General features: G+C 46.7%; 3 protein-coding genes and 1 non-coding gene across 6 annotated transcripts; 2 read left to right on the forward strand and 2 right to left on the reverse strand.

The window, feature by feature from the left end:
* Positions 1-13,272: 13,272 nt before the first annotated feature.
* On the reverse strand, positions 13,273-79,861 carry Lnx2 (ligand of numb-protein X 2). Of its 3 annotated transcripts, none has more exons than XM_052754521.1 (10): positions 79,705-79,861; positions 45,017-45,487; positions 34,763-35,004; positions 33,647-33,846; positions 29,355-29,723; positions 27,690-27,830; positions 26,785-26,962; positions 20,093-20,324; positions 15,869-16,027; positions 13,273-14,935 (listed from the first exon to the last, which is right to left on the reverse strand). In XM_052754521.1, the coding sequence occupies exons 2-10, from the start codon at positions 45,424-45,426 to the stop codon at positions 14,800-14,802; spliced, it is 2,067 nt and encodes a 688-aa protein (XP_052610481.1). In that variant the 5' UTR covers positions 45,427-45,487; positions 79,705-79,861; the 3' UTR covers positions 13,273-14,799. The 3 variants fall into 3 exon arrangements, with proteins under 3 accessions (XP_052610481.1, XP_052610482.1, XP_052610483.1); XM_052754522.1 differs by having other exon boundaries at positions 79,686-79,861; XM_052754523.1 differs by lacking the exon at positions 79,705-79,861 and adding an exon at positions 78,766-78,866.
* Positions 79,862-80,891: 1,030 nt separating this feature from the next.
* Positions 80,892-82,365, forward strand: LOC128120471 (DNA-directed RNA polymerases I and III subunit RPAC2). Its single transcript, XM_052754524.1, has 2 exons — positions 80,892-81,005; positions 81,813-82,365. Exons 1-2 carry the CDS (start codon positions 80,980-80,982, stop codon positions 82,186-82,188), a joined length of 402 nt encoding a protein of 133 aa, XP_052610484.1. The 5' UTR covers positions 80,892-80,979; the 3' UTR covers positions 82,189-82,365.
* LOC128120472 (protein POLR1D-like) lies at positions 80,892-115,252 on the forward strand. The gene is made up of 3 exons (XM_052754526.1): positions 80,892-81,005; positions 104,036-104,110; positions 114,204-115,252. Exons 1-3 carry the CDS (start codon positions 80,980-80,982, stop codon positions 114,472-114,474), a joined length of 372 nt encoding a protein of 123 aa, XP_052610486.1. The 5' UTR covers positions 80,892-80,979; the 3' UTR covers positions 114,475-115,252.
* Positions 115,253-137,977: 22,725 nt separating this feature from the next.
* Positions 137,978-138,084, reverse strand: LOC128121134 (U6 spliceosomal RNA). The gene has a single exon (XR_008222079.1). It is a non-coding gene; the product is annotated as a U6 spliceosomal RNA (small nuclear RNA).
* Positions 138,085-143,880: the final 5,796 nt, after the last annotated feature.

Raw genomic sequence — 143,880 nt, forward strand, 5'->3', positions numbered from 1 at the left:
GAGGAACCCTGATTACTGACTTGCCTGCTCAGCCTGCTTTCTTATACACCCTAGGACACCTGCCTAGGGGTGGTACCACCTACAGTGGGCTGGACGCCCCCACATCAATCATGAATCAAGACAATTGTCCTACAGACCTGCCTACAGGCCAATCTGATGGAGGCGTTTGCAGTTGCAATTCCCTCTTCCCAGACAACTCCAGCTGGTGTCAAGTTGGTAAAACAAACAGGCACAAAGGACAACCCACTCTCCCTACATGAGGCCTTAGCAGCCTCCGACATCTCACCCCCGACTCTTCACCTGGATTCCAGGGCTACAGATTAGTGGTACAGGTAGGGGCAGCCACTCCATTTACCCCCGGAGGGGGCTAGAATGTAGTAGTTAATGAAGATGTCCCCAGGCTAGATCCTGGCCACTGGTGACCACCCCCAAACTCCTGGCTTTTGATGATTGTAGATAGAGATTTCCTGCCTGGTCCACAGTCAGGACAATTCTCTGTCACCCACCAGTCCCACAGCCGCTCAGACCCAACCAAGTAAACACAGAGACTTATATTGCTTACAAACTGTATGGCCATGGCAGGCTTCTTGCTAACTGTTCTTACAGCTTAAATTAATCCATTTCTATTAATCTATACCTTGCCACGTGGCTCGTGGCTTACCGGCGTCTTCACATGCTGCTTATCATGGCAGTGGCTGGCAGTCTCTCCCTTTCCCTTCCTGTTCCCTTAATTCTCCTCTCTGTTAGTCCCGCCTATACTTCCTGCCTGGCCACTGGCCAATCAGTGTTCTATTTATTGACCAATCAGAGCAACAGATTTGACATACAGACCATCCCACAGCAGATGATGCCTACCTACCCACTGCAGGAGATCGGTGTAGGGAGAGAGACTCCAACCAACACACCTCCTGTCCTCTTCCAGACTCTGCTCACAGGCACCAACAGTAAGGCCAGGGCCACTCCGTCACTGTCATCATTCCATGAGAGACAGAGCTCCACGCTTCCTCTTTCCACAAAGGAGGAAGGAGGGTGGCAGAGGAGTCCAGGGGAGAGCCAGGGTGTTGACAGTGGGACACCGCATGCCAGGAACAATTAAGGTCATCACCGCCATGATTGGCAGGTAGCTGGGAAACCGAGAGAAACCCTGAATGGGAGAAGGATGTCCACTTCCACCCCAGGCTGAAGGGAGAGTGAAAAACAGCATGGGACCAGCTGCTTGGCAGAAGGAACGCCATGTCGACCCCGTCCTCATTCAGGGGTGGAAGCTTGGTGAGAGTGAGTAACTGCTGTGGATGCAGAGCAGAGAAAATACTTCATTCTAAGACAGGGAAGTCGGAAAAGTTACAGGGTGAAGCAGGTACTTGAATCGGGACAGAGGAGTGACATGGCTGGTGATGGGTGGGTGGGGCAGCAGTGGCAAGTGTGGGAGGGGAGGGGGCAGACCCAGGAAGAGAGGGAGGGTGGGGGTAAAGTCCAAAGGCAGACGGGGGGGGGGGGGGGAGCAGATGCACGGCCACGAAACATCCTTGATGGCTATTTCTAGACGGTGGGGGCTGGCCCTGACCATCATCCAGCTGGCCATGAGGAGCCAGCAGTGATGTTAGGACTGGAAGATGACAGTCACATGTGTGACCTGCAAGTCCACCCAGGACATCGTTGTTCATACCTATAAACCAAGCACTGAGGAGACTGAGGCAGGAGGATCATCGTGAGTGCTAAAGCTAGCCTGAGCTCCACAGTGAGTTCCAGCCTGAGCTATTTTAGGGTCCCTGACTCAAAGTGGCAGTGACAACAAATGGGGCCAGAGAGATGGCTAAGTGTTTTAAAAGCCCGACAACCTGAATTCTGTAACTGGAAGCCAGCTAGAGGCGGATGGAGAACATAACCCTCCCCCACTTAAAAACAAAGTGAAACAAAAATAAAACCAGGCCTGTTCTGGGCCCTTGCTGTAGAAGAGAAGGGAGAAGAATCTCCCCAGTGGACATGCCTGGTTGTTGTTGTTTTGTTTTGTTTTCAAGACAGGGTTTCTCTGTGTAGCTTTGGAGCCTGGCTCTGTCTCCCAGAGTGCTGGGACTAAAGGGGTGTGCCACCAGCGCCCGGCTTTTTGTTGTTGTTGTTGTTGGTTTTTGTTGTTGTTTTGCTTGTTTCCCAGCTGTATCTTTGGAGAGTGAGAAAAATAGTTAAAAGCTATTCGATTTTTCCCGAATCACTACCAAGCAAGTTAGCCACAACCCAGCTTGAAGCTGGCGCCCTGAATGTCAAAGGCTCACATCTGCGGTAGGGGAGATAAAGGACTGGCTGCAAAGGTGACCCTCAGTCAGGGGCGGCAGGGAACTCTGTCGTCATCTCCCTGTGATTTCAGTATGCCGATGCCGTATATGCTGAAGCATGTATGTGCTCCTAGGTATGTGGACCTAGGAATTTCATTGTTGTTTACCATTAACTAAGGGAAGCTTAGAGAGAAATGGATAGGCGACTCAAAAGGACAGCAGCAAAGAAACTGTGGACAGAGAATCTTAGTAACGCCTGGGAAGTGGGCGGGGCCGCAGTGGTTCCGTTCCTACGAAGCGCTCTTCCTTAAACATGTTAGGGTCTAGCTCGGTCTTAACTAATCCAAGGTATATTTCAGAAAAGCCACAAATCTGCCCTTTCATGAAAACACTTTGCTGCTGTTGTTTTGAGACAGGGGCTCACTATTGAGCCTTGGCTGGTGTGGGACTCTATGTACACCAGGCTGGCCTCGAACTCACAGAGCTCTGCCTATCTCTGCCTCCTGAGTGCTGGGATTAAAGATTTGAACCACCATACCTGGAAAACATATATTTAATAGTGAATAAGAATAAAAGTTTCCTGTTCAGCGAAAATATACAGTACGAGGACAATCTGAAAACAGGATATTTGGTAGTTTGTTATGGTAGTTTTGTTGGTAAAAACAATTATATTTGTAGTCACAACACTTCCACAAACTCACAATGTTGACAGAATTTTTCTGATTATGTGAAAGTCCATCAACTCTCCTTCTAGTGTTTTGTGCATGCCTTTAACCACAGTACTCAGAAGGCAGAGGCAGGGGGATCTCTGTGAGTTCTAGACCAGCCTGGTTTACACAGTGAGTTCCAGGCCAGCCAGGATTACATAGTAAGGTAAAGGTTCCACCTTTAAAAGGAAAAGACTACAATGATGTCCAGACCTTATGGCTAACATTCGAGGACTGAATGGATGGTGCTGCCAAATTTAAACAGAACTTGATAAAATCAGCAGCCTGTATAGATGTGGGTAGGGCAGCTAAGTCTGGCCAGCACGGCACTTCTTACCCTGAAGTGCAGGCTGGCGCCAGACTCACTGTGTGGCTCAGACAGGGCTGAATCATCATGCTTGACCCTTCCGAGTGAGGGGAGACTCAAGTGTGCACGGACACACAAAACAAACCAGTATGCTAACCTTTCTGTCCAGAGGGGAAGCACTCCTAATTCCTTCTGAAGAGGCAGTGGTTGATGAGGAGTGAGGAGCCCTGCTTTGGTGGGCCACATGGCTGGGCTTCTGGTTGTCTCTGGGTGCACCTGCTGACCTGGCTGTGTGTGCACCTAACACCTGCTGGGCACCCACCAGGCCTGGTGGACCCCAAGGTCCATGGGATACGGCTGTGTCCTGAAAACCTGGATCTGGAGCCATTGCAGAAGCTGCCGCCGCCAAGGATCTGGGACCTTCTGTGTGGCAGGCAGCAGGGAGGACCACACTCATTTAAACAGCAAAGCCTGTGCCCGTGGATTCTCTTGCCATATGAGAAAGGACACAGCAATGATGGGAAGAGCAGCCTGTGTCCTGGACTTCTCCTGTACTCTGAGCTGTACACTGGGGGCTAGTGTCATGGCTCAGGGTCATCCAGCTTGGATGATGGGGAATTGGGGGAGCAGATGGGGCCTGGTCAAGGATCCCGGTGCAGGTTTCCCTGGGGAGAGGCCATGCAGAAGCACTGGAAATCCATGCCAAAGCAACTTTGCCAATTCCAGAAAAGCTGTAGCAAAGAGACCAGCAACTCTAGAAGGTGATGCTAAATGCAATGTTTTCCAGACTTAAAAGTAAACTGCAGAAAGAGCAGAAGGCAAGGGCCAAGTGAAGATGAAGGAAAGACTGGAGGGAGACGGAGCCAGAGAGGAACGTGGGCTGGAGAGGAACGTGTGCAGGGCAGCGAGGCAGCCTGGGCAATCCCTTTTGTGGTCTAGTCACTGTTTGCTTCCTGCACACACACACCAGTCTTCACTGAGGTGCTGTGTGCTGTGTGCTGTGTGCTGTGTGTGTGTGTGTGTGTGTGTGTGTGTGTGTGTGTGTGTGTATCCGTTGCATAGATGAGACCTCCATAGACAGCCAGCTTTTTTCACACTATCCTGGAGGAGTCCGGCCACGAACGGCTGCCTGCAGATTGGAGAATGGACACTTCTGTCAAGAACACAGCATTTCTAAGAAGCCCTGATGACATTTCGTCTTGGAAATAGGAGCTCCGCCTACAGGTCAGGTGGAGGGAATGGTGCCCTGAGCCGTTAGTGAGAAGCAGCAGGAACAGATTCCAGCCTGGTACACCACAAGTTCTTTCTGAGGCGGGAACTTTCCAGGGAGGAGCTGCTTGAGCTGTGGTGCCATCTCTCGAGGGCACCATTTCAACCTTCCCTTTGCCGCCGAGACAGGGCTAATGGTGACAGGAAGATCTTGGCAGATGAGGAGGTGCAATGGGAAGGTTGGGGCAACGGCGGACTGTGACCGGCCAGCAGACTCTGGGGGTGCTCACACAAAGTCAAGCAAGGGCACCCTGGAGTGTGCGTGGCTGTAAACCTGGGATTGAATCTAGCAAGCACGCAGGGGGTTCCAAGTGCTGGACGTTGCGGGGGGCCAAGCTGACTGGGCTAACCGCCCACTCTGACTTTGGGAGACTGCAGTGAGGGCCATCGACATTCCTGCATGTGAACGGCGTTTGGCACATGGTCAGCTCTCACTGTTAGACCATCAAGCCAAAGAAACCTTGGCCAAGCTGGATTTAAGCAGTTGAAGAATCCTGATGTATACTCTAAGGGGAGGCAGAAGGCACCTCCAAGGAAGTTCCCATTCAGATATTAAAATGGGGGCTGGAGAGATAGCTCAGTGGTTAAGGTCACTGGCTCTCTTGGAGAGGTAAAATAAATCCTTAAAAATTAGATAATACAATGGAAAATTTGAAAGTTAACAGCCTGGACAAAAAGAATGGGTGAAGACCAGGAGTGCTAATACACATCTTTAATCACAGTACTTGAGAAGCAGGTGAATCTCCATAAATTTAAGATTAAGCCGGGCGGTGGTGGCGCACGCCTTTAATCCCAGCACTCGGGAGGCAGAGCCAGGCGGATCTCTGTGAGTTCGAGGCCAGCCTGGGCTACCAAGCGAGTCCCAGGAATGGCGCAAAGCTACACAGAGAAACCCTGTCTCGAAAAACCAAAAAAAAAAAAAGATTAAACTGGTTTACATATGAATCACAGGCCCAGGCTAGTCAGCACACAGTGAGCCACTGAAAAAAATTTTTTAAAAAGCTAAAACAAGCTGGCTTGATACTATGAATCAAGAACACTCAATTTGTTCAGAGATGGAATAAATTAGAAAGAGCCGTGCATGGTGACACTCTCTTGTACTCAAAGCAGAGAGGAGGTTTATGTGGGAAAATTGAGATGTTCAAGGCCAGCTTGGGCTACACAGTGAGACCCTATGGGGGTGCTCACACAAAGTCAAGTGGGGTTGATTATTGCCCCTGTTTTCAGGGTGTGCAGTGTGGGTAGGATGTGAATAAAGGGCAGCAGGAAGGGAGTTCTTGCTGCCAGGCTCTTTACTTGCCCGTTTTGTGCAGGTGAGTCACATGACCAAATTTTCCATGTTCCTTGTGCATCAGATGAAAACCCCCTCCAGACATACCTTGCCAGGCTGCTCTGAGATCAGGCAAAGCATCTGTACAGAATGCCACATGTGTGGGCATCTTCAGAGTGCTGGATATGGCGAGACAAAACCATGGCTTTTGTGTTAGCTACTGACCAACTGCTCATTCTTATTTTGAGGCAGAGTCCCACCATGTAGCCTTGGCTGACCTGAAACTTGCTATCTAGACCAGGCTGGTCTTGGACTCTGAGATCTGTCTGCCTTTGCCTCCCTCCCAAGTGCTGGAATTAGTCATACACCAGGACACCTAGCTGTACTTCTAGAATGCAGTAGAAACTGTAAATTTGTCTGGGAATTATGCTCGTGTGAGCAAACTGGAACTAAGGGCAGTTCTGTGTTTTCCCGGCAACTCATCCTGCCCGTCTGACTCCAGGGCTCTGTGCAGGTGACAGCCTTTTTCTCGCTCCCAACACTTCTTACCACGCTGCCACTGCAGTTTGTCACAGGGAAACTGCAAACCTGTCCAGACCTGTCTCATTCCTCTCAGTTTTCATTCTTTGCCAGAGAGTTTGAAGGCAGGTTCCACACGCCACATGGCTTTTCCCACAAATGCTTTACCCAATTCTAAAAGAGTGCTCTAAGCATTCTCTCTTTAACATTTTGTCTCCCTGAGTGGCCCTGCTGCAGATGGAAACCAGAGTCGTGTTCCTCGGTCCTCACCCCAACTTTTGAGTTCCCGGCACTGCTAAAGGTGGGCATCAGGAGACTGTGTGTGTGTGTGTGTGTGTGTGTGTGTGTGTGTGTGTGTGTGTGTTCGAACACCCAGACCTTAGACAGCTCTCAATGCTGGAGGTGCAGACCACAGAGACTGGTGAGGTCAGGATGCGGTATGCTCCTGGTATCCCAGATGGCTGGCAGGCTGAAGCAGGAGGGTTTCAAGCTTGAGGTCTGCCTTGGTGTAGGCGGCACTTGACTGTATTTAGGCTTAGCAGGATTGGACCTGCTGGAGTCAGATCAAGGAATCAGAACCAGGTGCCCTGGAAGACTGAGTAGGCAGGAGTCTGGCCATGGGAAAGTCCAGGGCAGGGTGTGGGGAATGTGAATCCCTTGCGTTTCAGTAAGGCACATGGGGGAATCCTGATGATCCTGATGAGTCCCGTTTAGGAACACATACACACAATATTGGGAGTGAACGAAACAGCCAGAGGGATTCTGAAAGCAGCTCAAAGCCAGGTGTGGTGGTTCAGACCTATAATCCCAGTTTAGAGGTTTATAATCCCTGAAGTGGGAGGACTGTCCTGAGTTACAGTCTGGGTTACGGTGGGATTTGATTTCAAAAAAAATAAAAACAGGCCAGGTGTGGTGGGCACACCTTTAATCCCAGCACTCTAGAAACAGAGGCAGGCAGATCTCTGTGAGTTCAAGACCAGCCTGGTCAACATAGTGAATTCTGGCTCCGCCAGGGCTGTCTCGAGAAATAAAACTCCTATTTTTTCCCTTCCTTTTTTCCTTCCTTCCCTCCAGATCAGACAGCTCAGTGACTCTCCCTGGAAACTGATGGATTTAAAGGTCCTAGGGCAGTGCCTGGTACACAGTAGATGCTAAGAAATTACTGAGGGGCTGGAGAGATGTTGACTCACACATTCCTGTTGCAAAGGATCCAGGTTCAGTTTCCAGCACCCATGCCAGGCAACTCACAATCATCTCCAGCTCCAGCTCCAGGGGATCTGACGCCTCTGGCCTCCAAGGGCACCTGTACTCAAATGCACATATCCACGCACAGATATATACACCTAATTAAAAAATAATGTGGTTTTTTTGTTCAAACGAAAATAATGAGTTAAGAAAGATAATAAATGCTTTGTGTCTTGTTCTTGTCTAAACCAGAGAGTGGTCTCCCCACAGCTTCTACATGCTAAAGAGAGACAGGGACAGATTATTGCTATAAAGCAATTACTTACAAGTAGATAGGTCCACCAGAGGAAAAGCCTGGAATGAAGGGCCAGGTCACTGTCATGAAACACTTGGAAGTTATATTGATTCTTAAAGCTCTGTGACTCTATAGAGAGGATTGGATGCCACACCCTTCAGAATGACTTACCCAATTTTCCTTAATTATGTCCACAAGGTCAGTAGGGCTGCAGTAAGCATGCCCACCCGCCACGGGTGTCTACTTACCTCAATACAGACACCACACAATCAGCCCAGGATCCCAAACTCTTAGACCCAAGGTCCTGAAGTTACTCAGGCCTGACTGGAGACAGAGGGGCATGCGTCTAATATAGCTACTCCAGTGTCATTTCCCTGGAGCAGCAGCTCACAGCAGAAACACATTTTCATGGCCTCAGACCATAATTTTTTATTTTGTTTTTTGAGACAGGGTTTCTCTTTGTAGCCCTGGCTGTCCTGGAATGAACTCTGTAAACCAGGCAGGCCAGATCCACCTGCCTCTGCCTCCTGAGTGCTGGCTGGGATTAAAGGTATGTGCCACCACTGTCCAGCCCATAATAAAATTTTGATAAAACAAAAACTTTTTATTTTACTTTATTTATTTATTTTGGTTTTTCGAGACAGGGTTTCTCTGTGTAAGCTTTGTGCCTGTTCTGGAACTTGTTTTGTAGACCAGGCTGGCCTCGAACTCACAGAGATCCGCCTGGCTCTGCCTCCCAAGTGCTGGGATCAAAGGCATGCGCCACCACTGCCGCCCAGCAAAAACGTTTTATTTCATCCAGGTATAGAAGCATAAGCTTGCAAGCTCAGGTAGTCACGAGTCTGAGGCAGGAGGATGACAAGTTTAAGGCCAGCCTGGGCAACTTCTTGAGATCCTGTCCTGAAATGAAGAGTGACCCTCCTCCAAGGGTCAGGGGTCACGAGGGGTCAGTGAACATGGAAGAGCTGGCGGATGGGGTGAACTGCTGTGAAATGTGTTCTTCTGGATATAGTGTGCCAGCTACACCCATGAACTCACAGTGGTGGGGGTTATCTGCACAAGATGGGGCCCACTAATATTCCATCATGAATAGGGGAAGGGGAAGGCCACGCCTCCCGGAGGAGTGACAGTTAATGGTTGCTGGGGCGGGAGTGGGCAGCCAGACTGCTCAGTGGTGCAGCCCTGGGTAAGTTGCCCCTGCTCAAGTAAATGACTCATGAGAACAATCCTAATTAAACGCAACAGGGCACACCCCTCCTAAAAACACCACAGGGGGACTTCTTGGGAAGCTTAGTGGGAGGTGGGAGAGAGACAAGAAGGAATAATGGGGGTTAATATAATCAAAATCAAAGTACATCGTATGTGTATGTATACAATTGTTAAGTAATTAAAAAGTTTATTAATCAATAAAGACTAAACATGGGGTTGGCAGTCAGTATAGCTCAGTGGTAGGGCACTTGCCTAGCATGTGTGAGGCCCTCAGTTCAATCTCCAATAATGCAAGAAAAAAAAAAAAAAGGAAAGAAAAGAAAAACTCTATTAACAGGCACCATCTCCATCCTCCCAATCTTGAAGTTGGAAACTGTTACCTCTCTCATCCGGAGCTGAAGCAATGGATGCTTCTAACTTAAGCACTCGTGGTCAGTCTTTGGGTAGCCCAAGAAAGTGGGTTGTGGTTGGATTCACTGACTTAAACAGGAAGCTCTTGAAGAAACAGAGTACTGACTCAAGTCTGCAAGAGAGCCCCTGGGAAAGCTTGAGGCGCTTCCGGTGGGAGGGAGCCCCGCTCTGCCAACGCCATGTGGTGTCAGATCTCCTGGTGTAGGTCTTTCCTGTATGTGACTGACAGTTCAGCTTCTCTTAGGCACTTCATAGCGATCAGGCTTAGACGTGTAACCTTACTTCTAAAGAGCTTCTGTGTTGCTATGGAAATTAATTGGTAGTGTAGTTAAACGAAACAGATTTACGCTATAAAGTGTCAAAAGGGCTTTTAGATAAGAATTCCCAAGGGCTGAAACCATTCTTTCTGCAGGCAGAGAAGAGAGACCCAAGAGACAAGTTCAGTTATTGAATTCCTAAGTTGACCACCCTGGTGCAGTCTGTATGGCTCGATCACCAAATCTGAACAAATGGAAGAAAAGCTGAATTATAAAATCACTCCTTGTGAAGAAGTCATGACCTCTACGCCACACACACAGTAGGTGCTAGGTAAGTTGCTTAAATGACAAAGGGGTTGACCACTTCATTGTACACTTAAGGAATGTCATCGTGCCCCGTAAATACTTCACCTTTCATTTGTATGAGACAGGGTTTCACTATGCAGCCCTGGCTGCCCTGGAACTTGCTATGTAGACGAGGCGGGCATCGAACTCATAGAGATCCACCTGCCTCTGCTTCTTGAGGGCTGGGATTAAAGACATGCCACCAGACCTGGCCACCTTTCATTTTCTAATATGTCTATTTAAGATACTTACTGGCTGGAGACATGGCTCTGTGGTTAAGAGCATTTGTTGCTCTTGCAAAGGACTGGAGTTGAATTCCCAACACCCACACTGGGCAGCTCCCAACCACTTGGAACTCCAGCATCAGGGGGTCAGATGCCCTCTTCCGGCCTCTTTGGGCACCAGCACAATGTACATATACACAGACACAAATATACACATAAATAAAAACAGAAAAAAAAACCCTTAAAAACAAAAAAGATACTCATTGCTTCAACTCTGAGCTTTTCAAACCACAACCTAGCCAAATCTGAATGGGACGTTATTGAACTGTGATGTGGGCACAGGGTTTGGGGGGAGGGGAAAAACACCCTTGGAAGCTGAAACCCAGGTGTGTAAAGTTCAGACTGAATTTGAACCACCCATTTATCTGGCTAAAGCTTCAAACATCTGAGGAATTGTACCGTAGCCTGCTGTAAAGTACAAAGAACTAGAAATCAAATTCTGAAGTCCCAGAATTAGAAAAAAAAAGATTAACAGCTGGGGCAGAGGGAGGATTTGGCCGTTTGAAAACCGAGTCACATTGCACAGTACTCGAAGAAAATTAAACCCTCTAAATCAACTGCTGTGGTTGGGTAATTGTCCCCAGGGGCCCACGTGTCCTCAGACACTTGGTGCCTGGCATCTGGTGCTACCGCGAGGGAGCAGGACCTTTGAGGAGTGGGGCATGGGCGGGATGTTTTGTCAGTGGGGAGCATGCCCTGGGTGGTGGGACTTTAGTCCCTGCCCTTTTCCTGGTCCCATCCTGATGTCAGGTGAACAGCATCATGCACCGCATATTCCTTGCCAGTATATGCCGCCTTAACACAGGCTGAGACTATGGGCCCAAATCAGGCATTCCTCTTCTGAGGTATTGGCTCTGGAATCTCGTTTTAGAATAGTACAAGGAAGCTGACCATCGCAGGCTGACTGCCTCCATTTCTCTGGGTGTTTAACGACATCTAAAAGCTGGTGCGGGTCCTCTCCGTCACACTGCCTGATCCTGCTGGAGAAGGAGAAATGGCTTCAGTGGCCCTCTCCACTCAGAAGCCGTGGCTCTCTCCTTCAGGCTGGACCACAGTCCACTCTGCTGCACTCTTTGGAGGTGCTGTGGGGATACTCACTCACGAACGCTGTTTGTGCCACTTTTCCAGGGCTGACATGGTTTGGGAACAGTCTCATCCAACTGGGACTGAGCAGCAGAACTGCAGCAGCTGACCCAGAGAGGGGACAAGCAGGAACTGCCACAGTGTGCTGAGGTGGCCTGGAGGGGGAAGGGCTTACTTCACCTTCCAGGCCACAGTCCACTGTGGAGGGAAGCGAAAGCAGGAACCAAGCCAGGAACCAGGCTGCGTTCTGGCCAGCTGAGCTAGCCTTCTTACATAGCCCAGGCTCGTCCGTTCAGGTATGGCACCGGAGGCCCGGGCTACTGTGTGCTGTCCTCCTCCACTAATCAAAGGATCCACTGTGCTGGATCCTGTCAATCAATCAAGAAAACGCTCCACAGACACGGCCGGAGGCCACTCTAAATAGAGGCAGTTCCTCAGTTGAGGCTTCCTCTTCCTAGGTAACTCTCTAGTTTGTGCCAAGCTGACTGTTGAAGCTGATCATAACAGTAAGCTAGACCGGTGTTCTTGGAGTCAACTAGAAGCACTCCTAAGACAGAAGGAAAAACCCCACAGTCAAAGGACCCCGTGAGGACAACGCCTGCAGATATGGGTAGAAAGGATCCGGTCACATGTGTGTTAAGTCAGGGTTATGAGGAGGAGCTTGATGATCATCGCATTTCAAAATGAGAGTAGGCAGTGGAGCACACCTTTAATCCCAACGCTCGGGAGGCAGAGCCAGGCAGATCTCTGTGAGTTCAAGGCCAGCCTGGTCTACAAAGTGAGATCCAGGACAGCCACAGCTACACAGAGAAACCCTGTCTCAAAAATAAACAAAAACAAAATTTTAAAGAGAAGTCACAAAGTGGGGTGAGATATTTGCACCCAAAACAATCCACTACGTAGCGTTGGGGATTTCTATAAAGCAGAACCACAAATGGCTCATGAGGAAAACCGTCCAACAGGCTGTTCCCCAGAGGTTTCCAGGGAGGCTGGACCTTTGAGAACATGCATGGCTTCACCAGAAGCTGTCCGTGTGACAGAAGCAAACGTCAGGCAGCACACATCCTCAGTGCAGGGACAACGGCCCTGCCTGGTGGCCATCCTCCCCAGAGCGGTGGTCTAACCATCAGAGGAAACAGAAGCCACACGTCCTCAGGGCTGCCTGACACGGTGAACGCGGTGCCAAGGAAACATGAGGTGGGTTCCCATGTAACTGAAGTTAAATTCATTAAAATGTTTCTGGTAAATCACATTTGAAAAAGTCAAAAAGAAACTGGTGAGGTTAATCTTAATAATGCAAGTTAATCTTAATGCACTCTACTAACCCAACACAACCCAGTGCATCCAAGAGGCTGTCATTTCAGGATACTGCATGGCCAGGCTACAGGGATTCAACAGCCACACTCTGGACAGACAGGGCCAGAGGGACTGGGCTGTGAAATGTGCAAGCCAGCGCGGGCTCCACGGTGTGTGTTCTGTCTGCAGGAGGCGGGGCGGGGCGGGTGCAGCAGGCAGTGAGGTTGGCAGCTGTGAACAAGAACACGGCTCTCAGATGCCCGCCCGCCCGCCCATGCTGCTCTGAAAAGGACGGCGTGCATTTCCGTCCAGGATGACCATCACACTATCAAACAGCTCTGAACAATCCTGGAATGATGTAAACTGAAGGCACAGAACAAATCAAAATATTCAACTAAAGCGCTTAAGTGAAAAGGTGCAAATATTTCAACAGTAACAGACCCGGGGCAAATTCCCATTATAGAGACCCTGAGGGAAAGCCAGTTTTCTCTCTAAGATTTTCATGAGAAAAATAATATTGACAAGCACTTTTTTTTTTTTCAAAGATATTCACCAGACCACCAGGTTGGACATATTTTTTTATATAACAAAGTGGCAGTTATGACATTGTTGGATGGCCACTCCCCAGAGAAATGACAGGTTTGACAAAGTCTTTAAAAAGTAGCAAGGTTGATTACAAAACTGCGTTTGGGGAGCAGGAACCACTGTTTCCCGTCAATTGCACTTCAGCATCCAATTGCTCCACAGGCGATTGTCCCACAGCAGTGCTACCCGGGGCACCCCTCCCCGGCGGGCTGGCTGCATGGTGACCCCTGGCAGCTAAGAGGTGAACGAGCCAGTAGTAAGTACTGGTGCCTTATCACAAAGAGTGTTTTTTAAACTATAAATTTAAGTGGACTAATCAGTGATATGGATATAAGGCCAGCGATGTACTGTGAAGGAAGAGGGCTCACCCCAGCACCATGCAGCAGTCCATATTCTGATTATCAATGCCATTTATAAAGACATTTCCTCTTATTTACTTTCTCATTATGCCTTCTAAGGGATGACTGTATTGAATAATATTGAATAAAGGAAAACATAGTTTTCAAAACATTAAAAAAAAGAAAAGAAAGAGCAAGTTTAGTGACCAACAGCTAAAGATATTAACACCTAAAATCTACTATTTCAGATTAAAAAAAAAACAAAAAAAAAACAGAGTTTTTTGGTCTCTTGGGGGAAACTAAGGACTTCTAAAACACACAGGAACAAAATCAAAGGCTCCCCTTCAACTTAGCTGTGATGTGTGTGTGTATCTAACACAGTAATGGTTTTTAATTACCTAGTTCAATTGCATAAATCACAAAGCATCTCCAGACAAGATTGCTGATAAATATAAACTCTAGATCTGACTTTTAGAAGAACATCTTCAAATTTTTCCTACATAACAAAGCATTCCTTTGGAAAAGAATCTTCGTGCTCCTGGGCCATTCCAGCCGACACAGCTTTGCCAGCCCTGGGACAGTCACCTCCCAGGCCGCAATGTCCCTGAATAGCATTATTTTTGATTCGCTACTATTCTAACCACAGTACATTATTTAAAAAGAAATCTCGCTAGTGGTATCAGATTCACGTCTTCATTTAAGTACTGAAGATCGGAGTAGAAACAACCCAAAAAGTCACTTTATAAATGGTATAAAAAGTTCTGAAATGTTGGCACCAATGGAGAATGAGTAAAACCTCAAACGGAGCCACTCACAGCACTGTTGACAGGGCAGGGTGCTGCAAATGTTGCAGCTAGTTGCCAATGATGCAGGAACTGCAGATGTAAATCATTTTATGACCAAGCTTCTGCAGGCGGGGAGGCTGCTTCCATCCCGCTGGGTGACAGTCTTGACAGGCTCCTCGCACTGCCACAGAGGGCGGCCACCGAGTGCATCTGAAACACAAGCTCCCGGTGGGCGCTCGTGGGAGCTGATTTCTGCGCAAAGAGGAACCCGAGGTGACTTTAGTGCTTTGGCCCTGTGTCTGTAGCTGCGCAGAACCGCCACACCAGAGGGGCTTCCTTCAAGAGGCTGCAGGAGGAAGCAAGACTGGAAAGCAGCGTCCAGCTCTATACGAGGCTGCCGGGCCAGCAGATGACTGTCAGAGTGACCTTGTTCCTTTGTTCCTTCAACATGGGCACCAGAGCAGAGTGGCTCATGCCCACAGTCGACAGGCCATTTACGGCTACGATCATGTCTCCACATCTGAACAAAACACAAACAGAAGCGGGTGTCACTATCTCAACGGCATCACAGACACAGTGGTTAGCATCAAAATCACAGTTCTGCCCTGGTTAGCCGTCACCAGCCACGAGCACTACCAACTCTGGAGTCACTTCTAAGCCTGGACTCCGTCCTTTACCAATCCAAACTAACCCCGAGCCAACCTTCCCATAACTGCTGGGGACTACAGGACATGAAGAATAACTTATTTGGGGAGGCCATCTCTCTATAAAGTGCCAAATCAAGGCCGGGGAGAGGGCTCACAGCACGAGCACTTGCTTCTCTTTCAGAGGACCTGGGCTTGGTTTCCAGCACCCAGATCAAGCAGTTGACAACACTTATAACTCCAGTTCCAGGGGATCTGGTGCCTCCATGGGCCCTGCACTCATGTACACACAGCCCCCCCCCCCCATTAAAATAAACACACGGCTCTCAGTGTTGCATCTGATACCCCTAAGTTAGGTAGGGTACCGTCCACCATCTGTTGAGAGCTCATTACACGTGGGCACTGCTATGGCTGTCCATTCACGGATCTCACATGGACACAAAGTCAGGCAGACATGAGCCTCAGGAAAAATAAAGTGGACTCATCGGACGGCAGGATAAGACCTGCGCAAGCTCCACGGAAAATGCCCAGAGGCCACTGCCGGTCTACAGCACACTCGAATGATGACTTGGGCTCAGACCTGGTGTAGAGAAATGCTCTGTGGCCCATGTGTACAGTTTCCATACAGAACAACGTAGCTTTGGGGTGGAAGGAGCCACGGATGGTGAGAACCCAAATGAGTGTGGCTGTGTTGAAGTAACACTCTATTTACAAAACAGACAGCAGGTATGAGTGCTGAACCCTGAGCTGGACCATGGGTTCATAGGATGGTAAACACAATCTACATCATTAATGAATACAAGACTCACTTCAGTCTCCCATCGTAGTAAGCAGGGGTTCCTAAGACGATGGTTTTAATGAAGAATGGCTGATTGGTGTGGTTCTCTTCATAGCCGCCCACAATACTGAAGCCCCAGCTTCCCAAGTAGCTTCTTCGCAGGACTATGTCATGGCAGCTGTGAAGGGCACTGTCAAAAACACACAGAGAAAACTGAAATGGAGGCTTCTCCCTCTGCTCGTCTTTGTCACAGCACGTGTGGAAAGCTTATGTCTCTTTGACCACATGTTTGTGTTTCGTGCTTGTGTACGTGTGCACTAGAATCAAACCCAGAGCCACACACGCGCTGGGCAACTGTCTCCGTCCTGTCTGCGTCATTATCTGACGTCATTCTCTACATGATGCACGCTGGACAGGCTCACTTTTTCCAGCTTTTCTTGGGCTTCCCTTGACAAGTGAAGACGCGACCACACGGATGACGCTGAAGTGAGCCTGGCTGCCAATGGCGCTTCAGCAATCTGCACAGAGACCATGCACTGACGCCGCTCACAGCACCGTCAACGGCGCCCCGATTCCAGCACTGACGCTCACAGCACCGTCAACGGCGCCCCGATTCCAGCACTGACGCCGCTCACAGCACCGTCAAGGTGCCCCGATTCTCGCACTAACTGCACTACTGCACTGAGCACAAAGGAGGGGGGAGGGAGGGGCAGGAAGCACGCCACAGGGTGGTGCTCTGTCACAGAAGGGGCTGCGCTGTCCCCACTCCCCCCGCACTCATGAGGTCTCACACCTTTATGGGAGACTCTAATGGCCAACACAGGAAACCCATTCTGGAAAACACGAACAAACACATTTGAGTTGTTCATGAACACAGAGATTCTACAGGTAAAGTGCTATGTATCCATGGTTTAGAGGATGCCAACCAGGGAGGGAGGGAGGGAGGGAGGGAACCAAATCTACTCCTGTGTGCAGAGCTCTAGGAACCTGGGAATAAGCTGTGAGTGAGATCTTTAAAAACATGACAGTGAAAACCCTGTTATAATAAAAGTCCTTGTTATAAAGTGGAATCAGAGGCACAGTGATGTCATCATCGATTGAGGACAGTGCTGGACGTTACCTGGGAGACACACCTGGGCATGCCTGGGAAGGTATCTGTGGAGAGACGTGACCAGGGAGGGAAGACCCACCCTGAATGTGGATACCACATCCCATGGGCTGGGGTCATCTCTCTGCTTCCTCAGGACACCATGTGACCAGCTGCCTCAGGCTCCTTCCTCAGAGCTCTGCATTACCTCCTCTGTCATGATGGCTGAGTCTCGCACTGGGAGCCAGAACCACAACCTCCTGTCATGATGGCTGAGCCTCGCACTGGGAGCCAGAACAAACCCTCCTCCTCATGTTGCGTTTGCAGGACAACAAGACAAACAACAAAATCACACATCAAAGGCAAGGCTTTGTTTTCTAACTCACTGATGATGATTTCTCAGTGGAGCTGGTTTTTGTAAAGCAGCATGGGGTCAGAACTCTTAGCTCACAGGTAGGAAAGAGCTCCTAGAGAGGCTTCTGGTATGGACCGGCATGGGCCTTGCCCACTGGCCCAGATGCTCAGGAACAGCACAGTTCACCTTCACAGTTCTGTGTTGTTTAGAGCAAGCAGGCCAGTGTCTGGTGCACCAGGGCAGTGCAGGGCAAGAAGATTCCTGGGCCAGCTGCTGCCATGTCCCAGGAGGCCATCTACAGGGCTCCTGTATGCCAGAGGACACTAGGCTCCCAGTGGCAACAACAGCCTTATTTACAGGTACCTATACAGGTGAGCTCAAAAATGTACCTTACCATACTGTCTCTCCTCTAAAGTCTTTCTTGAGCTGAGTTGAGGGCTCAGTTGATAAAGTGATTGCTGAGTCCGCTAGAGGACTTGAGTTTGGTTCCCAGAACCCACTTAAAAATGCTGGACACAGGGCAGCCCACACCTGTAATCACAGTGCTGGGGATGGGGGAGGGGCAGCAGAGACAGGCAGATCCCCAAAGATCACCGGCTACAACCTAGCCAGATGATTCAGTGAGAGATGCTGTCTCCAACCAAAGAGGAGAGTCATCAAGGAAGGCGATGATGTTGATCTTTGGCTTACACACACACACAGCTCCACATACCACACACACACACACACACACACACACAGCTCCACATACCACACACACACATACACAAAACACCAACACACTGACACACACACAAATCCTTTCTTGCTCTGCCTAGTGTACCATAAAATGCTACAAACAAAAGTTGGACGAGGCAGCCCCCCCCCCCCAACTCAGGCTGAAGCACTAGGACCCTGGATTTTTCAGGAGGAGGCTGTCACCCTGACTGCTCCATTACCCGAGGCAGGCCCCCTGAGCCTGCATAGTTTCGGCAACCAGCTTCCGGCCTCTCCTTTTTTTTTTTTTTTTTTTTTTGAGACAGGGTCCCACTATGTAGCCTTGGCTGGCTTCAAATTGACAGAGACCTACAGTGCCTCTGCCTCCCAAGTGATGGAATTAAAGGTGTGCACCACCACGCCCAGCTCCCATCCTCTTTGGTCAAGCACTCTAGAACAGTGGTTCTCAACCTGTGGGTCATGACCCTGTTGTGTCAAATGACCCTTTCACAGGGGTCACCCAACCACTGGAAACTATAGACATTTACATTATGATTCATAACAGCAGAAAAATTACAGTGAGGAAGTAGCAATGAAAATAATTTTATGTTTGGGGGTTACCACAACTCGAGGAACTAATAAAGGGTTAGCCTTAGGGAGGTTGAGAACCGCTGCTCAGTCTGCCACGGTGGTGCACACCTTTAATCTCTGTGAGTTCAAGGCCAGCCTGGTCTACAGAGTGAGTTCCAGGACAGTCAGGGCTGCACAGAGAAACCCTGTCTCAAAACCTGCTCCCTCGGCCCCCCAAAAAGATTCACTGCTCTAGAATGACCCTGATGACCCAGTTATACTGTAGCTCTGCAGCAGTTTGACACTAACCATTTACATCTGTTTTTCAAAAAGGATTTACTTTTATTCTATGTGTATGGGTGTTTGCCTACATGTATGTATGTGCACCACATATGTACAGTGCCAGTGGAGACCAGAAGAGGGTGTTGGATCCTCTGAAACTAGAGTTACAGATGGTTGTGAGCTGCCATGTGGGGCTGGGAACTGGACCAGGGTCCTCCGCAAGAGCAGCAAGTGCTCTAACCACTGGGCCATCTCTGCAGTCAATTTCCAGTTTTGATGCATCGAAGGTCCTGCTATGTCTATGAGACGTGAGTTCTAGGCCTTATAATTAAAAATAAAAAGCAAAACAAAATACATGGGAACAAGCCAGCAAACTGGGCTATCAACAACTAAAATACAATACCCATGACATTCTTGCTGTTCCTCATGTGACAGACTTGACGAGGTACACAGTGTGTGTGAATGCTCCTCACTGCACGTTACCCCACACGAGTCGGATGACTCAGAAACTGGTGCGTTGTTCTGGTTTGTTTTTAAGAACCAGCCGTTTCATTCTTGGCTAATAGACATGTTTTGTGATGCTTTTTATAGATAATGAGAATCTAAATTATTTTAGATACAAATAACCATAGTTACACACACTCTTTCTATCTCAACACCAAACATCAACCATCTGGAGAAGGCCGGCACCCTGGGGTGTCGCCGGAGGGTCCAATGTCTCCAGGACCCCATCAGCCAGCCACAGAGCATCTCACTGGTCATACCTGTGAGTTCTGCGTGTTCAACACAGACCGAGTTCTGTCTTTTTACAAAAGGATCCTAAGTTCTTGGCTAGCTTGGGCTACAGAGTGAGATGCTGCCTCAGAAACCCCAAATTCTGCCTTTTCAAGGTAAGGTGGCTCTGTGGGTAAACGCCTGCTGTGCAAGCATGAGGACCTGAGTCTGGATCCCCAGGACCCACAGAAAAAACCCACCAGGTGTGGTGGTGTGTGCCTGTCATCCCAGCATGTGTACAAGTGCATACTCTGTCCCCTTCAAAAAACAAAACAAAACAAACCCTCCTCAATGGGAATTGCCAAAATTGTCTTCTTTTTTTTACAAGTAGACACAAACCTTTTAGCTTAGTTGTTGTTAAATTTACCTAAAACTTGTTTTTTACCTAATTAAAGCCCTGCCTCCCCACTGGGTGAGTCAACTGTGCAACCTACTGATAAAGGTAAAAAAATATGATCACTCTGTAAGATAACAAAAGACGCTCTTGGTACCTTGGCAGCCCGAGCCACATGATCCAGGACGGGGACCAGCTGGCATCGTACTCGTTCTCACTGAAGGCGCCTGGCTGCTCCTCTGAGCCCTGGGCCGTCTCCTCCACAATCTGGACCTCCAGGGCTTTGAGGACGACGGCCGGAGATGCAGCACTGGCCTTCAGCATGGCCACAGCCTCGCTATGACTTAGGTTGGTCAGGTCAATGCCGTTGATATTCAGCAACACATCACCTGTGCCGTTGGGGAAGCCAGAAGAATGACATGAGCTCTTGTTTGCCAACCAATCAACGGGTCATTTTCAAGAGCTTAGATGGGATGAACGCTGTAGAATAATCCTTTGTACGCTGTAGAGATTTGTCACTCAAATTGGTTTAATAAAACCCTGATTGGCTAGTAGCAAGGCAGGAATTTAAGTGGGACAACCAAGCTAGGAGACTGATGGGAAGAAGGGTGGAGTCAGAGAGACGCCAGTCACCCACTGAGCAAGCAGGATATGTAGAAACTGAGGTAACAAGCAATGAGTCATGTGGCAAAGCATAAAGAGAAATATGGGTCAATTTAAATGTAAGAGTTAGCTAGTAACAAGTCTGAGCTATTGGCCGAGCATTTGTAAATAATTAAGTCTCTGTGTGATAATTTGGAAGCAGCTGCCTGCCAGGAAGGGGAGTGGATGGTCAGGACAGGAAAACTTCTGACTATATATGGCAGCCCAACATGGGGCAGGAATGCCCACATAAGACCCAAAAAAGCTTAAAAAAAAGGATTCTAAACACACAAAAACAGAGTCAAGCATTGCTTCTTGGTAATTGTCTTTTATCTGGTAGGTTCTGTTTGCTGGCGGTGAGTAGAGTCATGGCTCCTTTAAGAGATGGCTTACTGGGTCAGTACTAGCAGCAAAAACAGGGTGGCTCTTTTCCTAGGCCCTGCTGCCAAACACTAAAACACTGTTTATGAGCAGTGGGTGGCATGCTACTTGGTGGCGGCATGGACCCCAAAACTTCCCAGAGTTGGGCCAGAAACCATGGCTCTCAGAGCTGGTGGTAAATGTACCTCAGCCATGAAACTAGCCTTTCAGGGAACCAAGGGGGAGGAGCCAGCCACCAGCACACCATGATCTAAGTTACACAGCAGTTTAAATTTTGCCCATGCAGACAGAAAAGGATTACAGACATGCAGTAAAGACAGATTCAGATGGAAGAAACCTCTAAATGGGTTACAGTGTGTTTAAAAATGCACAAAGGCTTGGGAGAGAAAAGAAAAAGGGAACAGACAGTCATAAAAAAGAAAAGAATAGTTTTAAAATAATAAAACAAAGCCCTTAAAAAGGGAGTAAAGTAATATAAAATAAAAAAAAGCCACATAAAGATGGAAAATACAGAGAGTCTGGATCCTGTATGTTATTGTGTTGTCATTGAATTTTTTGGCTGCTAAGAGACACTGGCCTATGAAACTGCTAGATTAAAACAACAATATATATATGTGTGTGTGTGTGTGTGTGTGTGTGTGTGTGTGTGTGTGTGTGTGTGTGTGTGTGTGTGTTTGAGACAGAGCTTCTCTGTGTAACATTCCTGGCTGTCCTGGATCTTGCTCTGTAGACCAGGCTGGCCTGGAACTCACTAAGATCCACCTGCCTCTGCCTCCTGAGTGCTGGGATTAAAGGCATGTGCCACCACTGCCCGGCCAACTTATATGTTTTAAAATTATCTTGATTTCAAAATTTAAGTCAAAAGAGATGTTGCTTTGGGAGAGGTTATGCTTTTGTTTCCACGGGAAATGAGAGGCTATGGATTCATTCTGGGTTAAGGAAAATCAGGTTTGATTAAGGAAGATCCCCTGAAATCCTGGCTACAGACATTAAAAAAAAATCCACAAAAACCACAAATCACGTAACATATATTTTATCTGCTCAAACACATAAGAAAAAATCATCTTTGGCTGACTTGTATACAATGCACAGTCTATACTTGTATTAATACAGATATGTATGGTATCTTTAAAAGTTTGTGTATTTTCAGAGCAAGGAAACCTGGATAACCCAGGTGATCCAAATCCAAAACAGCTTCAAGGCTGCTGACTGAGATGATTCAGCCTCACAGAATACTCCAGTCAGGACTTGACCATTATCCTGAATTTTCTTAAGTGTTCCCCATAGATTACCAGAGACCCCCAATCAGCAGTAAGTAGTCTAGATAACTACATCCACATTTCCAAAAAATTAATTATAGATGCTTATCTTTGTTTAGGGGGGTTGGTTGCAAATTATTATTGGTCATAGAAAAAAAAACCCAACTATTAACCTTAAATATTTTACATTGGTGTGGATTTTGGTATATTGATACAAATTTAAAGTTAATTTTGTTATACTGTATGTATATTTCTAATCTTGTTTAGGGTATTATGTTTATTCAGCTCATTTAAAAATATAATACATAATTAAGAAATACAAATTTCAAAAAAAACATATTTCATCTATAACAGCAAACTTATCGTCATATTAGGTTTTCAAGGTCCTACAGAGATATATTTCAGATAGACAAGCAATCTTCAAACACTTCAAAGACTTCCAGAATATGGCATTTAAAATGTTTTAAGAACTTAGACTTTTTTCAACAGTGAGACATGTCTGCTCCTGGCAGCACCAATTACTTCAAAGAGGATGATGGGCATTGCCGAAACTCCATATGGAGTTTGTTTTCTTTATGGCAAAAGCTAGCCATGTGGGTAAAGAAACTGCCCTTGCCTCACTTGCTGACAGTTACTGTCCAAACTGGACCAGCAGGACACAAGAAAGACGACTGCCAGACTTTGCCAAGACAAGGTAGGACAGTCCTTCAGAATTCCCTGCTTCACAGAAAGTCTGTCAGATATGCTAGGCCTGTAGGCCAGAGGTGGATGCCCCAATGTTACAGAAGAACTTTGGGTGACTATCCAGGCAGCCTGAAGTCCCTGTCATTAGGTAACATTTCATCCTTCTGGAGTCTTTGATGGAGCTGAAGACTAGATAGTTACAGTTATCATTTTCCTTAGTTGTGACAGAAGGTAAATTAAGTACAAAATTTCATAGACTCACAAAGATAAAATAGATAATAAATTATTTTCTCTAATTTTGCCATATACAAATAGAGTAGATATTGTAACTGTAATTCTTACTTGATAACTGTTTTTGTTTGATATAATTTTACTATGCTAAAGTTAAACCCTTTCTTTTTAATTAGACAAAAAGGGGGAAATGCTGTGGAATAATCCCTTTATAACACTTGAAGATTTGTCACTGTGATTGGTTTAATAAACAAGCTGACTGGCTGATAGTTGAACAGAATAAGGTTTGTTGTTTTGAAAGCCAAATTGAGAATGCTGAGAAAGAGTAGGGCGGAGTCTGAGGAGTCGCCAGCAGACACAGAGGGAGCAGGAGATGAATGTTCAATGCTAATAAGGGTACCGCCATGTGGCAGAGGGTAAATAAGAAATGTGGGTTAAATTAAGATGTTAAGAGCTAGTTAATAATAAACCTGAGCTATTGGCTGAGCATTTATAATTAATATAAGCCTCTGTGTGGTAATTTGGAAGTGGCTCTTGGAATGGGAAAACTCCGCCTACAGATGAAGATGGGTTTTTAATTATTTGTGATTTTCTGTACCACCAAGGGCAATTTTTCCAATTCACAGAGAAAATTCCACAACAGTTCAAAACTCAAACTAATGCCAGACTACAGAGGGAAAACTGTCTTGAAGCACCTTGTAAGGTCTATGTCTGAATCATTACCCCTTGTAGCTGTGCACAGGGGTGAGCACTGCTTCTCTCCACTGAGCTTCAGAGAGCTCCGCAGTTCTTTCTGATCCCCAAACTATTTGATCTTTTGCTCTTAGAAATAACTTTAACAGATTCTATTTAATATTACACAGTTTTATACATAGAAACAGCCCCTTGCTTGACAGGCAACAACATGTGTGCAATGAAAAAGAGCTACAGAGATTATTAAAAAATAAAAGGGGTTAGAAAAGGTTAGAAAAATTCTGAAAATAGACATTTGTGCTGCAATGGCTTCAGAAAACCTCCTCTTTATTTATCATCTATCTTTCAGATTATTAATTACTGAAAAGGATTCTCATTACTGAAAACTTGGGAGAGGCCACTCTGGCCACCAGAACTCCAGATTGGTGCCTAGCCCAATCATCACCAGAGAGGCTTCTTCCAGCAGTTGATGGGAGCAGATGCAGAGACCCACAGCCAGACAGTAGGTGGAGAGACCCCAAATTGGAGATCTTCATCGGGTCCCTCCCCTCAGAGCTTGGGGAACCCCATGGAAGACGAGGAGGACTGAAGGAGTCAGAGGGGTTGAGGACACTGTGAGAACACAGCCCACAGAATCAACTAAGCAGGGCTCACAGAGACTGATTGGGCTATCATGCAGCAAATATGTTATGGTTGTTAGCTTTGTGGTTTTGTGGGTCTCTTTAACAGTGGGAGCAGGGTTGTTTCTAACTCTTTTGCCTGTTCTTGGGACTTTTCTCCTCCTACTGGGTTGCTTTACCCAGCCTTGATAACGATTAACAAGATACAATAAGACTTGTACCTAGTCTTATTGTATCTTGTTGACCGTGTTCAGTTGATATCCCTCAGAGTGAAAGGAGGTGGGGGGGGGGGGGGGGCGTGAACTAGGAGGAGTGGAGGGAAGGGAAACTGTGGTCTGTGGTATTACATGAGAGAAGAATAAATAAAAATAAAAAAGAAAGACCTCATACATCATTGTAAGTTACACACAGTCAAGGGAAAATAGTTATTATTAAGTCTTTTCTCACAGGCTCAGCAAAAAGCCCTGAGATAAACTGTTCTATGTTTTTGATGATACTCGGAGAGTTGGACTTCTTGGTTTTACCTTCATGAGTAGAAGGGACATAAACTCTCAGTTCTTCCTCTTTGTTGCACTTCCTATAGGAATGATGTATTACGTATCTGTGTGCTCCTTTTTACTGTACTGTGGAACATTTTGCTCAGAGCCCACCGCAGGCTAGGGTGCTGGCATCCCTGTAATGCTTCCGTGTCTGCCACAATCACTGGGTGGTGGCAGAAACCTCGGTCAGACCAGGAAGGGCATGCGGGGAGGCAAGTACAGATCTGCGTGCAGAGCACATAGTGAGAACGTATCAGTCACATTAGTGACTCCTGAGCCACTGTTTGTGAAGGGTGTGGTTGTTATAAACAATCCTTTTGTATAATCCCGAGGAAAGGCGGGGTTTAGATTGTTATTTTGTGTAATTCAATTTTTGAGAGCATTACAAAAATAAACAAACGGCTATGGATTAAAAAAAAAATAATAAAAAGGAAAACTCAGAAGTGCACGCACACATACACAAAACAAAAAAATAAAACCAAGAAGGAACTGAAATGTCACCAAATTCTACAATTGGACAAGTAACTTTTAAAAAATAGTATCCTTATTGAAATATACTCTACACTGTACTTGAACCCTCTTTTTAAAACACCCAGCTAGCAGGGCAGTGATGGTGGATGCCTCTAGTCCCAGCACTCGGGAGGCAGAGGCAGGTGAATCTCTGTGAGTTTGAGGCCAGCCTGGTCTACAAATGGAGTTCCAGGACAGGCAGGGCTGTTACACTGAGAAACCCTGTCTCGAAAAACCAAAAACCAAAACAAACAAACAAACAAACAAACAAACAAACAACATCCCACCCAGCTCTGTGGTCTTATGATGTTGACCAAAGAACACCACCACTATGATTTTAGAACATTTTAGGACAGGATGAGGGCCGTCTCTCTGATAACCAGTTATGTAGTTATGTTGAGCAGTTTTGCATGTGACTGTCTTCTTGGGAGAAATGTCTATTTTTGTCTTTAAATTAGGTAACTTACAGTTTTTATTGAGTTGGAAAAGCTCTTTACAATTTCTTGATAAGCCATGTACGCATACATAAATGTGTGACTTGTAAACATTTTCTGCCACTCTGAGGGTTACCTAAGAAACTGCCGCCTAATTACAGGTCATAGGACTGTTTTTTCTTGGGGGCTTTCCCAAGTACCAGCTTTTGAGAAGGGAGAAGGTGGGCTTTGTTCCTGGGAAAATAACCTTTCAGCTTCGATTTTCTCCCCACATGAAGTACATCAGCAGTGACCGCTAGTCTACCATGGCAACAGTGTCCAGGTCCATGTTCCCTTCTATGCACCCTAACGGTTGTGAGGGGACAAGGAGTTCACCTCTAAAATCAAGTCTGTCCTCTGCTGCTCCTCTTGTCTTCTGCACGCTCGCATGGCATCTGCACGAGGTAAGAAGATGACTTCCTGAAGCCTTGTCTCCTTCTACCTCAAGGTCCAGGGATAGAGCTCGGGGCACCAGGCTTGGGCAGCGGGCGCTCCTACCGCTCAGCATCACACGGGCCCCGGACACTCTATCATAATCAATGCTGTATTTCGGTGAGAAGGCCCTTCAGCATCATCTGCTATAAGCTGGATCTTTTCCAGGATAAAAATAAGCCAACAGTCTGAGAAACTGCAGGGTCTCCAACCATCATCAGGGTTAATTTTCCTAACCTTATAGAAAAACATTTTGTTTTCTATACAAGGACACGTTGAAAGGTTTGTAAAAGTCATGTTTAATCTGAAACACAGTAATTACTCTTTAAAAGTGTGACCTCAGTTCTGAGATGAACATGGCACGTCTTCCGAGACCCTGCCTTACCTCTCTTGATCCTGCCGTCTCGGGCCAGGCAGCCATGGGGTGGCACGCTGGTCACGAAGATGGGCAGCTCACCGTTCTTACTCCCTCTGCCACCAGCAACCGTCATCCCAAGGGACTCACGTGGCTCCTTCTTTACAGTGATGTGCTTCTCCTGGCACGTGACACACTGAGTGAGGTCCTACAAGGAAAGAAGAAAAGCCGTGACATGCAGCCGAGGTAAAAACAGGCTAAAGCAAGTTTCAGCGGTGCTCATAAAGGGACTGTGTGCTTGACTCCTTATGAGGACGGAAAAGCTCTGTTTCTGAGATAGCTGTCTGACTGCAGTCCTGATTGTCCCGGAACTCACAGAGATCCGCCTGCCTCTGCCTCCTGAGTGCTGGGATTAAAAGCGTGCACCACCACACCCAGCCAGTCGATAGGGATTTTAATACCGTAACCACACATGCTATCCGTGTGCCTGTCAAAGCTCAGAGTCAGTCAGCGTTCACACAGCTAATCCTGTCACCGGAGGCAACATGCCTACCTGCTAACCATGGACTTAGCCATGTTTTCATGGTGCATTTTTAGCTGTAGACCAGTGATCACATTTACACAAGCAAGCCAAGGAGACTGGACTTAGGCGTGGCCCTGAGCCGTGGAGTATCCCTTCTTGTTAATCACTTCACAGAGGAAGCCTCCCTGACAAGAAACTACGGAGGCTGACTGGGGAGGCCACTCTCAGGCTTCACGCCCCAAACACCTGGGGGTTTCCAACAGAATGACAGCCTGCATTTCAGGCTTGAAAAACGAACAAAACTTTATATTGTGTTATGACCAGCATACAGAAAGCCTGTCCTTACATCTTCTCAGGCTGTAACAAGGATCCTCAGAGGGTGATGGAAATTGAAGGAGCGGAGCGTCCTCACCTTGTGTGAGCTTGGCCGGCTGTGAGGGGGTGGCTGTGCATGGTGCTGGCTGACGCTGTGTGCTCCTGCTTCACGGGTGCCATTGCTAGGCTGGGACTTCCCCGGTCTGGCAATTGTCAAATTCACTCTCTCCCCACTGGCCTGGAGAAGACATTCATCATTGCCCATCATACATGATGTTTGTGCCTTAGAGATCTTAGTGGAACTCCTTCTCTTCTCCTCTGCCCTTCCCTCCCCTCCCCTCTCTCCTCTCTTCTCCTCACTGAGGCAGGTTCTCATTAAGGAACACAGGCTAGAGGCTCCTGCCTCAGCCCCATGAATGCTGCAGGATACAATGCCTGGGGACACTGTAACTCCCTATGCACTTCTTCTTTTTTTTTTTTTTTTTTTTTTTTTAGATTTTTATTTATTTATTACAGGTCAGAAGAGGGCACCAGATCTCATTACAGATGGTTGTGAGCCACCATGTGGTTGCTGGGAATTGAACTCAGGACCTCTGGAAGAGCAGTCAGTGCTCTTAACCTCTGAGCCATCTCTCCAGCCCTCCCTATGCACTTCTTAGTCACGGCACCAAAGCCTCATCTGGGCAGTCACTACCTGGTGGCAGAAGAAGGCTAATATTTTCAAAACTCTGACACTGAAACACACACACACACACATGCATGGACAGACACACACACACACACACACACACACACACACACACACACACACACACCTTTAAGAGTTAAATTATTTGGAGGCTTGTGGTCCGTTGACTGTGTTTCAAACATCAAGGTTCACACATTATTACACTTGAGGTCATGCTGTCCTCGCTCTTTAAAGCACATCTGACTTACCCGATGATTCTTCTCTGTCATCACCACAAACCTCCAACTTTACTGTTTCTCCTACAGAAATTCACAGCCTGCTTTAAGGAACTGTGATGAGAAGTAGAAACCTTCACTGTGATTAAAATTACTGATGGTAAGAAATTCCTTTATGGGCTGGAAAGGTGGCTCAGAGGGTAAAGGCATTCACTGCCACACCTGATGATCGACGCTCAGTCCCTGAGGCCTCCGAAGTGGAAGAATAGAGCTAGCCGCAGCAAACCATCCTCTCATCTCCACACGCACCGTGGCGGCACACCCAGACACACACACCACTTAGTAAAATATAAAGATGGCCTCACTTTTGGTTCTCCGATTGGAGAGTGAGAGACAACTCTATGCATTCGCCACTTCAGCAGCACCTCCAGGGTCCAACAGGTAAATGCTGAGGTGACCTGAATCAGAGTCCTGACATTTACAGCCTGATGACCACACCATACTGTGGGGAGTGCCAATGGCTACCTGGGATTTTCTTACAATACACACTCACGGCCATTGCTGTTAACACCTGAGAGCCCCACATCAGAAATGCAACTTCCCTTGAAAAGGACTTGGACAAGCTTACTGGCTGAAGTAAACTCTTGCTCTCTGGAAAGATGCAAAGCTGTGGAGCCCACACTGTACAAACACAAGTCCCAGTCAACAACAACCCCACACTAACACAGCTCTATGTGGGGGAGTTCTAGGCAGTAGTGTGGAGTCTGAAGACTTTACCATGGACGGCCCTGAATTCCTAGGTGCCAATGCAACAGTCAGCCATGTGACTGACGGTCCAGGCTCGGTGTCAGGTGTTTACCTGAATGATCTGGGCAGCGAGCTCTGGGGTCCCGTGCTTCAGGTCGTGTCCGTTGATGGCCAGCACCCGGTCATTGCTGTTGAGCCTGCCATCCTGCGCCGCCAGCCCCCCTTCCAGAAGGTCAAGAATAAAGACGCCCGGCTCATCTGTCCTGCGGACTAATTTAATCCCCAGCTGCTCTGCCGAGTCGCGTTTGTGAAGCATCACTTGGAAGACCTCGTCCCGAGGGGCACTGCTGTCCGCATGGCTGTGTGCTCGGCTGCCGAAGCGCCTCTCCCGCAGCACAGTGAGCTGCAGCATGCCGCAGGGCTGGGAAAGCACAGCCCGGGCATAGTTATGGGACACATTGCTGATATCGTATTTGTTGACCTAAAACAACAAACGAACACACAAAACCCCTAGGACCAATGCACGGCAAAATTTTATTTTCCTAACTTGCAGAAATGTCTAGATGACATCTCCAAAGGAAACCAATATGGAGAAAATGCCAGAGGATCCCTTACCTACACAGAAAACCACCCTAAAGACTTACAGAATAGAATTTAAAAATGACAAACAGCACAGTGTTGAGGAATGGTTAGAAACACCAGCGCTGACATTAGAGGCTTTGGTTCTAGTTACTGACAACCTCAGGGGAACAGGGAACTCATCTAGCGCCTGCTCCTCTGGCTCTGACTCTACTTCACAGGACCAGGGTGGGAGGGAGCAGGCCGTGTCACACCAGGGCAAGCCTGAACCCAGCACAGCTCTAGAGGCTTGCGGGCTCAATTCTGCTGGATTTCAAAGCTGCGTTCCCTAATGAAACACATTTACGAGAGACAAAATAAATCGTTTTATTTCTTAAAAAGTTGCATATTCTGAGTGACTTTTAAAGTATGTAATTACAATTCCATCCTAATTATCAGCATACACATATAATACATATTTAATATGCTGAGTGTAATTCAACATTCATGTACTCATTACAATGTACAGCCTTGATACAATTACAATGACTGATCTCTGAATATGTAACATCATTTAGGAAAATAGTCCAGCTTCAATTATCCACCTAGGAGGTGAGCATAATTTTCCTACTTATCACAATTAGAGCTCTTTGAATCTATCCGAGATAAAACCAATGTTCGCCAAGCATCACTAATGAGACAGCTCTGGGTTAGGAATGTATGATCACCTGGAATCCTCAAGGCTCCCAAACATTAAGCAAGGCCTTCCCCTTCTTACAAATCTGACTGAGATCGACAGTTCTATCTTTTTGAATTTGGGCTGCTTTCTTTCTTTTGCTTATTTTCTGGGTTTGATAGTTTTGAACAATACTACCTTGAATTTTTTTGGTTTGGGTCTATGGATACCTTTTAAAATTCAGTCATCAAACTTGCAGGCATACATACGAGTTTATATTCTCTCATGTTTTTAACATTGATGCAGGCTTTGACAGATAACTAATTGGCCCGAGACCGGAACGCCAAGGAATGTTCCAGAAAAACGGGCTGACAGGACTCATGGGTCCATCATCATTTCAGTTGTCCAGCTGAGCGTGGATTATTGCCACGTTCACATTTTCCATCTTCAGACAGTCACAAAGGACACAATGCCTGGCCGAAATACAGCTCTGCATTTCAGCAGTATGCAAGCACGCAGCCTACTTTCTCTGTAAAGCAGGACGGGGAAGACTCAACTATGAAAAGATTCATTCTCCATGAATGCATGGTTGCCAGTGAAAGTCGGAGAAAAGACTTCCTGATTTTGTAAAAGGAGCACAAATAGTAAACTATCATGCATTTTGACTATGGTTTTTGTTGTTCACCAACACGATGTAAATCACTGATGTTTCTGATCAAACTAAAAATATTTTATTTTTAATGTTCTAAAGCGGTATCACTTTTAATACTATGGACATACTTTATAAAGAGTGGCATTTTTTTCTTTAAAACTGCTCAAAAGGCTGCATGTGGATCTCTGAAGAGGTGCATAAAACCGTGAGAGCACAGGCTCCCTTTGTAAAGTTTACTTCAGTGAGTATGTGCTGTGTGTGTCTTCCTATACGGACTTTGTTAAATGTGGGAAAAGCTAGTCCTTCCTGTTGACTGCGTGTTTACCAAGAGAAGAAAAGCACAGTGTGGTTCACTAGTCTGTAAATGAACCACCTTATTGCTTGGGGATTTTCAAACACGGCACACTATGTTAAAAAGAAAAAAAAAAAAAAGACAAAAGTATATACTTAAATCACCGCTAGGAAGGCCAGATGGGGAGAGAGAACAGTATGAGGGCTGCCGTAGAGTCAAAGAGTCAGATGCCCGGGAGGGGTGGACCTGGGGAAAGAGCTGTGAGAGTCCCTCTAAATACAGGGCACGAGCTAGGAACGGAGGCGTGCGTGCAGGCAGCGTGTCCTCACAGTGGGGCCAGCCTTGAGCAGCCAGCGCACCAACACAGACCGGCGGCCGAGAGCCAGTGCACAGAAACTGACTTCCAAGAACAATTTGAAAGCTCAGTCTGTCTCAGCTATACAATGGCCCTGGGAGGGTTTGGGGTGTGGGCTTGAAAAGAAAGCCACGCATGGTCAAGCGGCTGGACACACCAACCCTGCTGCCCTGCAGCCTGGCCCCTACCTGCTTTGCTCTGATCCAGGAGATGGCTAGTCTCAACAGGATGTCACAGCCAAGTTCACTCCTCTGCCAGTCCACTAGGGTTGAACTTCATCAACACCTCACTATTTGTGGTGGATTCCGTGCACCAAGTGTGATGATAAAGCAAGGGAGCAGGGTGCGGGGAATGGCTGAACAGTTTACAGGTGAGGGCAGGCTGAGGAGAGCTGGCTTCCGGGACGGAAGGACGCTCTCTGAGGGCAGGACAGACTTTTACTTTTAAATGTGTCCCCAGCAGCTGACCTGGCGTGCCGCAGGAAAGGGACGAAATGTTAGGAAGCGAGGCTGCATGAAGCACCTGGGCCTGGACCGTGACCGTCCGAGGCGAGTGCGGGTTACAGCGGCATTCCCCTCAAGTGAACAGGCTGGACTCCCGGGAGGAGCGCGGGAGACAGGCTGCTGCTGGATGGAGAGCGTGGCACCAAACTGGGAATGAAGTGGTGAAGGCCTAGACTAGAGAGGTGGCAGGGAACAGGGAACAGGGAGGAGGGAGGAGGGAGGCCTCTGCAGATCCCAGCGGAGGACCGAAGGGGGTCGAGAAAGGCCCTTGTGCTTGGGCTCCGGGAAGGCGTTTTCCCCGTTTGTATTCTTCTCCTAGAAACTAGCCTTTTTTTCTTTTCAGCTCACAGTGACTCAAAGGCCCAGGGCGGTCTTCCCACAGACCCCGGCTCTGTGAGACAGGACACCCGCTCTCCCACCTCTGCAGTGATGCTCTCTAATACAGAGAATATCTGGTCCCGTGCTGCTGCTTCCAGGACCGTTTCTTCCTGGAGGCGGCACTCGGGGAGGACACCACAGAGGACTGACCGAAAACCTGGAGCTGGACGCTGGCAGGCATCGTGGAGTAAGAGACAGGAATCTTACCTAACATTCTGAGCTACAAACTTGTTTACCTCAGGCTGAGGTGTAGCTCAGTGGCAGAGTGCTTGCCTAGCATCACACGGAATCCCCAGGATGATGAGAAAAAACATCATCAGCAACTGGTGCCGTGCGGGTCTGTCTTTCACATTCCAGCCATCAGTAAACACAAGGATCAGTCATGCAGGGAGGGGATGGATGGAAACTGGGTATGAAATAAAACCAGTGGGAAAGAGACAGCTAGCCTGCTCAATGGTGTCGCTGGAAGGGCCATCAAGAGTCCAAGCCAGGAGTGTCAATGTCAAACAAACCCAGAGAGCCCTGCCCCAAGTGTCTGGCCACACACGGGACTGAAAATTCAAATAACACACAATCCCTGACCTGTTCTGTACACACAAAGAGCAAAGCTGCAATCTCAGCACCTGAGAGGCTGAGGCCAGCCTGGGTAACAGAGAGTTTGAGGCTAGCCTGGGCTACATAAAACAGTCTGACTCAAAAAACAAAGCATAACAAAATTCAAATAAAGATAGCTGGGTATGGTGGCGCACACCTTTAACCCCAGCACTCAGGAGGCAGTGACAGGTAAATCTCTGTGAGTTTGAGGCCAGCCTGGTCTACTTCTCAGGTTCTAGGCCAGTCAGAGCTACATAGTCTCCAAAAAATAAAATAAAATAAATAAAAAACCCCAGCAAAACCAACTTTTGTATAACCAGGGTTCTATAATATCACAGTTGTCTAAGTTGTAAAACAAAAAGGCACAAGCTAACAGAGCGGTAGAGCTGTTGTTACCTGAAGAATCTGGTCTCCGGCAAGGAGCCTTCCATCTCTAGCGATGACCCCATCCCGGTAGACTTCCTGGATGACGATGTTGATCAGTGGCGTCTCATTGCCGCCCACGATGCTGATTCCTAACTGGATGTATGGGTTAGAGCGGAGGATCTCGATGGTGGTGATCTCCCCTTCTGGTAAACTGAGTGGTTGTTGTACAGCTGCCAAGTAAAACAAGAACAGCGTATGTTCAGACTCTCCCCGGCTCAACATGGGATCTTGTAGGTGAACAACAACTAACCAATAAAACACGGTTAAAACTAGCCCAACTCTCTTCTTCCACCAACGCTCAGTAACCATCGATAAATAATTACTATGTACGAGGTCACCAGGGAGCACACATTAACAGAAAGCCACCGTGCTCCCAGCGATGATGCCTGGGCCATGAAAGAAGAACAGACCGTGCAAGGCCGCAGACGGAAAACTCTGGTCTGGTGGGGAATCCCAGAGGAGCTGAGGAAGGCCACCACTGCACAGAGCCCTGAGGGGCAAAAAGCATCACAGCCGTGTCAAGACCTATATGAACAGGGAGGGTGACTTACGGTTTCTAAGGGAAATGAGGTCTAGGCGTAAAGGGCCCACCGCCCCAGGCTCTGTGTGTGCCGAGAGCAGGGCTGTGGAGCGGACTCAGAGGACGCATTCCCGCTGTCCCAGCGGAGCTGTCTGAGCTGCCATCTTTCAAGGCTCAGCTTTTTAACCTGTTTTTTTTTTGTTAATGTCCTCATGTTACAAACATTTCCCTAATTAACACAGTGTTTAGGAATAGTGACTATCTGAGCTGCTCCTATTGCTTTTGTGGTTTGGCTGTGGATGCTACTGATGCAAGCATGTTTCTCATCACACGAGAAATAGCAGATCCCAGTGGGGAAGGATGAGAGTCTTCCTCCAGGTTAAGACTCTCTTCTATTTCTAGACTGCAGCCAGCTAGGGCGGCTCAGTACAAAGAGAGAGGATAGTGTGGTATGCAAAGCGTACTCCAGTGCAGCTGTTTAACCAGGATGTCAGACGGGCAGTGGAGGGCAGTGGAGGAAAGGCAAGGGAGAGCTGAGAACACAGGAAGGGGTGAGCTGCACATACGGTCAGCCGCAGCGCTCTCCTCGAAGGCAGGGTTGTCCAGGCCAGGCTCCTCGGGCCACACAGGGAGAGGCGCAGGTGTCAAGTTCCGCTCGGCAGGCACAGTGCCCAAGCAGTCCGTTTCTGGGGGGGAGGTGCCAGGAGGATCCAGTCCAGTGGATCCGGTTTCACCTTCAATCTGTGTTTGAGTTTGACTAGTTTCCCTTCTCTCTAGATCAACTCTCCGGTACGAGGCTCCAGGACACCTAGAAATAGCAGCAGGTGGTTTTCAGATGCTTTGAAAAGGAAAAGTTGAGGGGGACGAGGGTGTGGTGGGTTTAGTTAACAGCGTTCACCTTAACAAAGGCATGGCAACTGTTCACGTGCCAAAAGAGCCCAAAGAACCCACAGTTCAGCTCCCAATCTTTGTCTAAACTAAGTTCTGACCACTCCATCTGACAGGCCAACTCAGGAAAGACATGAAGACAACTTCAGCTAAAACCTAACGCTCAGGTAGACAGCAGTCATCGGGAAACATCCCAAGAGTCACGGCTGTCTGTATAGAGAATGAGTGTGAAATCTGCATCAAACGGCGCTTTTTACAGGCCAGATGTCTTAGCCAGGGGTAGCAATCTGCAGGCTTCTTCATGCAAACGCGCCACTGTGCCTCTCCACACTTGGTGGACAAGTAGACACAGGGAGCTTTACAACATGCAGCAAGGCCCAACTAAGGCCCAGCCAATCTGCCTTTTGTTAAACACAGGAGACGAAATGTGTTTCCCTAGTCTGTAAGAAGAGAACCTCAAGACATGCTATGCGAGCCGAGTAAGAACCGCTACCATGCTTTACTGAAGCAAACTGCGGGTAGAGGCTCATTTAAACTCAAAAGCAATGAACTCTTAAACAAAGCTTCTCTTGCTGGCCTTCTGGGAAGGGGCTAGAGCACAAGTACACTCTCTCACCTGAGGCTCTGGCTGGACAAAGCGCCAGGTGGCATGCAGTGTGAAGGGTAGAGGACAGCGAGGAGCCAAGCCACCCAGACCACAGGCTGAGGGTCACAGGCTTTCAGTCAATGACAGTATTTGAAAATTCCAAAATTTGCACCATCACAAAGAACAGGGCAGGTTCAGTTAAAGCTAAAAGCTGTCCCAAGCCATAAAGCAGTACGTTTGCCCCAGAAATGACGTTTTTTAAACTTTAAACCCTGCTTTCAGGCTGTGTCCCTGTGATGGAGGGACACAGCCAAGTCTCCACTCTGCACTGCTGTGCAGTACTCCAGGGACTTGTTATCGAAAACACCCCGCAAATATTTTTGAAAACGAGATCAAGGAACACAAGGAAGGCCTTTGTCAAAGATGTTGGTTAATTAGAGACACATTTGAAAGCTACCTTGAAGTGGTAGCAATACAGTGTTGTGACTGAAAAGATGGGTTCAAATTCGAGTTCCATAAATCCAAGAACTAATGAACGGGATCACACTGGATTAAAGAGCTTCTCCCCAGAGAGGAGACAGTGTGAGAAGGAGCCTACAAATGGGGGAAAATCTTTATCAAGAACACATCAGCTAGGTATTTCATATTTAGAATACAAGAGTAAGTGCAAAAATTAAACACCAAACTCTTAAATCATCGATGAATAAATGGGCCGATGAAAAGAACAGGTAGTTCCCACAAAGCCAACACAAATGGCCATTATTACTCAGAAAAAGTGTTGAGCATCCTCATGGGCCATGGGTAGAAATGGCTCAGATTGCTTCTCACCAGCTAAGAATGACTTCCACCAAAAACAAGTGTCGACACCAGGAAGGGTGTGGAGAGACAGGGGCTTTTGATTTGTGCAGTCACAGTGGGAGTCAGTGTTGAGGTGCCTCAAACAAACAAACAAACAAACACCACAAACCAACAAAAGGAACAAGTGAAAAACCAAACCCAGGCACACCACTCTTCATACACACCCAAAACACCTGACATCAGCACACTGCAGGGCGCCTGCATATCCATGATTATTGCTGCATTAGTCACAGTAGCTATGAAATAGAACCAGCCTAGACACCCATCAACAATGAATTAAGGAAATGGTATGTACACCTAATGAAACCTTACTCAGCCATAAAAAATTGAGATCATGACATCCGCAGAAAAATAGATGGAACTAAGATCATAATGCGAAATAAGCCAGATGCAGAAAGACAAATACTGTACGTTTTCTCTCCCATGTAGGATCCCATGTATATACAGGTCATGAGAGTCAAAAGAAGCCACGAGAGGGTAGCCAGAGATGTTAAGGGAGGGGAGGGAGGGCATGTAATCAAATCCATGAGGCATGTAATCAAATCCATGAGGCATGACAGCATGACCATTTGGCAGGATAGGTACAACAAGAGACAGGTATGGATCCAGGTAGGACAGTCCTGGAGGAACATGAACAGGAACAAACATAACAGACCATTATATTTGGTCCTATTATGTCTGCACATGTATGAAAATGCCATGAAAAAACCATTACTCTGTATGATCACTTAAAACATTTTTTAAAGCCAGGTATGATGATGGTACATGCCTTTAATCCCTGTACATAGGAGACAGAGGCAGGAAGATCTCTGAATTCAAGGCCAGATTTAATTTTCAAAATATATGTCACACACAAGCATCCACATGGTTAACAGCCAGTATTCAATGGCAGTGCATGCCTTTAATCCCAGTACTCAGGAGGTCAGCCTGGTCTACATGAACAGAGTTAGCTGACCTAAGAGCCCTCCAGGGTACACAACACCTATCTTACAGCTATTAAATACAGTAGAAATGAATTTTAAAATGGAAAAGCTAAGCTTGCTAGAGAGAAGAGGTAAGCATGCTCACATTCCCGATGGGACAGCAAACCCTTAACAACAGGAAGCCACCCACAGAACAGGAAAAGCCTAAAATGTATCATCACGTAAAAAACGGGAAAATGACTTCGTTCCGCCAGCATCGGGGAGGAAGTCTATAGATAGAACCTTTGGGAACACCCATACTTAAACAGGATGGGCCACAGCTCAGGAGACCACGACAGAGCCACCATGCAGGAAGGAGGCAGAGCGGAAGACAGCCAAGTCATCCAGGCAGAAAAGAGGGCCCACAAAGAAGTCAGCCAGAGCCAAGTGCTACGAGAGGACAAACGATAAGACCCGGGGCCTGGGGTGCAGCCCAGAGCAGAGCTTTTGTCTAGCATGGCTGAGGTCTTAGTTCCAATCCCAGGGACATAATCTTGCAAGACATAAGGACCAAAAAGCGTCAGTCTGAAGATGCGGCAAGGTGGGGAGGTCCACAGAAGGCAGGCAGCGGCTCTGAAGTGCTTTGCTGACACAAGCCTTTCTGTCCTAGCTGGCTCTCTACTGCTGGGGGAAGAGGGTTTATTTCATCTTAGTCTACAGTCCATCGCCAAGGGAAGGCAGGACCTGAAGCAGAACCTGCCCAGGGGTGGCACTGACCACATGAATCCTTAATCAAGAAAATGCCACACAGACTTGCCTACAGGGCACTGCGATGGCGGCTCCCTCTTCCCACCAAGCTCAGCTTGTATGAGGCTGGTAAAACACTAACCAGCATAACAAATACATCCTACGAAAAAGAAACACTAGAAATTACAGATGTAAGTGAAAAACAAATTTAGGGCGGCTTGATCAAAACGTGTGTGTGTGTGAGAATGAGGAGAGGCTGCTGACGGGTTTTAGGCTCCTTTCCAGTTGTTGGAATGTTCTAGAATCTAGAAGACACACAGTACTGGGAATACACAAAGGATAGGCACTGAAGTATACGCTTTCAAAAGGTGAATTCCACACGTGAAATGCACAGCAAAGCTGTTAAAGGCTCAGAGCAGGCTCAAACGGAGAAAAACTCACTTGCTTCACAGCACTGAAGCACAAGGAGGCCGTACTCTGCTAGTCCCCGGGTAACAACCGTGATGTACACACGACTCCTGTATCCTTACAACTGTTCTATTAATACACGGGACACTTGAAACTCAACTAAGCCAACATCACAAGGCAACTGAATTGCAGAGACAGAATCCAAACACACTCAAATCAGATTTCAAAGACTTTCAGCTTTTTCCTCAACAGCAATACTAAGTTTATTTGTGTGGAATTCTTTTTAAGTCCTATAAAAACAAATTGAATTTGTTCGATCAACAAGTGCTTCAAAACACCATTATGGAATATTAGGGCTAAACAGACCTACGGGACCATTAAAAAACAAAAAAACCAAGATGGGTGTGGTGACATGTGCTTGTAATCCCAGCATGCAAGAGGTGCAGTCAGGGGGATCAGGAGTCTAAGACCTTCTCTCAACACACTCTCTCTCTCTCTCTCTCTCTCTCTCTCTCTCTCTCTCTCTCTCTCTCTCTCTCTCTCCCTCTCTCTCTCACTCACCCTAAATCATACAACAACAACAAAAACAAAAAGGAAGCTGGGTATGGCGATGCCTTTAATCCCAGCACCGAGGAAGAGGCAGGCAGATCTGAGTTCAAGAACAGAGCCTCCCTCTTTGGAGGGTCTCCAAAGAAACAAATAGAAAAGCCAAGCCAGTGCTGGGATAAGGTAGCTTCAGTAAAGTGTTTGCCTTAAAAGCAGAAGATCTGCGTTAGATCCCAGAACCCATATTAAAACAAAGTGGGTGTGGTAGCGCATGTTCACAATCCCAGTGCTGAGATTACCAAAACAGGCAGCCAGGCAGCTCCCTGGAGCTCGATGGCCAGTGAGAAACACTGCCTCAAAAAAATGAGCAAACAAAATAAAACAAAAATCAGATGGACAGTGCCTAAGAATAGCACGTAAGGCTGTCCTCTGGCTCTACATGCACATATGCACACACACCTAAACAAAGGGACCCCAACCTCCAGGAGCGAGGTATGGGACACGGTCACCCCAGCAGAGTCGGGTGTGGGAGAGGGTCACCCTTGCAGAGTCAGGTGTGGGAGAGGGTCACCCCAGCAGAGTCAGGTGTGGGAGAGGGTCACCCCAGCAGAGTCAGGTGTGGGAGAGGGTCATTCCAGCGGAGTCAGGTGTGGGAGAGGGTCACCCCAACAGAGTCAGGTGTGGGAGAGGGTCACCCCAGCAGAGTCAGGTGTGGGAGAGGGTCACCCCAGCAGAGTCAGGTGTGGGAGAGGGTCACCCCAGCAGAGTCAGGTGTGGGAGAGGTTTACCCCAACAGAGTCAGGTGTGGGAGAGGGTCACCCCAGCAGAGTCAGGTGTGGGAGAGGGTCACCCCAGCAGAGTCAGGTGTGGGAGAGGGTCATCCCAGGTATTCAGAAGTCGAGGCAAGAGCATCATTTGAGTCCAGGAGTCTGAAGCTGGCTTGGGAAAACAAACAACAAAACCTCTTTGTACTGTTGGAGATGGAGCACTCAACAATAACACAGACTCCAACTGGCATTGGAAGGGGCAACCTAGTGCACACAGGAAACTAGTATAAGGCAGTAAGTAAAACCAATCGGCTAGAAATGCACGCGGTATTGAATTAGATCAGGGGATGCATGGTCTGTGTGCTGTGGATATGTGTTGCTATGACTGGTTGATAAATAAAGCTGCATTGGCCTATGGCAGGGCAGGATGGAGCCAGGCAGGAAAATGCAAGAGAGATAGCGGGAGGAAAAAGGAGACACCAGCTGCTGCCAGGAGAAGCAAGATGTGAAAGTACCAGTAAGCCATGGCCATGTGGCAACTTAGATTAATAGAAATGGGGTAAGTTATAAGAGCTAGCTAGCAAGAAGCCTGAGCCACCTGGCCATACAGTTTGTAAATAATATAAGCCTCTGTGTGCTTACTTGTCCGAGCAGCTGCGAGACGGGCAGGACACAGGAAAAATTTGGACTACAGGCCGAGACACACTTTTCCAAGCAGAGCTCTGAGCCAGTAGGTGGTAGGCAGTCAGTCAGCCCCAGGCTGCAGGGTGAACCTCCCTTGGGCATCTCTAGGTGCAGGTCCTCCCCAACCCCTGAATAAAATGAAACCAAAGGGCTCAAGTAGCAGCAAAGAGCCCAAACATTGGGGTTTTCCTTTCCTACCGGCTATTCATCAGATCCATTATTCTGCCTCTCTGAAAAAATCACATGTAAAGTGACTTGTTCTCCGTTACAGGGACATCATTCCCCACTACTACGTGCACAGGCGCATTAGGAGCCACAGTGTGGCAGAAGACACTATGAATGATCAGAGTATTAGTGGTGGTGGCGAGATGGTGAAGGGATGCTTGGTAAGGCCCATGCTATGCCAGGCCCTTCCTGAGTCTGGAACAGTGCGAGTGGCTTAGAGTCAAGGAAAATAATAAAGACAGACAACACAAACAAAGATCAGTGTGACAGACAGCAAAAATGCACATCAAGGGCATCTGAAGCCTCCCCTCCATAAGAGCAATGAGAAGACTGGAGAAATCGTCAGAACCAACTACTTCTGAATTCGGGAAACCAGGCAAAAGGCCGTAGCGGTCTCAAAAGCATTTATTTAAGATAGGTGGTTGGTGGGCTGGTGAGATGGCTTGAGCCGTGCAAACCTGAAGATCTGAGTTTGGATCCCCAGAACCTACGCAAAAGCCCAGCACAGGAAGGGGGTGTGTGTGTCACCAGAAACGTGCAAGGCAAGCTAGCCTGGTCTTCGCTGCAGTGAATGAAGAGACAGACCCTGTCTGAATCAAGGTCAGAGGTGAGGCCCAACACCTGAGGTTGTCCTCTGACCTCCACATGTGTACTGTAGCATGTCTGGACACTTGACGGGCCTCGTGACTAGCCTGAGCTCTTCAGCTGTATGCCAGACTGGAAAGCTGTAGGCCCTCAGCAGCAATCGAGAGCAATGACCAGCAGTAGGTCACAGCACCTTCAACAGCCCCATGCTCAGAAGTGTCATTCACAGACCTGTCTGTGGCTTTCTAGAAGACTCCACTTGTACGGTTGCCCAGCAGATCAGCTCAGCACTGGCCCAGTAAAAACAGCCCAGCCACCACAGCAGCTTTTGTTAAAAGTTGAGCTGCTGGTGGTGGTACACGCCTTTAATCTCAGCACTAGAAGGTAGAGGCAGGCAAATCTGAGTTTGAGGCCAGCCTGGCCTACAGAGTGAGTTCCAGGACAGCCAGGGCTACACAGAGAAACCCTGTCTTGAAAAACAAAACAAAACAACAACCCTACCCCCCAAACTCCAAAACTTCTGTCTGAATTGCAGGGGGTGGGGGAGAGCTTGGTAACATAGACCTGTAATGCTTAGGAGGCTGAGATCACAAGTTCAAGGCTGGTCAGGGCAACAGAGTAAGTTCAAAGCCCGTATGGGCTCTTGTTCTCAAAATTAAAAACAAAACAAGCCAGAGATCTATAGCTAACTGGTATAGAGTGCTGACCGAGCAAATCAGGGTCTAGGTTTAATTCCCAGTACTTATAAACACACACAATAAAGCTAGGCTTGGTGGCCCATGCGTGTAATTCCAGGACTTGGAGACTGAGTCAGGACTGGGGGCTCCATGCCAGCCTGGGGTACACAGTAGGAACCTGCTTCAAAAAACCTGAAGCTCAGTGAGTTGACACATGACAATACATAAACTGTTCAGTGCTCGGAACAAAATGAAGAGTCAGAGAGACAAGTGAGGCCCCCGCACAGGAAAAGACACGCTCCAGGGAAACTGACCGAAGGAGGCCTCAGCACTGGACAAAAGGGCAATGACTGAAATTCCAAGGACTAAAGGAGAGCACATCTGAGCGATTGAAGGCAAACAGAGACTACATCTCGCTATCAACCATCGATGAAGAAACATACAGCCTAGCAGAGAAACCTCCAAGCTGAAGAGCACGATGAATGAGCCGGCAAATTCAGTGAACTCGACAGCACAGCACAGACAGCAGTCGGCACACTCCAGAGACAGGCAGGCTGCTTGAGATTATCCAGGCTGAGAGCGTCTTAGCTTACAGCGGAGTTTTCATTTCCTCCTAAGAGACTGAAGCAATGAAAACTGGTTCTGAATCTTGCCGTAAACCGGCACACGAGCACACAACTTATTTGCCCCCAAATAAGCATCTGCATGACCCTTCGTTTGGATGTGAGGTGTGGGAGGTGGTAGGAGAGACTAACTAGAAAGGAGATGTGCTCTGCAGATGGGGTTGCTTGGCAACATCTCACAATACAACTGCTGGATCATACATATTTAGTACAACACAAAAGAATCCAACATTAGTTCTGAGACAAGTAAGAAGCCTACTATGAAGGTGCCCCATGATAGTACTTTGTATGCTAACTTAAGGAAATAAAACATGTATGACTGAAAAAGAAGAAGGAGAAGGAGGGAAGGAAGGGAGGGAGGGAGGGGGAAGGGGGAGGGGTGGGAGAGAGAGAGGAGAGAGAGAGAGAGAATGAGAGAGAGAGAGAGAAGGGAAGAAAGAGGCCCAAACTACTATTCATAGTTAGGCCTGACCAAGATGAGCACACTGAAAGTCTTGGGTGGGTGGCTCGGACGCCTGCTGGTGACGGAGACACAGGATGTACAGCCGTGTCACGTGCTTTTCCACGGCTCTAGCTGGCCCACTTTTTTGGCCCTGTTAGACGACATAGCTTGGGTTCAAGCTGTTTCTCAGTAAATCTCCACATTTCTCAAGGTTCAGCAACTTCTTTTCCCCTTCAGTGTGGGAAATTAAACCCACAACCTTGTATATGCTGAGCCAGCCTGCTACTACTGGGCCTCACCCTCAGCTCTGTCAACAAAACGTGCCGTTCTCAATCCCCATACCTCAGTTTCTCGCTTTTCAATTATTTCTAATGAATAAAATCGGATCCCTTTAGAATGTTGTTCTCTTGGAACAGAATCCACACGTCCAGTCACGTGCCTATGAAATGCTGACTGCTCCCTACAGCAGAGCAGTGACCAGACTCCACGGTAATGTGGCACACACAAGACAGCACAGTTGAAGCCTACCCATGTATTACTAACTAGCTCTAAATCTTCATGCACTGTGGAAGGACCTCGTTAATCTCCTTTAGCTCCAAGATTTTATGTGTCACTCTGCATGAGACCTGTGATGCACCTGAACCCATGCACGTGACCAACGGTGGCCAGAGTCAATACGACCACAAGTTGTTTCAACTGGTGTTGGAAACAAACACATGTACTTGTGCTGCCTTCTGTGAGTCTGCAGACACGCGCTACTTACTTATTCATGTGTGTGAGTGCGTGTATTATGTGTGGGTGTCCCGTGTGTGGAGGTCAGAGGACAACCTGCAGGAGTCAGTTCTCTCCTTCCTCCCTGTGGGTTCCAGGGATCGGACTCGGGTGTCAGGCTGAATGTAAGTGCCTCTACGCAATGAGCACGGCACCAGCTCAGGCTTATATAGTTTATTTCAGAGGTCAAGTCTTACTAAAATCAAATTGTAAAACTCACCAACTACTCATACAAATAAACTACTTAACATTTTAAACAAATGTTTATTAGAACAAAGATCACTCCTAAATATTTATTTTTCTAATTCATACTTCTTATTCAGCCAAGCTTCTCAACACAGAAACTGAAATATCCAGCTCACTTCCACACCTTCCCCCAAGAGAATGGCGGTTTTCACTGTCTGTGAGTTGTTGTGCTGTGGTGTGGTGAGCCTTCACCACTCTGTCTGTCTGTTTTGTTCCAAACAGGTGTTCGCTGTCTAGACCAGGCTGGCCTGGAACTCACAGAGATCTGCCCACCGGAAGCATGTGCAACCTCAAATGGCTTCCGCACTCTTAGTCAGACTGACTCCAATGGACCAGCCATGCATAATGTTGCAGTATGAACCTTCATGTACCATTTTTCCTGGTATTCGATTTTTTTCCTTAGGAAAATAAACTAGACAAAAGAATGTTTGCATTTAGTTTCTTTTTTTAATGCCAAACTCCCTTGTAAAAGGAATCTCATATTATTATCTGTCACCCATTTGAGTTTAAATTGCATGGTATGATGAAGAAAATATTACTAAGTGGTACTTGTACACTGTGGCTTTCACACTCATGCTTGAGATGTATTATTAAATACAGACCAATGCAACTTATTTATTGCATCTTTTACTTGATTGGTTCATGCATTTACTGATGCTTTTTTTTTTTTTACTGTTTTTAATTTCTGGAGACAAAGTCTCACCATGTAGCCCAGGGAGAACTCAAACTCTCAATCCCCCTGCCTCAGCATCTCATGTTGGGATTATAGGCATGAGGCACCCTTCCTGACCCGAATGTTTGACTCTCTGTTGTCGTCACCCTTTCCAACACTTCCTCAGTTCCTGTGTGTCTCCTTTGAGCTTACCTGTTCTTAAGGTGTGCCTCTAGGTCACAGCGCTGCATCACATCTTGGCACACGGAAGAAAACGGACACAGAACCAGTAATTTGTCTAGGAGTTTATGGACCAGGATGCTGGATTTCTTACACAGCTTGAAATGAAGTCTCTTGCGGTCCAGGGGACAGAAATCTCTGTCTTGTAGGAAGTTTCTGAGGCACTTGTGGCAGAACGTGTGTCCGCAGGGCGTGTCGAGCGGCTGCAGCAGCGGCTGAAGGCAGATGTGGCAGACGAGGTCATCGTCCACTTCGCCCTGGTAGTTGTACAGGTGGTTCTCTCTTGCCCAGTGCTGCTGGCCACACTCAAAGCACAGGGGGTCCAGGGAGGAGGCCGCGGAGGCCTGCTCCACGGGCGCCATCTCATCACTGGCTGTTCCCATCGTGAGTGGGCAGTGCCAGCAGACTCATGGGTCCAACGGTCGGGCGGGAGTGCGTGTGTAACTACAGCCAAGCACAAACAGAAACAGTGCTGATTAAGAAAGAGGAAAGGACCAATAAAATATCAGACAAGTTTTCCAAAAGAAACAAGTTTACTGGAAACAAAATAGTAATAAATAATAAAGAAATTAATTTGACAGTTGAGGGACAACGATTCACTCTGCTGAGGTGTGAACAAGGAGAGACCTTGTGAGCCAAAGCAAAGGCACCATGTGTCACCCAGAGCAACTTAAGAACAGCCGACTTCCTCCACTGACTGGAGTCTCCCCCCCCCCCCCACTGTCCACTGGGAATCTCAAGGCTAATTAATCAATTATGCTGCCTTGCTCCACTGAGTGGACCCCCCCCCCCCCGCCACTGTCCACTGGGAATCTCAAGGCTAATTAATCAATTACGATGCCTTGCTCCCCCTCCCCCCAACTGTCCACTGGGAATCTCAAGGCTAACCAATCCCCCAGTGCACCAACAAACAGTGTGGCTTTCTCATCTCACTTACACCACCTTGGTCTGCTTGAACTGAGCCCTCTACAGCCTCTAATAAAGGCAGTGCTTCTTAAATGCAGTCAAGGATAATTCTGTTTGTCAATTAAAAATAAATCTTTGTTCCACATTATAGGAAAAATACATTTCAAAACATGTATGAATAATCATAATAATGCAAAATAAAGGGAAAGTCACATCCCACAGCATATAAAAATAACATCTGTGTAACCTCTCTAAACACTTCTTATACCAAAGGAAATAATGCTGCAATTCAATTAAACAGATGAAAGGTTATAAATTAGACCCATCTTGTTAGTCTACACTTAGTTACACACTTGGTCATGTGCATGTGTAACAGAGCAGCTAGCTGGGTGTGCATGCCTTCGCTCACACCAGACTCTTTCCACACCCCCATCTGTAGGTGAGGCTCGAATGTAGGTGAGGATGCTGTCCTGCTGAAGGTCTTCCGCCCTTCCTGCTAAGGCACTAAGGGTTAAAAATGCACCTGCAAAGGCAGCAGCTCTCTGCCTCCCTTCTGCAGATACTAGCAGAGTCTCCAAAGTGTGCTGAACAGTGAACGCAGGCAGGAGGGCCAGAGAGGACAGTTATGAAAACCCTTCCTTAAAACTGCACCTGATGAACACTCTAAGACCTCAAGTCAAGCACCAGATATGATAAGAATGCAGGAGAGAATGAGAAATTGGCATTTAATTCTATTTGGCTTGGTGGTTGGGAATATTTCAAAAGGGTAAAACAAAACCAACCAACCAACCAACCTGATACTTCTGAGTTGTGACAGGAAGCATCAGTCAGAACAGGGATGCAGGTGTGGGATAAGGGCATCTCAGGAGAGAAGCACACCACAGAAGCCAGGGTGGCCAGAGGGCACACAGCACAGCCAGGCAACAGGAAGCAGGTAAGACATCCCAGCTAAGAACACACTTGGGCAATCTAAACCTGAGAGCCTTCCCCAAGAACAGAAAGAACGGCACCACATGGGCTCTACAGTGTGCACTACTGTCTGCTATCTGAAAAGACATTTATTTACTGTGCACAGAAACGTGTGTGTGTGTGTGTGTGTGTGTGTGTACAAATCACACAAAAGGGTACATGTAGAGATCAAAGAACAACTTGTGGGAGTCAATTTTCTTTTTTCTTTTTTGAGACAGGGTTTCTCTTTGTAGTTTTGGAGCCTGTCCTGGAACTCACTCTGTAGATCAGGCTGGCCTCGAACTCACCTGGCGGGAGTCAGGACCCTGGGGACTAAACTCAGGTTTCCAAGCTTGAGGCAGATGCCTTCATCGGCTGAGCCATCTTGCTAGCCCCATAACTGATATTTTATGTACAGTATTCATTTTAAAAACAACATAAAGTTGGGCAGAGTAGCACACACTCATAATCCTACCACTTGGGAGACTGAGGCAAGTTCAAAGCCAGCCTAGACTACACGGGAAGACCATATATCAAATACACCTACATTATTAACAAATAAAAACAAACATCAGCATTCTAAGAGATTTAACAAGAATGGCCATGGATTGGGAGTGGGATTCAGGCAGGACAGCTTGACCTGACCTCAGATAAATCATTCTCTGAAAACTAGTAAAATAATAATAGTCTCGACCCTCGCTCCTTCCGTACTGACATCCCACAGCAAAGACTTCCTGTGGTAGCTGTGAGTCTTGTTCTTCATCCTCTGACAGGGCAGCTCTTCTGTCAGTGTAGGAAGCATGAGAGAAGGAAAGCAGTCTGACTCAGGATCCCCACAGCCTCGTTTCCCAGCTCGTTTGCAAGAACACTCACATAGCTTTTGCTCTTCGATGTGACAGTGCTTATTCTAGTTTTCTTCTCCTCACGAAAATATATGGTACTGCTGCTAGCCTCCCACACAATGACTAAGAAAACACTTAAGACCATTGTGTTTTAGCTGTTCCCTAAGCCTCTAAATATCTTCAGTTCCTTATTTTCATTTTCTCACAAGGAAAATTAACATAGTAACAACTGCATTGTGTCCACCCACCAAACATGTCTTTGCTGCCACGGAATAACGCTCACTCAAAACTGAACTTCGCACAAGCAGTCAGGAGCACAGAGCGGGTCTGGGGGAGGGGTCAGGTCCTTGCTGGCCACTGACCAGACTCAGGACCTCACTAACTTCTCTGCCTGCCAGGTGCTGGCAATGGCCCGTCTGAAGAGCAGTGAGCACTGCAGGCCCTCCTTAAGCATCAGCCATGAATAACAATAAAGCTGCAGAACCAGCCTGTCATTTGCTCTGGCAACTTATACTAACAATTTACAATTACTAGGAAAGGAAAACCCAAGTTCTTCCTCACTTCCAAAGGGTGGATGGCGAACTACGTGATTTCAGCAAGAGAAGTACTTCATGAGGTGAGTTTTGAGCAAAGGAAGGTGGCCTGGCCCCTCTCCCCAGTTCCTACTGCTCCCAGTCTGCCAGCCTAGCAGGTCCTTGCCCTCACCTTTGTGAGTCCACTGGGAGCCTTACATACTTCTCAGGGCTCGGCCACCTGTCTGAGTGTCCCTTAAGGGCCCCTGCGCTGGGAGCTTGGTCCCAGCGTGATGGTGTTGGGGAGTGCCTGGTGAATGCGGTCAGATCACTGAGGACACACCCTCACAAGACCCTGGCTAGTTCCCACAGAAGTGAGTGGGTTCAAGAACAAGCCTGGTCCGGAATTTCTCTGGTTTCCCACCTCATCATGTCACCAATTTCCTGTCTTTTCTCTAATGTTCTGTAACCGGAGCCAAACAGCTAGGGCTGTTTCTCTTGAACCTTTTCTGCCTTTATAAAGTAGTTAGTTTCAAGGATTTTGTTACAATCACAGAAAGCAGACTTAAGAGAGTTTTTTTTTTCTTATCTGCTAGGTCTACCACAGAGGAAACAGCCCAGTACATGCTGAAGAAGGGCTGGAGAGATGGGGCAATGGTTAAGAGCCTTCCTGCTCTGGCAGAGTTCCTGGCTCTGTCCCCACCACCCACCCAGTGGCTCTGAGGCCCTCTTCTGGCCTCTGCAGAAACTGCACACACATACGCGCTGGCAAACATCTGTAGCTACCAATTAGGTCACATGGGAAACATCTGTAGGCCCTGTGACTCACCAAGGCCCAGCACCTAAGAAAACCCTCTCCTCTCACCCTCCTGGCAAATTCCTTCTCAGCACGCCCTCCTCTGTGGAGTCTCCTCTGTGGAGTCCCGCCAGCTCTTGGGGTGACTCTTTCCCCATCAGCTCTTGTGGCCTCTTCACACACCTTCATCTTAACAACTTCTATATGGTGTGTATCTCATCTCTTTCTTTCTGGAGGGGAAAGGCAGTGTCTTTTTTTTTTTTTTTAACTTTTTGGGTAATTTTTACTAAATTGGTTGACAATTTCTGATTGCTTTCTCTCCCACCCTTTTTATCTCCCTCCCACTCTGTAATCCCCACTCCTCCCTACCAGTCCCCTTCCCACATTCCTGATTTCACTTCATTTTGTGACCCACTGAGTTTAACCAGGGTCATCTGTGTTGAGAACTGTCCATTGGTGCCCGGGGGGATCATCAGTGACACACAACTAAAGTCATCAGCTGCACCTCCCCCGAATCCCTCGGTAGCCAACAGCTCTGTAGGGAGGGGTGGGCCCGTGAGCCCCTCCCCAATCCAGGGCTGACTGCTGGCAGGCCCCATGCTGTGCAGGCCCGTGGCAGGCAGCCACAGTGTGGAAATCCTGACTGCATTGAGGTGTGACGCAGAGAACGCATTTCATTTCACAGCCTTCTTCTACGTCTCCTGGCTCTTACAGGCTTTCCCTGTCCCCTTCCGCAATGTCCCCGGAGCCTTTAAGAAGGGAGGTGTAAATGTCCTGTTTAGAGATGAGCACTCAACTGTCACTCACTCTGCATTCACTGGCTTTCACTGCCAAGGGAAGCCTCTCTGATTCAAGGTGGGAGTGGCACTTGTCTGTGGCTGTAAACACAAACATTTAGAAGGCAGCCTGGTGCCTATCAGTTTTGCTAAACAACAGCCATTAAGTCCCCCCATTTCCACTCCTTGCAGGCACATACTGTGCACTAAGAGAAAACTTATGTGAGCCTCAAGTGTGTGACTGTACGGGAGGAGACTGGGGTTCCACAGAGCAATGACCATGCTCGAGCTGACCTGCAATTCACAAACAGAACAAATAAGAATGCTGCTCCTGTATCGCAAAGGCTAAGAAAAATGTTCCCCACGATGCCAACACTGAGCTCTCCTTACAGCTCACACTGCAGGTCAGCTTTGACAGCTGCCTTTCATGAAGCAGTGATTGGGAAACTGTCTGACCTCAAAATCCCTTTAGCCACTCTGGGAGTTCAGCCGTGTAAGAAAACAAAACCAAACATCACAACTACCACGGGACGCAGCACCCACACCCCTGTGCATTGCCGCAGAGAAGCTCACACGCTCGCTTCCCACAGAAACCTGCACAGGAATAGTGAAGTGACTCCACTTGTAACAAGAGCAGACAGGAACGAGCCTCAGACCCTTCAACAGCTGACCAGCTGAGCCAACTGTGACACATGTGTACCATGCACTACTACTCGGCAATAAAAAGGAACGGACACAACCCACTGAATCTCTAGACTAAGAGTGTCAGTGGGGTTGATAATAGAGTTACATTCGGCTGGGCAGTGGTGGCGCACGCCTTTAATCCCAGCACTTGGGAGGCAGAGCCGGGCGGATCTCTGTGAGTTCGAGGCCAGCCTGGTCTGCAGAGCGAGATTCAGGAAAGGTGCAAAGCTACACAGAGAAACCCTGTCTTGAAAAACCAAAAAGTAAGGTGTTAGGAAAGTGGTTTGATCTTGGGAAAGGGGGATGGATGGTGCATGCAGAGCACTGGCAGCTCTTCTTTCAGAAGGGCCTCTTTTCAAAAGAATAAAAACTGAAAAGAGCAAAATGTTGGGATGAGCCCTGCCTGCTACACGTCAGATCTTAGAAGGTCCCTGAAAGGCCCATGCGGCAGAGCTCGGGCCCTCAGCGTGGTGCTGGTGGAAGACGGCCGGTCCTTTACAAGGTGGTCCAGTGGTGCCCTGGTCCTTCGTCCCCTGCTTCCTCACCACCGGGCAAGCGCTTCTGCTCTACCCAGAGTGACTCACAGCAGCCAGAAGTCTAGCTGTGAAACTGTGAAAAGACTGAAGTAACTACCTCAGGCATTTGCATGGTAACAGTGAATTGAACGAGGACGCACTGGTGGAGGAGGCCTTCTCTCTCTATCTGAAGAAGCCTCTGGATCCTCGGGGCAGACAATTAGTCAGCATGTTACATGGGAGCTTCCGATACCGTCTACCCCTTACCGCCCTTTACCCTACCACGTAGTACTCAGAACTGGAAGCCATCAACTTTAAGTTCCGACAATTCCACACTTAGAGTTTTCTCACTTCTGTACACAAAATTGATCTCCTGTCCCTTTCAGTAATATTTGAGAAATCAAGGATCTGAAAAATCATTTTAGACTTATTCTTAACTTGCTACTTGTCATTCGATGTATCCCTATTTAATAATCTACAAAATGACTAAACTAAACAAAGATGCTAGACACTCTGAAACTGAAGGCAGATCTCTGCCAGCTGGGTAACTAGGTCACTGCATAGCGAGTTTTTTCATTCATCACATTTATCAAGCGTCCACTGAGTGATACTCCAGAGCACAGGTACCCTGGAGCCCTGGCTTCCTGTCTTTAAACATCAGCTGTGCCCAGACAGTTCTGGATCATACTCACAAACACGCTCCACAGCAATGTAAGCAGTTTTTATATTTATCACCACCATTAGTGTGTGTGCACACGCGCACATGTAAGCATGCAGATGCACTTTGTGCCGCAACAACCGTGTGGCGGTCAGAGGATCAGGTTTGAGAATCAGTCTTTCCTTCCACCTCTGGATCTGGGTATTGCACTCAAGGCTTTCACTCAAGAGCTCCTGAGCCAGCCATCTTACCAGCCTGCTCCATAGCAACTTAATTCAGAAATGTTTATCGCTTTATTCACTTTTAAAGGACTGTATTTATTATTTTATGTGTCTGAGTTTTGTGCCTGGTGCCCAGAGGCCAGAAGAGGGCTTTGGATCCCCTTGAACTGGAGTTACAGATGGCTGTTAGCTACCATGTTGGTGCTGGGAAGTGGATCTATCTGTGTCCTCTGAAAAAGTAGCAAGTGCTCTTAACCACTGAATGATCTCTCCAGTCTCATTTGTGTATCTTTTTACAAAGATTTATTTGGAGCTGAAGTTCAAACTCAGCTATATACTGAGTTTGAGGTTAGTCTTCTACACATTAGATCTTATCTTTAAAAAACAAAAATAAAATGCAAAGAATGTCTCTGTGGAAAGAACTCCACTGCAGAAAAGACTACAGCACATGGCTCCTCCCCAGGGCACGCCTGGCCAGTCTGCTGAATAGTGGCATTCCTAACAGCTCAGAGAATGCCACAGACTCACTAGCATCATATGATATACAAGCGATGGGGATGTGAGGGAATTATGGCATCGGTACCTTGGTTTTATTGCTATTACCAGCAGAGGTGAGACACAGGTATTTAAACGCTGCTTCAAATTCACCCAACGGTAAGGGCTCAAACTATAATGAAATGGTCGCCTGTTTTCTTTTAACAGATGAAAGCTTTCAAATGCTTTACTCTTAGAAGAAATCCTTTAAAAATTATCTTCAAGTGACAGTAAATCACTTTCAAAGATTTTCTCAATTTCTACTTTCTATAATTTTGGGTCAAAATTACCCAAGGCAAGAAAGGTCATCAAGAAAGCACTGATTTGAGTTAGGGTCCTAGTTCAAAATTCAGCTGTCACTCACTAGCCACTGATGCCTGTAAATCTCAGCCTCTCCCAGCGAAGCAGAGACGGCATCCTAGGAGATCACTCCGGAGTGCCTTGTCACCGTCACAAAGCATCTTCAGATTAAGTTAACACCAAGTTCCTGATGGTAGAAGATGATGGAGTGCTGGGCACCCATGCTGTCCCACCAGACTGGTGAACAGGAGGCTCACGTGGGGCTCCCCAGCTCCTTCACACCTTTGTCTGTGTGGAGCCACCAATCTAGAGGCACCAAGTCACACACAGATGGAGCTCATGACTCTAGAATGTGCTTTGAGCACACACTCCTTCCTCTCTTTGGGCCCCAGAGGAGGGCACAGCTTTCTTTACGGCTACCCACTGTCTCGTTCACCAGAGGACTGAGCCAAGTCCAGTCTGCGTGGCTTCTTTCTTTCTTTCTTGGGCTTTTTCTATTGTCCCGCAACACCTGACCTGAAAATTCCTGTTTTCACAAGTAAGAGCCACACATGAGGAGAGGTGGGGCACGCCACCTGACACGTCAGTACTTCCACTACAGCAGTGAGACATGCCTTTAATCCCAGCACTCGGGAGGTGGAGGCAGGTGGATCTCCGTGAGTTCTAGGCCAATCTGGTCTACAGAGTGATTTCCAGCCAAAGCTACATACATAGTGAGACCCTGTCTTAAAAAAAAAAAAGTAATAGTAATGATAATGATAATAATAATAAACAATTTTCTCTCCTGCTTCAGTTAAAGTGCTTTGTAGGAGATACAGCTGCAATGGTCTCAAAACAGGTGATTGTAGCAGAATAAAGAGATGGGTTTCCATGGCGGAATTTACCAGTCAACCTCATATTTTCCATAAAAAGTACCAGAGCCACAGAAGAGCAAACCTGTCCCAACACACACAGGAATCAGCAGGACGGCACTTCTCTGCAATCAGAGCCTCACAAGGAAACACGTGAGGTGGAACTAAACCCATCAGGACGGGCTCACGGTGGCAATGTCAATAACAATTAAAGTTACATTAAGACTTCATTACCCTATGGGCAAGATCTCAACTTAAATGCCAGTTTTCAAGGCGAATCAAAGGCACTGAAAATTAAAAGAACAGATTTATGCTATTCAGTTTGTTCCAGTTAAAGCTTACTACAGATGGAAATTATTGGATCAAAATGGCTTTGGGGCAGACTTCAAAGGCATCACAGTGATTCTCCACAGTAAGCAGCCAAGGGGCTCAGGTCAGGGACCCTGCAAGGCTGGTACTTACTCCGAAAGATTCACATGTGCCACCAGAGGGCCTTTGGATGAGTGAAGGGAGCAGTTGGAGCCACAGCTCTGATGCCGGGGCAGAAAATCCTCACACAGTTCAGCACCCATGCAGACACACCACAGACACAACATTTTTTCCAAATACACTTGGCTGATGCTCCATGATCGGAATAGGACATTTGCTGTCAGACCAGAAATACAAAGAGGATGTATGCACCCCCAATTATATTGATTTCTCAATTTTCAGAACCCAATCAAAACTCTAGGTTTTGTGTTATCATTCCACAAATGAGTACACCAATTTACTTTTTGACAGTTCCACTAGGTAACTTTCACAGCCAAAACATATTCAAAAGCAAAATATTTGTCTCTCCCTCCCTCTCCCCCACCCCCTCTTCCTCCCCCTTACTCAGGATTTACGAAGAATCCCTGGTCTGTTGTGGTGGTGAACACCAGAAGTACCAGGATTAGAAGGCTCAGAGAAAGAACTATAAGTTCAAGGCTGGTTTAAGCTGGAAAGCAAGACCTGCCTCAAATGCCCCCTCCCCTAACAAACCAACCCAGACTCTCCTGGGGCTTCTGGTTCAGTACTCACAAAGATTTAAACAACCGAAAAACTCTTGTCTTTGTGAAGTTTACATCTGGGTAGAGATAAATAAAATACACCTTGTGTCACTTTTTCACTGCTGGACATAGAGCGAGCAGGGCCTTGTACACACATGTTCCTACCACTGAATTATGTGCCTAGCTGCAAACTCGAGCGTTTCGGAACACACAAAAGCAAGGAAAAGAGAGTCCTAGAAGGGCAGTGAGTGTTGACGAGGGTAGTCAGGAAGACGCTCAGTTAAAATTCTTTTGAACTGAAAAACAATAAACAAAACAAGCTGCTGGACATTTACATGAGGTCGGCCACTATTAACTTGTAGGGTGTTTTACCTGCAGTGTGTCTGTGCGCTGCATGTGTTTGGTGTGTGGGTGGAGGCCCGAAGAGGGTATTGGGTTTCCTGGAACTGGAGTTACAAACTCTTGTGAGCTGCCATGTGAGTGCTGGAATCAAATCTGGATCCTCTGCAAGGGCAGCCAGTGCTCTTAAGCCAGCTCTCTAGCCCCAGAAAAATACTTTTCAAGGATAAAATTTACAAGTATCAACACAAAAGCAACCAGGATTGAAACATTGTGGGAAAAGCACACATTGCTCACAGGAATCAAAATTGTGCTTACTATCTAGAGCGGTGGTTCTCAACCTTCCTAACGCTGTGACCCTTTAAACATTCCCTCATGTTGTGGTGACCCCCAACCAGAAAATGATTTTTGTTGCTACTTCGTAACTGTAATTTTGCTACTGTTATGAGCATAATGTAAAGATCTGATATGCAGGATATCTGAGATGTGACCCTATGCAAAGGTCAGGCCCCTCTCCAAAGGGTCGCAACCCACAGGCTGAGAACCATTGATTTAGAGGGTATTCTGTGTAATGTAAATTCTTTTTACTCTGGCCTGGTTCTTTGAGGTTTTTGTTCTGTTTTGTTTTGTTTTTTGCATGCTGTGTTTTTAGTTTGTCCACAGAAAGTAATTGGATAGCACTCACAAAAGAGTAAGTAGGTAACTCAAGAACCAAAAGTGTGGTCTAATAAAATCAGCAGAATTGAGGAGAGAAGGGGGGGGGGAGTGGCCATTCAACTTCTGTCCACATTAGGACATTCACGACCCCAATCATGTGGTGGCTGGTGGAGAACCCTTTGGGTAGAATGGAGACTCTTACATGCAGGCCTAACATTCCAGAAATATTGGGATGAAATGGAGGAGGGAGAAGGGTAACCTTGAGGAAGAACACGGTCATTTTGAAGTTGTAATACATGAACTTTCTTTAGGTGACCAGAAAGAAGCCACCAAAGAAAGCTGAGACAAAAGACAGCAGCTAGGGAGATGGGACATTAAACAAGGGCTGTGTGAGGAGGCGCCTGAGGCTATACAGAGACCTAGGAACCAAGCTTCGTTTGAGGGGGAAGTACGGTTTGCTGGGGTGGGTCAGAGGCCATTGGGTCTCATTTCCTCCCATAGGATGTGATTTCTCCCACACATGGAACTTCTCAGAGAACTGTCTCCAGGAGCGGCTGTGTCAAGGTCAATGAATTCCACGTCACTAAATCCATTGCTTAATTCTCAGTCCTAATCTTATTTAACTGGCCTTGTCTGCAAGATTTGACCCAACTGATTATGTCCTCCTGCAAGAAATGCCTGTGTCTGGTTGCTCCAAGTCACGTGCTCTTTTTCTCTCCAGCCACAGTGGCTGTTTTTCCTTGGCTTCCTCTTCATCTCCAACATGGGACACTGGACCGGAACTTACTTACACTCTCTTTCCGGGAACTTTCCTAGTCTAATGATCAGTTTGTGCACCCCTCCTAAATCCCAGTCATTCTCCCCCGGCCTCTCCTCTGACCCGGACTGGCAGACTTAGCTGTCTAGCCAGTGTCTCTGGGGTTGTATGGGGACTTCGATTTCCATATCTGAATCTGAGCCTCCCCCTTAAATATGCTCTCTATCAAACTTCTGTCTGTCTCTCAATTTCTACCTTTCCAGTTGAGTAGGCCAAAAATCTTGGGAGTCACCTTTGACCCTTCTCCTGCCATCAGCAGATCATATCATTGTCAGCAGGAAAAAAAAATCATGCTGAATTTGCCTTCAAAATATGTTTGAAATTGAGTCATTTCTCATTATTTCAGCTCTGTCCATTATGGCTCAGTCTGCTTCATCTCATGCTTGGAATACTTCAGGAGGCTTCTAATTGCTTTTACCTTTACCCTTCATTTTATTCTCAGCACAGAGCAATCTGTTAAGAGTAAAAGCCAGTGTTGTCAATCCCAGGAAAGGTCACCTTTGTTACAGAACATTATTTTAAGGTGTGTTACTTTTGTTTATGTGGCATTTGTTTAACTCTGTGCAGCTGTGTTACTGTGCCGGTCTAAAACACCTGATGGTTTAATAAAGAGCTGAATGGCCAATAGCAAGGCAGGAGAAAGGATGGGCAGAGCTGGCAGGCAGAGAGAATAAACAGAAGGAGAAATCTGGGAGGAAAAAGTAGTCAGAGAAGGAGGAGGACAGCAGGGGCCAGCCACACTGCCAGCCTCGGAGTGAAAGTAAGATAAACAGAAGTAAGAGAAGGTAAAAGCCCAGAGGCAAGACAGGTTAAGAAAAGCTGACTAGCAACAAGCCAAGCTAAGGCCAAACATTTATAATTAAGAATAAGGCTCCATGTGTGATTTACCTGGGAGCTGGGTGGTGGCCCCCTTAAAAAGAAAAGACACCAACAACACACCCTGAGGCCTTTCTAGATCCTGTTTCATTGCAAATGACAAACATATGTTTTCCAGCTAAGAGAACCAGCAGCCAGCATAAGAGAACCTGCGTGCCCTCAAGACTAACAGGGACAAAGGAAACTGGGAAACCAAGTTACAAAAACGACCACTCTGCCAGCAGCTCAGCATCACTTAGCCTCCCAGACACAGCAGACAGTCACTAGCTTCGTTTACTCTCCGGTAACTCTGGGGCAGCCCCTTGAGTGCAGCATGTGGATGCTCGTGGGGTAGACTTACAGGGATGCACTGTACTGACCTTTGTCTTACTATAAAGATCACATCCCAAGGCAGAGGTGTAATGAGAAGTGTGATCCATGAAGAAGCTTGACGGGGAGAATGCTGCTCCCAGCTCAACACAGTGACACCAGGGGACAAGGTCCCCGCACACCTGGGGAGGCTCTCCAAGGAATGCAGTTGGGGAGATAACATTTGCTGAGTACTCCCTGTGTGCCCCTGACCATGCGGACTGAAGGTTCTGAAATCATGAGCTGAACGGTTCCTCTCTTAAATCCTTTCTATCTGAAGCCTCAACTGGCTGCAGCAGGGCTGGGAGACTGGGAATGACTGAGACCATCCACCTGCCTCATGGACCCCAAAGATGCGACACCAGAGTCAAGTGTCTGGGATCAACCTGATCAGTGCTGCTTGCAGTGTGGGTCAGAGAAGCCTTTTCAGTGGGCAACTGTTACTGCAGAGGCGGATAACTGACCAGAGTGAATCCAGTGACTGGAGAAAGCTCGGGTCTAAACAGGACATCCTCAACCCCCCACGGCTCAGGAGATACTACACAAAGCAGTGAGAGCTTGAGGAGGGGTGAGTGATGTGGAACCATCTTCCTGTCACACTGTGAGTGCTGTCCTCCTGAACTCAGGGCAGGTGGGATTACTTGTACAAGCCCACACAAAGGTGGCTCCCAGTCTCTGCCCTCCTCCTCAAGGACCTATTGGCAGTTAATGGTTGATGGGAGAAGGTAAGCCTTTTTTCAGGGCCTTGGATATCGGTGAGGCACTCATGCTCCTTTAGTAATCCTGCACCCAGGCTGACGTAAGTCACCTTCCTGAGCTCACTGGTCACCACATGAGCAGAAGACATACATGCAAGTAGGTAGAAAGCTGACTAGGAAGGGAAGAGGACCAGTGTGGGTGGGCGGGGACAAGGGAAGGCCATGAAGATTACCGAAATATATTAAACACATGCATAAAATATCACAACTAAACCAATTATCATGTACAATTAACATAAGCTAATAGAAATTGAAACAATGAAAATCATTTTAATAGAACTTAACAAATATAGGAGGAAAGTGAGTATTTAACAACTTTTTTCAAACTAAAATTTTATACTTTGGACTTCAAACTCAAGAAACATCTATCCAAATATTTAAACATCCACACTTTGGTTAACAATGGGAGAAAATAACATCTGAAGACTACTGCAGAAATCCTGGCAATCTTTTGGTTACTGTTTCCACGGAAACACCAGGATGAAGAAAACATAACATGGAATGTGGTCTTAAGACCACTTTATCTTGTTTCATCCTATCAGTTAACTCGCACGGTACATGGCAGGGACAGAAATTAAGTGCTAGAACATTCACAGCTCATTCAACAAATATTTGTTGATTATATGCTGCAGGCCAGGCACTAAGCTTGGAGATAGGGTTACCCTGGCTAAACAAACAGTCCCTGCCCTCACAGAGACTAGTCTGGTACAGAGACTTTAATTAGTCAGTGATACACAGGAAGACAATGTGAGGCACATTCACTTTAAATTTTTCAGTAGCCATGTTAAGAAACAGATGGTATCCGTTATAATATGTAACAATGCTTTAATCTAATATATCCAAAAGTATCAGTTACCATGTAATCAACATGTAAAAAGAATACTGAACTATCTTAATACTCTCTTCATGCTAGGATTCTGGAATCCAATTTTTATTTAATTTTTTTATAGATTTTTTTTAAAAATTTTATGTGTGTTAATGTTTTGCCTGCCTGCATATATGTCCATCATGTGAGTGCCTGTTGGATACCCTGAAACTGGGGTTATGGATGGTTGAGAGCCACCATATGGGTGATTGGAATTGAACCTGGTCCTCTGCAAGAGCAACACATGCTCTTACCTGCTGAGCCACCTCTCCAGCACCACATTGTTTATTTTATGCTTATGTCACAATCCAACTTGGACTAGCTACAGTTCAAATACTGGAAAATCCTCTGTGGCTCTGCTACTGTCCTGGACAGAACACAGAGTGAGAGACACCGTGCAGAGCAGGGAAAAGTCCCTTCTTTCTTCAATAAATTCAAAATCGACCACCAGATTAACCACTTAAGACAAGTGAAACCTATGGGCATAGAAACAGAAGCATACTGTCGAATTGTAAGTAAAAGGAAGCCTTGAGCAGTGATACAGATGACGGCAGACTGCATGGTGATTAAGTGTGTACAGGATTCTTGTTCAGTCTCATATGCCAGGAGACCTGAGTGGGACTGGACGTAAGGTAAGCGTGGCTGACTCAGCCAGCTCTGCTTCCTCTGGTTGGGTACGTGCATGGTAAGCGTAGTGTGGTGGCTGCTCCGGTGGTTTTGGAAATGCAGAGCCATGCTGCCCTTGCTCAGCTTCCACTAACTCGCCAACACCCAGAATCATAGCTCCCAACTCTATAGTTTGGCTTGGGTCATGGAGACAACTTAAACCAACCTCTGAAGCTAGGTGCACGAGAAGCTTTAATGGGCCAGAACCAGGTTACTTCCAAAGCAGGCCACCACGTCACCTTTCCCAGAAGCACAAAGAACAGGGCAGACTACAAAAATGGAAATCAAGGACGATGGCTGGAGCTTCTACTTCAATCTCTTCTCATGGCCAAACCCACTCTACATACCAAGCACACCACACTGTACCATACGGGGCTTTTCTGTAGCAGCCTACTAGTCAAAATCCTCAGAGAAGAAGACAGAGTTCCCAGGTACTGTTCCAGGGACACAGACACACAGACAGACACACACGACTCACTTCCATTTACATATCGTCTTACTTCCTCTCCAACAACCCCAAAGTCTAAAGTTCATTTCCAATGACTTAAGCATGCCCTCACTATTAGCACACTCGGACACCATACCAACTATTTCACTGGCGTCACTTCGTGTACTCACACCTGTGAACAAGCCCTATGAAGTAGCACCATCATTTGACACATGAAGGTGAGGCTGAGAGGTTAGAGGCCAGGCTGAAAGTGACTAGATGAGACTCAAGCGCTGGCTGATCTGATTCCTAGTCCATGTTCACGGGAAACTTCCCATTGTTCTCTTCCTTGTCCCTGTCACTAAAGAAAAGCCACGCCACGGCAAAGTGATGCAGCTGCAGAGAAGTCACATGGGCGTAGGACACAGCTGGAGACCTTGGGAGGAAACTATGACAGTTCAAAGAGAGACATGTACTGATAAGCTGGGGTGACACTGCTCTGTGATGTACCTTCTCAGGCAGCTTATCATTTTATATAATTAGCAGTAGAGATAAATTCTCAAAAGTTCTCCGATAGGCCTAAGTCCACATACTCAGAATAAACATCACCAAGGCCAAGAGAAACAAAACTTATAAAATAACCCTTCATGAGCAAACGGGCCCATTGCTATTTTCCAAACAGCTTATGAGGAATGCCAACACACAAGGTATCTTGACTGGGGCCCTCAGAGAAGATGCCACAGGTTACCCACGTGTGGGCTAGGGAGTCAGTGTCTAGTGTCTTGACTGGAGTCCTGAGACAGGCTGCCCCCGGTTTCCTGTTTGTCTGTCAGTCCAGGGAGTCAGTGGCACACATGGTTTACTATCATTGGTGTCAATTTTTGGCTTTACCACCTTCTCCAGCAACCCACAAGTCCCTGACATCTGTTCTTCATGGTTGAGGTGTGGCCATTCTAATCTAATCCTAATCTAATCTATTCATGAGCACAGACTATACACTCTCTCGAGTAAGGCTTCCTTTACTCAGCAAGAGCTTTGGTTGTTTGTTTCTGAGGTTTTTCTTTGAGTCAGGATGTAGTCCTGGCTGACCTGGAACTGATTATGTAGACCAGGTAGAGCTTGAACTCACAGAGCTCGGGGATGAAGAGCACACCCACAATCCCCCCCGCTCAGCAAATGTTTGAGATCTGCTATTTCTGACATTCGTCATCTGTGTTCCCCCAGGTTGCTCAGGCGTACCCGTGACAACATGCTCCTCACAGACACATAACTGGACGGTTTCCATTTTGGTGATTATGAATAAGAGCTTCCATGAGCCATCTTTTCCTTCTCCAGGGTGGCAGCTAAAGGTGGAAGAGTGGATCACAGGATACACACTTAGTTTCCTAAGCAGCTATGAGACCTGTCTCCAGAGTCTCTGTAATGTTGTTATATTTTCATGAAGGACTAAGCTTTGGTCGCTTCCTGTTCTCGGCCAGCATTTGATGTTGTCAGACTTTTCAATTTTAGCCACTGTGTAACAGGCAGGCAATAGATAGTTTGATTACTTCTGAGTTGAATATTTTTGTTAAGACCATATGACATAAGCATAATTGTATCTAGAGTTTTCCTGCCTGGCCCACAGTCAGGACAAATCTCTCTCACCTGCCAGTCCCACAGCCGCTCAGACCCAACCAAGTAAACACAGAGACTTATATTGCTTACAAACTGTATGGCCGTGGCAGGCTTCTTGCTAACTGTTCTTACAGCTTAAATTAATCCGTTTCCATTAATCTATACCTTGCCACGTGGCTCGTGGCTTACCGGCATCTTCACATGCTGTTTGTCATCATGGCGGCTGGCAGTGTCTCTCTGACTCAGCCTTCCACTTCCCAGCTTTATTCTCCTCCTTGTCCCGCCTACACTTCCTGCCTAGCCAATGGCCAATCAGTGTTTTATTTATTGACCAATCAGCAACACACTTGACATACAGACCATCCCACAGCACATAATTATATAAAATATAAAGCAAAGAGAAATTATAACTTTTTAAAAAAATTCTTTAAAAACTTTAAAAATACAGCTCTCTTAGAATTGAAGCTAATAATTTTAACCAAGTTCTGGGGAAATGAGGCTAACACCTGATGCCAACCTTAAAATTAAAAAGCACCTTGGTACACCCACATATCTGAACAAAGCAGCAGAGTGCCCTAAAACTAAGAGGGATCCCCTGCTGACTACATTACGGCCATTCTCAATCGGGCCTTACATAACCGATGTCATTACAGAACCCAGTGGGTGACTGTCCAAATTAATAAAGTGCCATCTGCCCGGCAACAAAGGGACAGTGGACACCAGAGGTTACACAAACCCAGACCTCTCTTTTCACACAGCCACCAACATTACCTGCCGAGGTCGAGGGGCAACGCACCCTCAATAGGTAAATTTAGATTTTCTTCTACACAAACGTCAACGCCCGAACACACAGTTCTAAGAAATGCCTGCTGACTCGCCTAATGGCATTATACCATAGAACAATAAACTCTAACTCAGTTAGAAAAAAAAACAACCTATTGCAATTACTATACTCCCAACTTTAATACAGACTTTTTTTAGTACCACTTTGCAAACAGCCAATTTGTCTTTCCTACGTTTTCTGAAACGTTTTATTTTTCTAAAAACAAACAAACAAAACCTCAGATACAATCACCACATATTTTCGGAGCTATTTCAACACATCTTGCTGCATGGTGCAGATGCCCCTAGCTTAGGAGCACACACAGGCCAATCCTACACACTACACGACCTCACGATCAGCAAGACCAACTGTTTCCTCATGTTGGGACTCCCTGTTTTCATGTACCAGCTGGGTCAGTCTGACCCACATGCCACAGACGAAGGCTATGTAGACAAGCTCCAGAGCATAAGCTTAGGCAGCTTCTTTCTGGAAATGGGACACAGTCAGGAAGCTGGCTGGCCAGGGCTGAGTGGCAGTCCTGACCCTATAACCAGCACAGAAATCTCAGTTATAACATCACTGCACACAGTAAGAATGTTCAGCAACTAAGAGTGGGGTCCAGAACACGGTATGAGCACATAGGTTCTTCCTCTCCACTGCCTGACTAATGTGTCTGCAACACAACAAGCCTGCTGGATTTCTTTTGAAAAATCACCCATGAAGATCTGAAGATCCGTTACCCAGTGTTCTCTTGTTGAATTATTTCATGACAAAAAAAGTGAAAATTTCTATTGCTCCACAAACCAACTGAGAATGGAGGGATGGAGAGAGGGAAGGAGGGAAGGAGGGAGGGAGGGAGGGGGGGGGGCAGGCGGGCGTCGACAGAACCTCATCTAAGATGCTGGTGGTCTGTGGCACCTATCCTTGTGCATGCTCCTATGCTGTCATTTGCTATGGAACTGGTGAGGGAGTTGTCATATAAACACAGTACCCGCAGGTGTACAGGTGAGGGAGTCGTCATATAAACACAGCACCCGCAGGTGTACAGGTGAGGGAGTCGTCATATAAACACAGCACCCGCAGGTGTACAGGTGAGGGAGCCGTCATGTAAACACAGCACCCGCAGGTGTACAGGTGAGGGAGCCGTCATGTAAACACAGCACCCGCAGGTGCACAGGTGAGGGAGCCGTCATGTAAACACAGCACCCACAGGTGTACAGGTGAGGGAGCCGTCATGTAAACACAGCACCCGCAGGTGTACAGGTGACGGAGCCGTCATGTAAACACAGCACCCGCAGGTGCACAGGTGAGGGAGCCGTCATGTAAACACAGCACCCGCAGGTGCACAGGTGAGGGAGTCATGTAAACACAGCACCCGCAGGTGCACAGGTGACGGAGCCGTCATGTAAACACAGCACCCGCAGGTGCACAGGTGAGGGAGCCGTCATGTAAACACAGCACCCGCAGGTGCACAGGTGAGGGAGTCATATAAACACAGCACCCACAGGTGCACAGGTGAGGGAGTCATGTAAACACAGCACCCGCAGGTGCACAGGTGAGGGAGCCGTCATGTAAACACAGCACCCGCAGGTGCACAGGTGAGGGAGCCGTCATGTAAACACAGCACCCGCAGGTGCACAGCTCATCGAAGTGTTGTGAGCAGGGCTTAACAACAGCCCTTGCTGACAATCCCAGCCACGAAGAACCAGCTGCTCTCCTTCTCCACTCACCCCCAAGTCCCACTGCAGAATCGGGCAAGGAGCTAGAGCAGAGCATAAAGAAGGCAGCTAGTCCAGACAGGAGACGAGAGAACCCACATTCCCTTGCCATTTTCATAAGACTTGGACTTTTTCCTCCTCTCTCTTTTTAAAAATATTGTTTTGAAGTTGGGCGGTGGTGGCGCACGCCTTTGATCCCAGCACTCTGGAGGGAGAGGCAGGTGGATCTCTGTGAGTTTGAGGCCAGTCTGGTTTACAGAACGAGTTCCCAGATATTTGAGCCAGGTGGTGATGCCCACACCTTTAATCCCAGAGATGCCGGCAGGCCTGTGAGGCCAGCCTGGTCTACAAAGTGAGTTCCAGGATAGCCAGGGCTACAATGAAAAACCCTACCTAGAAAAACCAAAAAGAAGAAAGAAAAAAGGGAGGGAGGGAGGGAGGGAAGATGGATGGATGGACTGACAGACGGACGGACGGACAGACGGACAGACAGACAGATAGATGTGGTGGTGCATGCCTTTAATCCCAGCACTCAACAGGCAGATCTCTGAGTATGAGGCCAGCATGGTCTATAGAGTGAGTTCCAGGACAGCCTGGGATATAGAGAAACCCTGTCTCAAGGGTAAAACAAAAAAAAAAAAAAATGAGGTAGGGTCTCATGTAGCCCTGGTTGGCCTTAAACTCATTATGTAGCCAAGACTGGCCTTGAACTCCTGATCCTTCTGTCTCCACCTCTCCAATGCTGGGACTACAGGCATGTGCCAACATGTCCAGTCAGGCTACTGGATTTTAACTAAACAATCACTCTGAGTTTCTTCTGGAAATCATCTTGTTCTGAGATGCAGATTTACACTTGGACCCTACCTCCTCACTGGCTAGCAAGGTCCTTTCCAGCAAGGAGGAAAGACAGTATGAAACCTCCACTTCTCACACGGCCAGGACAGAGCAGGGGAAGGTGGCTACGGTAAGGCAGCTCTGGTTTCTAAGCACAGGCAGCCGCTTCACTGGTGTGAACTACATACTGTTTCTAGCTTTCTCAACTCCAGTCTCCTGTACAAAGCGCTGCCCTCCCAGGATGCCTCTGGCAGCTAGCTGGTGAAATGTCAAGCTTCTAGCTGAGTGACAGCAATAGAGAAATCATAGAAACGGCAATCACTATTATGATTAATACCAGCAGTTAGACAACACCATCCATATCTATAGAACACTGAAAATGCCCAAGCCTTCCACAGTGATACTCGCGCATTTCTGAAAACAGTTTCCCGCTCCCTCCAGAGCTGACATATTCTGATTGAATTTGGTGGAAAGACCTCCTTCTAACAGGTACAAAACGGTTACAGTCAACAGTCTACCACCGAGAGCTACTCTGAGTGCCCATGACAGCATTGATGCTGAAGGGGGACGGCACACAGGCTTGGTGAGCTCTGTGCAACACACCAAGACTTCAGATTTGCAGGGCCAAACGCACAATTTGTCCTGTAATATTCTCTAGTAACCTGGCTTTTCAGAAGAATTTAAAACGTGACCAAAGCAGGTATTTTCTCCCATGACTGCACATATATAATGCCCCATTTTCTTCTGAGTTATCATCCAGATGATTAAAATGAATTTTTATGTATTGTGTTCAGCATTCCTCAGCCTGTTCTGAGATAGTCTCACTATAGAGTTCAGGCTGGCCTCAGCTGTGGCCTTGGTGAGCCTCTTACCTCGGGTTCCCTGAGCGCTCAGTATTACAAACAGTGCTGAGATTACAAGTGTGGCCATTACCCTTGCCCTCAGCTTCCCTTGAAAGAGAAGTAAGCATCTATGTGCAGTGGCGTGCACCTATGCAGTCCCAGCACCCAGGAGGCTAAGGCGGAAGGACCACAAGTGGGAGGCTAGCCTGAGCTACACTGAGTCAAAGCAGTATGGGATATATTTGGTCTCAAAAGACCAAAAAGAGCTAGCATGCTCAAGGCCACTGAGTTTAATTTCCAGTACTAACCCCCACACACCCCAAAAAAGTTCAAGAAGTCATCCTTGTCTGTATCCATCAAAGAGAATCTCTACATGGTAGCACCTGCATGTTATAGAGAGATAAACTCTATTTTCAAAAGCAATTTAATTCAGTTACGATCAGGAAACTAAAAGGCTTCCAAGTGAAATTTCAATAGGACATGCAATTAACAAAAACAAAAAAAAACCAAAAAAAAAAAAACCAAACGTTGAGCTAATTTAAATCAAGATACGAGATAACACATTTTAAAACACCTACACATATAGAGATGTAGACGCAAGATGTCTTACAGCGAACAAGCCTACTGGGTATAAAGGACCGCCTAACAGTGGTCACTCTGTGGGAAGTAAGTGGCTAGGGCCCAGGAGGGAGAATGAGACTCTTCAATACCTATGTGTGCACACCGGCTTCTCATGTAATACACTGCTACAGGAGCAAAGGAGTGTGCACACAAAGAAATAAAACACAAACTGGCTGAAGTTGGCCCTTACATGGTTAAAATTAAAGACAAAGCAGTCGGAGATCTCCACATCAAAAGGTTCCCCAGGATGATGATAGTGTGGTGAGGCCTAGACCAGGCTACTTTATCACTGCTTCATCTCTTTGGGTCAACAATGAATATGTAAAACAAACCTAAATAGCAAGTGTCACATCCACTGGCAAAGTTACTTCATACTTAAAACTGGGAGACGTGCACTTTTTACAAGAGCTAATTTTTTACTGGGTCTATTCAGAATGATGGAGGCATCTAGAATCGACGTATTTCTAAGAATCATTCAACGCACAGCTCTGACCACGCCAGCATGGGTGCAGACAGTCATCTTTTGCTCGGATTTACTTCTGCCCCCACTGCCTGGGGAAATCTACTATCACCTCCTTTGTTTCTAAAACTGTACCAGGACGTCAGCTGATGAGTCATGGATCACACTCTAAAGCCTCGTTACCAAAGACAGCAGAGCACAGAAGTTGTACACATCAGTTTTAAGACAATCTAAGTTACATATTGCAATTTCTATGCAGTGACATAGATGAGCTTTAAGAAGTGAGAAAACTTCATAACAAATTGCATATTCAAGGACTCACAACATCATTTTCCTTGTTCCCCTACTAACCGGTGGGGCTTTGTTTTTCTTCATTTGTAAGAGAAGATGAAGTACAGACAGATACAAACAACTCCCACCTTTAATAGAAAGCTAAATTATTCAAGATTGACTTCCCCAAATGCCTGGCTTCTTTTCACTTCTGCAACCACTTCTCTTGGGTGGGGAAACCTCCAGGAGAGGGTGTGTAAGGGGAAGATGGGATGGCCAGGGCTGGGGCTGGGACTCAGTGGCAGAGAGCACTTGCCTAGAACGCACAAGGTCCTATGCTGGCTTCCACACACTACTCTCTGTGGCAAAACTGCTTCCAAGGTTCCCTGGTGAAAAAGACAAAACAGCCAACAGGAAGTGTAGAGGCCACTACAGACTTCAGCCACGAGGAACAGACGGCCCAGATCTAACACATCACCTTCTCATCCATGTGACATTTGTCATGAACCTCCATAAATGTGTTTACCTGCTTATGTGTCTAATAAACAGCACATGGCTGCCCCCACCTCACTCCCAGTGTGTGAGCCATATAAAAGGACCCTTGATCTCACTCTGCCACATTCTCACCCCAGCCTGGAACATACTACATATTCAAATAAATGTCCAGTAACAGAATACAGCAGCAGGGAAAATATAACCAGATACATAGCTACCTTAGGACTTGCATAATCGTGAAATTTATTTCCACTTAAGATTGCTATTTACTCAGTTTAAAAGCTCTATAAGCCCCACAAGGCTGTCTGCGTTAAGGTCATCATGCTACATCCCGAGTAAGTAAGAACTGAACTACCGAGTCTGTTTTGCTTCCTCCTACACAAGTTTCACTCAGGATCAAACCACAGAAAAGCAACCTGAAGCACGTTGTCAAGTTTGGAAGGCTAAGTCATACCGAAGAACTCATCACAGGCACACATTTTATAACGGGAGCATCATTTGATGTCAAATATCATTTGACAGTTGGCCGCGATGGTTAGAGTCTTCTGGTTTTGGAACTGAAGGGCTTTCTTGACTGTGCAGCTCCCACCCCTCAACAAAGAGACATCTGTGTGCTGCAAATGGAGGGTACCACAAAGAACAACTGGTCAAAACGCAGAGAATACATGGCTGTGGGGTGCCCATCCCCAGATGGGGCATATGTAACAGAACCTTCCATCCAAGGCTCAGGGAACATGGCAGGAGAGGGGGGCAGAAGGAGTCTAAGAGCCAGAGGGCCAGGAGGACTACTGTGGATCATGTCTTCTGGACATGACAGGGGTACTGCACCCTGGACTCCCAACAGCCGCGGCTACCTGCACAAGAGCTGCAAAGACCTCACCGGTCAACCGCAGCAGGATGGGTAAGGAGTCACAAGGCTCCACCCGACTTGAACAGCTACAGATAGCCACAGCCGCTGAGGGAGGGCGAGTCGGTTTTCTTCAGGGATGAGCCCCTTGGTAGGCTGTGCATGCTTCAGTGGTCAACCCCGTACACGTGTACATGTGGGCAGCACTAACTGGACTCACGCAGGTTAGGTCATCACCATCACCACCACCACCACCACCATCATCACCGTCATCGTCATCATCATCGAAAAGAACATGAGTTTGAGAAGAGATGTAAAGAAGAGGGGTACAGGAGGAGTTATGGGAAGGGAACGGTTTAGCTAACAAAATTCTCCCCTGAGCTCAATCCCTAGAGCCCACAAGGCAGAAGGGAACATCAGTTCCGACAGGCTGTCCTGCAGCTTCCCCGGGCGTCACACACTCACACCTTTAAAACCAGAGTGCTCTGATCTGACCGTCTGTATTTACCATCCTTTTTACAGCTGGAACATCTGCTTGAATGAGGCTACTTTTTCATGAAGAGGTCTGCCTAGTTCACAGTCCCAGTTCTGGAGAGTCAAGGCCATGACTCTAGTGAGGGTCTCACAAGAAAAATGGCAGGAGCAGCTGAGAGAGGGCAGGAGCAGCTCACACAGGAAGGCGGAGATGCTACTCAAGGACCAGGCTCGAGCTTTGATGACAGCTTGATGCCGTAGAACACCCACTCCAAGGTTGAGGAGACAGCTCCGCCTATAAAGTGCTTGCCCTGCCGAGGACCTGAGTTTGATCCCCAGAACCTACACAATCATGCTGGGTATGATGGCATGCACCCGGAATCCCAGCACTTTGGAAACAGGGACAGGATTCCTGGGGCTAGCTGGCCAGCTAGTCTAACCTGGTGAGCTACAGGCCAATGAAATACCTTGACTCAAAGGAGGTAGATGGTGTTCCTGAGACTTCTTCACGGATGTGTAAGTCTTCATATGCATACACACACACACACACACACACACACACGAGAGAGAGAGAGAGAGAGAGAGAGAGAGAGAGAGAGAGAGAGAGAGAGAGAGAGAGAGAGAAACTTACTCCAGAAGACCAGTAATCCCTTTGAAAAGCTTGTTTCCAACCGACCTCAAGAGGACCCATTAGGCCCCATCTCTTAAAAGCTTCATCACCTCTGAGTACCACCTAATTAGGTACCAAGCTCTCAACTCATGAACCTTTTGATGACACACAACACCATCCTTCTGCATTCTCCAAAATGTATTCATAGCTTAAAAAAAACCCAATCTTTTCTATACATAGTCTCCGTCCTGTGGGGTCAATACTATCAGTACATGACAGGTCTAGAACAAGCTAGGAAATGAGCTTCCAGCATAATCACAGACGAGCGGCTATCCAATGTCTGACTTACTTTTCTATTGCTGGGAGGAAACATCATGACTAAGGAACTTAGAAAACAAAGCATTGAATTGGGAGTTTGCTTACGGTTTCAGAGGGTCAGTCCATGATCATTATGGCAGGAAACACAGTGGCAGGCAGACAGACAGACAGACAGGCAGGCGCGGTGCCAGAGCAGCAGCTGAGAGCTCACATCTGACTCAAAAGTTGCAGGGGAAGAAGGGGAGAGGGAGAGAGGGAGAGAGGGAGAGAGGGAGAGAGGGAGAGAGGGAGAGAGGGAGAGAGGGAGAGAGGGAGAGAGAGAGACACTGAGAGCTACTGGGCCTGGCTTGGACTTCTAAAACTTCAAAGCCCATCCTAGTGACATTCCTCCTCCATCAAGGCCACACCTACTCCAACAAGACACACCTCCCAATTGGTCCCAAACAATTCCACTAACTAGTGACCAAGCATTTGAACATATGAGCCTATAGGGGTCATACTCAGTCAAACCACGTCTAGTTTAGGTTTTTCCTTTAAATGTGTCTGGGAGACAGCTCTGCTTCCTGACTATGGATGCGGTATAACCACCCACCTCAAGCTCCTGCTGCCATGACGGAATATACCCTAGATTTATGAGCCAAAACACATGTGCCTGTTCTCCATTCCATTGCTTTTGTCAGCGTATTTTATCACCATGGTAAAAGTAACTAAGACACCTATCATTTTTTTAAAATTATATTTGCAAAATAAACCTTGGAAGGTTTCTCATGCTATTATATATCCTCAAAGATCAAAAAGTCATTCAAACATGATATGATACCTGGAAAAAGACTAAGCAGTGTTTCAGAAAAATTATACCTATTTTTAATAAAATCTGAAATCAGTCTATTTAAGCACGTTAAATACCCCATCTATAATGAAAGCACCAAGTCTAAAATTAGAGAAATGAATGGAGTCAATACATACTTCACATGAGACCTGCTCAGGATACCTTGAAATCTACTAACCAGTGCTCGTGGATGCAGACGCGGACCAAAGGCAGTAAATACCAGCAACAGGGACACAGGACACGGCACCCGCTCTCCTGTAACTAGCTGTCCTCACTGACTTTGCTTTAGCTTCTGGTAAACCTAGACATTTGTTCCCATATAAAAAACAAAAAGGACAGAGAAATCTCTAACACGGTATACTGCGATGCATGGTTTTGAAGCTAGGTCCTAGCCCAACCCCTGCCATCAGCCACCCCCATTCCAAGATAAATCTATGTTCTAATCTATGTATTTTAGAACTTCCCTTATTTCTACGGCCAAGGTCTAAGAGACACCAGTAAGATAGTTTGTTTGAAACTCAGTCTTACATCACATACAAAAATGACTCCGAATCCATTAAAGACTTCAGTGTAAGGACCTGACACTGTACAACTCTCAGAAGAAAAAAAAAAAAAAAGCACAGAAGCTTCATGAGAAATATGACCTCACCCCTCTCCAAATATATGACCTCAAAAGGACAGATAAAGACTGACCAATGGGATAACATCAAGCTTAAAATCCTGCACACCCAAGGACAGCCAGCAGTGTGCAAAGGCCATCTATGGGATGGGAGACAGTATTTGTAAATCAGACCCGGCAAAGAGTCAACATCCAGAATGAGTAAGTCCTCCAATGACTCAAAAGTGGATTAGGGACTGGAAAGTACTTTTCTACGATGATCTACAGGTGGCCACCAAATATAGGGAGAAGTACAATGGCACTTATTGTCACAGAAATGAGATCAAGACAGAAGATGCTACCGGATACCTGTTACAATGGCTGTCACCCGACAGACAGACAGAAAGTAGCAAATGCAGCTGCGGCTGCAGAGGAACTGGTGGGATTGTAAAGTGGTACAGCCACTCTAGAAAACAGGAGGGTTTTCAAAATATTACAAACAGAACCGGCATTTGATCTATCACTTCCTCTTCTGGGTGTATGAGATCTGTGGTTTGTGTTCACGGGAGTGTTATACACCTAAGAGGTGACAGAAGCCCAGACTCCACTGCACAGTAATGGCTACACCAAATGTGGTATATTCCATACTGGAAGATTTTCTGTCACTAAAAAAGGAAGGAAATTCTGTCACATGCTATAACACAAGTGATCCCTGAGGTCATTATGTGAGGCAAAACAATCTGTTTGGAAACATTCCCCATCTCCCAAATGAGACACCTAAAGTTGTCAAATGCACTGGAAGAGAAAGTGTCTAGGGCCTGGGTGGAGGGGGCGGAAAATTATACATGGAAATAGTTCCTATCTGCAACACAAAAAACTTTCAGAGACCTGGTTTACAATACATCAAGCACAATAAATATACTTACAAATGCTTAGGGAAAAAACAGAAGCAACGCAAAGGGGTTTTGCCAAATTTGCACTATTTTGGCAGAATTCATCTCAGTAAATCACTGAAAATTTATTTGCTTTTTGTCTTTTTGAGACAGGGTTTCTCTGTGAAGCCTGGCTGACCTGGAACTCGCTCTGCAGACGTGGCTGGCCTCGAACTCAGAGATCCACCTGCCTCTGCCTCCTGAGTGCTGGGATAAAAGGTGTGCGCCACCACTGCACTTACCATTAAAAATTTAGCATCTGAAGAGGAGGGTTTATATGAATGAGAATTGTTGAGATCAAGGTTGGATAAAGCACAGGGACAAATAGCCAAACAAATGGAAACACATGAACTATGAACTAGTGGCTGAGGGGCCCCCAACTGGATCAGGCCCTCTGAATAGGTAAGACAGTTGATTGGCTTGATCTGTTTGGGAGGCATCCAGGCAGTGGGACGGGGTCCTGTGCTCATTGCATGAGTTGGCTGTTTGAAACCTGGGGCTTATGCAGGGTCGCTTGGCTCAGCCTGGGAGGAGGGGACTGGACCTGCCTGGACTGAGTCTACCAGGTTGATCTCAATCCTCGGGGGAGGCTTTGCCCTGGAGGAAGTGGGAATGGGGGGGTGGACTGGGGGGAAGGGGAGGGGGGCGGGAGGGGGGAGAACAAGGGAATCCATGGCTGATATGTAGAACTAAATTATACTGTAAAATAAAATAAAATAATAAAAAAAGCAAAAAAAAATTAGCATCTGGATCGATATATGTTGTAAGTGCTAAATATTTCAATTTAGCACTTACAATTACTAAATTATTCAAATAACGAAGGACAAAAAATGTGAACTCGTGGTAGTTTGTGATGGCACATTAATGCATTTTGTGATACATTTATGCAAACTTCAATATTCTAAAGACTTTAAGGACTTGTGCTATTGAGAACAGTAGAGGGGAAAAGCAGGGTCAGTGGGGCTGTCTGCTTTATGCTTAGTATTGGAGTACTTTTACAGACTGGTGTGGAAACGAAATGAGGAAGAAGAGCAGAATTAAACCATGAAGCACTCCCAAAGAGATTTAAAGGGATGGGACTGAGGAGCAGCTCAGAGGCAGCCTTCAGTAGACCTGAGATTTCAGGAGGAAGGTTGGGAAGGGGGAAAAACGAACCTGAGAGAAAAAAGAGCAGGTCACCTCAAATTCCTGCCTGTGGACCACAGAAGACCTAGGGAGCAGGCTAAAGAGTGTGAATGAGTGACAGAGAATAAAACCTCACTAAGACTAACCAGGCACATGAGAACAGGCCCTGTCCACCTCCCTGGCCCCATCCTCTTTTTCCCTCAAACTTATACCCACTTCTAACTTATTTTTCTAAGGTCAACCCATCCACATATCCCTTCAAGTCAACTTACAAAGGGAAGGCTTCAGTGACATCCTATTCTGCATAAAACAAGGCTAGTTTCCCTCATCACATTGCCAGGTAGATAACACCTTACACCAGCGCTGTCCCACAGAAATACGTGAGCCTATTCTATCAGCTCAAGTGCTCAAATACTCACATTTAAAAAAAAAAAACAAAAACAGGCAACTGCATATAGTATTTCATCTCATCCAATATATCCAAAATGCTGCCATTTCAAGATGTAATTACTGAGAATTTTATGGGGTTTGTACTGTACACTGTTGTATTTCTCAGCACAGAGCAGCCATATTTCAAAACTCCACAGCCAAATATGGCTCGTTACTACAGTAGAGAGCACAACCCTGCACTCACTCCTTCTTCCGAGCACTTACTAGCTTGGAACTGTGCGATGATGTCTCTAGTTTTTGATGAATTCTGTCCCGGGTCCATGTCAGAACACTCTGCACACACAGAATGGACTAAGGGGACTGGAGGGCCAAGGGCAGCTGAGAGAATTCCCAGAACTCAGAAAAGGCAGCGCAGGGCCGAAGACAAGCTGTAGAGGGGTAAAGGTGCCAGTGACAGCCTCGCCAGGTGCTTAAGCCAGGGCTCGGATCGAACCACGAAGACAGGAAGCCCAGCGGGTATGACCGCCACAGGGAGGGGCGTATGGGAGTGGAGCGGATGGACAGGCAGCCGGTCTCTCTGAGGAGGGAGGGAGCCGCAGGTGAGCCTGAGAAAGGGCAGGTGGGTGGTTATGGGCACAGGAGGACATGGGTTAAACGGGATATGAGTTTCTAACGTGGGAAACACCAAGGCACCAAATGAATGATAAACCACGGTGGAGCTGAAGGACACTGGAGCTGAGGAGCCGAGGACCTAGAAGCCGAGGGTATCTCGTTGGCCCATTTCAATGACTACCATCTCCTCCACTGAAGGTCTTCTAGGATCTCAATTTCTCCAAAGGTAGAAAGCACTTTTTGTGACCCACGGCTCAGCACCAACCACATGGCATACACTTAGAGATCTGGCAGACAGAATTAAATTGAAAACTGAAGTTTAAATACTGAAATCATGCGGAGGGGAAATGGCAGTGCTCAGAACACTTACAGAGGACTTCAGTGAAATGTGTCGCGTGATTTGATCCATGATTACTTATATGGTTTAACTGATAAGGATTCCAACAAAGAATTAAATTTAGATTTAATTGAAATTAAATTAAATCCAAAATCCTGATGGGAAGGTAAATATTTCTCAAATTTACTAAGTCAGCACAAAATCTTTATTATAGTGAAGTACAGCTTTTTTTAACCTAAGATTATGGCCCTCAAAATCTGGTTTTAAACTTTTCACCACAGTCCATTTTAGGGAAGCTTGTTATTTAAAAGAATTTCTCCCATCCCCCTCAGATATCATCTCTCTATCTGGCCCTGGCTGTCCTGGAACTCAGCATTTGTGTCTACTTCTCTTTCCTCCTACCCAGACTAACACTAAAAAACTCCAAAATGTCCACTAACAAATTTCCTCCACTGAAGGCAATGGCCTGCTGAGGTAACACTTTCAAATGCCCAGGCTGGGGGAACAGACGCATGTAACACTTACCTGGACACATTTCTGTCTAGACCCCCAATTACCCCACCAAGATGTCAGAGGCTCGGCCCCGCAGCTCTCCTCATAACCAGGAAGCTGTGCTCAGTAACCTCTGAACAAAGTTATAGCCCTGTGTGTCATGCAGTCAGTACTGAACTATGACACACGGGTCATCTCTACCGCTGGAGAACTGGCCCCACCCCACAGCTCCGGCAGTGAACTGTGAAAAGTGAATAATTACAGCATCCCACAGGGACACAGCTGCCTCAGAACAGCCATCAAGTCTCACTCCTGTGGCTTCCTTGCGACACCACATTCTCTCTTGTTTTCCCTCTGACCAAACATATGGAGAAAGACAGACCAAAGCTGGTGCACCCCTCCACTCACGTTCACGTACCTTAACATTTTGGTTTTGCTTTGTTTCTTACATACCTGGGAATTTACAGTGAACAAAACAGATGAGACCTTTGCTCTAGAAAGCACACACTCTAACCGATAGAAACTATAATACTTAGCTTTTCTCAAGTCACACAAAGCGGGCTGGGGTGTTACTCTGCAGTAGAGTATTAGAGAAAGTCCTCTGAATAACGCCTCATTCGGCTCACAGCTCTCATCTCCTGGATCCAACCCACCCAGAAGTTTACGCGACCTCAGATCTTTCTGCTGTTTTTTGTTTCCTAAGGAAAAGAAACCTGACAGGAAAGCTAAATAAAGGAGATTTGTTTTGTGAAACTTCTAGACCCCTTAACAGTCCAGTTTAGAATTAATACATATCCTGTGTATGAGGGGTGTGTGTGTGTGTGTGCGTGCATGAATGAGCTTGTGTGTGTGTGAAATTTTTTCAGCCAGCATCACCTTTTAAGTGAACGTATACAATAAAACCTCAGACTCTTCTCCCACCCTTCTCTACAGGAAGGCAGATCTGGAAGCAAGGGGAAACCGTCACACAGTTCTGCAGAGCAAAAAGGATCTGGGTTGTCAGACGGAAAATGGGCCAGTGATGAGCAGAAAGCAGAGAAAGAGAAGGAATCAGAGCCAACAGGCTGTAGGAACCTGGAATTCTCCTTTGATGATGACCAAAACTAATCCGGCGGGGTAGGAGTAGCAGGACAGGGTCTAGCCATGTAGCTCTGGCTGGCCTTAAACTCTTAGAGATCAGCCTGGCCCTGCCTCCCAAGTGCTGCTGGGGTTTGTTATTTTGTCTTTGTGATATTTAAAGACAGGATTTCACTTTGCACCCAATAGGCTGGCTTCAAATCCATGGCAACCTTCTTGAATCAGAGTCTCTGGAACGATGAGATTACAGAGGTGTCTCCATGCCCAGCTCCAATATGCACTTCCCCACCTGCCGCTTCATGTGAACACCTCACTACCTGTTAACACCTGCTCTACCCCACCTTCCTTTCTCCCAAAATCTGCCTCCCCTGTCCCCAGATCTCACACAGAGCTTCCCACACACCCCAAAGGGCTTTCTGCAAGCTCTCTTCCGTTCTCCCTTCTTTCCAGGCTTCTCTTGGCAATGTCTATCCAACAGCACAGCTGACCTGTCAATCATCCACGTAGCAAGCACCTCACAAGCTTGATCCCAAGATGACCTTCCTTTCACTGCACCATCAGGTGTTTTACACTGTTCCTTCTCAAGCCTCTAACATTCCACTATCTCACTAATATTGCTGTCATTAAAGGAACAACTAATATTTATTCAGCACTTGGACTGCACGCACCACATTGTGTCAAGGACATTACGTGCGCAATTTCATTTGATCTTCAAACCTTACTACTGAACAGGTACTGTGACTATTCTCTTCATTTTAGGGAATCAAAACTCGGATGGGATAGTAATTCTAAAGTCAACTGAAAGAAGCTGACCCCTCTTCTGGCTCCGTGAGCAGCTTGACTAGTCCACACCTGTGCCCCAAATTAAAAAAAAAAAAAACAAACAAAACAAAAACAGCAGCAATCAGGGTTTGGTGGCGCACACCTTTAATCCCAGCACTCGGGAGGCAGAGGCAGGAGGATCTCTGTGGGTTCGAGATCAGTCTGGTCCACATAGTGAGTTTCAGGGCAGTTAGAGCTACACATTGAAACCCTGTCTCACAAACAACAAAACAAAAAACAAAACAGGAATCATCTTTCATTAATGCCATCTAGTCACTCACCTATGGGTATTAGACCATACTTCCTGAATGCCACACCAGCTTTCTTCACAGACTGACAACCAGCACCGGCCAAGTTCTTACTAAGCACTTGTCTAAGCCGTAGCCATGTTTGCTTTCATTTTTTCCGGGGGTGGGGGGGTAGGGTGACCCTGATTACATGCACGGGGACCACAGAGCAGAGGTCCCCATCCTCTCTCTCACCTCTCCTCTGGACCCCACCACCCTCCAGCCTGCCGCTTTATGGAATACAAAACTTACCATAGCATTAACCTGCTTGAAATTAACGCCTCAGTATCGCGGACTGGATGAAGTCCAAATGTCTTAACGTGTTATACAAAATCCTCTCTTTTTATCATTTCAGCAAATATCTATGTGTCCACTGCAGAAAGTGCCATGAACCCCAAGATGGACAACAAACCAGCCCTAACCATTACTTCAACCCCAAACTTGATGCCCTTCAGATTAGCCATGTGCACAGCAGAAATGTCACATTCTCTAGACATACACATTTAGGATGTTCCTGGAGAAAGCCCATACCAATTTGAAGACTGCCTAGGATTTCTCAGACACATTCTAAGCAGAAGTACTTTTAAGTTCCCACATCACTTTGTTCAAAATACTCGGAGGTAAAATTAGTGGACCAAGAAATAGATGGACCCTTAGCAACGTTGGGCAAGAAATGATCCCTTCCAACCAATGCCTGGCGTGCTGTAGACACTGAGTGGCTAAATGTAGACACAAATGAGAAGGTTCAAACTTGAAGAGTCGAGGAACAAAATACAGAATTAGAATTGAATAGTGGACTGAATTAAAAGCAATGTGATTTTAGTGCTGTTCCGACTTGGCCTACATTTGACCCCATGGGAAAACTCACGTGGAATTTGGACAGGCTAACATGGCAAAACCTTGTTAGTTCTGGCTCAACAACGATCCGACTGCCAAATAGGACACTAGCTTCCCCCACCTTCCTTCCTTACCTGCCAAAGTCCTTTTGTCCAAAGGTGTGGGGGAGGGTGTTCAAATCTATCAGAGCAAACAGAACTGACCTACTGAGATCCAACTTCGTCTGTGCTGTGTCACGGTACCGGCTAGAGAAAAAGCAAAATGTGTCCTGGGAAGGAGGCCAACTGCTAAGTACTGTGACTACAAGAATGTGACATTCTTAAAGTGAAGGCAGTTTGGATAAACTGGAGCTCACGGATTCCTCCAACTGTCCTTGCCATTGGTTTCTGTGTTGTTGTTGTTTTTTAAAGAAAAATTGGCGGGGAGTGGGGGCGCACATCTTTCTAACCCCACAGCACTCAGGAGGCAGAGGGAGGCGGATCTCTCCGTGAGTTCCAGGCCAGCCAGGGCTACATAGTAGGAAAAGAAAAATCGATTCGATAAAGCCATGCGGAAGCGTCCTTAGGCTTCTGGCAAAGACACAATCTTAAATGTAAACAGGAATACTATAACACTCCATTTAAAAGTCCTTGTGTGAAACGTGGCAGAAAGCTTTGAAAAGCCAGCAAACGCTTCCAACCCGAGATGCATATTTTGGAAATGATCCTCCCCTTCCCCCCAAACATGTCAAATCTGTCTCTAGCCTGAAGGGAAAGGTGAGAATCCTCCCGCAACAGGCTGGGGCGGGGAGGAGGCTCTCTGCTCATCCCTTCCAGGGAACAAAACCAGAGGGCAGCTAGCTAGCGCCGCTTTGGCTCCCGACAACGTGCAGACGCGAAGTGCGAGAACTCGTCCCCCGAAGCTCCCTGCCTTAAAAAGCGAGCGCCGCGCAGAACCGCACCGCGGCGCCTGCAACCGGCACCCGCGCCGGGCCGGGCCGGACTCCACGCGGCCCCCAGCGGTTCCCCCGGGGGCTTCCCCCTATCCCGACGCCACACCCCGTCACCGCCCGCACCTGAGGCGAAGTAACTCACTCAGGGAAAGCGGCGGGCTCCCCGCGGGAGCGCTGACGGGGACGCCGCCCGGCTCCGCTCCGCCGGGACTCACCGCCGCCGATTTCCTGGCGAGAAGCAAAGTCCGGCCAAGACTTCTCAACCGCCCCTGCTGCCTTTCCCCTCGGGGGCGAGCGCACGGGCCCAACCCGACACGCACCTGAGCCAATCAGCGGCGGGGAGAGGCGGGACTAAGGGCGGGCTCTGAGCAGCTCGGCCAATCAAGAAGCTCGAGGGGCCGGGTCGGCCCTGCTCATCACTCCCGAGTTAGAGTGAGCGCGCTCCGCCCTCCGCCATCGCTCCCGGCCGGATTCTCCCTCCAGACAGACCGAGAGAAGACGCTCGGGAAGTGTCTGCGTGCACCCCGGAGCGCCACGCCGGGCGTGGGACAGCTGAAGGAGGGGAGGGCTGCGGGACCGGGCTGAGGGAGAAGAGGTGGCGCGGGGCGCCTTGCCGTATAGGTGTGCGCGAGAGGACAGCCAGGGTGGGGCGGGGACCCAGCCCGGCCGGGGTCAGGTGGGAGCTGGGAGGATGCACCTGAGGGGAGGAGAAGGGCGGTTCCTTGGGATCAAAGGGAAAAGGAACCGCAGGTCCACAAAGGGTAGGCGTGAGCTCCTAAGTAAGGAAGGAGGGCGGTGCTCCAAACTCACATTTCTCTCCCAAAAGAAAGACAAACGCCGCCCTTGCACCTAATGGAACTGTGCATTTGCACCCCAGGGAGAAAAAATGTCCCCCCCCTCCGTCCCCGTAAACCACAGTATGGTCAGGAAAGTCATCTCCGCACACAAGTCTCTTTGCTTTTTCAAGGTTGCAAGGTGCCCTATGAAAGGCTCCTGAGGACTCCAGTCCGGGGGGGGGAAAAGCCAGCCCCGGGGCAGTCCCGTCCCTGGAGGGTCTAGCAGATCAGAGGCCCAACTCCGACCCTAAATAGCAGGTGTCTTGGGGCGACAGGCGAGGGACAGCGCTCCCGGCCAGCACACCGGGACAGCTTGTGCTCGGCGGCCGCCTAGCTTCCGCAGTTCCAGGTGAGCGGTCCGGCCCGCACAGGGGCGTGGCCTGGGGGCGGGTTCTGTCTTCGCTCCGCCCCTCGGCCGGGCCCTGCCGCGCCGCTGCGGCTCCGCCCCCCTCCTTCCGTCATCCGCTCCTTCCGTCGGTGGTTTTTTCCTTCCTGCTTTCGCCGGCGTCTTTCGCGATATGGGGAAGAGGTTCTCTTTCGCCAGCACCACCTGAGGATTCCCTGGAGCCGCCCCCCCCGCGATGGAAGAGGATCAGGAGCTGGAGAGGTAAGGTGGGAGGGGAAGAGTGGAGCGGGGCGGCGGGCCGGGCCAGCGAAGCGGGTAGCGAAAGGGCACGCGGCCGACTGCGGCCCGGTGGGGCGGCTAGGCCTGACCCGAGGCGCTGGGGAAGGGAGGATCGAGAGTTGAGCCGGGCCGGGTTGGGAAGAGGGGGGAGAAGCTGTGGGTTTATTTATACAGAAGAGCTCAGAGGGACACTAGCCATCCGGGAGGGGAGAGAAGTTGGGAGTCCAGCTCTAAGTGCCAAACTGCCACCCCCATTAGAACTGCCTCGTGTAAGGTCGCGCACCGGGCGCTGCTGGGCGTGTTAAGTCGGCTAGAGTTACTGCAACTCCGCTCTGTGCAGACTGCTCGTAAATTCTCCCTGTCCGCCAAATTCTCCCTCCTATTAAACTTCTCACTTGCTCTCACTTACTAGTTTCCTTGCCTCTTTGAAGTGGAAGCCATAACCGCCTGCCTGCCACCCTGATAACTCGTGGTTGCCATTTTTATGCTAAAGTAATCGTGGTTTTTATGCCTGTCAACTCCCTTTTCATCTTCCAGCAGGGCCTACCCCTGTGTAACTTTGCCCCTTTCTTTTGCTCTATTCAAAGAAAGATTTTTACAAACATTTAACTTTGTGCTTTTTTTTCTGAGATGACTCCCCTTGTGGGCAGTCAACTGGAGTAGAGAGAAACTGGAGTTAAATAAGGATAGAAGCTGTGGAGGCAGGAAAATGAGGTAGTGAGTCTTAAAAAGATAATCACAAAACAATATTCCATATGATCTCATTCTTACAAAACAATATGTGTGTAGAAAAATATCAGGACTGAAGACCTCAATGGCTGAAGGCGAAAGGAAGACAGCCTTGGAAATGGTCCAGGCAGCTGGAACAAATAGACAGTGTGTGACATTTGTACTGCACGATGAGGACCATACCCTAGGAAATTCTCTGCGGTACATGATCATGAAGAACCCGGAGGTGGAATTTTGTGGTTACACTACGACCCATCCTTCAGAGAGCAAAATTAATTTGCGAATTCAGACCCGGGGTACACTTCCAGCTGTTGATCCATTTCAGAAAGGCCTGAATGAGCTCATGAATGTCTGCCAGCATGTGCTTGACAAGTTTGAGGCCAGCATAAAGGATTATAAAGATCAAAAGGCAAGCAGAAATGAACCCACATTCTAGTCCCTCGTGCAGGGTACAAGGAGGACCACCCTCATGATGGTGCAGAACGCAGAACTAGAGTCTGATTGCAGCGTGTTCTGACCTGTAGAAGGTGTGGTTCCAGCTGTTGACCCATTCCAGCTGTTGGAATCTCTGCAAGTATATTTGCCTAATAAATTTTCTCTTTTGTTTAAACTAGTTTGAGTGGTTTCTCTTCCTTGCACCTAGGTGATCCCCAAGGATGGTGCCACCCCTTAACTGAACCAATGCTGAAAGTAAACAGATAATTGGGCCAAGTTGAGGGTTTTGATCATGGATATTAAAAGGGCTGTTCATTTCTATATGGTTCAAATGCTGAGGAAAGGGGAGATGAAATAGAACATAACCCGGCAGACTATAGTTAAAAAGGCCGGAAAGAAGGTTGCCAGAGGGACTTTATGTTTTTACATTTGACTTAGTGTGTGTGTGCGCAAGCATGCCGTGACACACGGATGGAAGTCGGAGGACAGCTTGTGGGAGTCGACTCTCTCTCTACCGCATGGGATCCACTTAGAGACTGTCGGCTTTGACAGCAAGCATCTTTACCCACTGAGCCATCTCGCCAGCCCTGGATTTTTATTAGTGTGAATGCATCCTTTCATGTGATTGGTAGACTGCGTAAGGGTGAGGATAATTTGAAGGACTTGAGAATTTTAATTTTTCATAAGAATTTGAATTGGTATCAAGCGCCATCTTTGTAACATTTGTAGGATAGAAACCAGTTTACTGTTTGACTTCCAGAGCACTAATAAAATACAGAGTTATGACGAGTAAACCAAACACTTTTATTGTTTTGTGTGGGCATGTTCTTGTGAATACACGTGTGCATATGAGGCCAACAGTCAGCCTTAAGGATGGTTCTTCAGAACTACCTACTTACTTTTGTTTGTTTTGTTTTGAAACACTCTCACTAAATAGCTCTGGCTGACTTGACTTTGTACACTCAGAGATCCACTTGCCTCTGCCTTAATCTCCCACATGCTGGGATTAAGGGCATTTGCCATTACTCCCAGCCCCACCTTAGGTGTTGAGACAGAATCTCTCATTGGCCTGTAGTTTGTCAGTCAGGCTAGGCTACCTGACTAGAAATCCCCAGGGACCCGCCTGTGTCTGTCTCCTGAGCCCCAGGATTACAGGCCTACATTCCACCCTACCCAACGTCTTTATGTGGGTTCTAAAGATTGAACTCGGGTCCTCGTGCTTTCACAGCAAGTTTTTACCAACTGAGCTGTCTCCTCAGCCCCAATTTTAATTGGAAAAACTGGAATTACCAGGTAACATTTTCAGTCCTTAGGTAGGTGTGTAAGTAGAGCCCAGAAGAGATACTATATGATAGTCAGAATTTGGAGGGGGAGAATTCTGTATGGAAGAAACGACATTTTGGAAACTTAAAATATTAGCAAAGCATATCACATCCAAGAATTATCCTGTTTATCTCTTCAGTCCTGTCTTGTAAGTATCCTACCCTAGTGTGGCTTCATTTGCCCTAAATATCTGTAGCCCTTGAGCCCAGTCACCTCATTCTCTAGTGCTTTGTCGTCTTCGTCGATGCTCACCCTCTTCAGTCAAAACTTCTTATCTGCTGGGGACAATGGTGCATGCCTATAATCTCAGCATCGAAGAGACGGAAGCAGGAGAATTACAAGTTGAAGACCAGACTAAATATACATAGCAAGAACTTGCCTCAAAACCATCACCGATGTACTTAAGATATGGAAACTTGTAGCTAAATTTGACCTCTTCTGCCCTGCCAAGAGCCTTATATTTCCCACACTTGACCTGCTTTTTTGAAAGATAGTTTTGTATTTATTGAGAGCCTTCATTGTATCAGGCCTTGAGAACAGATAACAAGAGTAGGAACTTTTCTGTTTTCCTCTGTGTAGCCCAGCTGTCCTGGAACTCACTCTGGCCTCCAACTCAGAGATCCGCCTGCCTCTGCCTCCCAAGTGCTGGGATTAAAGGCGTGCCCTACCACACCTGGTTTGACATTAGGAACTTAAGACTTAATTCTGTGAAAGAAACAAATACAGGGTCAAGTAAGGAACTTGAGAAGTACCTGCTTTGGGCACAAATCAGGGAAGGCCTTCCAGAGATAAAGGGAAAGAAGGAAGAAGCTATGTAGTGTGGAGAGCAAATTGTATGCTTGGGTGGGGGGAACCATGAACTGGTCCTGAAGTAGAAGCTAAAGGCTGGAGAACTAAAAGATTTGCATGTTTTAATAGCACAGGCAAGAAGAAGGGCCCATTCTCTGGATTCAGGGGGAAGACGGGACAGGAGTGATATATTACTTTGATTACAGTATGGGATGATGGAGTAGATGTAGCAAAGTCAGACTAGAAGCAGAGATAATCGCAAAGTCAGACTAGAAGCAGAGATAATCTGTAAGAGTCAAGGTGGCCCAGAGGAGCATTAATCTAACAAGGGGAGAAGGGTGAAGTCCTCAGGAGTGGGATGTAGAAGTCACAGAAACAGATGACTCCAACTTGCATCTAGGACTGGGGCCAGTTACTAACAGGAGCTTAAAAGAAGTCACACGTTCTGTTTTGAGTATTGTAGTCATGAGTTGAGGGCCTTGGAAGAAATCTAAGCTGAAAAAGACTGGACCCAAGCCTTGGGCAACCTCAACAAAGGACCCAAGCCTCGGGCAACCTCAGTGGTAAAGTGTGGCTAAAAGAATAGCTGATGGGATAGTAAATTCTTTGCCAAGTGGAGCTGTGGAAGTCAGGAAAAGTGATATTAAGTCAGCCAAGCAGTTGGGGGGAAAGGTATGTTGGAGTTAGCACAGAGGCCACTAGGCCGTGGGTAGCATTCACTTGGGGTCAAAGGAGAGGACTTTGCTGAGGAATGGCTTGCTTTGAGTTTCCCAGAGATAAAATACATGCAGCCATTAGAAGAGTATGTTTAGGTGGCAGCAGGGTTGATGAGAGTCCAGAGTCATGGTACAGAGATAAAGGAAATTCTAGGGTGGTGAGGGTTCTAGAAAACCAATCTCAAAGTAAGGAATCTTGGACAATGTAAGAACACAGAAAGTGTGTCCACTAGTGACTGCCACATCTCACAGTTTCATTGCAGTGAAGGATTAGGTGTCTCCAATCCTGAGGCGTGCAGTCTGAACCTGTTTAGGGTGGCTATAAACAAGTTCACATAAAACAGGTGGGTGAAGGGAGAAACCAGGATAATCAGGAGTGCCATATGTGTGGAAGGAATTGTTGCATGGAGTCTGTAGGAACTGAAGGAGGGTTGAGAGGGAGCTGGGCGTGCTGGTGCACAGCTTTAATGCCTCTAGGCAGAGGCAGGTAGAACTGAGTTTGAGGGCAGCCTGGTCTACATGGTGAGTTCCAGGCCAAGGCCATGAAAGAAAGGACAGGAAGAAGAAGAATTTGGGAGACAGACTTGGACTTGAATCATTTTTATTTATATAAACTGGGGGGAGAAAAACTTTACTATCAGACTTACTCTCTAATAACATTGCACTCAAACCACTGCAGTGTTAATAATTCAAGATCAGAAGTTCTGTTCAGCCATAAAATCCTGTGCCCTCTAAAGAGCCAATCATTAAATAATATACCTACATACCAAAGGCTTTTAATATCTAATAATTCTTAGTTTGGCTTAGCACTTGCCGTTTTCAAAGCACTTTACAAACTAGTTCTAAATTACATATAGCAGTAACATCTAAGTGCCCTAATTGATGTAATACAGGTTTGTGCAGTATCTCTGTAGAGAAGAAAAAGTGTCTACATAAAAAGTGATCCATTTAGTTGTGACCCAGAGCATCCTGCGTTTTAAGAGAGAGGAAAGTACATCGGATTCTTTGGCCCATGGTTGACCTCCCTTTTCAGCTCATTTATTAAGATGATAGTCTCCAGGGGGAAGGAAAAGAGTATGATCAAAATATATTGAAAAAAAATTAGTTAAAGAAATATTTGGTGTCGAGCGTTGAGACAAGGTCTCTATGTAGCCCTGGTTGTCCTGGAACTCAGTATGTAGACCAGGATGTCCTCAGAATCAGAAATCCACCTGCCTCTGCCTCCTGAGTGCTGGGATTAAAGGTAGTATGCTACTATACTCAGCTAATAGAAATACTATATTTCTTTTAAAAAGATTATAGTCTTCCATGTCTTAGACAAAGGTCATTTTGGGGGGGGGGGGTGTTTAGCTTCATTTATAAATTCAGATGATCTTTGGAACATCCTTCAAATGGAGCCCCCAAGAGCTGCACCAGATCCATCAGCTTGCTTTCGAAGACCTGTAATAACTCCAGATCTATCCCTTTTCAGGTCAAATTCTTAATAACTGTATTTTCTATTGCTGCTTTAGATTTTATAAGGTTGTGATACAGCTGCTGTGTGGGTCCATTTATTTCAAAGATGGAATGCTTATCACACCCAGGCAACACTACACAGCAAGTTTTCACCTAATAGCACCATCCTGAAAAATGATGGAAACGAGTCTAATGAGTCATTCTAAGGAGCCTTCTGTGGCTTGGGGCAGGGCAGATGAGGTGGACATATGAAAAAGAAGACTGTGCTAATGTTGCATAGGTAAGTTCGGAACATAGAACGGAACAGATAAGCCAGGCTTGAGGCAGTCGCTGTTCCCACGCACCCACCTCCTCTGGCAGCTGCTGTCTGTCCTAGGTGCTGAGGACAGCAGACAAGACAGGCGCAGTCTGCTTTCCAGCAACTCTTTGAATACTGCAGCTAGTGGACTGTAAAAGAAGTATCAATGTTCAAAGATGTATGGCTTTCCTCTTTCCAGCACAGAGGAGCCGTTAGCTGGGCCCACTCTCGCATACCTGCAATCCCAGCTGCTTGGGAGTAGTATTGAAGTAGGAGGGCCTCAAGTTCACCAATAGCCTGGACTACAGAGTAATTTCAGAGCTCAGCCTGAACAACTTGTTGAGACCATGCTCAACACAAAAACAGGAGATACTTCACTTGTAGCTCTGTGGTAGAGTTCTTGACCTATCGTGTATAGGCCCAAGGTTTGATCACCCCTGAAGCCTGATCATAATTAAATTAATCTTACCGATAAAAACCAGGAGTCAGATATTGGGGTAAAAGCTCAGATCAGAGAAGCCACCAGAGACTTCTTACCTCTTTGAATCCTTGGACCAAAAGGGCTGAGATCCTGGTTCTGCCTGGCTTTATCACTTCCTGTCTCCCATCTGTACAGACCTCTATGGTTAACTAGTGGCAAACTCCACCCTCTGTTCTCCGGGCAAGCTTTATTGGTCAGAACACAGACAAAATATCACACAACACACCCCCACCAAAGGCGAAGGGGCAATAATGAGTCTTGAGTCAGTATATGCCATAAATGGTGGTTTTACATCCCATATCTGTGCAGAATGGGTGAGTGGCAGAGAACAGTCAAGATAGCTGTGAGTTCAGACCATTTAATAGTGCAGCATAGATGTAGGACTGGAGACTTGAGAACAATGGATACAAGAAACTTCTAGAAAAGAAAGAGATCCTGTATCATGGTAAAGGTACAGAGAGAAGGGTTGGAAATGAACCCAAACTTCTCTGGGGCCTGTATCCATATTCACTTACTCTGAGGCTTTCCAGCCACTCCCTCACAGCCAAAAACCAGTAAGGCAAGATTCACCTCTACCCTGATCTAGCCTACTAATAGGAGTTAAAAGAGTCAACTGCTCTAAATCCATCTCCCTGACAACCATGGCAGAATAATTGGTGTCTTTTTAAAGAGGATGCGATGCAGGGTTTCCAGGTGTAAAAACTGGGGGCAGGAAGAGAGAGGGTCAGGAAACGGAGCTGACTGCTGTTGCCTCTTGGCACCACGTTGCTTTCTTAAAAGAAACAGTTGAGCTGGACATGGTGGCACACAAAGCTAATCCCAGCCCTTGCAAAGCTGAGGCAGAAAGATGGAGAGTTTGAGGCCAGCCTGCCTCATACAGCAAGACCTTGTCTTCAAAATATAAAAGAACATTTTATTCATTCGTTAATAACTCTTGAGCACAGGGGTATAGCGGGAAACAAGTTGGCCTGCATGCAGTTTAGTTTTTAATGGCAAAGAGAGGCAGGCAATAAATGCATCCTGTCAATCAATATTAGTGTGATTAGTGTGATTATTGTGATTATCATAATGTTGTTCAGTATGTTGAATGAACTGGTTGGTTTATGTGTCTTCTTGAGTGAAAATTTTAGAACAGAAACTCAGTAGTTTCTGTGACTCCTTTAGCCCCAGAGAGCACTGTAAAGAAGTATGGTAGGTTCCCAATTTGTTAAAGCTTTTTTTAAAAAGCCATTCTGAAATATCATCTCTATTAATAGAATATATATAGCAATCAAAAATAGGTGGGTTGGATTTCTCCTCTCTTCAAAAAGAAATTAAGACTCTGCTGGAACATTCAAAATCTTCCCCACACTGAAAAATGAGAAAGGAATGAAAAATCTATAGCAGATGGGTACCTGGTTCAGTGCCAGGAATCTGGAACGTTGGTTGGAAGCCAGCCCTCAATCTAGGCCAGTGAGCATAAATTGCATAAAATAGACCATATGTATGCCTTAGTCGATAACTCCTGTTGCTAGTAAATAACCTTTTCTACCTGCATGAAAGGAAAACCCCAGCTGGGCATGCTGGCACACACCTTTAACCCCAGCTCTCTCTCTCAGGAGGCAGAAGCAGGCAGGGATCTGTGAGTTTGAGCCCAGCCTGGTCTACAGAGCAAGTTCTAGACCAACTAGGGCTACATAGAAAGACCCTGTCTCAAAAAGAGGAAAGGAAGAAAGAAAAAAAGAGAGAGAAAGAGATAAGAGGGAAAAAATGTAGTGGTTTTTTTTTTTTCTTTTTTTACTCTTTGGGGGCCTGCCACCCAGCTTCCACACGGAGACTTATTCTTACTTCTGAATGTTTGGCCTTAGCTTGGCTTGTTTCTAGCCAGCTTTTCTTAAGTTAAATTATCCCATTTACCTTTTGACTCTGGGCTTTTATCTTTCTCTATTCTATATACCTTTCTTTACTTCTTACTCTATGGCTTGCTGAGTAGCTGGGTGGCTGGCCCCTGATGTCCTCTCTTTTTTTTTTCCTCACTCCTCCTTTCTACTCTTCTTCTCTTCTATTTATTCTCTGCCTGCCAACCCTACCTGTCCTTTCTCCTGCCTAGTTTTTGGCCATTCAGCTCTTTATTAGACCAAGCAAGTGTTTTAGGCAGGCACAGTAACACGGCTTCACAGGGCTAAAGAAATGCAACATAAAAGAATGCAACACATCTTTGCATAATTAAACAAATGTTCCATGGCATAAACAAATGCAACACATCTTCAACTAATATTCCACAACAAAGAAAGGAAGAAAGAAAGGATCTACATAAAGAGCTCATGAGAAAATCAAAGTGCCTAGAATATCTAAGGAGGAAGAGACAACCAGTTTGCTTCGCTTATGTGAGCTTGGGTTTCTTTCCCTTTTCAAGGCAGAAGAGACTCCTCTCTAGAGCCCTCTTTTTCAGGGCAGTATCATAGAAGGGCCTAGTGAGAACTCTAAGGAGAGAAGGCCTGGTGGCTCCGCTACTTCCTAGCTTGTGAATATCGATTAATGACTAGGCTTTTCTGAATCTCTGGATTCTTTATCTGTAACCTGGGTAAATAATAACACTCACTTGGTAGGATTATTATAAAGAATAAATGAATTAAAACACTTAGCACAGTTCCTAGTGGGTACACACTCTCATACGGCATATCTTGTATTGGTGGTTGGTCAAGCCAGTTAATGGTGGTTACACTAATGGTGTCCACAGGCTGTGTCTTGTTCTCTATGGGCATGTCACCCTGTCCTTCCATAATGTCACTGTAACTGTCTACCATTGGTCATTGTTTTGGCTAGTTTTATGTCAACTTGACACAACCTATAGTCATCTGGGAGGAGGGAACCTCAATTGGGAAACTGCCTTCATAAGATCAGTGAAGTATTTTCTCAATTATTGGTGTGGGAGGGCCCAGCCAATAGTGGGTGGTACCACTCCTGGCCTGGTGGTTCTGCGTACTGTAAGAAAGCTGGCTAGCTGAATGGTGGTGATGCACACCTTTAATCCCAGCACTCAGGAGGTGGAAGCAGGCGGATCTCTGAGTTCAATGCCAACCTTGTCTACATAGTGAGACTCTGTTTCAAAAAAACCAAAAAGAAGAAAAAAAAAAAAAAGAAAGAAAGGCTGAGCAAGTCATGAAGAGCAAGCAGCCAGTAAGCAGCATTCCTCCATGATCTCTGCATCAGCTCCTACCTGCAGGTTCCTGCCCGGTTTTTCATGATGAACTGTGATATGAAAGTGTGAGTCAAATAAAATAATCCTTTTCTCCCCAAGTTGCTTTTGGCCATGATGTTTCATCACAGCTGTAGAAACCTCTGTATACCCTAATCTCAGAAAGGACATCTCACCAATCCTGCTGTTAAATGTGAATCAGTACATCCAGGCCATAGTCCAGAAGTAATTGTTCCAGGATTACCTGGAACATTGGGAACTGGAAGCCTCAGGACCGCCTTGGAGGCTGCCTACAATAGTCCCCTCTAAAACAGCACCTTATACCCTCAAAACCACGTCTTACTTTATCACCTCTCCTTCCTCTGTTCCTTCAGAGCACTCGTCGTTCACTGAGTGGATGGACTTGTTTATTGACTGACTCTTTTTAACTGTAAACTCAATATGAAGGTGAGAGTATCCTTGTTTTTGGTGAATGACTGAAGGATGCATGATGATTGTCAATTCTACACAGAGAGGACAAGAACGAAGTCCAGAGGACTGATAGCTCATAATGACGTGATTTTGCATCCTCATTAGCCGACACTGTGAACTCAGGAAGACAAAAGCATGAGTTTGTCAATGGATCGAATCTGTGTGCAGGAAGTGACGATAGCTGCCATTTCTTCTAACTCTTGACTGCAGGCTCTTTCCCCAAACCCTCCCCGGCTGTTTCCTTCTGTAGTACTTATGCCTTCACACTGAAATGTATGTGTGTGTCCGTCTATACAGATGGACACATATAAGTATATACATAATTTACATATTTTACATTGTCGCTTCCTCTCCACCACCACCCCACCACCACACACTCACACAACCTGGTGCATGTTGTAGCATAAACTCTGAGTGTAGAGATGTTTGTCTGAATGTACACTGATGGATCCGCAGCCCCTGCAACAGTGCTTGGTCCATAGTGGGTGCTTGATAAGATGGACTTTTTTTTCCTTATTAAATACCTCAAGAGCTGAACTTGAATTTCCATTGTTGGAATACCTATTGGATCAGTTTGTGGCCACGTCTGTAGCCGTGGCATGTCCAGAAGCAGCATTTCACTACACTGCTCCCCATGCTCTGGCTCTTCTTCTTTATGCCTCCTGTTCAAGGTAGTCCCTGAGCCTGGGCTGGGAGCTGCGGGTGGCGATGATAAAGATCTCCCGTTTAGGGCTGAGCACTCAGCCTCTGCTCAGCGCTTTGATCAATCAGTGTCTCCGCATTGCCTGCTGCCCACTGCACAGAAGAAGCTTCTTGACTAAGACTGAGAGCGGCCCAGGTCTGTAGCTGGAAACATAGATGTTAAGAAAGCAATTTGACGCCGGGCGGTGGTGGCGCACGCCTTTAATCCCAGCACTCGGGAGGCAGAGGCAGGCGGATCTCTGTGAGTTCGAGGCCAGCCTGGTCTCCAAAGCGAGTACCAGGAAAGGCGCAAAGCTACACAGAGAAACCCTGTCTCGAAAAACCAAAAAAAAAAAAAAAGAAAGCAATTTGACAACATTACCATTTAGTGACGTAATAGTAGCAGGTTCTGCCCTTGGGCCTATGACCTCCCCAGCTATGGGCTTTTGACCAGGATGATAGTACCAGGCACGGAATTTCCTCCTGTGGAACAGGCCTCAAATTCACTCAGAAAATGACAGTTACCCTCTCACGGTACTGCAACTATTGCACCAGTAGGCACGTCTTGCCTAGGGAGGTTGGCATTGTGGCGTGCAGGGTCCAGTGCTGGGTAAGGTCACTGACGTCTTTTCTCTTCCAGCAGCCTGCATAGCACCTCCGACACTTCCATCTAGCGGGAAGCTTTCTTGGTTGGTTTGAGGTTGATTTTTCTAGCCCTGCAGTCAAATAGGGTCTTACCATGTAGTTATTATGGAGGGTAGCCATAATGGTAATAGCCTGTGTTGTTTTGGAGACCTCTGGAGCCTGCCTCACCAGTAACTCATAGGGAGGTAGTCCATGCCTCGCACTGCAATTTTCATTTAATAACCCGTGTCTTCTGAGAGCAGCATTGCATAAGTATTAGTTTCTAACCAACTGGGATCCCAGAATAAGTTGTAATTGGAACTCAGAGTTCAGGGATCACGCATCATTGAGATTCCTCATTTAAAGTGGTTTCAGATCTTGGCTTGCTTGCTTAATCTGTTCTGCATACTTAAGCATAAATCTTGATGCTAAGAATACTTAGCAGAATTTTTCTTCAAAAATGATTCATCTATGAAATTGGAGACATAAGTTTCAATTAGCACTGCATTCCAAAGATGAGGTGTGGAGTGCGGCCATCATTTTCTTTGTCAGAGTGAATGAGTTGGATTTATGTTCTGTATCAGATTCTGTGATCTGAGCTTTCAGGCTTGATGTTACAGTTTTACTCCTGTCTGCATGGGAAAGTTATACTTTGTCCTTAAATGGGGGCTTTCGAGACTTAGGATTAGGAACCCTGATTAAAAAAGTCTCGTCTGTAGAACTGTCAGCCTATGGGTGTGTCGCTGTCTGCTGCCCAGACATGAGGCAGCCGAAAGCAGAAGGTTTCCTTCCTGTTGGGTGCTTCTAATGGGTCCACCTTATCTGAACTGTGTGCTTCCCAGCAAGCCAAGACTTGAGAACGCCAACGAGGCTTCTTTGTAGCCAAAAGCAGATGGCCTACCACCACGCAGCTCTGACTGTAAAGTGAGACCAGCAGACTCCAGTGGGAAACCATCTTAACTCTCCTTTCAGAGTTGGTAGCTTCCCACCCACAGGAAAGGAAACTGGGGCGGGTAAACGTTAAGGAGGCTGACTTAAGTTACAGCTAGCAAGTCTTAACCGTGCAAAGGGCAGTGGCTTAGAGTCTGCTCAGAGCTAAGAAAGTTGTGCAGACACAAGATCAGAGACTTGAGCTTAGAGTCGTCTTTGCCCCTTACTGTATTCTTAGGGCATATCAGTACCACCACCCCGAAGCCTTAGTTGACTGTCACTAAAAGGGGGGAACAACATAGCCGGTAGTAGTGGCCCACGCGTTTAATCCCAGCACTGGGGAGGCAGAGGCAGGTGGATTGCTGTGAGTTCGAGGCCAGCCTGGTCTACAGAGTGAATTCCAAGACAGCCAGGACTGTTTCACAGAGAAACCCTGTCTTGAAGAAAAAAAAAAAGAATGAAGGAAGGAAGGAAAGAAGGAAAGAAAAGAAAAGAGAAAAGAAAAAAAGAAAAGAGAAAAGGAAAAAGGGGGCAGGGGGACAACAAGGTCAAGGGTTCTTCTGGGAGTCTGTGAAGTGACATGCTATAATCACTGTGTATGTGATGGGTATTAGGTGATATTTGTGTGCTTTCTTAACAAATGTACAGCCATCAATTTTGAAAACCTTAAAATAGCACCTTATATTTATTCAGTGCCTTATTGTTGCATAACTCTATGTATGATTATATTTAGTCCCCATAGACGCTCTAAAAGGCTTGTAGGAATGTCTCATTTAACAGACCTCATAGCTCTGTGCTCTGGACTGCCACAAAAGCTATCAGATTTCCAAACTGGATGACACATCAGCTCACAGTGTTGTGGCTGCTGTCTCCTTCCCAGGCGATTCCAGTAATGTTCTCAGTTCAAGACTAACAGAAACTGTGGTCCCTCGTCTCAGAGCATCGGGAAGTGTGTTAATTCTGCTCAGTGAAGGATCTTTCAGACAAGAAATTGGGCTGTGAGTTTCCCATGATGGACATGGCACATCACTGCGGCTCTGAGTGCCGGTCCTTGTGCTGTCCTCAGGGACCACGTGCTGAAATGTCGCAAGTTAGCCTTCGTGTCTTCTCCCTAGAGGGACTGGCAGGCCATCCTTGCTTAGTAGTGGGAGGGATACTATTGATAATTTGGATTAAATACCACCCCAAGTCAAATAATTAGTCTTGGGAAAGTTACCGTCTCTAAACTAAGTTCCTTGGCTTTGTATGACAGAGGTAAGCCAGCTGACTTCTAAGGCTGACGTGTGTGTAATTTTCACCTTGAATTTTAAAAAAATACATAATATTTTGTTTTTGGGTCTTTACCAAAGCATTTTCATTCATTTGGGCCTTTTTCTTTGTAAATTATATTAAACAGAGAACTATAAATACTTGGGTTTGGGGCCTTGAAACACAGTGTGGGTAAGGACAAACAAGTTTGGTACATGGCCCCGCGTCTGCAGTGAAAGTGTCAGCCAGCCTGAATGTGTGTGACTGGGCAGAGGACACAGTCACCGTTGGAGTAGACAGTGTGGTCTTCCACTTAGAAGTCCCTCTGTGGTCTTGGCTGTGCACCTGCTCTGTTTTTAACTCCATCCTAGACTCTTTACTAGCACGTCTCCATCCAGGTAACTACAGCTACTGATCTCTTAAGGACGATGGTGTTTCAGTAGCAGAGAAGGTGCTTCTAGGAGGGACAGCTGTTTAAAGCTGGGCGTCCGTGAAGGAAGGGCTAGAAGATTGTGTTGAAGCATTTTGATGCCCTGTGAGACGGTGTCTGAGTAACACAGTCCTACCTTGGTGTGTGCTGGGTCTCGATTGTCACACTGCTGGTTTCTGATACCCCAGACACTGAGTGCATTGCTCTGACACTCTTCCATTTAGCAGCTCGTGTGTGATGGGACAGAAGCAACCAAGTTGACAGTCTAATGGAATCTTCTGTCTTGGCTTGCTCGCTTTAGCTGGCTCCTTCCTGTTCTTTATCTCGGTGTCCTTCCTAGTGGTTATGCTTTTATTTCAAGAAAGGATCTCACTGTGGAGCCCTGACTGGCCTAAAACTCACTCTGTCAACCAGGTTGCTTCATCCTCAGCTTCCCAGGTGCTGTGATTGTAGGTGTGAACCACCATACTAGCCCTGCCATTGAACTAAGTTCGCATCGGAACATGTTTGCATTGCATCAGAGCCCCACAGCATCCCTCAGCTTTGAAGGTAAATGTTTACATCACTTTACTTTCTAGTCAGAGAGTCTGGGCCTGCTTGCTCAGTGAACCACCTAAATTCAGTACTTTGAGCTTTTTTTAAAAACATCTCCTTCAGAGGACCAAGTTAGACACCCCCTCCCTGTGTGTGTGTTCAATTTCTGGATTCTATTAAGCTACTATATTATAGATTTTTCCCCAAGACATGGTATGTGTATTAAATAGGATGTTTTCTTAATTGTGAATTGGGATTTGGAATTTCATTCCCTACTTAAGTTCATTCTGTATGAGTTAGTATCTGAATAACAACTTGAAGCTTGAGAGGGCAGGACTTAAGGAATCAAGAATTTGCTGACTTGTTTTAGTAAATTATCTGTAGAGTAGATGTTTGTACTTAATTCTTGGTGTAAAAATGGCTGTAAATGTGTCCGTGTTTTGTTAATCTCCACTGCTTTTGCAGAGGAGATTAATTTATCTCTCAAAGCAGTGTTTGATGCCTAAAATCTGGAAGTTAGAAGTGTCTGGTGGTCAGGAGGCGGCTGGTCTTGGCAATCCAGGTTGTGGAACCAGGCACCCTTGCCCTGGTGTGGGCTGCATGCCCGGTTTCTATAGCTCTTTGTCATCTCTTTCCTCCTGAGCCACACTCTGCTCCATGCTCTTAGGCCCAGCCCCAGATACTTAGTCCTCGGTAAGAGGTGTAGAGTGTGGGCTTTTCTTCTCTTCTCAAGTGTATTGCTAGGCTTGTTTTTAAAGATCAATTTGTTGTTCATCGTGTGTATGAGTGTTGGCCAGCATATATATAAGTATACCTGTGGAGGCCAGAAGAGGGTGTTGGATCCCCAGTAACTGTAGTCACAGGTGGGTGTGAGCTGCCATGTGGGTGCTGGGAACCAAACCCAGGTCTTCTGTAAGAGCAGCCAGTGCTCTAACCGCTGAGCCACCTCTCCAGCCCAAACTTTAATTGTTCATTTTTATTTCATGTGCATTTGTGTTTTTGCCTGCATGTGTGTCCTTATGAGGGTGTCGGGTCCCTGGAACTGGAGTTAACAGACAGTTGGGAGCTGCCATGTGAGTGCTGGGAATGGAACCCGGGTCCTCTGAAAGAGCAGCCAGTGCTCTTAACCACTGAGCCTTCTCCTTAGCCTCCAGCCCAAACTTTAGATGTACAGTGTTTTATATCTTAGTTTAAAAAAAAAACCTCTCAGTCCAGTTAATGATAGGTATACTATTTACCTTAAAAACAGCAGACTCAAAGGACTAGTTTCTACATGTGTTAAAACATGAAAACACTTTTTAAGGAGCCTGTAGTTCTGGATATTTCTCTTCATTGTTTTCCATTCCTGGACTTTTAGCTCTGGGTGTAATTTATACTCACCTGGTGAGTCAGTGACCGAGGTCTGTAGGGGACAGCTTGTTTTCTAGTGTGTGCCCCCTCAGCCTGTGCACACTGAGGAGGACACCTCTGCGGGCTGACCAGACCTGCACTGACTGCTGTCCTCAAGGCCAAAAGCCGAGAGCTCTGCGGCAGGCTTAGGACAGTCTGCAGGGCCTCTGTGTCTGGTATGTTTATCAAAGGAATAGGCCAGACTTGTGCCCAATCTCAGGGAGCTGTGGTAGCAAACCCAAGAAACTATTCACTGTGGTGTTTACTTTGGCACAGTTTCTGTACCTTTCTCCTGTTTGTATTTTGTGCTGCTCCTTGGTAAGAGTTGGGATTTTATTTTGTGTCTCTGCTTTTCAGTCATTGGTCACATTTCCTATCTTTTGCTCGGTTCAAGCAGCTGCCATATTAGCTATTAGCTTTTGGGGAAGGGGCTAGGATATTGGCTTCCTTCCACACTCATTTTTCAAGACAAAAATCATTTTTTCCACCTGTACTATTTTTTCATCTGTCTTCTCGAAGAGCAAACAAATGTTTTTATTGAGTAAAAAAAGCTTAATAATTATTTTGACCTTATTCTCTCTTTATTTTTAATTCTCCCAACTAGTATTTCAGTAGGGCATATACGTAGACTTTTCACCCTAACAGTTGGCCTATCAAACAGATGTGCTGCTCTTAGGTTTCGTAATCCACGGGCTTTTCTCCTTTGAGTTGATTGTTTCCCAAGCAGCCCCACACTACCGCCTCACACTTAGTTTCAGTAGGAGATGTTTTTCTTCATGTATGTGTGTACACCATGGCATGTTTGCTCAGGTCTTGTAATATGAGGTAAAAATTAGTGACTTTTTCTATATCAAGATTTAGGAATAAATATTTGTCAGAATACTTGTGCTTTGAAAATGAGGTCAGTGTATCTGTGGTGAAGCAGGTGGCCTATAAACTGAGAGATGTTTCCTTCTAAGAGCTGAGGTAGTAAGAATCAACCCACACGACTCTGAGCTGCAGAAGTCATCTCTGTGGTAATAGCCTGCTCTGAGCAGGCACCTGCAGATGAGTAACTGCAGCGGGTTGAGAACAGAAGTCCAGGTGAAGGGTTTGGGGCCCGCTCTCCACTAAGCAGCTCCTGTCATAAATAAACCCCTCCCGTGTCACCGCGTGTGTCATACTTGTGCGCGCGCACACACACACACACACACACACACACACACACACACACACACACACAAGCATCCCTGTATGTGGCTCACTAGACTAAGTTCTAGAGGTTTTCCACACCTTGCAGAAGAGCTGTGATAAAAGCGTTAAGACCCTGGGTCCGAGAGTTGGCCCGCCTGGATTTACATCACAGCACCATTGCTTACTGGTCATTGTGACATTGGGTAGTTTTGCAATCTCCTCGGTTTCTTACTTCCTTCTCTATGGATTGGCACAGAGGAGCTGAGGGTTAGGCATAGGTGCTTGGTAGGTACATAGGTACTGCTGCCATTAGTTTGTATCACATCCCCAGTAGTGAGTATTATGTCAGTATCCAAAGAAAAATTACCTGAGACAAAGTATGTCATTGCATGTCATATGTCATATGCAACGTTGCTGTCACCGGTCCTGTACTCAGTGCAATTCATAACACAGGAAACACCGTCATTGTGTTTTGACTTGCATCCTTGAGTGAAAAGAGCTTTATATTAAGAAAACATTACTGGCCAGGCACAGTGGCGCACACTTTAATCCTAGCACTTGCGGGGAGGGGTGGCAGGCAGATCTCTGTGAGTTCAAGATCAGCCTGGTCTACATAGTGAGGTCCAGGACAGCTGGAGCTACATAATGAGACCTTGTACTGGGTGGGGAAAAGGAGAGGAAAGAATTCCCAGGAGTACCAGCCTTCCCTCTCCTCATTGTAGTTTGTGATCCTAGAGTGTACGTGACTTCACACACCATGGTTTGCTCTTAGATGACCCCCAAAGGTCCACCTGCTGAAGGGTCGATTCCCAGCTTGGTGCTTTGGGAGGTGGAGAAACCTTGAAGAAATGGAGCCTGGTGGAAGTTGTGGTGTGGTGTCCCTGTGGGGGTATGCTGGCACCTGAGTGCCTGTTTCTGCGCCATGGTCACTGACCAGCCAAGCTTTACTCCATGCTATAGAGCAGCGGACCTGCTGTGACAGCAGATACAGTACTGCAGTCAGCCAGCCATGCAGTGGAGCAGTAGATACAGTGCTGCGGTCAGCCAGCCATGCAGCGGAGCAGCAGATACAGTGCTGCCTGCGGTCAGCCAGCCATGCAGCGGAGCAGCAGATACAGTGCTGCGGTCAGCCAGCCATGCAGCGGAGCTGTGCCAGGCGTCGGGACTGTCCAAAGTTAGCTGACACGTTATGCTTCCATTTCATTAGCAACTTCTCCAGGAAATGGAGCTTCGGGGTTTCTGCTTGTGTAAACGAGGCTTTTCCTTCTGTACAATGGAGTGAAACCAAAGCAGAGGCCCATTCCCTCTGGTGGGTCTCTCACTCACCAGGAAAAGGGTGTTTTCGAGATAGGTGTGCTTGCTGAGACTTTTGCACAGCCCGAGATCAAAATCCTTAACCGTGAAGGAAGAACTCTAGCTTGGCCTCCTGCATCTGTAGTGAGGACTGCACTCTCCTCGTGACCAGGGGCAGTGGTGCATGTGTGTGTGCCGTGCACGGTCACTACAGTCAGTTGTGAGGACTGCAGTCTCCTAGTGACCAGGGGCAGTGGTGCATGTGTGTGTGCCGTGCACGGTCACTACAGTCAGTTGTGAGGACTGAACTCGCCTAGTGACCAGGGGCAGTGGTGCATGTGTGTGTGCTGTGCACGGTCACTACAGTCAGTTGTGAGGACTGCAGTCTCCTAGTGACCAGGGGCAGTGGTGCATGTGTGTGTGCTGTGCACGGTCACTACAGTCAGTTGCTCACCAGGCCCGTGCTTGTCCGTCTCTGGCCTTGTTCTCACCGTGTCTGCCTCCACCTCCCTGTCACCGGTTGTCTGCTCTTCCGCTACAGATACAGTATTTACTTAAAGTAATAAGTAAATATATAAAATAATAAACGGTGCCCATTCAGTGTGTATGCCATGCTTTAAAGCAGTGCTTCTCAACCTGTGGGGCGTGACTCTTTGGGGCCAGACAGCCCTTTCACAGAGGTCGCCTCAGACCTCGAAAGCACAGATGTTTACATTACAGTCCACAACAGTAGCAACATTAGTTACGGAGTAGCAATGAAAATAATTCTAAGTTGGGGTCACCACAACGTGAGGAACTGTTGTAAAGGGTCGCAGCTCCAGGGAGGTTGAGAACGCTGCTCTGCAGTCCGCCAAACACCATGGAATGGTGCCGTCATTACTTCACGTGAGTTTTTCTTCCTGTGATGAGACTCTGGAGATCTTCAAGGCTTCGGTGCTTGCTGTGAAAGTCGCCACGCTGCACAGTGGCTCCCTTCATCTCCCAGACCCCCCTCCCTCCATCCCCCCGCCCTGGTTAGCACCGGTCTGCTTCTGAACTTGAGCTCTTTAGCTTCCAGTGTAAGTAAGATGACAGGACATTTGCTCCTTGATTCCTGGCCCATCCCCTGGTCAGTGTGTTGTCTGTGTCACCATAAGTAGCAGTACTTCCTTCTTTTTTAAGGCCGAGAAGAATTCCTGTGTGTGTGACAAGATGACAGATCCCATCTCAGTCACACACAGAAAGCAGAGAGAGCGAGAAAGTGGGGAGAGAGGCAAGGTTAACAACCCTCACAGCTCTCCCTCAGTGGCCTGCTTCCCCGGCAAGGCTGCAGCCCCTGAGCTTGTGTACCCTCCCCACACAGCACCGCCAGCCTGGCTGTTGACACGGGTCCTGGGATCCAGACCCCAGTCCTCAGCCTTGCCTGGCAAACACTCCACCCACTGAACTGCCTTCCTAGCTCTCAGGTCTTCTTAGGGAAGTGTCTCTTTGGGTCCGTTATACTGAGGTGTTTTAGTTCTTGTGAATTTGGTATTTTACCATATCCCAATTCAAATTGCCCATATCAAACTGAGAATCCAGTGTGTGTGTACCAGGCTCAGGGAGAGCTCCACTGTAAGAGATGAGTCCCCTGACCTGAAGAAGGTAAAACTGGACTTCATATTTATTGTGAAATCCAGAGCAGTTGGATCCAAATGAAATACCCACCTCTTAGCAACCTTGTGAGGCAGCTGAGACCATCACCATCACTACTAAAAGCAGCCCTCTATATCTCTGTTTGATTTTTGTCATTGATTAAATGGTACTTTTCTTCTTTCTCTTTGGTCTGTATGGACAGGAAATGGAAGGGTTTCAATAGTACTTCACTCAAGTTCATGGCACAAGTGTTTTCAAAAACCAAGCCTGACACAGTATCATACATGCCTGCTATCCCAGCTGCGGAGTCAGAGGCAGGCAGATCTTGGTGAGTTTGAGGCCAGCCTGGTCTACATAAGGCATTCAGGCCAGCCAGAGCTACAAAGAGAGCCTACGAAGTGTGCTCCTGATCCCTTGCCTCCTTTAATACGTGCACCACTACATTCAGCTTTAGAGTTCATGTGTCATCTCCCTTTGCAGTACCCACTAATAGCCTTTGTAGGGAAAGGCCTGGCTTACCTTGGGATGTGCGGATTTACCAACTAATGACTAGATTTAATACAACTACAGACGTTGTTTTGTGCCTCCATTTTTTTGTCATTTTAGGGGGTTATGAATGGGGTCTCATATATGTCCTCATAGCTGAGAATGGCCTTGAACTCCTGATCCTCCTCCCTCTACCTCTCAAATTCTGAGATTACAGGTGCGGGATTTGTTCATTTGTTCATATGGGGTTTTGTTTTTTGGGCACAAAAAACAGATTTTCTCTGTGTAGCCCTGGCTGTCCTGGAACTCTCTGTAGACCAGGCTGACCTCAAACTCGCAGAGATCCTGCCTCTGCCTCCCTGATACTGGGATTAAAGGTGTTTTTTAAGGTGTAGTTTTATTGTGTATCCCAGGCTGGCTTCATGCTCACTGGAATGGAACTTCCTTTCTCAACCTCCTGAATGCTGGGGCCTCAGGCACACATCACCACGCCCAGACCTTCCATCTTGTATCTATGAATAATTCTTTTTTCACTTTGCAATTACCTCAATGTTCCAGTTGAGTTTTTCCTTGTCTCCCAAACCTCTGCAATGTAAACTTTCCTCCTTGGCTGCTAACAGGTGACCCCAGATAATCAAATGGTTTTCTGAAATTAAGTTCAGATATCCCAGATTTCTTCATCTATGATTTTAGACAGTAAATCATGAAGACCCTATACGCTGTCTTGTTTCTACAGATCCACACAACTACTTGTCACTGTGGGCTCGGCAGGAGCTCTGGAAATCCAGTCATCTGCTTATGGTTTTTTGTTTGTTCAAGACAGGACCTCTCTCTGTAGCCCAGGCTGTCCTAGTACTCGCCTTAAAATTATGGGGATTCTCTTGTCTCAGACTCTAGTGCTGGGATTCCAGGCTCTAGCCACCACACCCGGCTTCCCTCACCCTCTCCAGCCTCACACATCTTACGGAAGATCTAGCAGGCTGTCCACTTTCCTCTCCGGGTCTTATCACTGCCCTGTGGGAAGAAAGTCAGATGACCACAGCGAAACTCCTCTCACATTGTGCACCGTCTGTGTGGATGGTGCAGGCGCCGCCACTTCCCTGAGAAGCCTGTGCTTTGTCACGAGTCGTGCTTGTTTGAACACATCCTTTATCTGAACCTGTTTTCCGCCGCCCTGTGACACAGCCTGTGCTCTCTAGTTAGTTGATCAAAGGTGACGTTAGACTTGGGAAGGCACAGGGGGCAGGTGCTGTATGTGCGGCCTGTGTCCCTGCTGTCCCTCAGCTCCGGCCGTCTGCAGGTCACCTGACTCAGAGCTGAGCCACTGCCTGGGATACAGCTGCTGTCACTTAGTCCTTGTGCTTCCCTCTCCTTTGTCCTGTATCACTCTTCACTGCTCGTTCTTCCTTTAGTTGCCTTCAATACTCACTGCCACATAGACTGACGCCATTCTAACCCAGAAATGGGGATGAGGCAGGCGAGGTGACTCAGTGAGGAAGGCCTCCCAACCCTGCTCTGAGTTGGGTCCCCAGAACCCACATATGGGAGGAGAGAACAGCTCACACAGGCTGCCCTCCGATCTTCACTGCTGTGCTGGTGCACACACACAGATCAATGTCACATTTCCTGAAAGAAAAACGCAAACCGAGTTATCTCAAGCGAATTTATTAGACTTAGGTGTTAGGTGATTCTAACGGGCACGCAGCAGTCCTCTCTTTAGTAAGAAGCCTAAGCTGCCATCATAGCAGACAGTGCAGTCTCCTTCCTGTAGTTAAAAGGAGTGCAGGCCAGTGTCTGGAACTGGTTGGAAATGGCTAATGTAGAACTCCCTATGGAGACCAAGCTGGTGCTGAGATTCAAGGTGTGTGCCACCATACCCAGCCCCTCTCAACTTTTTCCTTCATGTGTGGAGGAGAGAGTACGCCCTCACTAATGCACAGAAGTAGTCACCACTGTTGGCTTAACTGACATTTCAGGCTTGTTTAGTTTCTTGGTCCCTGTTGTTGTTTTGGTTTCTGAGACACAGTCTCATGGTAGCTGGGCTGCCCCCAAACTCACAGCAAACCACACCTGGCTTGACAGGTGTGTGTGTGTGTGCGCGCGCGCACGTCAATGGGGGTGTGTGTGTCAATGGGGGTGTGTGTGAATGGGAGTGTGTGGATGTGTGGATGGGGGTGGGGAGGGTGTGTTTGTGTGTGTGTGTGTGTGTGTGTGTGTGTGTGTTAAGGACGGTGCTAGGGATCAAATCTAGCACTTGGCACCTCATACATATTAGGCAGATGCTCTGGCCCTGAGCTATAGCCTCAGACTGTCATTTCTTCACTATTATGAAAATTTTAAATGCACACACACACACACACACACATTCATCTGGCAACTCATGTCTTTTGGTTATTTTTCAAATTAAGATGAGACAGATGTCTTACATTAAGGATATATGGTTTAATAATTTATATTGCAATTTCCAGTTTGTCCCCCCCCCCCCCATAAACCACTTCTTTTTCAGGGCTGGGGATGTAGCTCTGTAGTAGAGTGCTTGCCTAGCATGTGAGGCCCTAGGTTTGGTCTATAGCAACACACAGGGAGGGGGAGGGGGAGAGTTGCTGTTTCAGTTTTGTATTGAAAACTATTAGCCATTTTTAGATAGTTGTCCCAGCAGGGTTCTAGTCATGCAATAATGATTTCCAGAAATTTGTTTGTGGCTGCTTTTCAGACATCTTCCCTTCTCCCAACAGGAAAGCCATAGAAGAATTGCTGAAGGAGGCAAAGCGTGGGAAAACTAGAGCAGAAACAATGGGACCAATGGGCTGGTAAGTTCTTAAGTGAGCCTCCTTAAAACTTAAAAAGCAAACAACAACAAAACCAGGAGGCTGAGGCAGGAGGATGTCACGAGGGTGAGGCCAGCCTGTAAGTCTTAGCTGGAGATAGCAGAATGTGAATAGAGGCTGCAAAGCCTTGGGTGCTGTGGAAATCACCCAGAGGCTAGTGTAGGATAATAACACTGTGGAGAGCTGAGCTCTAGCGAGGCACAGTGGGCAGCGGGTGTGTTCAGAGAACATACGATGGGTTTCTCACTGAGTTAACTCACAAGGCAGCCTGAGACTTGGAGATACCTCTGGGCCCGAATAGCAGTATTGAACCTGTGACCATCACTGCTTTAGCCAGTAGGGCCAGCATTTACCCTGGAGTTTCTGTACAGACTGCAAATGTGTTCAAAGTTAGTAATAAGGGAGTAGGTGAGGGCTCAGTGGGAAAGGCACTTCTTGCCTGACAACCTGAGTTTGATCTCAGCGACCCACACAGTGGAAGGAGAGAACTGACTGCCTCAAGTTCTCTTCTGCCCTCCACATGCACACAAACTAAACAAACAGAATGTAAAATCATATGCGCAGAGGACGAATTTAACCTTAAGACCTAATTCTAGTCTGTAAGCATGCCTTTAGTAACAGCATTCAGTAGCTACTCTAGTCGGTAGGCATGCCTTTAGTAACAGCATTCAGTAGCTACTCTCTGGAAATGTGCTGATGCCCTCTCTTACCTACAATCAATGGTTGGCCACAGTGGAACACAAGGGTACAATAAAAGCTTGAGTTCCCTCTCTATCTTGTTTAGTGTTTTGTTTCCCACTCCCCTTTATATAAAATGAGATTTGCATACATGTATACAATGAAATATGATCATATCTGTCTCCAGTTTTCCCCTTCCAACTCCCCCCATATCCCACCCCATGTTCCCCGTCCCAACTTCTTACTTTTTTTTAAACAACCCACTAAGTCTAGTTAGTGCTGCCCATATGTGTGTGGGTCTGTGGCCATCCACTGGAGCACGGAAGCCTGACACCCTTCCCTCCCCCAGCCAGCCTGTCAGCTTCCGGTGGGAGCTCCTCAGTGAGGCCTGGTGCCTAGAGGTTACCTACCCCACCTGTGCTATGACTGGGGCTGGCCTGCTTTTGTGCAGGTGAGCACAGCTGCTCTGAGGTCATGAGTGTGATGCCATGTCATGGCCAGAAGACAGCTTTCACAGCGCTCCTCTCCATTTTTCAGCTGTTACCTTTATGCCTGTTTTTCTTATTTTATAGGTGTGGGTGTTTTGCCTTCATGTATATCTGTGCACCACATGTAAATGCCTGATGCCCAGGGAGGCCAGAAGAGGGTGTCAGATCCCCTGGAACTGGGGTTATGGGCAGTTATGTGGGTGCTGGGAATAGAACTCCAGTTCTGCAAGAGCAGCCAGTGGCCCTAACCACTGAGTCATCTCCCCACCCTTTGCTTTGTTTTTGAGACAGGGTCTCTTGTACCTCAGGCTACCTGTAAGCTCCCCAAGGAGCCAAGAATGGCTTTGAATTTTTTTAAGACTTATTTTTTTCAGTTGTGTGTATGCATGCACATGTGTGCAGCTGCCCTCTGACCAACCCTTGGGGCTGCAGTTCGAGGCTGTTGTAAGCGGCCTTGTGTGGGTGCTGGGAATCAAACTCTGGTCTTCTCTGCTAGCACAGTGTGTGCTCTTAACCCCTGAGCTGTCTCTCCACCGCCTTGATTTTAAAATTCTGACCCTACTGTCTCTGCCTCCCAAGTGGTAACATTACAGGCATGTGTTTCTGGGGCTCTAACCCAGGGCTTTGTATAAGCCAGCTAGGCAAGTACTCTGCCAACTGAGCTACATTCCGGCCCTTTGTTTTGTAACTTTTAGAAACATGCACATATTTTTCATAAAATATAGGCTAAATTAAATCAAAATAAAGAAAAAATTCCTAACTCCTAAAAATCAAGCAAAATCAAGCAAATAGCCCTGAATAAACCATTGAGTGGGTGTCTTAGCCCAGAGGCACAAAGAAAGGAAGTATTTCAAGTGGTCTAAAATTTGACTGTATTTCTAGAAGACAAAAGAAGATACAAAGAACTTGTTTTCCTTCATTGTGGTGTTGATAGTGCTGATACCTGAGCACCCTGGGCATCGGTGACTTTGAGTCTGTCAGTTGAGCGTGGCGGGCCCTGCCATCCTCTCAGCTCTGACGGGAATATAGGTGTCCTGAAAACATGGTACAGTGGGATAGAATTCAAGGTCAAAGGCAGAGAAGTCAAAACTTTACCTCTCATCCTAAATTAGAATTGGAAATATTCATAGGAAGTTGTATTGCATTATTTTTCAGATAACACTTGTTTAGTTCTGAGACCCCTAGAAATACTGACTGCCCAGCCCTTAGCAGTGAGGTCTGGTGCCAGCCTGTTATCAAAGTACTGTTTCTCACTAAAAGGAGACAGGGTTCCTAGAGGAACCATTGCTTGCACATCTGCAGCCTTGCTCAGGATAAGCCAGTCTGTAGGGTCAGAGGCCACAGTCCGGCAAGATAGCCTTCATTTCTCATGCCAAGATTCCCAAATGCCCCCAGGCTTCGGCGGTTCACTAGAACTTACAGAGTTGCTAGAGTCTGGTACACTTGTGGCTTCAGGTTGTTACAGGAAGGGAGCCAGATTAAATTAAGGCAGGATAAGAGGCCTGAAGCAGGACATCTGGGAGGGTTCAAAAGCAGAAGCCTCTCAGCCCCTCCCCTCCAGAGTCAGAACATGCTGCCTACCCCAGGGCCGCGGAGGACTGGAATGATGCCAGTGAAGGAAGAGCCATGAATCTTAGTGTTCGAAGTTTTTATTGTGGCCCCTGTGTAGGTGTGATTGATTGATTGATTGATTACATGGTTGACTGCGTGTTTTCATGGTTGACTGGTTGAGTACGTGGTTGATTTTGAGTCTCCAGGCTGACCCATATCACATGACCTGAAGCTCTCCCTTATGTCAACATAGTTGATCTCTCTTGTGTGACCAACCCTCCTCTAAGACTGGAAGGTGCGGCCAGCTCCACCCTCAACAAAGACATTTCTATCACGTATGATGTGGATTAGTTTCCAGAAGCTGAAGGCAAAGGCCGCCCTCCCTTTAGGTCAAGCCAAACTCCTGCTCCACGGGAACAAACGCTGTAAGGTCTGGAAAATCTCGTCATGCCAGAAAGCAAAGAAGCTGTCAGAGGCTAATATCAGGCTGGAAATCTCTGGAACCTGTTTGAAGTCAAAGATGGAATAATTTGATCAAAAAAAAGAAATACTAATGATTGAATCACCCAAGACATGTTGAAACCCTTAAGGCTGTGTGCTGGCTGGTTTTATGTCAACTTGACACAAGCTAGAATCATCAGAGCAGAGGGAGGGAGCCTCAGTTGGGAAAATGCCTCTAGAGGAATAGGCTGAAGGAAAGCCTGTAAGGCATTTTCTTAATGATCAACAGAGAAGGGCCCAGCCCATTGTGGGTGGTGCCATCCCTGGGCTGGTAGTCCTGCGTTCTGTAAGAAAGCAGGCTGAGCAAGCCATGAGGGACAAGCCAGTAAGCAGCACCCCTCCATAGCCTCTGTATCAACTACTGCCTCCAGGTTCCTGTCCTGACATCCTTTGATGATGAACTGTCATGTGGAAGTGTAAGCCAAAATAACCCTTCCCTCTCCAACTTCCATTTGCTTATGGTGTTTTATCATACCAATAACAACCCTAAGGCAGGTTGTAAGAAATATCACAGATTCAGTCCATTATCATCATGGCGGGGAGCATGGTGGCAAGCAGGCAGACGTGGTACTGGAGAAATCGCCAAATATCCTACATCTTGCAGGCAACAGGAAGTTGACTGTCACACTGAGGAAATCATGAGCAAAAGAGACCTCAAAGTCCGCTGCCACAGTGACACACTTCCTCCAACAAGGCCATACCTCTTAATAGTGCCACTTCCCTTGGAGGCCATTTTCTTTCAAGCCACCACAAGCCCCAAACTGGAAAGAATCCAAATGGCCATCACCTCCCACATGGATAAGCAAGTTGTGGTTGTACCCTTAAACCCACACTGCCCATCGGTGTGGAGAAACAGCATGGTTGAGATAAACTAACTGCCCGGATGAATCCAGGAGTGTTATGAAGAATCCAGACACAGAACATGATAGTGTATGGTTCCATTTATTTGGCTTTAGAGATCCCAAACTAGGAACATCACCAGTTGTTGGGAGAGAGAGGCCTAGAGAAGAACTCACAGAATGTTCTGTATCTTGACTGTGTCTTTGTCAAGGCCTAGAAAACTGATCACTTCAGTAGATAAACTTGAGGACTGAAGAGAAGGATTAGTGGTTAGGAGCACTGTTGTTCTTCCAGACCTGGGTTTCCAGCACCCACATGGTGGCTCACAACCACCTGAAATGCCATTTATGGGGGAGGGGGTGTCTTGGCACCCTCTTCTGGTCTAATAGGCACCAGGCTTGTACATGGTACACATACGCATATGCAGGCAAACACTCTACACATAAAATCAATCTTTTAAAAAGAGGTAAGTTGTATGCAGATCATGCCATCGTACATATTTTTAAAAAGGAGGCTGGGGACTTGACTCGGTGCCTAAGCACTTGCCTAGTGTGCACAAAGTTCTGTGTTTGATTTCCCAGGACAGCAAAAACATGTACAAACTCCAGGATTTGATTTTGTCCATGTGGAGACCATCAGTTGTAGCTAGAGTTTTTCTGGTCCTGCCTAGCCCAGTCAGGACAAATCTCTCTCACCCACCAGTCCCACAGCCGCTCAGACCCAACCAAGTAAACACACAGAGACTTATATTGCTTACAAACTGTATGGCCATGGCAGGCTTCTTGTTATCTTCTTCTATCTTAAATTAACCCATTTCTATTAATCTATAAGTTGCCACATGGCTGGTGGCTTACCGGTATCTTTACATGTTGCTTGTCATGGTGGCAGCTGGCAGCATCTCTCTGACTCAGCCTTCCACTTCCCAGAATTCTCTTCTCTCCTTGTCCTGCCTATACTTCCTGCCTGGCTACTGGCCAATCAGTGTTTTATTTATTAACCAATCAGAGCAACACATTTAACATACAGAACATCCCACAGCAATCAGTGGCTGCTGAATCTGTCAGGTGAAAAGTGATGGAACGCTAGCTTAGGTTTCTAATGTTGTGATAAAACACCATGATCAAAAACAACTTGGGGAGGAAAAGGTTTATTTCATCTTTCAACTCTCAGGTCACAGTCCTATCACTGTGGGAAATCAGGGCAGGAGCAGATGCAGAAGTCATGGAGGGGTGCTGTTTACTGGCTTGCTCAGCCTGCTTTTTTGTTTGTTTGTTTTTTGAGGCAGGGTTTTTCTATGTAGTTTTGGAGCCTGTCCTGGATCTTGCTCTGTAGACCAGACTGGCCTCGAACTCACAGAGACTCGCCTGGCTCTGCCTCCCAAGTGCTGGGATTAAAGGCGTGCACCACCACCATCCACCTAGCCTGCTTTCTTATAGAACCCAGGACCACCAGCCCAGGAGTGGCACAGTGCACTGGGCCCTCCCACATCAGTCATCAGTCAAGAAAATGTCCTACAGGCCAGTCTTGCCTGTGGAGGCCTTTTCTCTATTGCAGTTCCCTCTTGGATAACTCTAGCTTGTGTCAAGTTGATGGGAAGAAGGGTCACTTTTTGCTGAATGTTGGGTTGTGACATATCCAACTGTATTAGTGATTTTTTTTTTAAGATTTATTATGTATACAGTGTTCTGCCTGCATGCATCCCTGCAGGCCAGAAGAGGGTACCAGATCTCATTACAGGTGGTTGTGAGCCACCATGTGGTTGCTGGGAATTGAACTCAAGACCTTTGGAAGAGCAGTCAGTACTCTTAACCTCTGAGCCATCTCTCCAGCACATGCTTATATTTTAGGGTGCTGGGGATAGAGCCTGTGTTTGGCCTTACACACTGGTAGGCAAGCTCTCTTCTACAGAGTCACAGCCATAGCCCTCACATGGGTGATTCTTCACAAAAAAAAAACTATAATAAAAAGAACACACACACACACACACACACACACACACACACACACACACACACACACAAGACACCCTGGTCAAGACACAGGGTCTGGTCCATTTCTAAAGGTTGTAATCACAGTATCCAAGATACAGGATTTTACAGGTCAAAGAAGCGGTGCCTTTAACAAATGGATTACAAGAAAAAGATCCTGTGAATTAATAGATTTGAGGAACATCAAATAAGATGCTTTGTTAGGATCTGACGCATTCATCTAATTATCCTTTATCAATAAAAACTCGGGAGTCAGATATTGGGATAAGAACCTAAATGATTAGAGAAGCAGCAGAGAAGCGACCAAGTAATCTCCTCTTTCCCTCATTTCTCAATCCCAAAAGACCAATTCTCTCTAAGCCCCGCCCTACTCCTCCTCCTGTGTTTCTGTCCTCAGTCCTCCAAAACCTCTATGGCTAATTTTGGTCAGCTAGTAGTTCTAGCGCTCCACCCTCTGACCCCAAGCAAACTTTACTGGCAGTCTCAGGAGCGTCAGACTGCAATCAGAATATCACACAGCAAGGATCCTCGTCTAATGGGGGGTTGGAGATGGCTCAGTGGTTAAGAGCATGGCTGCTCTTCCAGAGGACCTGGGTTCGGTTCCCAGCACCCACACGGCAGCTAATTCACAACTCTAACTCCAGTTCAGGGGATCTGATGCCCGCCTCTGGCCTCTCAGGCACCAAGCACACACGGTGCACAGATGTACAAGCAGACAGAGTATACACGTGAAAATAAATCTTTAAAACTTTTAAAAATAAAGTAACTATTAAAAGACACTTCGGGGCTAGGGGATGGACAAACTCAGATGGACAAGCTCCTGGACTTGCAAGCATGAAGACCTGAGTTTGAGCCCCAGAACCCATGAAAAAATGCTGAGTTTGGCAGTGGGTGCCTGTGATCGCAGGGGAGGTCGAGACAGCTTTACTGGCCAGGCAGCTTAGCCTAACTGGCGAGGTGCAGGCAGCGAGAGACTTGTCTGAAAGGAGGTGAACAGCATTCAGAAAAATGCCAACTGAGGTGCTCCTCTGGCCTCTGGATACATGTACACACGCGTGAACTTGCCCCCCCACCAACACACACTTTAAAAGATACACGAGGGGGTGCGGAGATGCCTCAGCCGTTAAAAGTATGACTGCTGTTGCAGAGGACCCCACATTGAGTAGCTCATAACCACCAGTAACTCCAGCTTCAAGAAATCTGACACCCTATTCTGGCTTCAATGAGCACTGCACTCCTTTGCACATACACAGACATGATTAAAAAAGGAAACAAATGCTTTTTAAACATATGAAAGAATTCAGGATATTTGAAGATACTAAGAAAATTCATGGTGAATTTTTAGTCTTGATGATGGTTTTGCTGTTTTACATGGTTTTTGTTAATGTGTAGGTATATGATGTATGAGTACGGACCCACATGTGGGGTTCAGGGTACAACTGTGTAGAGTCTGTCCTCTACTTCCGTCTCCACCTGGTTCTGGGGATCAAGGTTGTCAATCTTGTGTAGTGGGCACTTTACCTGCGGAGCCGAATCAGTTTGCTGTGTTCCCAAATCATCTGCCAAGCTTTAAAACTACTGATGTTTATTTGGGTCCCACTGTTAGGATTTTGGAGTGGGATCTGGCTTTGGTACTCCAAACACACACCCAGGTGATTCTAAAAGGGCACACGTTTGAAAAGACACTAATTCGTGCTCGCTTTGGCAGCACATATACTAAAATTGGGACAAAAAGACACTAATTCTAGTTCATTTAAAAGAATCGTAACTACTTGCTGGGCAGATTCTAAAATGGCCTTGACCTAGGCCAGGGGCACACAGCACTCCTGCACTGAAGTATCCTGGCTAGGTGTGCAGACACCAGGCTTTGCCTGGAGAGTGGACCTCTGTGCCCAGATCTTAAAGGAACAGAGAACCAGCTACTCACTTGTAAACTGTGGTTTGTTTTTCGAAGTTCATAGAAAGGCTTTATTTACTCAGAATGGTTTTAAAATTTTAAAATAGAACTTGGGTGGGATTGTTTAATTTTGACATTCCATAAGAACAATCATAGGAACTTGAGCAGGGCCCAGACAGCGGCTGCTGAACTAGACAAGTGTGAGCAGGACGCCATTTTATTTTGTACAGAAAGGGAGCATTTGGTGCTGGGCACGGCCTTGGATGCGTTTCAGCAAACACACATTTGTGCTTGCCTGTCTTCCTGGTCTGCAAAGCCATTTTGTTCTGGCCACATTCACTTCAGCTTCTCTGCAGCCCAGTGTCCTCCAGTCTGACGCTGGAGAGAAGAACCAACCGTTGAAGGGTCCATGGAGCAGCAGCCTGTGGTCTCGCAACATGGTTGGTCTACAGTAAATGCTGGGCGCTGTCCTGAAGGGGCTGGCGTCGTCTGGAGACAGAGGAAAGCACCTACGTTATGATGCTGCCTTTTATGCCATCAGCTTTTTACTTTCTGTGCTGGGAGTTGAACCCGGGGCCTCTCACACACTGCTCAGCTACATCCCCAGCGCTACTGGGAATGGTTGATTCCCAGTCTCCATGCAGACATGCAGTTTTCCAGATCCATTTGGATTTGCTGCTTGTAGGTAGTCCAGGCGGCAGGCATGCCAGTGGATAGACAACAGGGGGTGATCCCAGTTCAGTTCAGCGAGGAGGCTGGGAGGGTGTGCCTTCGTCACTAAAATCCTGCAGAGATCCAAACCTTCACTTCATACTGCAGGATCATGGAGCCCAGGAAAGTTTCCGGAGAGCTGCCCCCAGCCGACTGGGGGCTGAAACCTTGCGCCCTGCCCCTGTGCCGAGCCAGAGCTCTGCTCTCACTGCCTGATCAAGCTCTGCAGTGCAGCGCTCACTGGCTCTGCCTGCGCTCCTGTGGATAGTAGACTGTCCAGAGGCGTGTGCTGCAGCTCTGGAGACCTTCCGTGGGTCTCAGCAAACCTGTGTGTGCCCACCTGCTTCTGTTCCCCTCAGTATTCTCCCACATAGCGGAGATACGCCCACTGATGGCCTGGTTTGTCCTCGCCACACAGGCCTAGTGGAATGTCCCACAGATGGGAGACTTTCATATAGCCATTCTCACACATGCACACACACACCCACTATTTCACATTACTTTCAGGTACAGTGTTGGGGACCCAGTAAGCTTTGGGAGTGTTGTATCAAGGTAATTAAGGAGGATCATTTCTTAGATGGCCACACGCTGAGGCATTTGATTGCCAGGTTATGAAGTGCACTACCATGGGTGATTGTGGTAGCTGTGGTGACATTAAAGAACAGCATGCCTTGTGATCAACTATAGCATCGAGATGAAATATCCCCTCTGCCTCGGTCTTCCCATTGCCATTGTTCTAGTCCTGGAGCCTCCAGAGTGGAAAGGGCGTGTGTGGAGCAGATGGACAGCCAGCCACTGGTGTCTGTAGACTAGGGGGCAGTGAGCTGCACTAATGCGACCTTGTTTTCAAACCAAGGCCTTTGTCTGCCATCAAACTAGTTGTGAGTCACCACTCCCCAGTGCCTGTCGTGCTGTGCCCGCCTAGACAGCCGTCCTTAGCCACGTGTGCCTCTCTTCACCTGCTGCTGGACGGAGGAACCTCAGCTACAAGCTCCACGAAGCACTTCTTTCCACCTGCGCTTGCTTCCCTGGCTGCTGGTCCCTGGCCACCTAGACTGTGGCGAGTTTTCCCCGATTCTGCCGTAGCCAGGCTGTGGTGTGAGGGCTGACTCTGCTGTGGTGGTGTCTGCAGTCTTCCAAGGTGACACTGTAACGTTCAGACGCATGGCCATTGCACCATCTTTCCAGGGTCCCGCTGTACCATCCTGACCAGCCTGGTACTTGAATTGTTACATGTAGGGCTGGCCTCAGACTCACGGCAGTCCTCCGGGCCCAGCACTGCATGGCAAGGAAAGCTGAACCAACTCAGGAGCTTGGTTCTGTGGGAGCTGAATTCTTTTGTACTGATCTGGATAGTGGGTCAGCTTGGGAGGGAATTTAACTCTTGTTTATGATGTTGTTTCCCCTCTTTTCTTCCACAGGATGAAGTGTCCTCTTGCTGGTACAAATAAGAGATTCCTAATTAACACGATTAAGAACACATTGCCCTCCCATAAAGAGCAAGACCATGAACAGAAAGAGGGCAGCAAGGAACCCGGCCACAGCCAAGACCAGAAAGAGACCAGCTCAAAGAAGCCCAGAAGCCACTCCTCAAAGCGCGGCCTGCACTCAGCCCGAGGCTCCGTGGGCTACTCGCCCCCGAGGAAGCGCTCCTCCCGGGACAAGCGTGACTCCCGAGCCAGCAGGCGATGAGTGGAGCCCCAGGGCAGCCCAGTACTGTGCCTGCCACTGGGTCAGTGCGGACAGGGCGGTGGCAGGGCTCTGACACCCAAGAATGACTCTCCAGTGGGTCCTTCGCTTTGAGGTGGCTGCTGTTGTGTTGTTGTTGTTGTTGTTGTTAACAGGAAAAAACAAAAACAAAAACCTTTACAAAACAAACCTTACCTCCCTTGTCCTGAAGATGTCGTGGCAAGAGTCAGCGGATGCAGCGTTGCCATGCACATCCATGTTGTTTTTATCCGTCTTGTTTGCAAGTTAGCTTCGGAACAAACAGTTCTAGAAATTAAAGTTTTCAGGTTGTTGAAAACCAGTCCCAGTTCTTTGATGTGCTGCACTTTTGTGGCCATTTCCCAGATGTGCTGCACTTTTGTGGTCATTTCCCAGATGTGCTGCACTTTTGTGGTCATTTCCCAGATGTGCTGTACTTTTGTGGTCGTTTCCCAGATGTGCTGCACTTTTGTGGTCGTTTCCCAGATGTGCTGCACTTTCGTGGCCATTTCCCAGATGTGCTGTACTTTTGTGGCCATTTCCCAGATGTGCTGTACTTTTGTGGCCATTTCCCAGATGTGCTGTACTTTTGTGGCCATTTCCCAGATGTGCTGCACTTTTGTGGCCATTTCCCAGATGTGCTGCACTTTTGTGGCCATTTCCCAGATGTGCTGCACTTTTGTGGTCATTTCCCAGATGTGCTGCACTTTTGTGGTCATTTCCCAGAATTTCTCAAAACAAAATAAAATACTTCAAAACGCTCTGCTTCCTCGTTTAGATGTCAGAGGCTAAGCTCGCAGTCTGACCAGTGTCATCCTGACAGAACTGGCCACACCATGTGTTTTCTAGTGACTGACGGAGTGAGGAACGCTCACAGAGCTTTGGACCTGATGCTCCGGGTCAGCTTTGCCAAGGGTGACAGAATGGCTGTTCCCTTCTCAAACGCGTACCTTAGATCAGGCAATTTTTCCGTACTTACATTTAAATATTTGTGGTTTGGATGGTTCTTTTCAAAGAACCCTCAATAGTTAAAAATACAATTATTTTACCAGCAGATAGCAAGCCTGACTGTGCTGATCTAAGGCATAACTGAACTTCTGAAGATGGCGGCCGCTGGGCCTGGACAATACAAGACCAATCAATATACAGGGGGAAAGCGGCAAGACTCTGGCACGCCTCTAGCATGTGAAGTACAGTCCATTTGTCTTCATCCGGTCAGTCAGCCAGAGCTCACTTGGAGAACCAGGCATGAAAGAGCAAGCACCTGCTGGTGCCACACGAACTATTTCACCACTGCCCAGAGGTCTAGGCTGTGTGTCTGCCGTGTTTAAAGTATGTGCTACTTGTTCAGAACAACATTTGCTTCCTCCTGAACATTTGGGGTGCCCCCCTCACTGCCAGGGATTCCCACCTTCCATATTAGTGAACTGTCCAGTAAATGGCTATGGATTCTCTCATTTTCATTAAACAAACAAACAAACAAAAAACAAAGACAAAACACAACACACCTTCGGTCCAGTGAGGTGACTCAGTGGTAGAGGTGCTTGCCACCAAGCCTGATGACCTGAGTTCAATCCCTAGAAACTACACAGAGAGAGCCAACTCCTGCAAGTTAAGTTAGCCTCTGACCTCTACACATACACACACACTGACCTCTATGTACGTACACATGCAAAATAAAGTAAGTAAAAGGTAATTAAGTCTCTTAAAACTCAAAACTTTCAATTTAACAAATTCTGATCTGATGACTCAAATATGTTCATCTCCTAAATATCACCAAAAGACGTGACAATAACATCTGAGACATATTAAGTGGGGATTAATGGCAGATGAGACTTTGTATTAAAATGACATAGCAATATATAATCTTCTGCATAAACTACAGAAAGAAATAATTGGACCGAAAAACAGAGGACCAGTGAGCACTGGGGCAAATTCAGATGATCAAATATATTCACAGTTGGTGTCTCTAGAGATAGGGATAAGTTGAGAAAAAGATTTCCAGAAATATTGACAAAAGTTTTCCAAATATAACAAAATCTAAGCCAAATTGATGGCTCGTCCTTATAATTCTAGCACTTGGGCAAATGAGGCAGGATTGTTGTAAGTTCATGGCCAGCCTGGGCTGCATAGTGAGTTCTAGATCTGCCCTGGGCTGCAAGTGAGGTACTATCTCAAATAATAAAAACTGTAAATGCACAAACACAAAAGGGCCCACAGACTCTAAGAAACACAGACATGGAGAAGGCCACAGCAAGACACACGTGATGGGTAATCCTGACTGTCAACTCGGTAGACTGAGAGGAGTCTAGGAGATGAATGGAGCACACCTGTGTGTACCTGTGAGGGCGTTCCCAGAGGTGATAGAGGAAGCAGTCCGCCATTGATGTGGCTGCACCATCCCATAGCTGAGGACCCAGGATAGCAGTACAAGGGGAAGGAGAGAGCCCACAGAAAGACCTTCCCGTTTATTCTCTCTCTCTCTCTCTCTCTCTCTCTCTCTCTCTCTCTCTCTCTCTCTCTCTCTCTCTCCCCCCCTCCCTCCTTAAGTTCTCCTATTTAAATTATTATACCACATCCAAGAATTTGCCTCAGTCTCAGAGGAGACTTTGAACTTGTTAACACTGTTGGGACTGTTAAGACCGTGGAGGCTCTTGGAGATGTGCTGTGTGTATTTTGTGTTTATGAGCCTTTTGGAGGGCAGAACTAAAATCTATGATCAAAGGAGATTGGTGTTGAGTGGACACAAGGTAAACTTGTTGGTCATCAAACTGGATTGTTAAAGTGATTGGCTTGAGAAGCACCTGGGAGATGATCAATACTTACCTCTGGCCTGTGTGTGTGAGGATGTTTCCAGAAAGAGTTGACTAGAAGGGGAAGCCTGTCCCTGAACCAGCCTGCAGGTTACGGACCTGGATAGAATAAAAATGGGAAAAGGTGGAGGCGGCAGCGATGGCAGGGCCAGGGCGCCTTCATTCCCAGCACTCAGGAGGCAGAGGCAGGCGGATCTCCGAGTTCAAGGCCAGCCTGGGCCACAGAGTGAGTTCCAGGACAGCCAGGGAGATACAGAGAAATCCTGTCTCAAAAAACAAAAAGTGGGAAAAGAATGCTGTGGGTACAGGTATTTTCTTTCAGCTTTCTGGCTCCTACGAGGCAAACTCTGCCCCACCTTACTACCCTCCCTCCATAATGAACTGACCTCTGAAACTGAGATTAAAAAGTCTGGTTAACACAGTGGCTAAAATCCAAACCACTTTAAATCACTGGTGAAGAGACATGAAAAACAATCAAAGGAAAATACAGTACATTCAGAAAAAAAATATATATATAAGGATAAAGGATGTCAGAGCTGAGTGTGGTGACTCATACAAGAAATCTCAGGACTTGGGAGACTGAGGCAGGAGAATTACCATGGGATTTTGAGGTCAGCCGGAGACACATTGTAAGTTCCAGGTCAGCCTGGCTTCAGAGTGAGACCATGTCTTAAGACAAACAACATGTCATCATCAGCACAGCAGAAACAGAAAGACAAGCTCACCAAAATACAGAGAGAAAATTACAATTGTCAACACAGAATTCGTCACCCTGTGGAGAATTTTTAAAGCAAAATGTCTTTGCCCATGTCCTCATCTTTAGTCCTCCATGTCCCCCAGCCCCAGCCTCTGAACACAAAAGGCCCCAAGTGATGGGGTTTCACGGCTCAAGAAGCCCAGCTCCAAGCACAGCTGCCTGAGCCCTCGTGACATGGGAGAGAAAGTACTGAGGAGAGCCACAGAGAGGCACTGTAGTCTTGGGATTGCTTTGTTTTTGTTTTTCATACTTTTTAAAGGGTACTTTGTTATTAAAAAAAATTACACATTGTTTTTATTTCTTAGGAGACAAAAAGAAGACAAAGTTGTAATAGAAGATTTTAAAAGGCAAATTCTTGGTACTTTTTTAATAGACAGGGTCTCATACATACCAGACTGGTCTCAAAGTTTGTAGTTAATGATGATCTTGAATTATAATCCTCCTGCCTCCGCTTGTGGAGTGATGGGGTTACAGACATGCACCACCACACCTGGTCTATACAGTGCTGAGAGCTCTATGCATCTAGGTGCCCTTCCGGCTGAGGTACATTCCTTCTGCACTCCATATCATGTGATTCTGGAGGGTCTAGTCAAGTGCCGTAATAACTCAATAAAACTTAGTAATAGATCAGAATAGTGTGATTTAAACTCTTGATTTGCAGTTGACATGCTTTTCCATATAGAATTTACTATAGCATCTTCCAGGACTATTGGCTTAGAACTAAGTAGCTACCAGAACTTTTAGGGAGTTTACTGTGGGAGCCAGGGGTGGTGGCACACTCCTTTAATCCCAGCACTCAGGAGGCAGGTGGATCTCTGTTAATTTGAGGCCAGACTAGTCTAAATAGTGAATTCCAGGGCAGCCGGGGCTACATGGAGAGACCCTGAAAAAAAAAAGTTTACTGTAGGGCTAGACAGATGGCTTAGAGCAGGGGTTCTCAACCTTCCTAATGCTGCAACCCTTTAAGACAGTTCCTCATGTTGTGGTGACCCCAATCATAAAATAATTTTCGTTTCTACTTCTTAACTGTAATTTTGCCATTGTTATGAATCATAATGTAAATATCTGATGTACAGGATATCTGATATGTGACCCCTGTGAAAGAGTCGTTCGACCCCCAAAGAGGTTGCACCCCACAGGTGGAGAACCACTGGCTGAAAGCCTGGGTTTGATTCTCAGCACCCTTATCCGGCAGCTCACAACTGCCTGTAACTCCAGTTTGGGGAGAATCTGATGCCCTCTTGTGTCTCCAGAGGCACTACACAAACGTGGTACACATATAGACAAAAAGGCGCGCGCGCACACACGCACACACACACACACATACACACCACTCAAGCACACACACACACACACACACACACACACACACACACATACACACACACCACTCAAGCACACACACACACACACATACACACACACCACTCAAGCACACACACAGTAATAATAAATTAACATGAAAAATCAAGCGGTGCAGTTCTGCCTGCCAATATTCGTTCCACAGTAATATCTCCCAAAGAGTGTGAATTAGGGGACTGGAGAGATGGCTCAGCAGTTAAGAGCACTGGCTGCTCTTTTAGAGGACCTGGGTTCATGGTGGCTCTCAACTTATGGGATAAATCCATGGAGTCTATTTAATGATCAAAGGAATTTGTTTGGGGGTAAACTCACAACCATGGAGACTTATCACAGGGTCCAGGAAAGCTGAACTATGTCCCACGCTGAATGGCTTGATCCAAGATCTCAGCATCCAGAACCATGAGGTAGCCAAGAGGGGCCAGCATACGTGCATCCCAGGCCTTAAGGGTCCCCGGTGGCCACGCCCCAGAGGCTGGTACCTCAAGGTCATAGGCAGGTGTAACAGCTACAGCTGCCTCACTACGGGAGGTGCTTCAGGGTATGGCTCAAACAGCCACCCACTACACTCAACCATCTGTAACTCCAGTCCCAGGGGATCTGGTGCCATTTCTGGGCTCCATGGGCATCAGACATATGGTACATACAAGTAAAACATTTATACAAATAAATAAATTATATATATATATTCATTTTTTGAGACAGGGTTTCTCTATGTAGCCCTAGCTGTCCTAGAACTCACTTTATAGACCAGGGTAGCCTCGAACTCACAGAGATCCTTGTGCTTCTGCCTCCAGAGCACTGGAATTAAAGGCATATGCCACTATGCCAGGCCTAAAAAATATTTTTAAAAATAAATTACATTAAATTCTAGAGGAATTTTAAAATAATAGTGATAAGATTGTCTAGTGAAGTCAAAGTAGGTTACAAATAAAGTTGTAATCCAAAGAGACTGTAAATAAACAGCCGAACGAAATAAGAAAGTGATACAGGATCCGAAACAGGAATTCAATAAAAGGAAATGCTGAAAATGCAGATTGAAAGTTTAGAAACGAGAGACACAGTAGAAAGAAAGCCTCATCGAGAGAATGGACCAGGCGGAAGAGGGCCACCGTGATGGAAGGCGAGTTAGGTGTGGGAGCCCGTTCTCGGGTTCCTCGTGGCTTTACCCAGCAGGTCCACATAGAGGATGATTAGGACCACGGGCCTGAATGCAGGTGTCTGGGATGGTCTGCACTTGGCTGTGCTGGGGGAGGAGGTCTTTTGCTCCACCCCTTGGCGTCTCTATAAAAACCCTGGGGCAGAGACAGTCGAGCCCGTTGGAATAGGTTCCAGGCCCTCTCGAGGCTATCCTTTATTTTCTATCTGTTTATCTCCGCGATATTCTCCGCAATAAATCCTTCTATCTAATATTTCCTGCTGTCGCACTCAAGAAAACTCTGGGGAACTGTGGGGGTGGTTGGGTAAACGCCCCACAGTTAGGTAACAGCAGAACACACTAAGACCTGTGAGATGCAGAGAAAGCAGGCCCAGGAGGGATGCTCACATCTCTGAGTACCTTCATTAGCAGTAATTACACCTTCAAAATACCCTTTTCCTTTGCTTCAGCTAAAGCCTTGTAGAAAGCTGTACAGAATCAGGAGGATTGCTGTCTGCCATTTTAACCTCTGCAGTATGTGCTCACAGCCTTGGGCTGAGAGCATGCTGTGGAGTCCCAGCTCTGAGGCCAGGGATGGGGTGTTGTTGTTGTTGTTGTTGTTGTTTTTCGAGACAGGGTTTCTCTTTGTAGTTTTGGTGCCTGTCCTGGATCTCACTCTGTAGACCAGGCTGGCCTTGAACTCACAGAGATCTGCCTGGCTCTGCCTCCCGAGTGCTGGGATTAAAGGCGTGTGCCACCATCACCCAGCGGGATGGGGTATTTTAAGGGCTGGGAAACTAAAGAACATACTCAGAACCACAGGTAGATGTAACATACCTTATTGACTGCCTATGATGCCAGCTGGTATGCAGGGGCACACAGGCATAGACAACACACACACACACACACACACACACACAGGTTGTAAGGAGGTGGGCACGCAGGCCTACAGACAGGCAGACACAGGTGGGCTGGCGAAGGCAAAGGCTTCTGAACTCAAGGCCATACTTAGACAAAACCCACATAAAAGTGTCATTCTGTCAGAATAGTTCTATAACAGATTACATCACTGTTTACCTTGGGGGTTTCCCTGGACATCCTGTCAGCCATTATTAACTGATTCGTGGTCTCTATATGTATACTGTCAAGCACATTTTAGCTGACTCATACTCAATGCCTGTATCTTCACCACGTTGTCTAAATGGCATGGTCTGTGCTCACCTCTGTTCCTTATACACATCCACTAATGCATCTGCCACTTTCCTTCTCATACCAGGATCCCAAGCTGAGCATCCTAAACAATGCATCTGCTCAGCTAATGGGGCAGGGCACAGCATTCGTCATCCTATCGCCATCTACCTTAAGCTAAGACTGTTGCAGGCAAATACATCCAAGAAGTGGTGTGCCCTTAATCCCATCCAGTCCCCACTGGTGGGAATGAAGCTCTACCGACATCTTGGCACCCACAAACTCCTTCATCACACTTCCCTGGCTCATAGGAGATGGCTCCATGCCAGGAGAGGCAAGCTGAGAAAAGCCGAGGTCATGCTGCCGCCACTACCACCATCATGGTCAGCTCCTAAAGTGGATATTATTGAAGAAAACCTGGCTGCCTCTCTCCGAGCACAGCTGTTTCAATGAATGGCTGCATTTTCCTTTGGGCAAGCGCTAGGAGGAGGCGGCCTTCCTCGATCAAGAGTATCTGGCCTTTTAAGGTGTGTAGTATGTTCTCCAAGCCTCGACCAATTGTCAGGTCTGAACTCTGTAGCCTGGGAAAGAGAATCACTGGGGACTGGGAAATTAAAGAAGGTGCTGGGAGCCATAGGCAGATTCAACACACTTCATTCTCTCTGGGCAGAGGTTTTCACTCTTAATCCCAAAGGCATATTTATACGGAATCACACAAAAATGGCATTTTACCAGAAGTAGTTATACAGTGAATCACATCATAGTCATGTTTATTGCTGATCTGTGGTCTCTGGATATCCGGTAGCTGCCATTTTAGCTGACTTATTCTGGAAATTCACACTAGGCCCACATTGTCTAAACCTTTCTAGGGCTCTAAAGGCCTTTTATTCCCATCACCAATACACACAATCCTGTAACTACTACTGTAATTTCACGCCAGCTGGGCCCTAGTATCAGCAAACCCATTGCAAACTTTAATTGTGCAAAGCAGATTGAAAGTCAAGTGGCGCATGCCTTTAATCCCATCACTCAGGAGGCAGAGGCAGGCCGATCTCTATGGGGTCTCTGAGGTCAGCCTGGTCTACAGAGCTAGTTCTAGGACAGCCAGGGATACACAGAGAAACCTTGTCTCAAAAAACCAAATAAGTGAATAAATAAAAGTCAAGTCGGATCTGTGTAATTACAAAACAGCTAGCTTTGTAAACCAAGTTAAGGTCACCCTTTGGCTGAGAGCCCCGCCCCTCATGCTCCTTTTTTTTTTTTTTTAAAGGAGCACCAGCCACCTGTGGCCTGCCCCCCTCCTTACCCTGTTGCTTTCAATAACCAACCTCTGCGCTTTGTGACCACAAAAAGACCAATGGGAAATGCAGATATTTACATTACCATTCATAACAGTAGCAAAGTCACAGTTATGAAGTAGCAAGGAAATAATTTTATGGTTGGGGGGGTCACTAACATGAGGAACTGTATTAAAGGGTCGCAGCGTTAGGAAGGTTGAGAAACTCAGAGTCTAACAAGAAGTACCAAAGTGTGTCTGCCAGGACCGCCGTCGCAGTGCTTTGTGGCGTCACATCCCCATGACTTCCCTCCAGACTAGACCACGCCTCTTAACGGTCCTGCTCTTAAAGGAGTCTGGGATCCAAGGAGCAACAGAGAGTCAGTTCCCTGGCTTTACTCCTGCACCATTGTATCCCGGGCTTGGAAATGAAGCAGCCAGGGACCAGGAAACACCAGTCACTACAGACTGGAGAAGCTCGCCCCTGTGGCCTGCGGCTGTGACTTGCTTCTGTTTCACACTAGAGGTTTTTCCCGACTTTCCCGAAGTTTTCTCGGGAGACAGAGGCGCTGCCCGTCCCCGGCATTCACCAGCTCTCACGGTGCTGAGAAGCTCTTCCTCCCTGTCGCCGTGCTTCCAGAAGTGAATAGTAACTGGCGCAAAGTGGCGAGCTGCAATGACCCTGTCCCGAGAAATGGGAAAGGACAGGAAAGCTATTGATTACTTTGAAAATGGCTTCGCAGTTACTGGCAAACCTACAGCTCTTCTTATGCAGATGAAAGCCACTTCCAACCCTCTCCAACCAAGTGACTCTTACAGGTGCCAGAGGAATTCAGTGCCTATCTCTTGATAAATGTTGCCACGGAGCTCTTAAAGATTTATTTGTATGTGTTTGCCTGCACACATGTATGTGCACCACATGCATGCCCAGTGCCTTAGGAGGCCAGAAGAGGGCGTTGGATCCCCTAGCACTGGAGCTACAGACAGTTGTGAGCGACCATGTGGGTGCTGGGAATGAAGTCCTGGTCCTCCGCATGAGCGGAGGGTACCTCCCAGCTGCTGAGCCACCTCTGCAGTTCTGTGCTGGTTTTGTTGTTACTGGTAACTGAACAAAAACTTCTAGACTTAGAAAAAAAAAAAAGTCAACCCACAAAACACTGATTTAAATCTCAAAGTATTTTTATTTATTTAAATCCCCTTTTCCTCTCTTGAGAAATCCACTTGAGAAAGCCCATTTGACAATGAATATTATAACAGTTTGTAATGCACAACATTAGGGCAAAGCATTCTGCCCCCTTTTGAAAAATCAATTTGAGTTATTTACAATGAGCTTAAAAACCATGAACTCTAATGAAAAGGCTTGACAGGTTTGATGTATGATAGACTAAAGTTTAAAACAACAACAACTTTTTGGCTGTGGAATGAAAACATGCGCCCGCCTAGCCCCTCAGCAGCACTTCTCAGGGAACGGAGCAGCCAAATAGAGAGCTGCCTTGTGATTACAAAATTGCTACAGAAAACTGCCTGACAAAGGCGATGTAAATGTTTGCCATCCATGGAATAATATAGCAGGAGGGGGCTGTGTCTCTCTCAGCAAACAGAATCAGTGTTGTGTATGTGTCTCCAAGTTAGTCACTGATATTTCTCATTTCGTTCATTTTGGGTAGCTCCTAATAACTACCTTTTCCCGGACAATCACAAAGGGCCTCAGGTGCAGGACATCCCTGGCGAGGAATCTGGATCCTGGCCCTGGAGAAATGGATGTTTCCAACACACCACTTATGGCATCTGCGTTCCAGCTCCTTGCTGGGTCAATGCCTCCACACTGGTGCTAGGCAGTTTCTCAAGCATGGTCTTCAACCATGTGTTTACTTTGACCACAGACCCTTGATTTAGAAGAAAGGTTTTTTTTTTTTTTTTCAGAGAAAATTCATGCGCTCTTCCCATGTCAGGTGATTGTGTCAGAGCAACTGGGCCCAAGTCTTTAGAGCTTTGAAAAATCCCCAAACTTACTCTCCCTCTCCTATTCATTTCCCTCTTAAATCCCATTTTACAGCAATCATTCAAATGACTTCACTACATGGTCAACTCAATAATGGCCGCACGGGGCTGGCTGTTGTAAACAGGAGAGACTGAACAGCTACTTCGGCACAACCCTTAGCTGTTTAATACATGAGAAAGGTCAGGAATCTGGATGAGAATGTGTCCAAAGCACAACTGGATGGTTCTGAAACACTTTGTGCAAAACGGAACCACAAACCTGAAGACGTTATCCCTGGCTTGTGATTTTCTTCAAGACGGTAACTGTAACTGTTTCACTGCTGTGGTTTCATTCTCTTTTGAAAGTTCTAGAGAGAACCAGGGCCTTAAGCACGCCGACCAAGCGATCTATCTAAGTTTTCCTCTTCATTTTTATTTTATGTGCATGAGTGTTTTGCCTACATGTATTCTGTGAACTATGTGCATGCTGTGCTCATGGAGGCCAGAAGAGGGCGTCAGATCTCCTGGGACTGGAGTCAGACAGTTGTGAGCCACCATGTGGATGCTGGGACTCCAACCCAGGTCCTCTGGGTGAATATCCAGTGCCCTTACCTGTTGCACCATCTCTCCAGATCCCTTAATATTTAAACTACAGAAAGAACACAGACTTAAGTCCCTCTGGATTTGATTTGCCTCTCCATTCATGTGGTTGTTCCTGGTCAGTTAGGCCCGCTCTCATCTCTAACCTAGCACAGCAATCACACCACAGTTGGGATGTTGGGGATCTGCGTGCACAAAAGAGGATTCTTGAAGTAAAGATCGCCAGTGTTGTATGTCTGAGAAAAACATAGATTCAGAAGGCTGAAAATAGATGATAAACTTTGTCACTTAAAAATTGTATATAATTTGGGGGGATCTGTGGATAGTATGTGGAATGAGTAGAAAATTTCTTAATAAAGAAAAATGAAAGAAAAAAATTATATATAAATTGATCTCACTGTGTAGGACTGGCTGGCCCAGAGCTCACTAAATAGACGAGGCTGGCCTTGAACTCAGAGATCTGCCTGTCTCTGCCTCCTGAGTGATGGGATTAAAGGCATGCACCACTGCACCCAGCAAAATTTTGATTTTTTTAAAGTTGTTTTTATTTTGTCTACTGAGTGCCTGTGTGTGTTTATGTGCAATGCCTGCATGCAGTACTCACAGAGGCCAGAAGAGGATATCAGATCCCCTGGAACTGGAGTTACAGTGAGTGGGAGCCACCCTGTGGGTGCTGGGAACTGGATGTAGGTCTCCTGTAAAGAGCAATAAGTGTTCTTTACTACTGAGCTACCTCTCTTGCCCCAAAATTCGATTTTAAAATGCTTTTTTTTCCTGATACCTCTTAGGGAAATGTTTGTATGTAGAAAGGATGATGAGGAAAGGGAATGAATTATCATTTGCTGGGAATGTTTGTTTCTGTTAAGAGCCATCAATGGAGCACTCCAGAGCCGGAGGAAGGACAATCACAAGTTCCAAGCTAGCCTGGTCTACACAGAGAAACTGAATAAATGAGTGGTCATCAGTAGAAGCCACGCACAGTGACATGTGCCCATAGTCCTAGCTACTGATGGGGAGTCGTGTGAAGAACCAGAGTCCTTCTTCTGGCCCCCACAGTCACACACATGCAACGACACATAAATGTACATAAATAAAAATTAAATCTTTAAAATTTTCAGCAAGTGGCACAGGTACAATCTCTATACAGCCTCAGCGTGGGGCTGGTTACCCCAAGGGCCAAGCTATTAGCAGGTTGAAATTTCCAGCTCCATTCACTGACCTTTGGTAAGGGGTGAGAAATGCTTAGAGATGATTGATTGATTGATTGATTGAAATGAAGTCTTATCAAGTTGCTCAGTGAGTATTTATGTTGTCCTATTACCTCTACATTTTTAATAGCATAAATGCTCATTGGATCCTGTTAAGAGTTTTCATCAAATCTAGGCATGGTGGCTCCAGTCTATAATCCAAACTACTAAAAAGGCTGAGGTAGGATGGCCACAAACAAATTCACTGGGTGACTTAATAAGATAGGGCATTGAAGTGCCACACTCGTCTACATACTTGACTTTGTATCTTTTTTTTTTTTTTTTTTTTTTTTTTTGGTTTTTCGAGACAGGGTTTCTCTGTGCAGCTTTGCACCTTTCCTGGGACTCACTTGGTAGCCCAGGCTGGCCTCGAACTCACAGAGATCCGCCTGGCTCTGCCTCCCGAGTGCTGGGATTAAAGGCGTGTGCCACCACCGCCCGGCCGACTTTGTATCTTTAATAATATTCTTTGTAAGAAAATCCACAATTCATTTATCTGAGTATCTTCAGCCATCCTATAAATGAGCTGAACCTGAGAGGGGTCTTGGGAATCCCAATTTATAGTCAGTTGGTTGTAAACAGAGATGAAAACACCCACGGTCACCTTTAGCATCTGTAGTGGGGCACGGTGTCGCAGGACTAATTGTGTGGAAACTCATGCTGTCTCCAGGATGACAGGCTCAGAACTGAACTCATTGGAGGACCCTCAGCTGGCGTTTGGGGACCCCAGTCCCACATATAACTGCTGTGAAAAGTTCTAGGTTGACAGTGCCTTTGCTCAGGCTCACCTTTCCTTGTCAGTGACATTCAGCTTTGTATGGAAAGACTAGCTAGATATTTTAGCTCAGCCTTGCCAACTCACTGTAAGGGGATCATGATCATGAATTCAACCTCATAAAAGGTGTGTGTGTGTGTGTGTGTGTGTGAGAGAGAGAGAGAGAGAGAGAGAGAGAGAGAGAGAGAGAGAGAGAGAGAGAGAGAGAGAGAGAGAGAAACATTTGCATGTGTGCATACAGGCCAATCTTGTGAATCCTTCCTCGGGAGCTGTCCACCGTGGTTTTGGGGACAGGATCTCTCACCGGCCCAGAGCTTGCCAATTTGGTTAGACTGACTGGCTGGTAAGCCCTGGGGATCCACCTGTCTCTACTTCTCCAGCTAAGAATATAACTATGTGCCATCACATCTGGATTTTTTTTTAAGAAAGGAAATTTTGCTGATGTAAGTATTCATGTCAGTGCTATTATTTATTTCATGTGTACGAATGTTTTTCTGTGTGTAGGTGTACTGTGTGCATGGAGTGTTCATGGGGACCAAGAGAGGACACCAGATCCCCTGGTACTCAAGTTACAGATGGTTGTGAGTCATCATGTGAGTGTGAACTGGAATTGAACCTGGGCCCTCTCTCTCTCACTATGGTTTGGCTGTGGACTCATTATTGTTCTTGATGCTATGGCAAAATGCCTACTTGAACCACTCAAGGGAGAACAGGGCTCCGTTGCGGTAGGGAAGGCACGGTGGAGCTCATGGAGGGCAAGACCTGTAGCAGGGGCATCTAAGCCACACCGTGATGGGCCAGACTCAAAGCAAGGCCAGGTTGTTGTCTTCACAGCCCCACCCCTCATGACCTGTGTCTGCCAGCTAGACTCTAGGTCTGTGAGGTTCCAGAAGCTCTGAGAACTGCACCATCAGCTAGACACTAAAGGCTCAAACACATGGACCTGTGGGAGACGTTTCAGCTCCAAACTGTGATAGCCTGGGTTTGTTCTTGCTTTGTGATAAACACCAAAAGTAACTTAGGGAGGAAGGGGTTTATTTGGCATGTAGGTTATCGTCCATCATGAAGGGACATGAGAGCAGAACCCAAGGCAGAAATAGAGGCAGGAGCTGATGCAGAGGCCATGGAGGGGTGTTGCTTACTGGCTGCTTCCCATGGCTTGCTCAGCCTGCTTACTTATACCACTCAGGACCACCTGCCTAGGAGTGGCACCACCCACAGTGGGCTGAGCCCTCTCACACCCATCATTAATCAAGAAAATCAGGCCAATCTGATGGAGGCATTTTCTCAATTGAAGTTTCCTCCATCCAGATGATCCTGGATTGTATCATGACAAAACAACAACAAGCACACGGGACGGATGGACACAAGAACACAGACACACACGGACACACGGACATAGACACACACACACACAAAAAAAAAAAAACCAAACCCAAAACCAAAACAAAACAGGATTTCTAGATTATTCCAGTCAACTCCATCTCCAGTAACAAAGTTTACAACAAAAGAAAAGGAAATCACCTTTGTTTGTGAAAAGCTAAAACTGATGGAATGTATTCCTTTCTTGTAAGGAAAGGTAATCAATAGCTCCAGAGCAGATGCTTAACGTTTTGAAAGGGAAATACAGAAGAGACAAAGTTTCTGTTTTGCTGGAGCCATGCCTCCACAGTAGGTAGCTAGTGCACCCTCCCTCCACTCCTTCCCTCCACCCTCCTTTACCATGGACTGTGTAGCCCCTTCCACATGTCCCCACTACCATGTCACTGCTACACCACAGGCCCAGCAACAAGGACTACGGCCTGAACCCTCTGAGACTGGGAGCTGAAATCACTTCTTCCCTGAAGTCGTTCATGTTAGGCGTTTGGTCACAGCCATGGTAAGTCTGACCCATAAATCCCTTATGCTCCATCAGCGGTAGGGTAGGGGCAGGGAGTGTGGAGGGCTCGCCCTACCCCTGTGTGTGCAAGGCTCTAAATTCTATCCCCGGTACCTCGAAAGAAATAACAAACTGATCCGTGAAGGATACTTACAGGTTTTCTTGGCCATAGCCAAAGGACAGGGTCACAGATGACCACAGGACTCAGGTAAGTTATTCCCTCTCTGATTCTCTGTCTCCCATCATACCTCACACAAGGCGCTGTTCCTGGTGATGGGGCTTCCACCAGCAAATATACGGGAAGGTTCTGGAAACTTGACAGAGCCTCTGCTCTGAGGAGCACTGGCGAGGCTGCCCAGTGTGTCCTGGAGTATCAGTGCTTCTGACCCCCAGCCTGGGCATCCGCCATCCCTTCTCCTTGGGGAAAGCAGCAACAAAGTCCCTCAGCTATTGCTCTGGCTTGCACAGTGTTTCTCCCCTTCAGGAAGACATAACAGAAAACACATTGATCCTGTCTCATAAAGCAGCCAAAACGACAGGACAGCTTAAAAGTCCTCCTTCTGCAGCCACCAGAATTCACCTTTCCATGACAAGAAAATGGGCAAGCTGGGACTTGAATGCCTTCTCGTTGGGGGACCACTGCTTTTAACGCATTGAGATTTTGCAGCTATTTACTCATCTGTGCATTTATAGAACTTTCTAGACCCTGATGGTCTATGCCAGTGTGCCAGGCAACTCGGACTATCCACTGTGCATTTGTGATTGACAGGCATATGCAGAGACCACTGCAATGATGCAAAGAAGGGGGGGAGGGGGGGAGGGACAGAGAGAGGGAGGGAGGGAGAGAGGGAGGGAGGGAGAGAGAGGGGGGGGGGAAGAGAACATGAGCACTCCCATGGCCACACTTTGCTTAAAGATCCTAAAACACCAATGTTTCCAGGGACAGCCTTAAATAACTAGTGTTAAACAAGGGCCTTGGAGCACAGGACAATGATTCACGGTTTTGCATCTAAGCAGTCCGAGACCCAGGGGCCACATTTGCTGATTCAGTTGTGTTTGGACCGTTTTTTCTTCATTTGTGTTAATTAATACAAACTTCTCCCAAAGGAGTAGAAGTGTCACTGAAGCCTTTCATGCAGGGGCAGGAAGACGCCGAAGAGAGAAACCTGTAGGAGGAGGCCCAACAGTGAATTGTTCCAACAACATGTCTGTTCACTGTGGCAAATACATTCTTGAAGCAGGTGCTTGAATTCACAGGCTCTTTTAGAGAGAATTTAGCAGCCCCAGGAATATATTGGTTGAGAAGAAGAAAGGAGGGGCAGGGGGAGCATCAGCTGCCAGGAGAGAAAGTGCTAACGGAGGGACTTCTCGGCCAGAGAGAGGTGCAGCTGTCGGAGCTACAAGGTAAAGGAGCATTACATTGAAATGGATTTTGCAGCGGAACTGTGCTCTCCGATCAATAGGGGAGATTGAACCCCAGCATCATCCTGCTATTCCTTGGTAATGCCCCATTTGGGCGCTGACTGGGTGGTCTTAAGTCCACTGCCACCCTGGCTAACACCGGTCACACCAATCAAGGCCCCGCAGCTGAGACCCTGGGTGACCTGCTTCAGGGTCTTTTTCAAACTCCAATTCACTCATTTGTGTGGGATGCTTTTTTCGCTACTTTATTTATGGGATTACATAAATGAGCCATTAAAAATGTAAATCTTCAGAATGGTGGAATAATACAGATTTCCAACAATAAGCTCAGGGCGGTACAGTACAGAAACCACCCTGCACTGTCGCGATCACCCCAGCGTGACCATGGCAACAAGAAAGGGTTAAGGAAGGACAGAGGGAAGAGACATAAAACATCTCCACATTGGAGCAGTCGCCAGCACCAGAGAAGGACGTGTGTGTGTGTGTGTGTGTGTGTGTGTGTGTGTGTGTGTGTGCGCGTGCGTGTTAAAGGAGTGTTAGAACAATAATGAAGATGCGCTATTATAGTCAACAAAAGGGATGGGGCGTCCCACACAGTGTGGCATCAGGACAATCAAGTCGACTGCAGATCCAAGAAGTTTATCCACCTCATGGCAAAGTTTTTAACCCTTTGTGTGTTTTGCAGAAGCTGAAAAAAAAAGAGAGAAAGAAAAGAAAAAGGAAAGAGGAAATCAGGAGGATCTGGGACAGAATCACTCCTGTCTCCTACCTGAGCTAGGATAGTTTAAGGCTTGTTTGGTTGGTTGGGTTTTTTTTTTGTTGTTGTTGTTGTTGGTTTTTGTGTTTGTTTGTTTGTTTTGGTTTTTTGAGACAAGGTTTCTCGGTGTAGGCCTGGTTATCCTGGAACTCACTCTGTAGGCCAGGCTGACCTTGAACTCAGAGATCCGCCTGCTTCTGCCTCCCAAGTGCTGGGATTAAAGGCGTGTGTCACCACCTCAAGGCTAGCACTGCTTTGGCATGTGGCCTCTATGGGAGTCTCCCAACTGGATCATCAATCTGCTTATCTCCACCCTGGGTAGTTCACCACTGTTAGGAGGAGGGATGGTGTGCAGGGTTCAGGTTATTCGGCATGTGGGAGCCGAGACAGGAAATGTTAGCCCTTAGAGGAAGTCCACAGGCCTCTGGAGGTCTCTTCCCATGCTGGCTAGCCACAGCTCAGAGTGCAGAGCTGATAAGGGTAACAGATCTGAAAGAGGAGGTCATATTAAGCCAAGGTAGAGAAGGCTGGGAGAAGAAGATCCAGTAGGGTGGGTGATGAGACACAAGATCATTGAAATGTGATTGAAAAGCAGGTGCACAGCCATGTTTATGCAGTTTTAGAATTGCCCAGAGCCTGGGGTGGAAGCAGCTCACATGGTCAGGAATGCCTGAATGCATCAGTGTGGTTGGGCCATGTAGTAAAGGATTATTTCGATTTGCAAAAGAAGCCCGTGGCACAAGCCACACCAAAACCAGGACATTTGGAAGTGGAAATCTCAGTTGAGAAAATGTCTCCATCAGATTGGCCTGTAAGCAAGCCTGTGGGACGTTTTCTTGATTGATGGTTGATGTGGAAGGGCCCAGCCCAGTGTGAGAGGTACCACTCCTGGGCAGGTGGTCCTGAGTTGTATAAAAAGCAGACTGAGCAAGCCACAGGAGCTAGCCAGTAAGCAACATTCTTTCTTGGCTTCAGTTCCTGCTGACTTCCTTCCCTTCGTGAGGGACTATAAACTACAAAATGAAATAAACCCTCTCCTCCCTGAATTGTCTGTAGTCATGGTGAAGTTCTGGGAGCAGAACACGAACTAGAACCAGGTCATCGTGCTAGGTGCCACAGAGACTCAAAAATAAGTACTGCATGATTCCTCAAATGGGAAGCATGACAGAACAGGGTGTCAAATCCTTAGGCACAGAAGGCGAACAGTGGTTCGCAGAACTTGGGGAGGAGCTTTACGTTTGAGATGAGGGGGTTTCACTTTGAAATGATCAAAAATTCTAGAAATGAAGGATGGAATTAGTTGCAAAAAAAAAAAGTGAATGCATTTAGTGCCATCAAGCAAGATGTTCCCAAGTAGTAAACAGTGATCTTCACACGTATTTTTCAACAAGTTTTAAAAAGCAAATATTCACAAAGAAGCATTCCATTGATATTGAGGATGTAAAGAAGTAAGAAGCCATTGGGCATTGTGTGTGTGTGTGTGTGTGTGTGTGTGTGTGTGTGTGTGTGTGTGTCCTGAGACAAGAGGATTGCCAGGTCCAGGCAGTCTAGAGACCCTGGCTTGAATGAATGATTACTTATATACATACATACATACATACATACATACATAACTAGTCACCACTAGAAACACTTTCAGCCTTAATCCCTTCGGGGGGAAGATCTTTGATTTGAAGATCACAGGAAGGAGTTGTTAGCATGGCCTTGTGCACACCGTGGGATTTCAGACTTAGGCTTAGCAGAGGAAGTGTCTGTTCAAGATGCTCCGATATGGACCCTGGCTTAGCAGATGTGTGAGAGCAAAACTGCCCTGGGTATCAGACACCAGGGCTCTCCACAATGTGCTCATTCCTCAGCAAGGGGTTGCCCTACCCATGATCTGAAGCCATTCTGCAAAGTCCTGTATGGGAAATTCCTGTCTCAGCTGAGGTCCTGCCCCCATTCCGTCCAACTCTAGCAGCTAATGAGTTATGTTGGTGAGGGTGCCATGGGGCTGTGCAGTATCCTAGGAGCCACCCTCCCTGATGGAAAGCCTGCAACCCATTGCTCAGCAACTCCCTGGGGAAAGAAGTGGGGCCTGGCAGGGCAGGCAGCCCCAGGAAGACACAGGGTCCTACTGGTGATCAAGATGTGACTCTCAGCTCTGTCGGCCGCAATGCCTTTGTTCTACCATCATCGGCTGCAGCCCTCTGAAACCAGACGCTTTCTGAGTGGCCTTGGTCAGAGTGCTTTGTCACAGCAAGAGAAAAGTAACCAAGACACCCTTTATATTTGCTACACAGACAGGGCAGTTCGTTACTCATAAGCGGAAGTAAAGACGCACTTTAAGTAGAATTCTCTAAGTGGCTTGAATATGTACACATTCTTAGTGACACTTCCACAGCACTGTTCATCACTGAAGGAAGTCAAGACAGGAACTCAAGCAGGGCAGGAACCTGCAGGCAGGAGCTGACGCAGAGGCCATGGAGGGGTGCTGCTTACTGGCTTGTTCCTCATGGCTTGCTCAGCCTGCTTTCTTATAGAACCCAGGACCACCTGCCGAGGGATGGCTCCACCCACAATGGGCGGGGCCCTCCCCCATCAATCACTAATTAAGCAAACGCCCTCCAGGCTTGCCGGCAGCCGATCTTAGGCATTTTCTCAACTGTTGCTCCTTCCTCTCCGATCTGTGTCAAATTGACGTAAAGCCAGCCGGCACAAACCTTGTCAGCTTGACTCTCAAACACATCCCTGTTAAGCCACGACCTTTTCTTTCTTGTTCATCCCCCAAGACCACATATTAATATGAATATTGCATTAGAATCATTCCAAATTTTAAAAATTCAAACACTTAAAAATTCAGTCTCGCCGGGCGGTGGTGGCGCACGCCTTTAATCCCAGCACTCGGGAGGCAGAGCCAGGCGGATCTCTGTGAGTTCGAGGCCAGCCTGGACTACCAAGTGAGTTCCAGGAAAGGCACAAAGCTACACAGAGAAACCCTGTCTCGAAAAACCAAAAAAAAAAAAAAAATTCAGTCTCTTTCAAATATCTAGTCTACTTTGAAATGCAATGTCTCTCAATTGTGGGCTCCTATAAAATAAAAAATAGATACTTTCTTACTTCAAGAGCGAAGAACCAGGGCATGGTTACAATCAAATCGAAGCAAAAATCAAACTCCAGCTGTCAATAATAACTCAGTCGCCAGCACCTGGGATACACTCACCATCTTCTGGGCTCCTCCAAAGGGCTTGGGCCATTTCTCCGGCTCCGTCCTCAGAGCACACACAGCTTGTCTTCTAGGCTCAGGCCGGCTCCACTGCTGCTGCTGTTCTTGCTGGTCATCCTATGCTGCTGGAGTCTCCAGACTACTGGGGTCTCTATTTCAACTGGGCTGCACTTTCACCAATAGCCCCTCCCGGGCTCTCCTCATGGTGGCAAGTCTCCACTTCTCTGCATGATCCTTCAGTCCTGGGCCTTCAACCGCCGCTGAGGCTGCACCTTCACCAATGGCCTCTCCTGGCCTCTCTCTCACAGTGCCAAGCCTCAGCTTCTCTCCAGGCCTTCAAAACCAGTAGCATCTGGGAGACTCTTACACATTCGGCTGCCAACACAAGGTACAACCTAGGCCACCTCTAGAACACAGCTTTTGGGTGCTGACCATCAGGGAACCCGTCCTGGAAGTCTTCATCTCAGTGACGCTGGTCTCTTCTTACTCACTGCTAACTTCTCAGCTCCAGCTAACCCCAGCAACAGCTGTCCGGGGAAAGCAGGGTTTCACTTCAATGGTGTTGGCCCCTTTGTGGATCATGGCTGACTGACTCTTCAGTCCCAGCTCACCAGAACCACAGAATCTTAATTCAAAATAGCAAATACGCAATGGCCCAAATAGTCTTTAAGTAATTTTCAAAGTTCCCTCTGGACCTTCCCAAGCCAGGCCTCCATCATCTGCGTGTCTCTCAACACTCTTGTCTTCCAAGCTCCTACAGAACAGCACAAGCTTTGGACACCCAATGGCTTTTTTTGCCCAAAGTTCCAAAGTCCTTCCACAATCCTCCCACAAACACATGGCCAGGTCTGTCACAATACCCTACAATCCTGGTACCAATGTCTGTCTTAATTAGGGTTATTAGTGCTGTGAATAAACACCCTGACCAAAAGCAAGGTGGGGAGGAAAGGGTTTATTTGGCTTACACTTCCGTATCACGGTTCATCACTGACGGAAGTCAGGACAGGAACCTGGAGCCAGGAACTGATACAGAAACCATGGAGGAACGCTGCTTACCGGCTTTCTCCTCATGGCTAGCTCAGCCCGCACTCTTATTGAACCCAGGACCTCTAGTCCAGGGTGGCACCGCCCACAATGGACTGAACCCTCCCCCAATCAATCACTAATTAAGAAAGTGCCCTCCCGGCTTGCCTGCGGCCCAAGCTTATTTTCTCAGTCGAGGCTCTCCCCTCTCTTTGATGACTCCAGCTTACGTCAAGTTGATGTCACGCCAGCCAGCACAAATCAACAGGAACATTATCATCTTCACTGCCGTTTACTTGACTCTTCTTTTATATCTCTCAGTGATGTTTTGGTTTCTATGTTTTTGAAATAGAATCTTGCTAGGTAGCTCGGCTAGCTGAAAATGTGCACTCTTCCTGCCTCGGCCTCCACGGTCCTGGGGTGAATGACTCCAAGTCTGCTTAGTTTTCACTTTTTAAAATCTCCAGTATTTCAATTACACAAGTGGGGGCTGGGGAGATGGCTCTGACAGTAAAGAACTCACCGTGCAAGCGTGGGGACCTGAGTTCGATCCCCAGCACCCACATAAAGCCGGGCATGCATCAACAAACACTTGCTGGGGAGCAGAACAGGCAGGTCCTGAGCTCACTGGCCAGTGAGTCAAGCTGAGTCAGTGAGAGCCTGGATGAGCGAGGGACCTTGTCTCAAAAATAAGACGGAAAGAAACGAATGAAACCAGCTGACACTGACCTCTGACCTCCACTCACGCCTGCATACACACATTTGTACGTAACACACACACACACACACACACACACACACACACACACACACACACATACATACACAGATGCTTTTTAGCACAATTCAATGAAGTGCTATAGTAAAATTAATGATCTAACTCATGCCCTCCTTTGCCAGTTTGGGACACATTCTTCCACATTTTGTTATATGAACATGAATATCTATCTACAGATAAGGTTATCTGTTAGCCTCAGACGAACATGGAATACAATTCTATTAGTATTGTTTTTCAAACAATAAATAATGTGGCCACCGTTCAAAGCCAATTCATATATTTCATTTATTCTATTCAGCGGTGACACAATGACCGTCAATGGGCGAACTGTAACATGGCAGCTTACACATGATCAACATCCGATTACAAGAAGTGGGATTTCTGTTTCAGAAGTCATACTCTTTTTAAACTTGAATAAATGTTTGGTAAGCATCACCACCTCCCCTTTCAAGAAAGAAATAGCACCCAGTACTGACCTCATCCCTCCCTTCCCTTGCCATTCTCCCTTCTGCGCCCTCCCTTCCACGTACACACAAATACCACTTTTATTTGTGGAGGTTCATTGTCCCATTTCCCTTATTGCTTCCCCAACCCCATCACAGGCTGGTGGCCTGAGCTGAACAGACAGGTGGCTCCCCTACTCACACCCCTTCTGTGTATGTTTAGAAAACGTGTTTTGTTTGGGGGATGTTTTTTGTTTGTTCTTCCTGAAACAAAAGACAGGCACAGACAGGCAGCTCTCTGTGAGTTTGAGGCCAGCCTTGTAGGTGGACTTTTCTTTCCTGCCCACCAGTTCCCAAATAACTGACATGGAGACTTAATATTAATTGTAAATGATAGGTCAATAGCTGAGGCTTGTTACTAGCTAACTCTTACATTTTAAATTAACCCATATTTCTTATCTATGCTTTGCCACCTGGCTTGGTACCTTTCTGAGCACGGCATGCCCATCCTGCTTCTCTCTGCATCTGCTGGTGACTCCTCAGCTCTGCCCTTCTTCCTCCCAGCCTTCTCAGTCTGGCTCTCCCACCTAACCTTATCCTGTTCAGCTATTGGCCACTCAGCTTCTTTATTAAACCAATCACAGCAACATATATTCACATAGTTTAAAGGACTATTCCATATTCCTCCTCTTTTGTTATAGAAAAAAACATTTATTTTGCAATTATTTTAATTTAGAAATAGAAAACCTCTTGGGGAGGAGGAAAGAAAAACACAAAGTATACAGGCAACTTTTTACTTCATGAGCTCACACTCTCATTTGTTCACTAGTTCCCACAAAGAGAAAGCAAAAAATATGGAACGCTTCACAAATTTGCGTGTCATCCTTGCGCAGGGGCCATGCTAATCTTTTCTGTATTGTTCCAATTTTAGTATATGTGCTGCGGAAGCCAGCACCATATTCCTCCTTTTTGTCTAATTAAAAAGGAAGGTTTTAATGTTAACACAGTAAAATTATATATAACAAAAACAGTTATCAAGTAAGAGTTACAGCTACAATATCCAGTCCATTTGTATTTAGCAATATTAGAGAAAATATTCTATTATCTATTTTATCTTCATGAGGCTAAAGTTTTATACCTAATTTTTCCATAACTAAGGAAAACTGTAAGTCTAATCATTTAGTCTTTAATGCCAACAAAGACCACAGAGGGTCAAATGTTACCTAATGACAAGGACTTCAGGCTGCCTGGACATTCACCCTGAGTTCTTTGTAGTGTTGGGGCATCCATCTTTGGCCTACAAGCCTATGATATCTGACAGACTTTCCTGAGGAAGGAATTTTGAAGGACTGTTGTATCTTGTCTTGGCAAATTTTAGCAGTCACTTTCTTTTGCGCCTTGCTGGCCCACTTTGGACAGTATATTGTCAGCAATTGAGGCAAGGGCAGTTTTTTTCCCCCAAATGGCTAGCTTTTGCCATAAAGAAAGCAAACTCCATATAGAGGTTCCTTGATGCCCATTATCTTTTTTGAAGTACATTGGTGCTGCTAGGAGCAGATGTGTATCATTGTCATGAAAAGCTTTTGGTTATTAAACATATAAATGAAATATTATGTATATCTTTGAAGTGTTTGAAGACCATCTATCTAGCTAAATATATCTGTGTGTGACCTTGAAAACATACCTAATATGACTATAAATTTGATTATTATAGATGACTATTAATCTGTGTTTCTTAATTATACATTACATTTTTAAATGAGTTGCATAAACACTGTACCCCAAACAAGTAAAAATGTACATACAGTATAACAAAATTAACTTTAAATTTGTGTCAATATGCTAAAGTCCATACCAATGTGAAATATTTAAGACTAGTAAGTGGGTCGTTTTTTTGTTTGTTTAAAAGTAGATTTAATAATCTACCCTTCTATTATTTCTATATCCCCCATTTTTCTTTTCAGAACAAGATCCCTGAAATCTAATCTCTTTTGTTTATTTTTTTATATAAACATCCATAACCCATTTTTTTTTTTTTGGAATATGAGTGCTGTTTTCTAGACTACTTTCTGTTGTCTGGGGGCACTGACATCTTTGGGGGAACCTTGAAAAAATTGGGATAATTGTTAAATCTTGCCTGGAGTAGTCTGTGAGTTTGGAGCATCTCAACTAGCAACCTTGGAGCTGTTCTGGAAGCAGAATTTGGAGAAAATTGTAATAGAGGCACTCTGAGATGTTGAATCATCTGGGCCATTCATTTGTATTGGTATTTGGTCTCCTTGTTCTGAAAATATATAAACTTTTAAGGTTTATATACATTAATACATTTTTTTTATTAATACAAGTATAGACTGCATGTTATATAAGTTAGCCAAAGATGTTTTTTTGTTTTATGTTTGAGGAAGTAAAATATACGTCACATGTTTTGTAGTTTTCATAGGTTTTTTTTTTTTTTAATGTCTGTAGTTAGGATTTCAGGGGGTCTTCCTCGATCAGACCTGATTTTCCTTAACTCAAAATGAATCCATAGCCTCTCATTTTTTGTGGAAACAAAAGCATAATCTCTCCCCCAATGCAACATACCTTTTGCTTGAATTTTGAAGTCAAGATATTTTTTAAATATATAGGTTGATTTAATCTAGCAGCTTTAATCCAGTGTCTCTTAGCAGCCAAAAATATTTAAAGACAACACAATAACATATAGGATCCAGACTCTCTGTGTATTTTCCATCTTTTTTTTAAATTTTATTTATTATGTATACAGTGTTCTGTCTTCATGTGTCCCTGCAGGCCAGAAGAGGGCACCAGATCTGATTACAGGTGGTTGTGAGCCACCATGTGGTTGCTGAGAATTGAACTCAGAACCTCTGGAAGAGCAGCCAGTGTTCTTAACCTCTGAACCATCTCTCCAGCCCTGTATTTTCCATCTTTACATGGCTTTTTTTTTATATTACTTTACTCCCTTTTTAAGGACTTTATTATTTTAAAATTATATATTTCTTTTTTTGTTTTTTTTTTTGGTTTTTTTTTTTTTTTTTTTTGGTTTTTCGAGACAGGGTTTCTCTGTGTAGCTTTGCGCCTTTCCTGGAACTCACTTGGTAGCCCAGGCTGGCCTCGAACTCACAGAGATCCACCTGGCTCTGCCTCCCAAGTGCTGGGATTAAAGGCGTGCGCCACCACCGCCCGGCCATATATTTCTTTTTTATGACTGTCTATACTTTCTCTTTTCTCTCCCAAGTCAATGTATATTTTTAAACACACTGTAACCAGTTTTGAGGGTTTTTTTTTCCATCTGGATCTGTTTTTATTAAGCATCTGTATTTTTTTTTATTACATGAGACAAATCTTAAATTGCTATGCCAGCTGCCACAGGTGTAGCTTAGCTTAGTGCATGGTGGTTGGTGCCTGGCTCTTCCCATAGGCAGCTGCTGGGAGATATGTCTTGGTACTGTAGCCAGCATGAGAGACACAAGAGACTAAGAAGCCATGTTTGGCTCTGTTTCTATGCATTTAGAGCCTTTTTGAAAATGCTTTCTTGGGCTTTATGTGGATGTACACAGCCCCGCATTGGGTGCCATTAGTAGGAGGACTGCTCTTTCCCACCCATCAGTTCCCAAATAACCAACATGGAGACTTAGTATTAATTACCAATGTTTGGCCAATAGCTCAGGCTTGTTACTAGCTAACTCTTACATTTAAATTAACCCATATTTCTTATCTATGCTTTGCCACATGGCTTGGTACCTTTTTTTCAGTACAGCATGCCCATCTTGCTTCTCTCTGCATTTGCTGGTGACTCCAGACTCCCCACCTCCACCCTTCTTCTTCCCAGCATTCTCAGTTTGACTCTCCTGCCTAACCTTATCCTGTTCAGCTTTTGGCCACTCAGCTTCTTTATCAAGCCAATCACAGCAACATTTATTCACATACTGTAAAGGAATGTTTGACACAGCCTGGTCTACAGAGCAAGTTCCAGGACAGCCAGGGCTGTTACACAGAGAAACCCTGTCTCAAAAACCAAAAAACCAAAAACAATGTGTTCTTAGAGTGTGGTAGCTACAAGCCTTTGATCCCAGTGCTCAAGAGGCAGAGGCAGAGGCAGGTGGATCTTCCTGTGAGTTCAAGGCCAACCTGGTTTATACAGTGAGGTCCAGGTCATCTGGGGCTGCATAGTGAGGCCCTGTCTCAAACAAACCAACTCAAAAACCTGTGTTCTGGTCTTCTAAAGAATACTTGTTCCTAGGCTGGAGAGTTGGTTCAGTGGTTAAGGGCACTTATTGTGAGAAATGCGGGTTCAATTCCCAGCACCCACATGGAGGCTTGCCATCTTCTCAGACACCAAGCATGCATGTGGTGCACAGATGTATATGCAGGCAAAACACTCATACACATGAAATAATAAAAATAAATAAATAAAAAAGAAAGAAAGAACACTCATTCCCTCTGTTGCCAGTACAGCATGCTGTCTTCTACGAGCACATAAGCAAAAAGCTGGAATCTCATCGTGGCTGTAATTTTTTTACTTCCCTGAACATCATGAGATGGAAGCATTAGGCAGGGTGACTATGGAGAAGAGGACAATGCTGGGGACTGGACCTGAGGTCTCGCCCCACCAGGCAAGTGTGCCACCTGACTTACACCCCACTGTCCTAAAACAGAGCCACTTTTTATGTAAGGATCTGCGACCCCACACCCTTCCCCTGATCATCAGGGTCCCAGAGGTGCGTAAAGGCTGAGTTGTGTGGCCAAGCTTGGGGCAGGAATGCGGCAATGGTTACGAATTGCTTGCAATTGTGAAAAGAGGGGGAAACAATTCATTGTCGTCATTTTCATCCTCCCGGCCCAATAGGGAGAGCTTATTTCTAGAAAGGATCTCAGCCACTGCCACGTGTTGGAATTACTAGGAAAACACTTGATACTCCAGCCTGGTCCAGAGAATCTGTTCACCAGCCTGGAGCGCAGCAAGAGGCAGAAGGTCTGCCACATGGTTTCCACCCATTTGCACAGGGAGTGGGATGCGCGTCACTGATCCTAAGACAGTGCAGAGGAGGGTCTGGGGAGATGACTCAGTGCTCAAGAGCACCTGCTGCTCTGTCAGAGTAACCGGGCTTGTTTCTCAGCACTCACCTCAGGTGATCACAAACACCTGTAACTCCAGCTTCAGGCGATCTGGTTCCTCCGCACTCACATGCACACACATGCACACACACACACACACACACACACACACACACACACACACACACCACAGACATAGAACTAATTGAAAAAATAAAATCAAATCTTTTGCGGGGATGGTTTCGAGACAGGGTTTCTCTGTGTAGCCCTGGAAGTCCTGGAACTCACCCTAAAGACCAGGCTGGCCTCAAACTCAGAGATCAGCCTGCTTCTACCCCCTGAGTGCTGGAATTAAAGGTGTGAGCCACCACTACCCAGCAAATTACATCTTTTTTTTAATGATGGTGTCGTTGAGCCAGAATTGTCAAAATTTTAGAGTCCTCTTAGCTGTTGCAGCTGTTGGAATGTCAGAGTTCTGGTTAGACAAGCAGTGTACTAGAGAAAATATTTGGTGAGGGGGGAGCATACATTTCTTCTGAATCCAATAGAAAATAGAAAGAGGTTAGATGATGCTATTTATTTATAGCAGACATCCAGAAGAAGATATATCAGGGCGAAGGGTCTGAGGATATAACTCAGTTGGTAGAGTGCTTGCCTAGCACCCTTGCCCAGCACAGCATTAAATGAGTGTGGTGGCACACACCTGTGATCCTAGCATTGGGAGATGGTGGCAGGAGGGTCAGAAGTTCAAGGTTATCCTTGGATATAGTGAGTTCAAGGGCAGCCTAGGATATGTAAGACAAGAAGAGAGGGAGGGAGGGAAGGAGGGGAGGAAGGAAAAAAGGAAGAAAGAGAGGGAGGGAGGACGGACAGACTTGGGTCAGCATCTTTATGTCCCGAGATAAATCAGAATAAGAGGTGGCCAGATGAGCCCTGGAAAGATCCCCGAGAGTCTGGAACAGCAGCTCTTGCTACTGTGTTCCTGTCAGTTTGCTAGGTCCTGGAGACACCTGAGAGAGCGTGTGGACAACCTTCCCTCTGAGGGCTTACATTCAAGCAAAGACACAGAGATCACACCACCATCCAGACCACCGTCTGAATTACAGTGTCCACAAGTGCTACGAAGGGTGTGGTGGGTGTATGACCTGGCCCCAAGTCTACACTTCCCTCCATGGCTGCCCACCCCTCACCCCATAAGCTCAGCCTCTCCTGAGTTACAGAGTAGGACACATTGACAGAATTTACCCAATCAGACGCTTGTTTGATTCACTGTTAGCTGATGCGAACTTATAAGCTGAGAATTAGGCTCAAAAAACTGGGCCCACCATTGCCTCTCTAACACTTAGGATAAAAGCTTTTGATGCCTTCTGCCATGGTGCGGCAGAGCAGGCATGGTGGAGAACCCTGTGATCCCAGCACTCCAGGGTAGGAGGCAGGAAGACTGTCTAGTCCAGGCCAGCCCTGCTACATACACTTCGAGACTCTGCTCAAAACAAAACAAAACAAAACAAAACAAAAAAGAAAAAGAAAGAAAGAAAAGTGAATCAGTGTAAGAAGAATATCATGTATTCTTTCCTTCTTTCTTTTTTCTCTTTTTCTTTCTTTCTTTCTTTCTTTCTTTCTTTCTTTCTTTCTTTCTTTCTTTCTTTCTTTCTTTCTTTCTTTCTTTTTAAGATTTTTAGCTGGACATGGT

Source organism: Peromyscus californicus, unplaced genomic scaffold (genome assembly GCF_007827085.1).
Source record: "Peromyscus californicus insignis strain IS unplaced genomic scaffold, ASM782708v3 Scaffold_2__1_contigs__length_46816999, whole genome shotgun sequence".
NCBI classification, from domain to species: Eukaryota; Metazoa; Chordata; class Mammalia; order Rodentia; family Cricetidae; genus Peromyscus; species Peromyscus californicus.

Excerpts from the sequence above, each read along its gene's own strand:
- LOC128120471 (XM_052754524.1), top strand. The coding sequence starts at position 80,980 with ATGGAAGAGGATCAGGAGCTGGAGAG. Across the intron at positions 81,006-81,812 it reads GAGGATCAGGAGCTGGAGAG|AAAAATATCAGGACTGAAGA; the intron begins GTAAGGTGGGAG and ends ATATGTGTGTAG.
- Lnx2 (XM_052754521.1), bottom strand. The coding sequence starts at position 45,426 with ATGGGAACAGCCAGTGATGAGATGGCGCCCGTGGAGCAGGCCTCCGCG. Across the intron at positions 20,325-26,784 it reads AGACGGCAGGATCAAGAGAG|GTGATGTGTTGCTGAATATC; the intron begins GTAAGGCAGGGT and ends CCAACGGCACAG. Across the intron at positions 16,028-20,092 it reads ATGTGGCTCGGGCTGCCAAG|TGCCCTTCACAGCTGCCATG; the intron begins GTACCAAGAGCG and ends TGTTTTTGACAG.
- LOC128120472 (XM_052754526.1), top strand. The coding sequence starts at position 80,980 with ATGGAAGAGGATCAGGAGCTGGAGAG. Across the intron at positions 81,006-104,035 it reads GAGGATCAGGAGCTGGAGAG|GAAAGCCATAGAAGAATTGC; the intron begins GTAAGGTGGGAG and ends TTCTCCCAACAG. Across the intron at positions 104,111-114,203 it reads ACAATGGGACCAATGGGCTG|GATGAAGTGTCCTCTTGCTG; the intron begins GTAAGTTCTTAA and ends TTTCTTCCACAG.